General features: G+C 42.8%; 41 non-coding genes across 41 annotated transcripts; 3 read left to right on the top strand and 38 right to left on the bottom strand.

Moving 5' to 3' along the window:
• Positions 1-21,837: 21,837 nt before the first annotated feature.
• trnat-ugu (transfer RNA threonine (anticodon UGU)) lies at positions 21,838-21,911 on the bottom strand. Its single transcript has one exon. It is a non-coding gene; the product is annotated as a tRNA-Thr (tRNA).
• A 1,284-nt stretch (positions 21,912-23,195) lies between these two features.
• trnat-cgu (transfer RNA threonine (anticodon CGU)) lies at positions 23,196-23,269 on the bottom strand. Its single transcript has one exon. It is a non-coding gene; the product is annotated as a tRNA-Thr (tRNA).
• Positions 23,270-24,451: 1,182 nt separating this feature from the next.
• trnat-cgu (transfer RNA threonine (anticodon CGU)) lies at positions 24,452-24,525 on the bottom strand. The gene has a single exon. It is a non-coding gene; the product is annotated as a tRNA-Thr (tRNA).
• Positions 24,526-78,587: 54,062 nt separating this feature from the next.
• Positions 78,588-78,661, bottom strand: trnat-ugu (transfer RNA threonine (anticodon UGU)). The gene has a single exon. It is a non-coding gene; the product is annotated as a tRNA-Thr (tRNA).
• Positions 78,662-81,154: 2,493 nt separating this feature from the next.
• Positions 81,155-81,228, bottom strand: trnat-cgu (transfer RNA threonine (anticodon CGU)). The gene has a single exon. It is a non-coding gene; the product is annotated as a tRNA-Thr (tRNA).
• A 3,097-nt stretch (positions 81,229-84,325) lies between these two features.
• trnat-cgu (transfer RNA threonine (anticodon CGU)) lies at positions 84,326-84,399 on the bottom strand. The gene has a single exon. It is a non-coding gene; the product is annotated as a tRNA-Thr (tRNA).
• A 1,634-nt stretch (positions 84,400-86,033) lies between these two features.
• trnat-cgu (transfer RNA threonine (anticodon CGU)) lies at positions 86,034-86,107 on the bottom strand. The gene has a single exon. It is a non-coding gene; the product is annotated as a tRNA-Thr (tRNA).
• A 1,310-nt stretch (positions 86,108-87,417) lies between these two features.
• trnat-cgu (transfer RNA threonine (anticodon CGU)) lies at positions 87,418-87,491 on the bottom strand. Its single transcript has one exon. It is a non-coding gene; the product is annotated as a tRNA-Thr (tRNA).
• A 680-nt stretch (positions 87,492-88,171) lies between these two features.
• On the top strand, positions 88,172-88,245 carry trnan-guu (transfer RNA asparagine (anticodon GUU)). The gene has a single exon. It is a non-coding gene; the product is annotated as a tRNA-Asn (tRNA).
• A 164-nt stretch (positions 88,246-88,409) lies between these two features.
• On the bottom strand, positions 88,410-88,483 carry trnat-cgu (transfer RNA threonine (anticodon CGU)). Its single transcript has one exon. It is a non-coding gene; the product is annotated as a tRNA-Thr (tRNA).
• Positions 88,484-89,524: 1,041 nt separating this feature from the next.
• On the bottom strand, positions 89,525-89,598 carry trnat-cgu (transfer RNA threonine (anticodon CGU)). The gene has a single exon. It is a non-coding gene; the product is annotated as a tRNA-Thr (tRNA).
• A 759-nt stretch (positions 89,599-90,357) lies between these two features.
• trnat-cgu (transfer RNA threonine (anticodon CGU)) lies at positions 90,358-90,431 on the bottom strand. The gene has a single exon. It is a non-coding gene; the product is annotated as a tRNA-Thr (tRNA).
• Positions 90,432-92,238: 1,807 nt separating this feature from the next.
• trnat-cgu (transfer RNA threonine (anticodon CGU)) lies at positions 92,239-92,312 on the bottom strand. The gene has a single exon. It is a non-coding gene; the product is annotated as a tRNA-Thr (tRNA).
• A 685-nt stretch (positions 92,313-92,997) lies between these two features.
• Positions 92,998-93,071, top strand: trnan-guu (transfer RNA asparagine (anticodon GUU)). The gene has a single exon. It is a non-coding gene; the product is annotated as a tRNA-Asn (tRNA).
• A 164-nt stretch (positions 93,072-93,235) lies between these two features.
• trnat-cgu (transfer RNA threonine (anticodon CGU)) lies at positions 93,236-93,309 on the bottom strand. The gene has a single exon. It is a non-coding gene; the product is annotated as a tRNA-Thr (tRNA).
• Positions 93,310-94,073: 764 nt separating this feature from the next.
• Positions 94,074-94,147, bottom strand: trnat-cgu (transfer RNA threonine (anticodon CGU)). Its single transcript has one exon. It is a non-coding gene; the product is annotated as a tRNA-Thr (tRNA).
• Positions 94,148-95,943: 1,796 nt separating this feature from the next.
• trnat-cgu (transfer RNA threonine (anticodon CGU)) lies at positions 95,944-96,017 on the bottom strand. Its single transcript has one exon. It is a non-coding gene; the product is annotated as a tRNA-Thr (tRNA).
• An 893-nt stretch (positions 96,018-96,910) lies between these two features.
• On the bottom strand, positions 96,911-96,984 carry trnat-cgu (transfer RNA threonine (anticodon CGU)). Its single transcript has one exon. It is a non-coding gene; the product is annotated as a tRNA-Thr (tRNA).
• Positions 96,985-98,765: 1,781 nt separating this feature from the next.
• On the bottom strand, positions 98,766-98,839 carry trnat-cgu (transfer RNA threonine (anticodon CGU)). Its single transcript has one exon. It is a non-coding gene; the product is annotated as a tRNA-Thr (tRNA).
• Positions 98,840-99,742: 903 nt separating this feature from the next.
• Positions 99,743-99,816, bottom strand: trnat-cgu (transfer RNA threonine (anticodon CGU)). The gene has a single exon. It is a non-coding gene; the product is annotated as a tRNA-Thr (tRNA).
• Positions 99,817-101,002: 1,186 nt separating this feature from the next.
• On the bottom strand, positions 101,003-101,076 carry trnat-cgu (transfer RNA threonine (anticodon CGU)). Its single transcript has one exon. It is a non-coding gene; the product is annotated as a tRNA-Thr (tRNA).
• A 911-nt stretch (positions 101,077-101,987) lies between these two features.
• trnat-cgu (transfer RNA threonine (anticodon CGU)) lies at positions 101,988-102,061 on the bottom strand. Its single transcript has one exon. It is a non-coding gene; the product is annotated as a tRNA-Thr (tRNA).
• A 1,055-nt stretch (positions 102,062-103,116) lies between these two features.
• trnat-cgu (transfer RNA threonine (anticodon CGU)) lies at positions 103,117-103,190 on the bottom strand. Its single transcript has one exon. It is a non-coding gene; the product is annotated as a tRNA-Thr (tRNA).
• Positions 103,191-104,108: 918 nt separating this feature from the next.
• Positions 104,109-104,182, bottom strand: trnat-cgu (transfer RNA threonine (anticodon CGU)). The gene has a single exon. It is a non-coding gene; the product is annotated as a tRNA-Thr (tRNA).
• Positions 104,183-105,389: 1,207 nt separating this feature from the next.
• trnat-cgu (transfer RNA threonine (anticodon CGU)) lies at positions 105,390-105,463 on the bottom strand. Its single transcript has one exon. It is a non-coding gene; the product is annotated as a tRNA-Thr (tRNA).
• Positions 105,464-106,148: 685 nt separating this feature from the next.
• Positions 106,149-106,222, top strand: trnan-guu (transfer RNA asparagine (anticodon GUU)). The gene has a single exon. It is a non-coding gene; the product is annotated as a tRNA-Asn (tRNA).
• Positions 106,223-106,386: 164 nt separating this feature from the next.
• Positions 106,387-106,460, bottom strand: trnat-cgu (transfer RNA threonine (anticodon CGU)). Its single transcript has one exon. It is a non-coding gene; the product is annotated as a tRNA-Thr (tRNA).
• A 1,315-nt stretch (positions 106,461-107,775) lies between these two features.
• On the bottom strand, positions 107,776-107,849 carry trnat-cgu (transfer RNA threonine (anticodon CGU)). Its single transcript has one exon. It is a non-coding gene; the product is annotated as a tRNA-Thr (tRNA).
• A 1,038-nt stretch (positions 107,850-108,887) lies between these two features.
• On the bottom strand, positions 108,888-108,961 carry trnat-cgu (transfer RNA threonine (anticodon CGU)). The gene has a single exon. It is a non-coding gene; the product is annotated as a tRNA-Thr (tRNA).
• A 1,201-nt stretch (positions 108,962-110,162) lies between these two features.
• Positions 110,163-110,236, bottom strand: trnat-cgu (transfer RNA threonine (anticodon CGU)). Its single transcript has one exon. It is a non-coding gene; the product is annotated as a tRNA-Thr (tRNA).
• A 901-nt stretch (positions 110,237-111,137) lies between these two features.
• Positions 111,138-111,211, bottom strand: trnat-cgu (transfer RNA threonine (anticodon CGU)). The gene has a single exon. It is a non-coding gene; the product is annotated as a tRNA-Thr (tRNA).
• Positions 111,212-112,134: 923 nt separating this feature from the next.
• On the bottom strand, positions 112,135-112,208 carry trnat-cgu (transfer RNA threonine (anticodon CGU)). Its single transcript has one exon. It is a non-coding gene; the product is annotated as a tRNA-Thr (tRNA).
• Positions 112,209-113,146: 938 nt separating this feature from the next.
• On the bottom strand, positions 113,147-113,220 carry trnat-cgu (transfer RNA threonine (anticodon CGU)). Its single transcript has one exon. It is a non-coding gene; the product is annotated as a tRNA-Thr (tRNA).
• A 1,196-nt stretch (positions 113,221-114,416) lies between these two features.
• Positions 114,417-114,490, bottom strand: trnat-cgu (transfer RNA threonine (anticodon CGU)). The gene has a single exon. It is a non-coding gene; the product is annotated as a tRNA-Thr (tRNA).
• Positions 114,491-115,546: 1,056 nt separating this feature from the next.
• trnat-cgu (transfer RNA threonine (anticodon CGU)) lies at positions 115,547-115,620 on the bottom strand. The gene has a single exon. It is a non-coding gene; the product is annotated as a tRNA-Thr (tRNA).
• A 1,202-nt stretch (positions 115,621-116,822) lies between these two features.
• On the bottom strand, positions 116,823-116,896 carry trnat-cgu (transfer RNA threonine (anticodon CGU)). Its single transcript has one exon. It is a non-coding gene; the product is annotated as a tRNA-Thr (tRNA).
• Positions 116,897-117,644: 748 nt separating this feature from the next.
• Positions 117,645-117,718, bottom strand: trnat-cgu (transfer RNA threonine (anticodon CGU)). Its single transcript has one exon. It is a non-coding gene; the product is annotated as a tRNA-Thr (tRNA).
• A 1,062-nt stretch (positions 117,719-118,780) lies between these two features.
• Positions 118,781-118,854, bottom strand: trnat-cgu (transfer RNA threonine (anticodon CGU)). The gene has a single exon. It is a non-coding gene; the product is annotated as a tRNA-Thr (tRNA).
• A 1,192-nt stretch (positions 118,855-120,046) lies between these two features.
• Positions 120,047-120,120, bottom strand: trnat-cgu (transfer RNA threonine (anticodon CGU)). Its single transcript has one exon. It is a non-coding gene; the product is annotated as a tRNA-Thr (tRNA).
• A 1,201-nt stretch (positions 120,121-121,321) lies between these two features.
• trnat-cgu (transfer RNA threonine (anticodon CGU)) lies at positions 121,322-121,395 on the bottom strand. Its single transcript has one exon. It is a non-coding gene; the product is annotated as a tRNA-Thr (tRNA).
• A 1,042-nt stretch (positions 121,396-122,437) lies between these two features.
• trnat-cgu (transfer RNA threonine (anticodon CGU)) lies at positions 122,438-122,511 on the bottom strand. The gene has a single exon. It is a non-coding gene; the product is annotated as a tRNA-Thr (tRNA).
• Between the last annotated feature and the right edge of the window lie 21,668 nt (positions 122,512-144,179).

Genomic DNA, 144,179 nt, shown 5'->3' with positions numbered 1-144,179 from the left:
CAGACGGGCCTGTACATGTGCTTTCTTGAGCAGGGGGGCCTTGCGGGCGCTGCAGGATTTCAGTCCTTCACGGCATAGTGTGTTACCAATTGTTTTCTTGGTGACTATGGTCCCAGCTGCCTTGAGATCATTAACAAGATCCTCCCATGTAGTTCTGGGCTGATTCCTCACCGTTCTCATGATCATTGAAACTCCACAAGGTGAGATCTTGCATGGAGCCCCAGACCGAGGGAGACTGACAGTTATTTTGTGTTTCTTCCATTTGCGAATAATCGCACCAACTGTTGTCACCTTCTCACCAAGCTGCTTGGCGACGGTCTTGTAGCCCATTCCAGCCTTGTGTAGGTCTACAATCTTGTCCCTGACATCCTTGGACAGCTCTTTGGTCTTGGCCATGGTGGAGAGTTTGGAATCTGATTGATTGATTGCTTCTGTGGACAGGTGTCTTTTATACAGGTAACGAGCTGAGATTAGGAGAGTCCCTTTAAGAGAGTGCTCCTAATCTCAGCTCGTTACCTGTATAAAAGACACCTGGGAGCCAGAAATCTTGCTGATTGATAGGGGATCAAATACTTATTTCCCTCATTAACATGCAAATCAATTTATAACTTTTTTGAAATGCGGTTTTCAGGATTCTTTTGTTGTTTTTCTGTCTCTCACTGTTAAAATACACCTACCATTAAAATTATAGAATGATCATTTCTTTGTCAGTAGGCAAACGTACAAAATCAGCAGGGGATCAAATACTTTTTTCCCTCACTGTATATATATATATATATATATATATATATATATTTTTGTGTGTGTGTGGGGGTTTTTGCACCCAATGTGCAGTGCCTAAACGTCACACACTTATATGTGTACTGGCTTGCAAGTTATACAACCATATATGCCTGTAACAATATTCTATAAATGTCATCCAGACGTCTTTACCTTTACCCTTTACCTTTTTGTGTACATATTCATAATAGCAATTATACAGCTGCTGACAGTGTAATTCGATGTAGTGTTTGTGTCTTAAAAGTCGCCTTCATTCCCAAATATACATATAGCCCACGGGCGTCGCTAGACCCTATTCAGTGGGGCTCCAGCCCCCCTACATTTTCTGTCAGCCCCCCTAAAAATATTACGATCAAAGACGTACGAAGCAACGGAGAACAGCGTCCAAACTCCCCCCCATTATGCGTCTGTAGAAACACCGTTTTCCAGCCCCTATAACTGTCAGTGAGAAGCACCGAGCAGCCTGTAGAGAGAGATGCGTGAACTGTAGAAATACTGTACTGTCCAACATCAGCTACAAAATGCATCAATCACAATCCACATTCAATCCGTGTATCCAAATGTATCAAACATGGAAACACCCCCGTAACATAGGGTATAGGCTTAATATACATCATTGTAGTGAGTACGAGTGAGGTGTAATATACACTTGATAGTGTATATACACTTGATAGTAGCACTTTTCCCATGAAAGATCTGATAAGAAGGAATCAATTGTTAAGACATGAAAGGAAGAAAGCAAGAGCAGAATAAACAAGTAATGAAACCAAAACGAAACAAAACGAACACGGACACATTGCTGAACAAAACAATATAAATATATATTTTCTCTATGTGCACGAATAATAAGCAACATTTCGTTTATGTAGATGTTGGGCGCAACATCTAATGTATTATTATCGCATTGTACACAGTTATTTCACTGACACAGAGCCGCACTGTGAATAAAGCCGGAGCTGCGCTTTCTCTTCACTGTGCCTTAACCGCGAGAGGCTTTAGACTGCGAGAGCATTTTCAGGGTGTTTTCTCGCAGATATTTTCTTGATTTAATGCAGCGAAAATGTAACCACTCCCAATGTATTGTTGGGCGGGATTAACTACAACTTTAACCAGCCGCTAATAGCAAACTACACAACTGTACATCATGGGAGTTACTTTAAAAATTAGACGAGAGTAGAATCTAACTAAACATGAAAGCGCGACTGAGTATAGTGGTGTAGTGTTGTAGTAGCGGCTGTGTGAAAGTTGTGTTTTATTCTCTCTCATTGTGCCAGAAAGGAGCTGAGAGAAGGTCGTTTTGCGGCGCAAATGGGGTCAGATTTAATACCACGATAGTTTAGCAGCGCAATTTCCACTCGCAGTCATGCTGCTAATGCTTCTGCAAGCGACTCGCAGCGCAAACATTTTTGATTTAATCCTGCCCTAAGTCACAATCAGTCACTTGCAACAGTACAGTATTAGAGTGGAAAGTATTCGTTCAAACACACAAAGACTTCTGCATGCAAATACAAATACTGTGAACTGAGATGTGTTTATATTGAGGGATTGTTTAAGCTGTAGAGAAACAGGGAAGAAGTACAATAGAAAATTAAAGCGAAACTAAAAATATAATTTGAATATAAAGTCATTTCAAACTGAAATCGAGTGCCACCACGAGTGAATGACTTCACTCGAGGGGTGTCCTCTTCTCTCTCAGTGAAATCGTAATTTATGGTGACATGTTATATACTGAACTGTGCAGAATCGCTTGGTCTTTGCTGTAACGTTGAAAGGATGAACATGAGAAGTTTCCTGTGTGAGCTATACCCGAAAAAATTGACATACTCGGTCAGGTGCATTAGTAAAAACGAATTGCTGCTATTTGCCCCTTAGTGATATACTTTGCTTTTCCAGGTGTAAGTATATATAACACACACATCATTAATCAATGTATTAACCCTGTTTGGTCAAGCGAGATTACTGAAGGTAGGACTGCCTCAAGGCGATGTGCCAAAGTCTTGGCAAGGATATTTACATTTGTGTTAAGAGGGGAGATGGGATGATACAAAGCACAGTTCAAGGGGTTCTTGTCCTTTTTTAATAACAATTAAATAGATGCTTGACATAGGTTGGAGGTAGGGACAAAGAAGTGAAGGATTTTAAAAATGCAGAACTGAGCAAAGGGGCAAGTTGAGGGCAGATTTTTTAATAAAATTCCACTGGAAACCAGTCTGGACCTGGAGACTTACCACTCTGCATTGACTGAATTGCCCTCTTCAAGAGAAAGAGGCTGTTTTAAGCTTGCTTTAGATTCAGGATTCATTGCAGGAATATCTAAGTTATCAAAAAAAGAATTGTACAGAAGGGAAATCAGAAGTGTATAGAGTGGAATAAAAGACCCTAAATCCATGTATTTCTTGCTGATCCACAGTGGTTGAGCCAGTATGCGTGCGAATCTCAGTAATTAAATTGGCAGCTACAGACTGACGCAATTGATGAGCCAGGATTTTACTTGCTTTGTCCCCATGTTCATACATAGTATGGCAGGACTTATATAGTAGATGTTCAGCCTGCTTGATAGACAAGAATTTGAATTCAGTCTGCAGAGTTAATCGATCCTTATAGAGGTCAGGTGATTGCTGTTTATTAGTTTGAGCAACGTATGAAATTATTTTTCCATGCAGGTAAATTCTCAGGGTCTCCCATACTGTGGAATTGGAGATGACTGGGATAGTGTTGATATGTAGGAACAGACCTATCTGCAAAATAATAAACTTATAATAGGGAATTAAATTGAGAATTAAATTGCCAAGGACCCCAAGGTGGAGATTGATTATAGAAGCGTTAATTCAAAAGGGGCTTGATCAGATATTACTATACTATCATAAATGCAAGAGTTAACAGAAGGGAGTAGCTTATTGTCTAAAAGTAATCAATATGTAACACCTTTCTATCAGAACCAGAATTAACTTTTTCAGCAATTTGAGCTACAGTAGCTCATCTGTTGGATTGGACCACACAGGCCAGCCTTCGCTCCCCATGTGCTTCAATGAGCATTGGCTGACCCATAACCCTGTCGCCGGTTCACTACTTTTCCTTCCTAGGACCACTTTTGATAGGTACTGACCACTGCAGACCAGGAACACCCCACATGAGCTGCTGTTTTGGAGATGCTCTGACCCAGTCGTCTAGCCAATTTGGCCCTTGTCAAAGTCGCTCAGATCCTTATGCTTGCCCATTTTTCCTGCTTCTAACACATCAACTTTGAGGACAAAATGTTCACTTGCTGCCTAATATATCCCACCCACTGACAGGTGCCATGATAACTAGATTATCAGTGTTAATCACTTCACCTGTCAGTGGTCATAATCTCCCTTCGATAGCTCTCTCGATAGCCGTTGAATCTACTCCTTAACCTGGAAGTAGTGCACCCTAAGAATAATGGGACGGGGCCTGTCTCCTTCCCTAGGTCTTGGCATTATCGATCGGTGAGCACGATCCAGAACAGGCAGGGAGTCTGACTTATTCTTCCCAATGATATCAACAAAGAACTACGACAGGAAAGTAGTAGGATCATGACCCTCCACTCCTTTCACTACACCAACAACACACAGGTTGTTCCTCCGTCCCCTTCCACCTAAATCCTTTACTTTCCATTTGAGCATCTCATTCTCTGCAGAAAGGCCGCTGCAAGAGGCTTCCGTCACCCTGTCAGATATGTCGCTCAGAGACCTCTCTACCTCCTGCAGTCGGCTGCCATACGAGTGCCCTTAAGAGTAGCAATAGCCTCACGCATTTCAGATCAAAACGATTCTATGGAGCTCTGTATTTTGCTCACCGCTGCGACAAGAAAGGCCAGGTCTCCGCCACTTTCTGGTGAGGGATTGCCAGCCCCAGTCATGCCTGAATCCGAATCGGGTTGAGTCGCCTCCATCGCTGGCCCCTTCTTGCCTTTTTGTTTAGACATGGTTTTAAAACAATAATACACATAATATACTGCAGTTCATCGCTTAAAATAAAAACAAGAAAATAACGTTTGCTGAAAAAAATTGAAATATCGCAGGAGCTCTCTGTTCACACGTCAGATTGGAAGCTGTAGGCATTCAGGGTAATGAAAGTAGATGGATTATGAACTGGTTGATGTATAGGAAGCAGAGGGTGTCGATTAGAGGAGTTGCTTCTAACTGGAGTGAGGTTGTTAGTGGAGTTCCACAGGGATCAGTACTAGGGCCTTTGCTTTTTCTAATCTATATTAATGATCTAGACTCTGGGATAGTTAGCAAACTTGTCAAATTTGTAGATGATAGTAAAATAGGTGGCTCAGCAGATACAATCTCGGCAGCACAGGTTATTCAAAGGGACTTAGATAATATTCAGTTGTGTGCCGACACCTAGCAGATGAAATTCAATGTGGACAAATGCAAGGTATTACAGCTATTGCTGGAAGACAAACCATTTTATTTTCCTTTCTCTCTCTGCCAATCTCTCTCTGAGGATTGCATTTCTGTCCATGTTATCTCCTGTGTCATGCCCAGATTTTTGTAATGTTCAGACACCTTGGTCGGACAGTATATGTATTTTCCAGGCGCTCCTGGTAACATTGTATGGACGTGGGGTCTGTTTGGCCCCTGTTGTAATTGTAGCTGGCAGAAGCGGCACAGTCAGCCAGCAGGGTGGGGTTCAGGCTGCTTCCTCTTCTTTTCATTCTTCTGCACTACTCTTTGTTTTGTGGCATCAAGCACCCTCTGGAAATACATGGTTGTAATAAACTGCTCAAAAGGCATTCCTGAATCAGTCAGACCTTCAGACCCATACAATTTGAACACTTTTGTGGAACAGTAAAAGAACCTGAGTTTTCCCTGCTGATGAACCATCCGTAGAAACCAAACATGTTTTAGTCATATTAGTTACTGCTGCTGCTGTCCATGATTTATTGAACAATCTGTTCAGTAGTGATAATGGCAGCTTATGTCAAAGTGACAGCCGGAAGCCCCTCCTCACCCAGATGCCTCATGGGCCAGGAAGCCCCTCCTCACCCAGATGTCCCATGGGCCAGGAAGCCCCCTCCTTACCCAGATGCCCCATGGGCCACAAAGCCCCCTCCTTACCCCCGGTTAACCTTTGAACCGGAACCATCTCCTCCTTCCTACCACCCCCCGAGTTTACCCTTTGACCCTCTCTATTCAGCCATCTTGTTAGGATGACCGCCATCTTGTTAGGCTGACAGTAATTTTGGAAAGGGCACAGGTCATCTTGACAACAGTTAAACGTATTATTATTTGTTTTAGGTTATATGTTTTATGACTAGGTTTGGTATGATATGGTGTTGGCAATATAAAATAAAAAAAAGTTTTAATAAAAAGTATTTTAAACTGTGTTTAGTGATGTGAGTGTGATGTTTTTATGTTATATATTTTATGATTAGGTTTGGGATGGTACAGTGTTAGCAAAATAAAAGAAAAAGAAAGGTATAGACATTCAAAAAATGACACTCGGTAAAATATGCATCAATGTCAGTATTTTATTGTGACAGTTCTAAAACATGATAACAAGGCATCAGGTCAGATGTAGACAGTGAGATTAGATACTGACACAGGTGACCAATGACCCCGCCTCCCGAACACCTACAGCAGCCAGGAAGAAACAACTGAATTGTACTGCACTAGCAACTCCCTCTACTTGTTTAATGGCAAGGGCTGTGACACTGATCATGGCTATTCTGTCTAGCACAGTGTAGAAATTGGGTTTGGTCATGATAGGAATAGTATTTCCAAAAGAACTCTGCAGAACGTTTTGGACAGCTGTAAAAGCAGATTCACCAGGCGGTGACTCTTTATACAGCATTCTCTTGAGCACATTGGGAAGTGCCTCCACTGTTTTCTCAACATCCTCAACTAGAGATTTCACATCAGAATTACCAGTATCATACAAATCACCAATCTTGCAAGCTATTAGAGTGAGGATGACAAGATTCCTCAAACATACGTAAACGTAATTCCAAGGTCCCCAGGGCTTTCTTTCTCTGAAAAAATATAGGAATTAAAACGTAATGTCTTATTATACAGAAAAGCAGAGCAGACACAAACAGTATTTTATTTATGTTTGTAAACACATGATAAGACTATCTATTTGCATTACTTTCTCATCCACACTTTCTAACAAGTCACTAAACCATCTTGAAGGTAGAGCGCATGTTTCTAGGCTATGCAAAAGAGTTTTCACTTCTTTCTCAGTCTGCTTGTTTATACTCATTCCACGTAGGGTACGAGCAACACATAACAAAACGTTTAGCAAACTTGTGACACTTATTTTGTCGCATATAAGAGCTACACTACTCCAGACACTACCTTGCTCATGATCTAAAGTTAGACAGATGTGATGTAGTTGGCTGGGGTCTCCTATCAGACAGGCTTCACATTTATCAACTAATTCACGGCCTATACAATGTTTTAACACAAGGGCGACACTGGCCTTTACAGTATGTCTCATCACCAGTCTAACATGCTCATCCTGGTATTTACAATTATATCTCCCACCTTCACTGTCTGAATCAAAACTCTTGTGGGTTCTAGCAAGGCAAGAACAGAAGCATGCAATGGTCAGTCTTGTTCTGGGTCTTAAAGAGCCGGCAGAGGAATCAATGTCACTGGTGTCAGGGCCACCATTATTCTAATGAAGAGAAAAGAAAATAACACTTAAAACTGAAATGAGTCTCTAAGTAAATAAGCACATGACTATAGAAGGTTCTAGGGCCTTTATAGTTACCTCTCTTTCTGCTGATTGCCCAACTCCCCCGTCAATGTCAGAGGTGCTGTTTTCATCCTCACTGCCATGGTCAGGGTCCTCGTCATCATTGTCAGACTCATCAGCAGTGCTGACACCTTCATCTTCATCAGACATCTGGGCAGCTTCACCGGGGCTCAGGAGAGGAATTCCTACACCAGTCTTTTGTTAAACAAACAAATAAAAAAATGTATTTAAATTCACTTTCTCGCTGAAATGTATACACACACACACACAACCTTTTCTGTTGCAGGAGGAGCCAGGTGTGGCCTGTTAGGTGTGAATTGGGGGTAGGTAGACAAAAGCTACTTAAACAGCTGTTTCTCACTGACAAAATGTAGGCAGTTGACTAGGCAATTGGAACCAAGAGACAAAAAAAAACAAAAAAACTAACATTTAGAAGCATGTGGCCACTACAGTGTCAGATTTGCAGAATGATTGCCTTCCTGCATGAACTCATCCAAGAAAGTTTCATTTGTGAACGTTGTCAACAGGTTGAAATCCTAGAGATCAAGGTTTGTGATCTTGAGGCTCAGCTTGTCGATCTGTGCTGTATTAGGGATATAGAAGAATTGGTCAATCAGCCCATGAGAGAGATGGTGTGCACTACAAAACCTAGGAGAGTTGAGACCTTAGAGCAGGACAGTGTAGAGAACTGCTGGGTTACAGTAGGTCGTAACCACAGAAAAGGGCATGCACAACACCTAGAGACACCCCAAGAGCTAGAATTGCTCAACAGGTTCCAACTGCTGGACACAGAGTTGGACAGTGACAGCTCAGAGGGTGATCTGGGGGCAGTTGAGCACCAGAGCACCATGGTGCACACTCCCCCCCAGAAGAGGGAGGTAGTTCTAGTAGGAGACTCAATTCTTGCGGTGTAGATCACACAGTGTGTTCTAGTGACAAGGAGACCCGCATGGTATCTTGCCTGCCTGGTGCTCAGGTTGCAGATCTCCCTAAACTAGTAGACGGGCTACTGGCCAAAGCCGGAGGGAATCCACTGGTCATGGTCTACATTGGAACCAATGACATAGGAAAAGGTAGGACAGAGGTTCTGCAAGACAAATTTAAAGAGTTAGGAACAAAACTAAACAGCAGAACCTCCACAGTAGTTTTCTCTGAAATACTTCCGTTACCACGTGCCAGGCCAGGGAGACAGGCAGAGATTAGAAAGTTTAACACATGGTTGAAAGCTTGGTGTAGGGAAGAGGGGTTTAGGTTTATAGAGCATTGGTCTTTCTTCTGGGATAGATGGGACCTGTACAAAATGGACAGTCTACATCTAAACAGAAGGGGGGCTAATGCATTGGGAGAGCGTATGTGCAGTGAAATTGAGAATCATTTAAACTAGGAACCAGGGGGACAGGGAGCTATGACAATGGGAGATGTTCCTCTAAGGAAAGAAAACAAAGGGAACCCACTAGTAGGAAAGTCCTGAAATGTTTGTACATCAATGCCAGGAGTATAAGGAACAAGATGTTAGACTTGGAAGCCACAGTGCTGGCATGTGACTATGATGTTGTAGGAGTGACAGAAACATGGCTTACAGAAAATGATGGGGATGAATACAAGTTGGAAGGATACACACAGTTTAGGAGAGACAGGCAAAATCTAAGAGGGGGTGGGGTAGCATTATATGTCAAAAATGACATTGAGGCAGAAGAACTCATATTAGATCCCAGTAATGGAACAGAATCTTTGTGGGTGAAACTTTTGAACAAGAGATCTGGAGGATTAGTGGTAGGAGTGTGTTACAGGCCACCAAACTCAGATATTCAGCAAGATGTTGCATTGTACAGTGTAATCAGGACTGCATGTAGCAAGGATGTGGCTGTTATAATGGGATTTCAATTTCCCAAACTTAGACTGGGAAAGCCCAGTGGGGACTACAGAAGCAGAAATCGAAATGGTTGAGATGGTAAATGACTGCTTTCTAACTCAGTTTGTTATTGAACCAACTGGGGAGAGTGCATGTATTGACTTGATCTTTTCAAATAACCAAGACAGAGTCAGGGGGACAGTAGTTAGAGAACCAATGGCAAATTGTGATCACAATATGGTTAGCTTTGAGGCACTTTTAAAATATTATTAGAATATTTTATTGCCATGCTGGAATACCCATCCACGACCCATTTACAATGCCCTGGCTGAGGGAAGGAGGTTCTCACCCAAGATTTGACAGTACATGGCCCTGTCCATCGTCCCTTTAATGCGGTGCAGTTGTCCAGTCCCCTTAGCAGAAAAACACCCCCAAAGCATAATGTTTACACCTCCATGTTTGACGGTGGGGATGGTGTTCTTGGGGTCATTCCTCCTCCTCCAAACATAGCAAATTGAGTTGATGCCAAAGAGCTCAATTTTGGTCTCATCTGACCACAACACTTTCACACAGTTCTCCTCTGAATCATTCAGATGTTCATTGGCAAACTTCAGACGGGCCTGTACATGTGCTTTCTTGAGCAGGGGGACCTTGCGGGCGCTGCAGGATTTCACGGTGTAGTGCGTTACCAATTGTTTTCTTGGTGACTATGGTCCCAGCTGCCTTGAGATCATTAACAAGATCCTCCCATGTAGTTCTGGGCTGATTCCTCACCGTTCTCATGATCATTGAAACTCCACGAGGTGAGATCTGGCATGGAGCCCCAGACTGAGGGAGACTGACAGTTATTTTGTGTTTCTTCCATTTGCGAATAATCACACCAACTGTTGTCACCTTCTCACCAAGCTGCTTGGCGATGGTCTTGTAGCCCATTCCAGCCTTGTGTAGGTCTACAATCTTGTCCCTGACATCCTTGGACAGCTCTTTGGTCTTGGCCATGGTGGAGAGTTTGGAATCTGATTGATTGATTGAGTCTGTGGACAGTTGTCTTTTATACAGGTAACAAACTGAGATTAGGAGCACTCCCTTTAAGAGAGTGCTCCTAATCTCAGCTCGTTACCTGTATAAAAGACACCTGGGAGCCAGAAATCTTGCTGATTGATAGGGGATCAAATACTTATTTCCCTCATTAACATGCAAATCAATTTATAACTTTTTTGAAATGCGTTTTTCTGGATTTTTTTGTTGTTATTCTGTCTCTCACTGTTAAAATACACCTACCATTAAAATTATAGACTGATCATTTCTTTGTCAGTGGGCAAACGTACAAAATCAGCAGGGGATCAAATAGTTTTTTCCCTCACTGTATGTGATAAAGAGGTGTTTTTCACCCTTGCTTTAAGATGCATTACTATTTATGTACAGCACAATTAGGCTGGGATTAAATCTAAACTTTGACCCACCCGCTAATAGAAAACTACAGAACTGTACTCAGTTGCAGCTTCATTTTTAGTAAGATGCCATTTTCTTCTAATCATAAATGTAACCACTATGATGTACAGGTTTGTAGTTTGCTATTAGCGGGTGGGTCAAAGTTTTGATTTAATCTGGCCGTTAGTCAGATATCAATTCGTTATTTTAACTTTTTTTATAAAGGTGACCTGCCTGGTATGACCTGAGTTATGGGGATAATGTTTCTATCTCTCACAAATTTAATAAGACAATTGAAAAAAGTAATAGTTTAAGAATATATACACAGATATATATACCATTGTTTAAAAGAAACTCACCTATCTACCCACTGGTATTGGGCCTTTTCTACACCAGCACCTTCATATCTGTTCGCTAATCTGCATTCCAACTGCACCATCACCCAGGAAAGGATCATCCAATTCTCATTCATAACAGCGTAGGATGACATGGTGTCAGATGTCAACTTAATTTTTCTGGCAACTTTCCTGGTGTGGTCAGATCTCATTACTTGCCCAAATGTGCCCTGTGTAAACTTGTTGATGACTGACTCTTGACATTGATGCTTCTGTATCAGACAATCAGTAAAATGTTGGTATACCTCAGAGAAAGTTTTTCCAGCCATTGTGGATTGTCAGCAAACCAGTGCTTTTTTCATGCTTTACAGCACAGTCTGGATGTAAATATATAATATTGACCACTGATGCCAACAATCACTCTGGGTCTTCCCACCCCAGATGAGACTATCAGTGGCTGAGAACATCCATGTAAGCAGCGAAGTGTGAAATTGTTTTTCAACCTGCTCATAATGGTACTATCCTCAGGTTTCCAAATAAAGAATAGGTGGAGCTGAAAATACTTTAGTCAAAACAGCGAAACACTGTTCATTGGGAGACATACAGGATGCGATCCAGGCCACAGTCCCAAGGCTTCTAATTCTGTCTTCATCCACACCTTCCACTCTTGAGAACATCTCCAACCCTTGATTCCTTTATCAAAACTAATTGTGTGAGGAGAAGCAAATGATGACACTTGTATGGAAGTAGGTGGTAGGGGTGTACCTTTAGGCAAAATATATGAATAATTTTTAGTCCAGACCACAAAGCTTGCACAGTACACAACTATTTTCTGTAATGGTGCGCTGGCAATGGCACTCACAGTCACAGACTCTGTACCTGCATAAAATATAAAATATCAGTATCTTTTTATAGTGTTTAATTTTTTTCTAAACTGGTAATTATTTAGTGTAAAAGATTAAGAAAAACATGTATATAGTGACAGTACAGACAAAAACTTAGGTTTGTGAAACAACAAAAGCAATGAATTGTGTATTTGTATGCATGTGCACATAATGATGATTTCAGTACACTTATCAATTAAATGTAAATAGCATACCTTGTGCTTGACCAGATGGAGCCACTTCTGACACCATTGATAACAGTGGTGATGTAGGCTTTACAGGTGGACTTATGTTTTAAATACAAAGAAATGTTTCAAATGAAAGTTATGTTTATTAAGATTATGCAAGTAATACATATTTACAATCTGACTGGCATACATCCTTGTTGGTAGTGTCACCTCCAGGTGGTCTTGATACTGTAGAATTAGATCGTTCTGAATGTATTAAAAAAAGTTTATTCATATTCTTACTGTGAAGCAGATTAATTGTTAGTGTTAGTATTAGTATGGCAATAACAATATTCCATGTTTAAAGTTTTTATCTTTGGTTGTGCCACCTTATTCACTAATAAGATAATTTCTATGTGAAATGAACATAGATAACTTGTTTCACTTTTGACTAGTTTCAAAATCAAAATAACATAATAAACGTTTATTTACAAGCTTGTGCAGTAAATTTAGATGGTGATATATCTATCATTACCTTTTCCAGGTATTCATGACCACTGACAGGTGAAGTGAATAACACTGATAATCTCGTTATCATGGCACCTGTCAGTGGGTGGGATATATTAGGCAGCAAGTGAACATTTTGTCCTCAAAGTTGATGTGTTAGAAGCAGGAAAAATGGGCAAGCGTAAGGATCTGAGTGACTTTGACATGGGCCAAATTGTGATGGCTATACGACTGGGTCAGAGCATCTCCAAAACTGCAGCTCGGGTGTTCCCGGTTTGCAGTGGTCAGTATCTATCAAAAGTGGTCCTAGGAAGGAAAAGCAGTGAACCGGCGACAGGGTCATGGGTCGGCCAAGGCTCATTGATGCACGTGGGGAGCGAAGGCTGGCCCGTGTGGTCCGATCCAACAGAAAAAGTTAATGCTGGTTCTGATAGAAAGGTGTCGGAACACACAGTGCATCACAGTTTGTTGCGTATGGGGCTGCATAGCCGCAGACTAGTCAGGGTGCCCATGCTGACCCCTGTCTACTGCCGAAAGTGCCTACAATGGGCACGTGAGCATCAGAACTGGACCACGGAGCAATGGAAAAAGGTGGCCTGGTCTGATGAATCACGAGTTCAGGGTGTTGACTTGGCCTCCAAATTCCCCAGATCTCAATCAAATCGAGCATCTGTGGTATGTGCTGGACAAACAAATCTGATCCATGGAGGCCCCACCTCGCAACTTACTGGACTTACAGGAGTCCATGCCTCGACAGGTCAGGGCTGTTTTGGCGGAAAAAGGGGGACCTACACAATATTAGGCAGGTGGTCATAATGTTATGGCTGATTGGTGTATATCTAGTAAATAGAAAATATTTAAGTATTTAATTTTTGTTTTTAACTTCATGACATTCGTTACTACTTGAAGTAGTGAAGTAATTACATGCCTGGTTCTTGTGGGGGAGGCACAGACACTGTTGAGGGAACAGAAACAGCCCGAGGGGGCACAGACACCATCGAGGGAACAGAAACAGCCCCAAGTAGCACAGACACTGTTGAGGTAGCTCTAGAAAAAAGATCCCTTTTCCACTGCAAGTAACTTTGTAGCTTATGCATTTTTGTCCCCGGTACACATTTTCTGCTGAGAATAAATGCAGCATAACCATCGGCTTCGCTTTATCGAAATCTCTCTCCAGGTGTCTTCAGCGCGCACCCCAAATCCAACAAGATTGTCATCTTCAGATTTCTCAGGTCCCATTGGCACATCTTTCTTGTGCGTTTCAAATTTCAGAAGATCCTCAATTTTGTTGTGGCTCAGTGCATAATCAATGAATGACATTAAACTGTCCTTACTGTGTCCTTGTGAAGAAGGAAACCTTTAGCTGTTTCCTCCTGTACATTTGTGATCAGGTACATGGTGTAACCGACATCATTTTCCAGAAGCCATCTGAATGATTTCCCCTAATATCAGCCAAAGTCGGCGCAGTTGGTCTTTGAGACCTTTTTGGATCACGTGCGGAACAGACCAGGGAGGCGCCAACCATGACTCATTTCAAAAAGGGCAAAAGGAGCACTGTTTTTATTGTTTGAGTATTTTACATTACGAAAATTAAACATACAAAGTTTTAATACTCATGATTAAAAACTGTTTTTAAAAAACAATTCTAAAATCATTTCTGAAACTTTTAAAATCCTTAAAAGTTTTAAACAGAACAAGTGAATTCAAAAGTGTGTTAAATATCAAAACAATTTGTATTAAATATGGCAAACTGCCAAAATAACTATAATGAAAAAAAAAACATCTGATGTGTTGTTTTAAAACGGTAGATGCATTAGACAAAATAAAGAACAAAACATGTCAGCACATCAGACAAACCATAAACATAAAAAAAAACCTCAAAACCCTGTGATTTAAAACCATTTAAAACAAAGACCATAATCAGTCTTTATAAAATTAAAATCAACAATCCTGCAGAGGAGGCCCTCACAGTCCTGATAGAGATGTTCTTTCTATGCTTCCCAGTGCTGATGCTCCACTCCGGACCGGTTCCTGTCTCTGCTGTGCTAACTCCTCTCCGCAGGCCATGGTTGCCTCGCCGGCACCCTCAATCTGTGTGGATGGTGCCTAGGCGCCGGCGCCTCGGCTCCTCACAGACCTGCAGAGAGAGAGAGAGACAGAGAACCAGTCTGGGTGCACATGGGAAGCTTCACTCACGTCTGTACTCCTGAGACCAGCGTGTCAAGTCGGACTCTGCTCCTGAGGAGCAGCCCTGAGGTGGGGGCCCAAGGACCCCTGGACCAGACTTATTAGGAGGAGGAGTGCCTTTTACCCCCCCCCTCACCACCTTTGATCTTCTTAACAAGAGGGATGGGGTAGTTGGGGTATCTCTTCCCCTCTCTCTTCCTCTCCTTTGGCCGTCTGGCCAACTCCTCCTCTGTCATGGAGGCTTTGGCCCCTAACATCGAATCCTGGGTGGGGCAGTGCAGTTGTACCCTTGAGCAAGGTACTTCACTTAGATTGCTCCAGTAAAATGCCCAGCTGTATAAATGGGTACAAATGTAAGTCGCCCTGGATAAGAGTGTCAGCTAAATGACAAAAATAATAATAATAATAATAATAATTATAATAATAATAATAATAATAATAATAATAATATAAATAATAATAATAATAATAATAAAAAGCAGGGACCCCTGGGTGAGACCGTGGCCCTGCCGCTCCTCTATCCCCCTTCTCCGAGGTGGCTAGAGGAGGCACCCTTCTGTGCTGGCGGTTTCGACACCTGTGTGGCGCCGATATTCCTGTCCTTTGCCTTTCTTTCTATACGAGCCAGCACCTGATCTAATTCACCCTCCAGCTACAACGGTTCCAGGGCTTTCTTTCTCACCTGCCTGTCGCAGCTGGAGGGAGGGCTGGCTCTCTTCTGCAAGACGGTCTCACCTACACTATCTTTCGACCCGGTTCCCGAGGCTCTGCTCTCCACTCTCACACATGGAGGAGCGGTGGGTCTGGTTTTCTTTTCAGCGGTTTTCAGGGGGCTGGTCCACCAAGGCAGGGCCCGATGTTCCGTTTTTGCTGGAGGAGGGAGTGGAACTTCTGCCCTGGCTCCAGCGAGGGGTGGGCCGGGGGGAGCTCGACTATCTTGGGCTGCCTCCAGAGAGGAGACATTATTCGGGTTCTTGGCAGATTTCTCCTCTCTGTCCACCACTTTTCTCTTTTTATTGCTCACCTTCACCCAACCCCCCCCTTCTGACTGTTACCCCTTTCTCTTAAGTGGTTCCTTTGGGGTAGGGGGAGGTTCTGGAGCCAGGTCATATATCTGTTCTTCTTCTCCCTCTCCCTCCTCCTCCCGCGCCGGGCCTCCCTCATGTTCCGGCTCAGGGTCCAGAATGGAATCGTGAGAAGGGAGACCCAACTCTATTTGTGTACGACTGGAGGCAGTTCTTATAGATATGGCCCCCCACAGCTGCAGAGGTAGTAGAGTAACTTTTCTCTGCAGGCGTGTGTCTGGTGACCTCCTCTACACTTACACGTGCACTGGGCAACAACGGGGTCTCGGCCCTGACACCGCCTGCAGAGTTTTGGCATCCCGTCATAGTAGACCAGCCCCCTAGCTTCTCTGATCTGTATAGTATTGGGGAGGTGGCAGACCTTCTCTGGATTCTCCACGCTCCGCCTCAATCGAATCCGGCACTGCCACATTCCCCCCACACACCGTCCACAACCAACATCCAACTATTCGAGTGGAGAGCTCACTGAACCTCGCAAGCCAGATCTTCACGTCCTTGCCTGAGACCATCTCACAGAAAAATTGCACAGTCACTATTCTATAGCAAATATCCGACAGGATTATCATCGCAAAACCCGCCAGCTCCCTGTATTTCTCCCTTCTATACACGCTGTAGCACTCCTCTAGCAAATCATGGTTGACAAAGCTTACCTCGAAGAAGTCTTTGTCTTTATGCGGCAGCTTCACCAGCAAAGCCCATACGTTTTTGCAGGACCTCCCTGCTGAACTGGAGTCTTGACATCCGCTTGTCTCCTAAACTAAACAAAGGAACAGAAAACTAGAGGTAGGTCTCCTGCTGGTGGTGGAGGTTCCAGTGGATTGATGTCAGTGAAAAGGTCTGACTGGAGTCACTGCTCCAGTGGGCTGCGCTGCTTCCCGCTGAGACCTGGTCCTGGTATCCCGTGGGGTGCTGCCTTCATGAAGCCTGCTCTTCGGTCCCACTGGTCCAGGCAGGACCTTCAGATGGTTCATCCTCAGCTGGGCCTCCCTCGCACCGGAACAGGAACACCGCTGGATCAGGAACTCCAAAGGATTCTGGGTCGCCGCCACACTGCCTCTGCTGAAAAAAAAAAAGACAAATGCCAATCTCTGCAAAGTCTACTCCATGTCCTCCTTCAGGTGGTGAAGAGAAACCCAATTCCAAGATAAAGGAGCACTGGCTATGTCAAAAGCAGGAATCAAACCCATGCCTCTAGGGGAAACTACAACCTAACCGAACACCTTCGACCACTTGGCCATCCTGACCACCCAGGAGGGTGCTAGCAAAATGAGTAGCAGTCAAGGACTGCCTTCCGGAGCTTGAGCTGACTGAAGGACACTCACAATGTGGAATAAAGCAGGCAGGGGAGGCAGCGATGCTGCCCTCAACTTTTAGAACTGGAAAAAGACGTGGCGGAAGATATGGGGGCTGCAAGGGCAGCTCCTCATTAGAATACTATTTTATTGTATTTAGTATTTTACATTTACATAAAAACAATTCAATTTTTTAATACTTATGATTACAATCTTTAAAAATCAATTCTTAAAATCACTTAAAAAATTTTAAAATCTTTGTGATTTTAACGAAAAACAAAACAATTAACTTAAAATAAACGTGCACAAAACAACAAAACAAACGTGATTAAAGCAAAACTGCTCACCAACATAAAAGTCAAATACATTGAAAATAATTGAAAATGCATTGGACAAAATAAAAAAAACAATTAAAAAGGTAAAAATAAAAAACAAACAAAAAAGGTCCAATGCATTTAAAATTAAATCCAAAACAGTCAATGTATTTGACAAAAGAATATAACAAAACTAAACCAAAAAACCCCTAAAACAATTAGTGGTTTAAAAACAACTAAATCTTTAAAAACAATTAAGATTCATTTTTAAAATCGTTTTAAAAACAATCATCCATAATTTAATTAAAAGATCTTGGACTCGGGCTCCAGCAGGGGGAACTGACCGTCCCCGGAGGTGGGTCCCATCATGGGATCCTGAGCTCCCCCAGATCTTGTATGTGCCAGTTCTTATAGGCTTATAGGCTGCCCTCAACTTTTAGAACTGGAAAAAGACGTGGCGGAAGATATGGGGGCTGCAAGGGCAGCTCCTCATTAGAATAGCATTGAGTATCCCTGCCTGTCATGCGGGAGACTGGGGTTTGATTTCCCAATAGCAGGCTCCTTCTCTGGTTTTGCTTCCCCCACCTAGGGGGGGAAGCCTACACAAAGGACTTGGGAACAAGAAAGAAATGTCACCCCAATGACCAGAGAAAGGAGGAAGAGCAAGAGCAACACAATAATTCCAATAGATTCCAATCTCTATATGTAGATTAATATATTATAAAGTCATAGAGCGAGAGAGAGAGATTGCAAAAAAATGTGTGAGAGAAACAGATTTTACGAATGGGGGCCAACAAGCCATAGGGGGGCTGGCACTATTCTTTGGCGTCATAGTCAGCAGGATTCAAACCTGCACGGGGAGACTTCAATGGATAACTAGTCCATAGCGGGGGATGTGGAGAAGCAGGTGTATCCCGATGAGGAAGGGACAGGGAGCAGATCGCTTTACAGATCAAGAAGGATATAGGATTAAAAGCGTCTGCTAAACCTACTTAAAATGATGGACGGGGGTGCTTGACTTATTTTTTTCTGCTGTCTGTTTTCTTTGTGTGTGTTACTCACTCTACTTCTATAATGGACACAATTAAAGTATGAATGGATGCGTTAAAGAGAGCGGCTGTGTTTTAGTATGTCAAGCAGAAATGCCTCTCCGTGATCTTTTTAGATGCAGATGCACACAGAGCACGCTAGAGGGGGAGTGGGTCAGGAATTGGAAAGGCGAGATTTGTTTTAGTCATGGGTCAAGACAGAGTGCAGGAGTTACAGTTTTATTTTCAGGGCATTTTAGATTAGTTTCTGTTTTAATGACTGAGGTGGTGGAAGGACGCCTGCTTGTTGTCAAGGCAGTAGTTGAGAGACGATTGTTTGTTTTTATAAATGTATATGCACCAACAAATGGCAGGGAGAGAGTGGGGGGGTTAAAACAGCTTGACAATGACAATTATTGATTTTAATTGCACCCTGCATGACAAACTTGACAGGAACCACACTGAGCCGCACTCCCAGTCTGCCAGGGAGATGAGGGAGCTGCAGGAGAGGCATGACCTGCAGGATGTGTGGAGGAGTTTGTATGGGGCAGAAAGGCAGTATAGCTGGTCGGAGGTGCGGGAGGACACTCTCTCCCTATCCAGGCTTGATCAGATTTACACTGTACTCCAGTGAGGTGGATGAGCCTCAGACCAACATGCAGCATCTCCTTGGAGACCTGCCGCAGGTGCCGGAGGAGAAGCAGGCTGGGCTGGAGGGGGAGCTCACCCTGCAGGAGCTTACTGCTGCTCTTCATGGGTTAAATACAAGGAAGGCCCAGGGCATTGATGGCCTGCCAGTTGAGTTTTATAGCACCTTCTGGGGTCTGCTGGGGACTGACCTGCTGGCAGTGATGCAGGAGAGCATCCAGCAAGGGGCGCTGCAAGTGAGCTGCAGGCGTGCCCTCGTGGCACTGTTGCCCAAGAAGGATGACCTGTGCTAGAACTGAAGCTCCTCTCCAGAGTGATGGCCTGATCCATCTGATCCACCCTGACCAGTCCTACTGTGTGCCTGGTAGGTCCATACAGGACAACATCCTGTTCATTAGGCACATCATGGAGGTCTCCAGGCTGTTGGGGTTAAAGACTGGTCTCATTGCGCTGGACCAGGAAAAGGCTTTTGACCGGGTTGAGCACCAGTACCTGTGGCGGATGATGGAGGCTTTTGGGTTCAGCCCTGTTTTCATAGCCATGACCAGGGTGCTCTATGGTGACACTCAAAACATATTGAAAATCAATGTTGGCTTGAGCGCCCCCTTCAGGGTGTACAGGGGAATCTGGCAGGGCTGCCCCATGTTGGGATGCTCCACTCCATGGCCATTGAGCCATTGCTGCAGGAGCTGCACAGAGTGGTGGGGGGGCTTTATGTCCCTCGCTGCCCGACACCCTTCCGCTTCTCTGCCTACGCTGATGATGTGGTGGTGCTGGTGGGGTGCGAGGGGGATGTGGACAGAATCAGCACCTCGCTCTGGGACTTAAACCAAAGTGAACTGGTCCAAGAGCACGGGGTTGCTGCTGGGGGAGTTGGGGGGGCAGGGAGGCCTGCAACTCCCTGGAGGATTACAGTGGTGCAGAGGTGGTCTCAAGTACTTGGGGGTGCACCTGGGGGATCAGGCCATGGAGCAGAGGAACTGGGAGGGGATGCCGGAGGGGCTGCGGGGGAGGCTCGGGCGATGGCGCTGGCTGCTCCCTCAGCGGTCTTCTTCTGGACTGGTCTGCACTGGCTGTGAAAGGGGCTACTATACCTGCCCCGTGAGGAGGGGGGGCAAGGGCTGGTGGACGTGGAGTGCAGGATGGCTGCTTTCCATCTGCAGTTCCTGCAGAAGCTGGTCTACGGGCCGAGCCTCCTGTCCTGGAGGCCGCTTACGTGGACCTTGCTCCGTCATGTGGGGACGCTGCAGGTGGACAGTGCAATGTCCCTGATGGACATTAGCAGGCTGGCAGCAGGCAACCTTCCTGGGTTCTACCGCAGTGTGTTGAGGGCCTGGCAGCTGCTCACAGCCTGACATGTGTACAGCTCCCTCATCCTGCACTGGCTGCTCCAGATGCCCATCATCTGGACCGGGGTGTTCCAGCTGCATGATCTGCTGGCTGGAGGATTGTGGACAGCCTGGAAGGGAAAATGGGTGTGCGCTCCCTGCGCTGGACAGGTATTCTGCTCGGCCGAGGCCGGTGCCACCCTGCCTTCTGAAGGGAAACTGCTGCTGAGGGAGTGTTTCCTCCAGCTCCAGACCCCAGAGCCCCTGTTCAAGTTCCCCAATTTGCTGGTTTCCCCCTTCCCTGAGGTATGATGGAGGCCTCTCAGGGACCCTGTTGAGGAGGGGTCTGCAGGAGTTGTCCCTGGATGGGGCCTGTGTGAAGGCCCGGCACCAAACGCAGCTCTTGCCGCTAACTGACATGCCCTGGAGGGACAGGCTGGGGGGGAGGAGGGGAAGGGGGAGCCAGTATGGCACAGTGTGTATCAGCCACTGCTGAAAAGAGAGCTTGGGATCTGCAGTGGAGAGTGCTCCACGTTATCATTGCCATCAAGTACTTCCTGTTGCTAATTAACGTTGCACAGTGTGACATCAGTTTGCACACCTTTCTCTTTCTTCTTCTCAAGTCCTTTGTGTAGGCTTCCCCCACCACTCCCCGGAATCAATCCCCGGTCTCCCGCAAGACAGGTAGACATACTCACCACTATACTAATGAGGAGCTGCCCCTGGTGCCCCTGCTGCCCCCACATCTTCCGCCACGTCCTTTTACGGTTCTAAATTTGTCAGAGCAAGGTGAGGGCAGCATCCCTGCCTCACCTGCCTACTTTATTCCACCTTGTGAGTGTCCTTCGGTCAGCTCAGGCTGCGGAAGGCAATCCTGGACCACTACTCGCATTCCTAGTACCCTGCCGAGTGGTCAGGATGTCCGAGCAGTCTAAGAGGCTGCGTTCATGTTGCAGTCTCCTCTGGAGTTCAAGTCCCACTTCTGACATATCCAGTGTTCCTTTTGCCTTCTTCAAACGTGTCAGCAGGTACACCTTTGTCTGTCTCTGTGGTGTAATCGATTAGCTGTTGACCTTTAGAATCCACCCAGGGAGGGCCCCCTTTTCCCCCCACCCCCTGTTATTATTTCTACTTCGGGCGGTCAGCTTGCCAGACTGCGGCTTTCCTTCAGCCACAGTAACCTTATGCTGCTTGCTGCGGACGGCCATCTTGCTAAAGTCTAAGGAGGTTTTAGAAGCTTCCTTTACATTGCCTAGATCAACATAAACCAAGGCACTGCTGGGATTCAAACCCAGAGTTTCCTGTTTACAAGATAGGTGCTTTGACCAACTAAGCCACAGCGCCAGTACTCCCCTGTTCCCCAGTGCCTACACTCAGGGGTAAGGAGCAAAACAAAAAACAAAACAAAACAAAACAAAACAAAACAAAACAAAACAAAACAAAACAAAACAAAACAAAACAAAACAAAACAAAACAAAACAAAACAAAATCTGGATGCAGGCTGCAACAAAGGAAGCACGCAGAGGTGAAAACGTAAGGTTGACGGGAGCAACAAGCTCCCTGTTGCGACTGTCCAGGGGCGGCAATGGGAATTGGACGTTGGCCGTTAGGTGCGCGTAGCGCGTGTCCTTTGGGTTCTGGTTCTTCTTTACAAACCGGCTTCTGTCCAGTTGGCTTTCCGGTTCATTACGTCCTCTGATGGCTTTACGATAAGCCTATCTTGCAATCAGATGCTTGCCTTGCCGTCCATCAATCCATCCATCTATCTATCTATCTATGACTCTCGATATCTAACTCTCTTGCTTGCTATCGCTCCCCCAATGGTCAGTAGCATAGTAGCATAACAGCAGATCACGGACCACTGTCAATCAGATGCTTGCCTTTCCGTCCATCCATCCATCCATCTATCTATGACTCTCGATATCTAACTCTCTTGCTTGCTATCGCTCCCCCAATGGTCAGTAGCATAGTAGCATAACAGCAGCTCACGGACCACTGTCAATCAGATGCTTGCCTTGCCGTCCATCCATCCATCTATCTATCTATCTATCTATGACTCTCGATATCTAACTCTCTTGCTTGCTATCGCTCCCCCAATGGTCAGTAGCATAGTAGCATAACAGCAGATCACGGACCACTGTCAATCAGATGCTTGCCTTGCCGTCCATCCATCCATCCATCTATCTATCTATCTATCTATCTAGCTATCTATCTAGCTATTTAGCTAGCTATCAATCTATGACTCTCAATATCTAACTCTCTTGCTTGCTATCGCTCCCCCAATGGTCACGTATGTTGCATTCAACGACAAAGAAAATCGTGTGCTGGAAATGATTTCTGGCAACTGTGAAGGAACTGCACGACTGCAGCAAGCACAACACCTCCGTCTGTGTCTGTGGCGCAATCGGTCAGCGTGTTCGGCTGTTAACCGAAAGGATGGTGGTTTGAATCCACCCAGGGACGGCCCACTTTTCCCCCCCGCCCCTTGTTATTGTTTCTACTTCTGGCGGTCACCTTGCCAGACTGCGGCTACAGTAACCTTAAGCTGCTTGCTGCGGACGGCCATCTTGGAAAAATGTATTGAGCGTTTAGAAACTTCCTTTCCATTGCCTAGGCCAACATAAACCAAGGCACTGCTAGGAGTCGAACCCAGGGTTTCCTGTTTACGAGACAGGCGCTTTGACCAACTAAGCCACGGTGCCAGGACTCTCCCATTCCCCAGTGCCTACACTCAGGCGTAAGAAACAAAACAAAACAAAACAAAACAAAACAAAACAAAACAAAACAAAACAAAACAAAACAAAACAAAACAAAACAAAACAAAACAAAACAAAAACAAAATCTGGATGCAGGCTGCAACAAAGGAAGCACACAGAGGTGAAAACGTAAGGTTGACGGGAGCAACAAGCTCCCTGTTGCGACTGTCCAGGGGCGACAATGGGAATTGGACGTTAGGTAAGTAGCATAGTAGCATAACAGCAGATCACGGACCACTGTCAATCAGATGCTTGCCTTTCCGTCCATCCATCCATCTATCTATCTATCTATGACTCTCGATATCTAACTCTCTTGCTTGCTATCGCTCCCCCAATGGTCAGTAGCATAGTAGCATAACAGCAGATCACGGACCACTGTCAATCAGATGCTTGCCTTCCGTCCATCCATCCATCCATCTATCTATGACTCTCGATATCTAACTCTCTTGCTTGCTATCGCTCCCCCAATGGTCAGTAGCATAGTAGCATAACAGCAGCTCACGGACCACTGTCAATCAGATGCTTGCCTTGCCGTCCATCCATCCATCTATCTATCTATCTATCTATGACTCTCGATATCTAACTCTCTTGCTTGCTATCGCTCCCCCAATGGTCAGTAGCATAGTAGCATAACAGCAGATCACGGACCACTGTCAATCAGATGCTTGCCTTGCCGTCCATCCATCCATCCATCTATCTATCTAGCTATCTATCTAGCTATTTAGCTAGCTATCAATCTATGACTCTCAATATCTAACTCTCTTGCTTGCTATCGCTCCCCCAATGGTCACGTATGTTGCATTCAACGTCAAAGAAAATCGTGTGCTGGAAATGATTTCTGGCAACTGTGAAGGAACTGCACGACTGCAGCAACCACAACACCTCCGTCTGTGTCTGTGGCGCAATCGGTCAGCGTGTTCGGCTGTTAACCGAAAGGATGGTGGTTTGAATCCACCCAGGGACGGCCCACTTTTCCCCCCGCCCCTTGTTATTGTTTCTACTTCTGGCGGTCACCTTGCCAGACTGCGGCTACAGTAACCTTAAGCTGCTTGCTGCGGACGGCCATCTTGCAAAAATGTATTGAGCGTTTAGAAACTTCCTCTCCATTGCCTAGGCCAACATAAACCAAGGCACTGCTAGGAGTCGAACCCAGGGTTTCCTGTTTACGAGACAGGCGCTTTGACCAACTAAGCCACGGTGCCAGGACTCTTCCATTCCCCAGTGCCTACTCTCAGGCGTAAGAAACAAAACACAACAAAACAAAACAAAACAAAACAAAACAAAACAAAACAAAACAAAACAAAACAAAACAAAACAAAACAAAACAAAACAAAACAAAATCTGGATGCAGGCTGCAACAAAGGAAGCACACAGAGGTGAAAACGTAAGGTTGACGGGAGCAACAAGCTCCCTGTTGCGACTGTCCAGGGGCGGCAATGGGAATTGGACGTTAGGTAAGTAGCATAGTAGCATAACAGCAGATCACGGACCACTGTCAATCAGATGCTTGCCTTTCCGTCCATCCATCCATCCATCTATCTATGACTCTCGATATCTAACTCTCTTGCTTGCTATCGCTCCCCCAATGGTCAGTAGCATTGTAGCATAACAGCAGATCACGGACCACTGTCAATCAGATGCTTGCCTTGCCGTCCATCCATCCATCCATCTATCTATGACTCTCGATATCTAACTCTCTTGCTTGCTATCGCTCCCCCAATGGTCAGTAGCATAGTAGCATAACAGCAGCTCACGGACCACTGTCAATCAGATGCTTGCCTTGCCGTCCATCCATCCATCTATCTATCTATCTATCTATCTATCTATGACTCTCGATATCTAACTCTCTTGCTTGCTATCGCTCCCCCAATGGTCAGTAGCATAGTAGCATAACAGCAGATCACGGACCACTGTCAATCAGATGCTTGCCTTGCCGTCCATACATCCATCTATCTATGACTCTCGATATCTAACTCTATTGCTTGCTATCGCTCCCCCAATGACAGGCAATCCCGCGTGACAGGCGGGGATACTCACCACTATACTAACGAGGAGCCGGGCTTGCCACCTCCCACCTTCTCCGCCCCCAGATCTTTCGCCACGCCCCTTTCCGATTCTGAATGTCTCAGGGCAAGGCGAGGGCAGCATCGCTGCCTCCCCTGCCTGCTTTATTCCACCTTGTTAGTGTCCTTCGGTCAGCTCAGGCTCCGGAAAGCACTCCTGGACCGCGACCCGTTGCGCTAGGGCCCTGCCCGGAAGTCAGGATGGCCGAGCGGTCTAAGGCGCTGCGTTCAGGTCGCAGTCTCCCCTGGAGGTGTGGGTTCGAATCTCACTGCTGACAACAGTGTGTGCTCCTTTTTGCCCCTTTTGAAACGGGTCAAGGATGGCGCCCTCCCTGGTCCTTTCAGCACGTGAGCCAAAAAACGAACACTTCAGTGACTGCGAAGCGGGGCCAAGCGGGCTCGTCCGGGAGTTGAAGCCAGGGCCTCTCGCACCCGAAGCGAGAATCATACCCTAGACCAACGAGCCAAGTTAACGGACGGTGTCGCAGTTTCTGCTCGGCAAGCACGTAACTGCTTGGGGCAGACCGGGAGACCTACGCTCACTGACTGATAGCATGGACTGTAGCGCTGACGTGTCTTTCCAGAATGGTAACCCCATCCCCAGTGAGACAGCACTGAGAGCATGGTTCAGCAGGCCCGCAAACAACTGAAAAGAATGCCTCTCCTTGGGTGCAGCTCAGGTGTACACGTTCAGCAAAGGTCTCCATAATAAGCCGGCAAACCACATTTCGTCCTCCTCCTCCTCAACAACACACTACATGTCCTCCTCCTCCTCAACAACAACAACGAACTTGTAAAATACACATTTTCTTTAAAGAAAACAAAACACACAGGTGACAGTCTGATTTCCCATCAGCTATACAGGCAACAGTATCTGAGGTCAATAGCCCTCCTTTGTGCAGAGGAGCCCAGAAGCCAGCCTTCAAGAGCAAATGAACAAACACTTCAGTGACTGCAAAGCAGGGCCATGTGGGCTCGTCCTGGAGTTGAACCCAGGGCCTCTCACCCTCTCAGCAAGAATCATACCCCTAGACGAACGAGCCAAGCTAATAGGCAGTATTGCATGTTCTCCTGGGAAGCACGTAACTGCTTGAGGCAGACTCTCACCTGATCACCACATGTGGTTACACTTTAAGAAGGGGTGAGTTTAAGGTCATCGGTAACATCACAAAGGTTGGCAGCATTTTACATGAATATGTAAAGTAAAAAACACACACTACATGTAAATAAGCCATACTACTTGTTTAGTGTATGTAAGCTCGTTCTGTAATCATACATCATCCATACTAGTATTTAATAATTTAATTAACTATACACAAACTACTTGGTCAATTCACTCTTGTTACCGTGTAATTACAGTGCAAGTAAATTGTAATAATTGTAGCGTTGTATATTGGGCCATATTTTACATGTAACTATATATTTCATATTTGTCCAATTAATGTACATTTGTTTTTGTTTTTTTTAGCTGGTACCAAAACATTGGTCTCTGGAACTAAAAGGTCGGAAATTGGAAGAACTATTAATGACAAATGAATGACCGCTGATACAAGTAAATAGTGTTTCCTCAAATCTAAAGTGAGACCTTTTTGAATGAATCTGTAATACATGCCCTATACACTCACCTAAAGGATTATTAGGAACACCTGTTCAATTTCTCATTAATGCAATTATCTAACCAACCAATCACATGGCAGTTGCTTCAATGCATTTAGGGGTGTGGTCCTGGTCAAGACAATCTCCTGAACTCCAAACTGAATGTCTGAATGGGAAAGAAAGGTGATTTAAGCCATTTTGAGCGTGGCATGGTTGTTGGTGCCAGACGGGCCGGTCTGAGTATTTCACAATCTGCTCAGTTACTGGGATTTTCACGCACAACCATTTCTAGGGTTTACAAAGAATGGTGTGAAAAGGGAGAAACATCCAGTATGCGGCAGTCCTGTGGGCGAAAATGCCTTGTTGATGCTAGAGGTCAGAGGAGAATGGGCCGACTGATTCAAGCTGATAGAAGAGCAACTTTGCCTGAAATAACCACTCGTTACAACCGAGGTATGCAGCAAAGCATTTGTGAAGCCACAACACGTACAACCTTGAGGCGGATGGGCTACAACAGCAGAAGACCCCACCGGGTACCACTCATCTCCACTACAAATAGGAAAAAGAGGCTACAATTTGCACAAGCCTGGTCTGATGAGTCTCGATTTCTGTTGAGACATTCAGATGGTAGAGTCAGAATTTGGCGTAAACAGAATGAGAACATGGATCCATCATGCCTTGTTACCACTGTGCAGGCTGGTGGTGGTGGTGTAATGGTGTGGGGGATGTTTTCTTGGCACACTTTATGCCCCTTAGTGCCAATTGGGCATCGTTTAAATGCCACGGCCTACCTGAGCATTGTTTCTGACCATGTCCATCCCTTTATGACCACCATGTACCCATCCTCTGATGGCTACTTCCAGCAGGATAATGCACCATGTCACAAAGGTCGAATCATTTCAAATTGGTTTCTTGAACATGACAATGAGTTCACTGTACTAAACTGGCCCCCACAGTCACCAGATCTCAACCCAATAGAGCATCTTTGGGATGTGGTGGAACGGGAGCTTCGTGCCCTGGATGTGCATCCCACAAATCTCCATCAATTGCAAGATGCTATCCTATCAATATGGGCCAACATTTCTAAAGAATGCTTTCAGCACCTTGTTGAATCAATGCCACGTAGAATTAAGGCAGTTCTGAAGGCAAAAGGGGGTCAAACACCAGGTGAGTACCAAGTGAAATCTATTAAAGTATTGAAGTATCCCAATGTTTTAAGTTACACTTCATGTATACATGTGTTTGGAAGTTTATCCAAATATATTCTACCAGTATATTTAGAATGCAACATTTTTGCAGTCTAATATATTCACAGTATACAATACATGCAATATGAGATTGTTGTGTATTTAGCAGTATACTAAATGTATATTATAAGGGGACATATATGTATGCATTTTTATATATTTAGTATAAAATACATGTGTAGATGTTACAGTATATTTGCATATAATTATAGATATATTAAAAACAAGTTTACATATAATTCTGAATATACTTAAGTTATATTAAGCAATATTTGTATTGTATAATATAGTGTATTTGACCATATTTCTGTATCAAGTAACATACTAAAACTGCAATTGATATTTAAAAGTATATTTTCACCATATATTATAAAATGGTATGCACATTTATAAAACATATTAATACATTAAAATACATTTCATATTTCAGAATATTATATATTTTTAAATATTTTATTTTTGTAAGGGTATCTTCCATAAATGCAGTTTTACCAAACAAAGGAAAACCAGGAAAGGTTGGTGGAGGAGATTACGCAGTTTTGGCAGCCCATTCTGAAACCCACTGCAGAATATATTCTGGCAGGAGGTCTGATTAAAATACTGGAAAATCTTCAATCAAAGTCAAGAAATGTGTCAAAAGGCTTCCAGTTTCCTTTCCTGCCATGAGAAGTATGCTGATTTCAGAACCTCTATGAAGTAGATTCCTTATTTTTCAAAAAATAAGTAATGGTTATTTTTTTCATTGTTTCCTCAATATATTAATAATAAACTGTTTTATTTTGTTCTGCAAAATAAGTAAAGTTTACTTATTTATTTCTGGTTCATGTTTTTTTTTTTTTTAAATAAGTAATGGTTATTTATTTTTATCTTTATTGTTTATTACTTTTTCTGTGAATTCTGATTCTAGTAGTATGACGAAATAAGTAATAGTTACTCATTCCTTATTTCTGTTTCCCTGTTTTTTCACAAAATAAGTAATGGTTATTTCAAAAATCCCTGTTTACAAATGTAAGGACTTATAGGACAACAGCATTACATACAGATAGATAACATACATTAGTTATTATGCTAACAAGTGTCCATTATAAACAATCTATTAACAAATTATTGATTATGTTATTGTTATATGATTATTACAAATTATAAATATATTAGACATTTTTATTTAAACATTTTTGCTATACTATGTAGTTTGCATGTTCTCCCCGTGTCCACGTGGGTTTCCTCCCACCGTCCAAAGACATGTGGGTTAGGTTAATTGGCTTCTCTAAATTGCCCTGTATGTGGGTGTGTCTGCGTGTGTGTGTGTGTGTGTGTTGCCCAGCGATGGACTGGGGTCCCGTCCTGGGTGTATTCCTGCCTTGTGCCCTTTGCCTGCCGGGATCAGTGCTCGGCGACCTTCGCCAGGATAACTGGTTTCAAAAATGGATGGATAATAGCAGCAATTAACTGGCATGGCAGTTAATGATAATAGATTGATATCGGTGTGCAAATGTCATGTTATTATACCCTTTATTAAATATGTTATTAAATACCTTAAAACATATTATAGCAAAAAAGTTTAAAAATGTCTAATATATTTATAATTTGTAAAATTAATCATATAATAATAACATAACATGTTAATAGATTGTTTATAATGGACACTTAAAATAAAGCATTACCATTATTCTTAATACATGGATACAAGATAATCAACAACATGGGAGGGCTTGAGAATCTGCTATGGCTTTGTGCAAGGAAATTTGGCACTGAATAAATGTTGGCTACGGCAAACATGCGCTGCTGTACAGGCTGACAGAGACACTGTGATGCATTTCTTCAATGAGTGATGCTTACTTAATCTTTATTTCCATTTCCCAGTTTAAGGACACTTATCTCTACACCATTACTTCAGTAGTTCTCGCAGCCCCCTATAGAAGTCAGCGGAAGATGTAGTGATTGAAGTAATGGAGGTATCTTGGCCTGTACACACTTGGCAGAGGTAACGACAGCCTGGCCATGGAACACCTACCCCCAGCTCCATCTTGAGATTAGCGAGAGGCAGCAGTGATGCAGCGCTATGGAGCCTACAGCGCAGGGAAGGGACTTAATGCATGGTATCTCTGATGTAGTGCTTGTGTGTTTTTCAGGTCTTTTCTATAATGTGCTTTCTGTATTGTCATAAACCCCTGGCACTTTTTGTCACTGTTACTCTATATTGTTTTGAATTACATTCATAAAGAAAATAAAACGAAAAATCTCTAATAGTGTGTGTCTCAATGGTTGTGTTTGTTCATACATCGATAAAAAACGTTTGGAAATACTATGAAAAGTAAAATGTAGATAACAAATAAGTAATCATAAGTTATTTCTGTGTCCTATTCTGTAAAAAATAAGAAATGATTAGGCCTACTTATTAAGTGGTTACTGAACAGTGTGCTCTCTGTCAAAAGCCAGCTTTTGGGCTCCTCTGCACAAGAGGGCTTTTGACCTCAGATGCTGTTGCCTGTGCAGCTGAAGGGAAATCAGACTGTCATCTGTGTGTTTTTCTATAAAACAAATGTGTATTATGCAAGTTTGTTGTGGTTGTTGAGGAGGAGGAGGAGGAGGAGGAGGACGACATGTAGTGTGTTGTTGAGGAGGAGAACTTTGTGAAGCCACTTGTTCAGTTGGCCCGTTGGTCTAGGAGTATGATTCTCACTTAGTGTGCGAGAGGTCCTGTGTTCAACTCCTGAACGAGCCCTAGGGCATGAAGCCGTCTGGTTTCGTGGCTGGTGACGGTAGTCTTCTTGGGGTTGCTTTCCTCTACCTGCTTTCGCATTATTGTTGATCTGCACTGTGAAGTGCTGTTAAATGAGTTTTGAATCATTTGGCTGAATCTGAGCAGATAACATAGCCCTAAACATTTCAGAATTAATCCTGCTGCTTTTGTCAAAAGTCAACCAGTTCTCTTGACAGCCATACATGCCCTTACCATAACACTACCTTCACCATGTTTCACAGATGAGGTGGTATGCTTCAGATCATGAGCAGTTCCTTCCCTTCTCCATACTCTTCTCTTCCCATCATTCTGGTACAAGTTGATCTTTGTCTCATCTGTACATAAGATGTTGTTCCAGAACTGTACAGGGTTCTTTAGATGTTTTTTGCCAAACTCTAATATGGTCTTCCCATTTCCTGTTTAAATACAGAGGGTTTACCACAAGATGTACTCTGGTGAAGTGTTCTCTTGATTGTTGACATTGACACAGATACGCCTACCTCCTGGAGGGTATTCTTGATCTAGCCAACTGTTGTGAAGGGGTTTTCCTCACCAGGGAAAAAATTCTGTCATCCACCACAGTTGTTTTCCGTGGTGTTCCTGGCCTTTTGGTGTTCCTGCGCTCACCAGTACGTTCTTATTAGTGGATTTGGCCCCACCTAATGTTTTTGCTCTCTGATTGGTTTGTTTTGATATCTAAGGCAAAACACCCCAAGAACAAGCAGGATCTAAAGACAGCTGTAGTGCAGGCCTGGCATAGCATCACCAGGGAAGAAACCCAGCATCTGGTGATGTCTATGGGTTCCAGACTTCAGGCAGTCATTGACTGCAAAGTATTTGCAACTGATAGGGAGAAATTTTACTCCCTCAATAAACAGGCGGACAAGGAATACTCAGGACCCGATTTAACTGAAATAATACCAAAATAGTTTATTCAGCTACAACTAAGTGCTCTGGAGATGGTCAGTCAGCAAGACACATCTAAGGTTTTTCTAAAGAACATGCTATCATATACAAGATGACTCCCTTTGGTTGCTGGGAAACTGGATGACGTCAATGATGTACCCCAAACTTGATCACAGACTTCTCCTTTGTCTTCTGTTTTCTCTATAGCCTTGGATGAAAATGTTTTTCTAAAAATCAGCTACACAGAACTACTGCACCTGTCCTCTGCGGAGCAATACACAAAGCTTAAATTCATACATGGGCTACACAATCTTACTGCAACAATGGTGCAAATATATTTGGCATTTGGACAGGCCACTGTCCCGCATCACAACCAAGTATTGAAACTCACAATTTAATTAATGATTATGTTAGTTTGTCCAAATGCTTTTGAGCCCCTAAAATTGGGGGGACCACATAAAAATTGGTTTAATTCCTACACCATTCACCCGATTTGGATGTAACTACCCTCCAATTAAAGATGAAAGTCTACACTTAAAGCACATCTTGATTGTTTCCTTTCCAATCCATTGTGATGGTGTACAGAGCCAAATTGACAATTGGGTCTGTCCAAATATTTATGGACCGGACTGTATACCTGTAACGAAGGACTGCCATGGCGGGGAACCCAGGTGCGGAGTGAGAGGTGGTCAGAAACAGGCTGTGGTCAATGCTGGCAAACCGTAATGTCCAGGGAAATCCACAAGTCCTGGTCGAAAAGACAAGCAGGGGGTCAATGATCAGGCAAACAGGCTGGTAGGGAGAATACGGGAATTGGTGGAGGAACACGTGGAGGTTGTAAACAATCAATAACAAAAGGATACAAGACTTAGCAGTGAATTAAAGTCACAGAAAGGTTTATATGTGTAGCAGAGAGGAGCAGAGGACGGTGAAGGAGAGTGCTGGTCCAATGGGAGTTCGAGGATGATAGAACAAGTGCACATGGTGCCGAGGAATGTTAAGTGGCTGATTGCTGGGGAATGTGAGGGTTTAGAATTCCGGTGATTCTGACCTCTGCAGGGGAGCTTGTGAATTGCGGGATGTGTGGGATACAACAGTGACAATACCACTTGTTATTGTGTGTTTGAGTTTACTTGCATGGATTGTCTATTCATGTCAATATTAAAATTCCAAAGCATAACATTTATTCACAACATGCTTTAGTGTTAAATGTTTGATATGGCAGCGCATATAAAGGTGTATACAGCTCTGGAAAAAATTAAGAGACCAGTGCACAATTATCAGTTTCTCTGGTTTTACTATTTATAGGTATATGTTTTGGTAAAATGAACATTTTTGTTTTATTCTATAAACTGCTGAAAACATTTTTCCCAAATTCCAAATAAAAATATTGTCATTTAGAGCATTTATTTGCAGAAATTTACAACTGGACAAAATTACAAAAAAGATGCAGTGTTGTCAGACCTCAAATAATGCAAAGAAAATAAGTTCATATTAATTTTTAAACAACATAATACTAATGTTTTAACTTACAAAGAGTTCAGAAATTAATATTTGGTGATTTTCAATCACAGCATTCATGCGTCTTGGCATGCTCTCCACCAGTCTTTCACATCGCTGTTGGGTGACTTTATGCCACTCCTGGCGCACAAATTCAAGCAACTCGGCTTTGATTGATGGCTTGTGACCATCCATCTTCCATCCATCACATTCCAGAGGTTTTCAATGGGGTTCAGGTCTGGAGATTGGGCTGGCCATAACAGGGTCTTGATCTGGTGGTCCTCCATCCACACCTTGATTGACCTGGCAGTGTGGCATGGAGCATTGTCCTGCTGGAAAAAACAATCCTCAGATTTGGGGAACACAGCAGAAGGATCAGAGCAGAAGGAAGCAAGTTTTCATTCAGGACAACCTTGTACATGGCTTGATTCATGCGTCCTTCACAAAGACAAATCTGCCCGATTCCAGCCTTGCTGAAGCATCCCCAGATTATCACTGATCCTTCACCAAATTCCACAGTGGGTGCGAGACATTGTGGCTTGTAGGCCTCTCCAGGTCTCCGTCTAACCATTAGATGACCAGGTGTTGGGCAAAGATGAAAATTTGACTCATCAGAGAAGATGACCTTACTCCAGTCCTCTACGGTCCAAACCTTATGGTCTTTTGCAAACCTCAGCCTGGCTCTTCTTTGCTTCTCGCTTTTTTCTAGCTTTGCAAGACTTCAGCCCTGCCCCTAGGAGCCTGTTTCGAACCATCCTCGCAGTGCACTTCACCCCAGCTGTCGTTTGCCATTCTTTTTGTAGGTCACTTGATGTCATCCTACGGTTGTTGAGTGACATTCCAATGAGTTGGCGGTCATCCCGGTCAGTGGAGAGTCGTTTTTGTCTTCTGCTGGTAGCTTTGTAGCTTTGTTGTCCCCAATGTCTGCTGCTTGACCTTGTTCTTATGAACCGCCATCTTTGACATTTTAAGAATGGAAGCAACGCTCACTGTATCCCTCTGCCAGTAAAGCCAGAATTGAAACCTAATTTTCTCAAAACTTTCCTTTTCAACTCTTTTGGCATGGTCAATAGTTATTTTCTGATTCCAATTACTTTTGAGGTTCTACTAGCACTGTTTTTCCCATCCAGCTGGTGCTAATGCAAGAGGATAGTGATATACTTTTCCTCCTTAAATATGATTTGGTTCAGGTGATCACCTAATTAGTACCTCATTGAGTAGAATGAGGTGTGTCTGTGTTGGAATTCAACAGACACTGGCATGGAATGACTGCCATACATGTCGAGATGCTGATTTAAGAAAAATGTGCAGTGGTCTCTTAATTCTTTCCAGAGCTGTATAAAATAATGAGGACCTAGTAGGGCAGCATGATGGCATGGTGGTTAGCACTGCTGCCTCACTGGTACAGGGGTCTGGGGTTTGAGTCCTGGCTTGGGGGCTTGTCTGTCTGGAGTTCACATGATCTACCTCTGTCTGTGTGGGTTTCCTATGGGCACTTCAGTTACCAGTTCTGTGAGAAGAGTGCAAATCTAAACAAACAAGAAGGTTCTTGAGTTTCAACTTCACTGCTGCAACTGGTCTGTAATTCTGTGAGGCAAGAATGATAAAAAAAAATCTGTAACCTTTGTAAGGTATGCATATTCCATGTTTTTACTGGTAATGGATTTTATGTAATTACAGTCACTGACTCCCTCAGCTGTGCTTGGGTGGCCTTCTTCTCCTCAGTCCTCATCCTCCTCAATCTCTCTGCAGAATTTGACACTGTCGATCACTCCATCCTCCTCTCCTGCCTCGCTGACCTTGGAATCTCTGAACTGCTCGCACCTGGTTCTACTCCTACCTCAGCGACGGGACCTACCAAGTGACATGGCGAGGTTCCTCATCCACCCCCCAACCTCTCCTCACAGGTGTAACCCAAGGCTCCATTCTGGGTCCCCTCTTGTCCTCTCTCTACACTCACTCCCTGGGCCCCCTCATTGCATCCCATGGTTTCTCTTACCATTTTTACACCGATGATGCCCAGATCTTCCTGTCTTTTCCCTCCTCCGACATTCTCATCCCCTCTTGCATCTCGTCTGCTATCTCTGCCTGGATGCACTCACACCACCTCAAGCTCAACCTCTCCAAATCTTTTTTACATTCCGTTAATTCCTTTAGAAATCAGGATAAATTGGGTAAAACCAGAAAAGCATCTAATTAATTCTCATTCAGGAGTCAACATAAAAAACAGAAAAGAAACAGAAAACCATCCTGAGGTTCTGTGACACCGAAGAAGGTTTCCTACTGTTCACAGAGAAAGGGGAGCAATTGCTTGCCCCAGTGGAGGACCTTCTACGGTAGATGGGATTGAAGACTGTGGAGGAGATCGAACAGCTTCTCCCTGTAGTAGCAGACATAACTATCAAAAGTAAAAAAAAAAATGCAATCAATCTATTGCAATTAGCAATGAGGAGTAGCATTTAGTGCTATTGTTTGGCTCCAAACCAGAAGCCTATTGGATGATGTGTTATTTTAAATAAGTATGTATAATATAAAAATAGTAACAGACTGATTTGTTTTTTTGTATACGCATATTTTACTGTTTTAGTTTTTAATTTACTTTTTTTTAACTAAGTTAATTACATGCAATTAAATGTGTGTGTATATATATGTTTCCAATTTTGTTTACTTTTTAACAAAATTAAAGTGTTCCGAAGCCCAACCCTGCAGCAACACCAGTCTATCACAAGGCAACTCTAATTATCTCTAATTAAGGACACAAGTCTAACACAGGGTAACTCTAATTCTAATGTTTGTTATATTCCTTTTTGATAATTTTCAAGATAAGAAAATGTACAAACAAATGATATATGCCAATATTCAGTAAATAATTATCCATTAAGTTTAATCTGAGGATTTTTACAGCTTTCCTTCTACCCCCAAAATTCCAACTCCTGTTACAACTTTGGTAGAAACATAGTATACATACCAGGCAATTAATTCCCTATATTATCCTTATCTAATAGCCTTAGCTTATTTTCCTTAAACACCTTTTTCAAATCGTTTAACGTTTCGATTATTTTCAAAAACTACTACTAGTAGCTTACTACTGTTAACAATAACTTACATGTACTTATAGTAACTTACATACTGTAGCATTGGGGGGGCATTTTATTGGTTATTATGAATTATTATTTATTATTTTGTATTGTAAGGATAAGGGTGTCTGCCAAGAGATAAATAATAATAATAATTTAATTATTGAAACAGCGATACACAGCAGACCGACACTGTACACACTGCCGGTTTTTCTGCCGCTCACGCTTGGCTGCCTGAAGAGCTGGAGTCTCTGGCCTGCGCCCCCTCCTCCCCTGTCTGCTGGCCAGGAGCCGTAAGTGTCCATCCTCATTTCTGATGCCAATGTAGTATTTTCAGCGGGGGAAAACAAGTAGCCCACAAATCGCTTGCTTACTTGCTGCTAGATTTATTGAAGAAAAAAACTACGCGCCTCTTGCCCAGTAGAAGTTCACACAGTTCCAGGTGTTGCTCCGCACACGTGGTCACCAACTCTAAAACCCCTGCACACACCCTAATAAACCCCAGCTACCTTACCTAAATTAGCATAACACATTTTTAAATAAATTAAACTGAGCACTTTATCTCCGTTGTTACACATACATAGTATTAATAATTATACTGTTCTTACCATATGTAAATCCTGCAATAAATCATTCCCCAGCGTGAAGTAATTTTCACAAAACGAAATCCAAATATAAATTTTTGCTAGTCATTAGATGTGCCCAGCAAATGTAGTCTGTAACTCTAAGTTAAAACTTTAATAACACTCATGTATTACAATCAAACTTGAAAAATAGGGCATCCAAAACAGGAATGTCACAAAATGTTGTATCACTATATTAAAATAATATCATATGAAAGCTGTTGGGACTGAGGGACGGAAGCTCAGTTCGTTAGCTTTGCCCCTCATATTAGGAATTGGGGGTGCACAAAATGTACTAATTTATGTTTAATCTTAATTGTAAACTACTGTAAATAAATGAATAAACATATCAAGTTTATTGTGGATCATAATAAACTCTGCCTATGATTCTACTCCAGTTACTAAGCTGGTTACTTTTTCATACTATTACTGATGCTGCCCTGCTAAAATGTATTTATATAGCGACTGTTATACTAAAGGCCACGATGAAACACTATGAAATTTCCATGAACTCCGATTTCATGCGATTTCAAGCAATGGAGCAAAGTCCTATTACGACATCACTGGGAACCTTGAACAGCAGTGAAGAACCCAGTCTTGATGCACAGAGGATAAATGTATTTATTTAACATGCCAGACCTGGAAGGGCCTGACATGGAAGCTCTCCACCTCAGAAGAGTCTCTTTCTCTGAACAGCAGAAGTTAACAGCTTTTTATACATTTCATGACATGTGGGTTTGTGGGCAGGGACAGTCACAGGTTTCCCGAAGTGTTATCTTGAGGTCAGGTTTCTGAATGTTTGTGGTTGTCTTCCTGGGGGGAGGTGTAGGAATGTGGAAACCAGATGGCTTCCTTTGATCTACTGGCAGAGGTCTGGTCTCATAGTTCTCAAAGCAACTGTTGATCAATAATGATGAGGTGACCTCTCCAGCCACAGATTAGCCACAGAAATCTTGAAGGAGATGCTGGGAGTGTCAGAACAGCCTTGCTAAAATTTGCTTGCTTGACAATTAATACAATTGGCTCTGTTGACATGTTTTTCAATCATTAATATAAAACATTATACAGTTTATACAAAACATTAATACCGGCTCTTCAAAAAGTTTTACATTTATATTTATAAATGTTATTTTGTATACTGGTAAGTTAGCCTTGATTGGTCTTTGTTCACATATTTTTCTTTTTAAGCTGTCAAAAGCAAAATATTCCATACCTCTGTTTTGGATAGCGTACAGTTGCTAATAATAATACAAACCATACATTTCATTACAATAACACACACATATATATTAAGGCTGTCAGTCCATTCAAATATTTGATCGGTTAATCAATGGGCAATTGCTGATTAATCGGGCACTTATTAAAATAAAAACAACGCTGTAACATTAATGGTAAAATATATATATATATAGGAATATATATTTAAAAAACACCAAATCATTATAATAAGCAAACTAAATTATAATTGCTACAGCAAATGGGTGCTCACAAATTATACTGTAAACTACACTGCTCTTGTAAGAAAAGCATTGCATGCAAATGAAACAGAAAACCTTTCCTTGTCTTCAATATTTCCTTACAAATTGAGTTTGAATCCAAAGTTTAGTTTCCCATTAGCGGCTTGTGACCCTGTAGTTTGTGTGCTGATACTGTACACGTGATGTGATCTTTTGCATGATTTGCCTTTATAATTTAACTCTAGAAGTGCACGGCTGGTCAGTTTGACTGATTTAATTTGAATTACTATGTGTTCCTGAATACACTATGGATACCAATTCCTGACTTTTCCTAAATATATGTATTAAATATGCCTACAGCATTTTAGCTGCATAAACGCAAATAAAGTTTTTTATTTGATCATTATTATACTATAGTTTTGGCTCTTGTAGGTAGTTTGAAATGTCGGTGCTTCTAGTGTGTACTGTATAATAGCCAGTCATTATAATAGACATTTTTAATTTGTTTAAATCTGCTTGATAAATAATCTTTCAAGAACTATACTGTGATGATTATATATATATATATATATATATATATATATATATATATATATATATATATATACTGTAATTTATGTTGTTGTAACTTACCATTACATATAGTGTGCCTTCCAGATGTATGCATACCCCTGATTCAATGTAACAAAAATAGTTTTAGCAAAGAAAAGAGAACAATGTTGTTTTTTGTTTGTTTTTGTTTTGTTTAAATACATGCACACATGAAACAATCTAGGACTATCAGTGTTAGATATCGCAAAAATATTAAAGTACAAGTTTTGAACAAATATGCAAATATGTTTTTGCGAAGTACAGTACTGAAACTAGTATTGCTTTCATTAATTTCTGCAACAAATACTGAGTGTACACTTGCATAGATGTGAGTGAAGCCATCTTCTTTTTGCCAATGTACAGCATGGCAGACATATTTACACTCTTGATCTTGCTTTTCTCTTTCAAAACTCAAAACTTCACCATGTAGTCTCGCTCCCAAACAACCTTTATATAGCATGCAATTGCATCACGATTTAATCTGTATTCACCTGATTAAATCATGCAATTTCATGCATTCGGATTTCATGAAATCCAACGAAATTGAACACATTCGGATTCCATGGAAATTTCATAGTGTATCGCAAAGCTCTTTACAAGAAAATATAGTTAATTAAATATTAAAACTACAATTAAGTAGTACAACAAATACTGTAGGACACTGTTGTATACCACACTAAACTTTTATACTATGGTATACTGAATAATGTGTGACATACGATAGTACACTGTTATACTATAGTATACTCTTGTTACGTGATATACTATAGTATCTTGTAATGTACTATAGTGCCTCCTACGGTACTTAGACAAATATTGAACTACCCTGTTGTATACTATAGTTTACTGTAGTACCTTGTGATGTACTATAGTACTTAATATATTACATGTACACTGAAACATACTGCTTACTGTACTTCCACAATGTTTCTCATGGAACTTTAGCATTCTAGTTATAAATAATATCATCATTATTATTATGCTTTTACTTTGTATTGCCTACAGGTCTTACACATACTAGTACAGACTGTTACCGAGGGTCTGGTGGAGAGAAAATGGCCACCTATTCCTTAAGAAAATCATATTAATAAATATATCTTCACTTCAGACATTTGTGACATTGCTATATTTAAAACAATTTATACAAATAACAGAATTAAGATAAAATTGTGGTGCAGTTCCACTTAAAGTTTAAGCAAAACTTATTTTAGCAAATACATTGTTTATTCATTACTTGAATCGCTTCACATTACATAAATAAATGAATAAATGTAGTAGTGTTGACATAAATAAATGTCCATTTGAACAAGTATTTATGTATTAATGTATTGATTATTTTCACTGTATTTATTTTTAATTAAAATTTTAAACAAATTCGCAGTGAAAATAATAAATAAATGTTGAAATAAATAAATACATGTTCTAATAAATACATGGAGATTTATTTATTATTGTATTTAATTCAAAATCTGTTTATTTATCCATCTATTTATTTCCACATTAATTCATGTATTTATTATTTTCTCCATGTATTTATTTTTAATTTTGTCATGGATAGTATGGAGGATAATTTGTGCCAAAATGTAAAAAAAAAAAAAAAAACAATGTATAAATAAATAAATAAATATGTAGATAGTAAAGACGTTAATTCCGTTCGGAACTTAAAATGGTGTCCAGACTGTTCCTATTGCACAGACCTCCTGATGTGCCTTGTCCTAATGGATAATTTCTGTAATGGATAATTTAATCACTGGATCTATAGAGTTGAACATAAGACAACATACGGACATACGGACATACTCGGTCAGGCGCAATAGTAAAAACTAATTGGAGCTATTTGCTCCTTAGTGATATACTTTGCTTTTCCAGCTGTAAATATATATAACGCATACATCAGAAATCAACGTGATAACTATATGAAACACCAGGTATGCAACTAAATAAGCTTGAGAAGGTAAATGGAAAAATGGAGAGCAGCAGCAATCTAAAGCTACTTAAATGGTTAGATTGTGTTTTAAAGTACACAAAATGAAACTTAGAGAATAAAGTGTTTACTACTATATTATGATATTAGAAGTATTGATGGTACTACTAATGTAATTAAATTGATACATTTCAATCAAATAAGTGTAGTTGGTTTATTGAGATTGAAATGGCTTGTTCCTTAAAATATTAGACCACAAGAGGGGGAACTTGACCTTGAATACTCTACTTACCAAAACCTTTAAGCAACAATTGTTGTCAACATGTGTCTTCATCTGATTCATATTTTTATGAGTCTGAAGCCATACATTTCTCGACTCCAAGCACCTGGAAGCCTCAAAAGTTGGGGGCCAAGCAACGAAGTTGCTGGAACCCTATTGTTATTGTTAGGATTATTATTTTTCCGCAGTATCTTTTCAAAAGCCTATAAAAACCAACGCTTGATGAAAACTCATGAAACTTCATACAGTGATAGATGGCTATGTAGTACTATGCCATATTCAATATGGAGGCCATATGTCACATGGTCTGGTGGCCATAGTGGCTTAAGTGACACATTTTGGAAAATATACAAAAATCTTCTTCTCCGAAACCGCAGACGGGACAGATGTGAAACTTGGTGTGTGATGTTATGTTATGGCCTAAATTCAGATTTGTTCAAAACAAGTCAATAAGTCATATGGTTTGGCAGCCATATTGGATTGGCCAAGAATCTTCAAAGATCTTCATCTCTGAAATGGTTGGTCTGATTGATATGAAATTTTGTACACGTGACCTTGGCTAGATCCTCTATCAGATTTGTTCAAGGCAAGTTGATTGAGAAAACAAAATGGCCGCCATGAGCCAATCAAATTTCAGAGATGGTCAAGTTGCAAATAAATGCATATGGTGCAGTATGGAACTATGTTAGAATGTATTGGACTGATTGTTACTTGACAGAATTGATCCCATAAGCAATGTGGTGGTCACTGGTCATTATTATTATTATTATACTTATTTTTTCTTCTCTTCCACCAGAATATGTTCAAATGCCTATAACTTTTGAACCGCAGTCTAAAAAGTCACCAGACTTTGAATGGATGTAGGGGTCTATGGCATGGTCACTAGATCGCAAAATGGCGGCATAATGTCACATGGTTTGGTAGCCATCTTGATTGTAGTCCAGGCAAAAAATTACAGTTTTCAAACATAGTTTTCTCAGGAATGGGAAAGATATTGTACATATTGCGCTTATGAGTAGTAATGATGGCACTTTATGTCAAAGTGTCAGGTGGCCCCACCCCTACCCAGAAGCCCCATGGGCTGGGAAGCCCCGCCTTACCCAGAAGCCCCACGGGCCAGGAAGCCCCTCCTTACCCAGAAGCCCCACGGGCCAGGAAGCCCCTCCTTACCCTGTACCCTTTGATCCTCTCCAGTCAGCCAACTTGTTAGGATACAGGTTTTACCCTTTGACCCTCTCCTGTCAGCCATCTTGTTTGGATGACCGTAATCTTGTTAGGATGACAGCCATCTTGTTTGGATGACCTCCATCTTGTTAGGATGACAGGCATTTTGGAAAGGGCACAGGTCATCTTGACAAGTGTTTACTGCCATCTCACCCTGATGGTGTATGTGTGTGTGTGTGTGTGTGTAATGTTTAATAGTTTAAACTTATTATTATTTGTGTTAGGTTATGTTTTATGATTAGGTTTGTTATGATAAGTTGTTAGCAAAATAAAATACATTAAAATAAAAAGAGAACAACAACATAAAGTTTTAATAAAAAAGTATTTTAAACTGTGTTTAGTGATGTGCGTGTTATGATTTTAGGTTATATATTTTATGATTATTTTTGGGGTGGTACAGTGTTGGAAAAATAAAAGAGAAAGAAAAGGTATAGACATTCAAAATATGAGACTCAGTAAAATATATTTCAATGTCAATATTTTATTGTGACAGCTCTAAAAATGACAACAAGGCATCAAGTCAGATGTAGACAGTGAGATTAGATACTGATTCGGGTGACCAATGATCCCGCTTCCCCAACACCTACAGCAGCCAGGAAGAAACAACTGAACTGTACTGCACTAGCTACTCCCTCTACTTGTTTATTGGCCAGGGCAGTGACACTATTCTGTCTAGCACAGTGTAGAAATTGGGTTTGGTCATGATAGGGATAGTATTTCCAAAAGAACTGTGCAGAACTTTTTGGACAGATGTAAAAGCAGATTCACCAGGATGTGTCTCTTTATACAGCATTCTCTTGAGCACATTGGGGAGGGACGCCACTGTTTTTTCAACATCAGCAACTAGTGATTTCACATCAGAATTACCAGTATCATACAAATCACCAAACTTGTGAGCTATTAGAGTGAGGATGACATCTTCAAACATAGATTCCTCAAACATACGTAAACATAATTCCAGGGGCCCCGGGGGTTTCTTTCTCTGAAAAAATATAGGAATTAATATAATGTCTTATTGCACAGAAAAGCAGAGCAGACACAAACAGTATTTTATTTATGTTTGTAAAACACTTGATAAGCCTTGTTTTTTATAACCTTCTCAACTATTTGCATTACTTTCTCATCCACACTTTCTAACAAGTCACTAAACCATCTTGAAGGTAGAGTGCATGTTTCAGAGAAAAGCACGCAGTAAGACAGCCCGCTACTGTAAAAAGAGGTAAGCAGACAAATAGCACAGTTAACCCCACTCCGAGTGTGCATAAAGAGATAGACAGGTCAGGTGAACAAATACCCTGTACAGGCATTCAGACCTCTGATGATTCTAGGGCCCTGTTGTTTAGTAAAATATGTCACATTTGTTGGCAACTGGTAGAAGATTTACACACAGCTCATAGAAAAATACATGTTTTGACAAATGTGTTAAAACAAAAAGGGTATAACATCGAGTTTGCTGAATCGTCACACTGTGAGTGAAAACCGCAATTAACAAATAATGAAACAAGTAAGACACAAAGACACTCGGTCTGCACGTATCACGGCAGTACTGATAAAGAATATTAATGTAGCCAAAAGAATGCTGCGTAGGCTTAAATCTAGAATGGATGTGTCACAATTAGCAGGATCACAGACACCATTACAGCACAGTGGCGGTTGATGACCACCCAGCAAACTTGGAAATTCAGGAATATATTGATTTGATTGTGTCTGATGAATTAGCATTAGAAGCTGATAATAATAACCAACCAGACTTGGAAATTCAGGAATATATAGATTTGCACGTGTCTGATGGGTAAGCATTAGAAGCGAATAATAATGATAATCAGATTGGGGGTGGTGATGTAGCAATGTTAGAGGTGAATAATGAAAATGCTGAACAAATGGCTGAGGGTGGTGATGGCGGGGACCCGCCTCGGGTGTTTTTGGAGCGTATTCGTCACTATGACCGGGAACTTAACAGGTTCCGGGGAATGGAGTTTTATGAAGAATTCAGGTTTGTGAATCTGGATCTGGTAGAATCGTACTGGTGCTGTGCAAGGGCTGTTAAATGAAATATCACACAATGTGGGTCCTAATGCTTTTGTACAGCTTAGACTGAGCTCGGGGTCATTAAATAATGCTTTCTGTTAGAGGAGGCAACATTTGGGGGAGCTGGATGAAACAGATTTCCTAGAGAGCATAGCTAATTTACTGCAAAGTCACACCGAAATCCTAATATGCAAGGTGGGGTACGGAGACGTATAAAAGGTATTTTGTTTTGCAAGATAATAGACAAGAAAAGGGCATGCCTCACTGATTTCAAAAACCAAGGTAACAATTTATGTTTTGCCGCCAGTGTGTACCGCCTGTGGAAAGGGAAAGAATGCACAGATGTTTGTTTTACTTCACAAACAGCATTACAACGGGGTTTTAAACATCAGAACATTTATAGGTGTTAACTATTTCTGTGATTATTGCCACGCAGTATATGGGCATAAAAATAGTCACACGTGTCGGAATTTGTGCAGAGCGTGTTTTGACCCCCACTGTTTTGAGGTTAAAGAGACCATCACCAGATGCGATGTATGTAAAATATTCTGTAGAGGTGGTGTCTGTCTCAGGAAACACAAGGCTAAAGCTGCCACCAAAGAGATTCAGTGTGTTCAACACTTTTACTGTACAGAGTGCCGGACTTTTCTCCCAATAATGCACACTTGTGAAGAAAAGCTCTTTCCGCGCTGTAAAAGTGTTATCCAGACACCTGACAATCATGTATGCTACATGAGCGTAATAAACATCCCCAAACAATCGGAAAAATACATTTTCTTTGATTTTGAATGCATGCAAGAAACAGGACACACATCCCAAATTATGTTTATATAATATGCGAGGGCTTTGAAGATTTACAAAATTACTTTGGGCTCGCAAAAGTCAAAGTTTACCCTCCTAGAAGGTTGTTTTTCCCTGTGCTACCGACCAGAGTTGGTAAAAAACTGTTCTTTACACTCTGTCGGACGTGCGCTGACACCCAGCAGGGCTCCCCCTGAACAAACAGCGACGAGCAGAGAGCGCTTACCGGTGTCTGGTGCATGCCAGAGCTGCTGGCTGCTGTAGATAAGGATTACAGAATAGCAGAATTATACGAGATCTGGCACTTTAAGCACTCGACCAACACGTTGTTTAGTGAATATATTAAAACGCATTTAAAAGGCAAACAAGAAGCTTCAGGCTACCCCCAGTGGTGCAAAAATGACACAGACCGTGAACACTACATCAGAGAGTAACATGACAGAGAGGGGGTACACTTGGACCATTACAACATTACTAAGAATCCGGCCAAAAGACAGATTTCAAAACTGTTTTTGAATTCTTTATGGGGAAAATTTGGACAACGACCAGATTTACAAAACACCAGTATTGTGAGAGACCCCAACGAATTATTTAAATACGTGTTTGCCCCATACCACGAGGTCCCGTCTTGTGATTTTATTGATGATGACGATGATTTTATGTGCCTGTGTCACCTGGAAACGGGGAAAAGAGCACTACACACAGCTTTCAAATGTAAATATTTGTATTGCCAGTTTCACCACCGCCTATGCTAGGTTAGAACTGTACTCTCTTCTGGATTCATTACAAGGTCGTTGTTTGTATTATGACACTGATTCAATCATTTATGTAAGCAGGCCAGGACAGTGGGACCCCAAGTTAGGAGATTATCTGGGTCAATTGACAAGTGAGCTGCCTCCGGATCAGCACATTACAGAGTTTGTTGCAACAGGACCTAAATCCTATGGAAATAAGCTCTCAGGAGGGAAAGCCTGTATCAAGGTAAAGGTATCACATTAAATGTGGCTAATAGTGAGAAAATTAATGTCGATAGCCTAAAAGATTTGATACTTGACTATGCGGATAAGTAGGCTGGTGCAAATGGTGAAATAAAAGACATTGCACTGCGGCAACCGGGGATAGTACGTGTTAAACGTGACTGGCACTTTGAGATGAGAACACTGTAAAAGACCGAGAGATAAATTACAGATTACAACGTTAGCTCGACAGATGTATCCAAGCAAATCTCAATATTTTTTGGAAGCTTTTGAAGATGCCACCAAGAAGTATTTCGGATACTTATTTGTCGATGTCATGTCAAAGACCCCTGATGAATACCGTTTAAGGACGGGTCTTTTCCCCCCTGACATCCCGGTGGTTTATGTGTTTAAAAAACAAAGAAAGTAAAAGCCGCTGGTTTTCCAGCGTTGAGCACATTTGCTGTCTGTGACTCTGGCTGTCAGTATGTCACTGCGTATGAAGAGAAAACTGGCTCTCCTGCAGCTGCTGGTTAAAGCCAAGCCGCAACAAGGCCATTCTGTGCGCCGCTGGAAGCGACCTGGTACAGGCCGTGTCAGAAATCGCTCTAAATACACTGAAAGGAAACATCCGCTTGAGCGCTAAACAATTTCAGAAACTCAAGAAAAGTGGCCACATTATAAAAACACTTAGTAAAAAGACAGTGTCTGTTAAGAGAAAGAGAAATCTATTGAATCAGCCCCGCCTTACCCAGAAGCCCCATGGGCCAGGAAGCCCCTCCTTACCCAGAAGCCCCACGGGCCAGGAAGCCCCTCCTTACCCTGTACCCTTTGATCCTCTCCAGTCAGCCAACTTGTTAGGATACAGGTTTTACCCTTTGACCCTCTCCTGTCAGCCATCTTGTTTGGATGACCGTAATCTTGTTAGGATGACAGCCATCTTGTTTGGATGACCTCCATCTTGTTAGGATGACAGGCATTTTGGAAAGGGCACAGGTCATCTTGACAAGTGTTTACTGCCATCTCACCCTGATGGTGTATGTGTGTGTGTGTGTGTGTGTAATGTTTAATAGTTTAAACTTATTATTATTTGTGTTAGGTTATGTTTTATGATTAGGTTTGTTATGATAAGTTGTTAGCAAAATAAAATACATTAAAATAAAAAGAGAACAACAACATAAAGTTTTAATAAAAAAGTATTTTAAACTGTGTTTAGTGATGTGCGTGTTATGATTTTAGGTTATATATTTTATGATTATTTTTGGGGTGGTACAGTGTTGGAAAAATAAAAGAGAAAGAAAAGGTATAGACATTCAAAATATGAGACTCAGTAAAATATATTTCAATGTCAATATTTTATTGTGACAGCTCTAAAAATGACAACAAGGCATCAAGTCAGATGTAGACAGTGAGATTAGATACTGATTCGGGTGACCAATGATCCCGCTTCCCCAACACCTACAGCAGCCAGGAAGAAACAACTGAACTGTACTGCACTAGCTACTCCCTCTACTTGTTTATTGGCCAGGGCAGTGACACTATTCTGTCTAGCACAGTGTAGAAATTGGGTTTGGTCATGATAGGGATAGTATTTCCAAAAGAACTGTGCAGAACTTTTTGGACAGATGTAAAAGCAGATTCACCAGGATGTGTCTCTTTATACAGCATTCTCTTGAGCACATTGGGGAGGGACGCCACTGTTTTTTCAACATCAGCAACTAGTGATTTCACATCAGAATTACCAGTATCATACAAATCACCAAACTTGTGAGCTATTAGAGTGAGGATGACATCTTCAAACATAGATTCCTCAAACATACGTAAACATAATTCCAGGGGCCCCGGGGGTTTCTTTCTCTGAAAAAATATAGGAATTAATATAATGTCTTATTGCACAGAAAAGCAGAGCAGACACAAACAGTATTTTATTTATGTTTGTAAAACACTTGATAAGCCTTGTTTTTTATAACCTTCTCAACTATTTGCATTACTTTCTCATCCACACTTTCTAACAAGTCACTAAACCATCTTGAAGGTAGAGTGCATGTTTCAGAGAAAAGCACGCAGTAAGACAGCCCGCTACTGTAAAAAGAGGTAAGCAGACAAATAGCACAGTTAACCCCACTCCGAGTGTGCATAAAGAGATAGACAGGTCAGGTGAACAAATACCCTGTACAGGCATTCAGACCTCTGATGATTCTAGGGCCCTGTTGTTTAGTAAAATATGTCACATTTGTTGGCAACTGGTAGAAGATTTACACACAGCTCATAGAAAAATACATGTTTTGACAAATGTGTTAAAACAAAAAGGGTATAACATCGAGTTTGCTGAATCGTCACACTGTGAGTGAAAACCGCAATTAACAAATAATGAAACAAGTAAGACACAAAGACACTCGGTCTGCACGTATCACGGCAGTACTGATAAAGAATATTAATGTAGCCAAAAGAATGCTGCGTAGGCTTAAATCTAGAATGGATGTGTCACAATTAGCAGGATCACAGACACCATTACAGCACAGTGGCGGTTGATGACCACCCAGCAAACTTGGAAATTCAGGAATATATTGATTTGATTGTGTCTGATGAATTAGCATTAGAAGCTGATAATAATAACCAACCAGACTTGGAAATTCAGGAATATATAGATTTGCACGTGTCTGATGGGTAAGCATTAGAAGCGAATAATAATGATAATCAGATTGGGGGTGGTGATGTAGCAATGTTAGAGGTGAATAATGAAAATGCTGAACAAATGGTTGAGGGTGGTGATGGCGGGGACCCGCCTCGGGTGTTTTTGGAGCGTATTCGTCACTATGACCGGGAACTTAACAGGTTCCGGGGAATGGAGTTTTATGAAGAATTCAGGTTTGTGAATCTGGATCTGGTAGAATCGTACTGGTAATGTGCAAGGGCTGTTAAATGAAATATCACACAATGTGGGTCCTAATGATTTTGTACAGCTTAGACTGAGCTCGGGGTCATTAAATAATGCTTTCTGTTAGAGGAGGCAACATTTGGGGGAGCTGGATGAAACAGATTTCCTAGAGAGCATAGCTAATTTACTGCAAAGTCACACCGAAATCCTAATATGCAAGGTGGGGTACGGAGACGTATAAAAGGTATTTTGTTTTGCAAGATAATAGACAAGAAAAGGGCATGCCTCACTGATTTCAAAAACCAAGGTAACAATTTATGTTTTGCCGCCAGTGTGTACCGCCTGTGGAAAGGGAAAGAATGCACAGATGTTTGTTTTACTTCACAAACAGCATTACAACGGGGTTTTAAACATCAGAACATTTATAGGTGTTAACTATTTCTGTGATTATTGCCACGCAGTATATGGGCATAAAAATAGTCACACGTGTCGGAATTTGTGCAGAGCGTGTTTTGACCCCCACTGTTTTGAGGTTAAAGAGACCATCACCAGATGCGATGTATGTAAAATATTCTGTAGAGGTGGTGTCTGTCTCAGGAAACACAAGGCTAAAGCTGCCACCAAAGAGATTCAGTGTGTTCAACACTTTTACTGTACAGAGTGCCGGACTTTTCTCCCAATAATGCACACTTGTGAAGAAAAGCTCTTTCCGCGCTGTAAAAGTGTTATCCAGACACCTGACAATCATGTATGCTACATGAGCGTAATAAACATCCCCAAACAATCGGAAAAATACATTTTCTTTGATTTTGAATGCATGCAAGAAACAGGACACACATCCCAAATTATGTTTATATAATATGCGAGGGCTTTGAAGATTTACAAAATTACTTTGGGCTCGCAAAAGTCAAAGTTTACCCTCCTAGAAGGTTGTTTTTCCCTGTGCTACCGACCAGAGTTGGTAAAAAACTGTTCTTTACACTCTGTCGGACGTGCGCTGACACCCAGCAGGGCTCCCCCTGAACAAACAGCGACGAGCAGAGAGCGCTTACCGGTGTCTGGTGCATGCCAGAGCTGCTGGCTGCTGTAGATAAGGATTACAGAATAGCAGAATTATACGAGATCTGGCACTTTAAGCACTCGACCAACACGTTGTTTAGTGAATATATTAAAACGCATTTAAAAGGCAAACAAGAAGCTTCAGGCTACCCCCAGTGGTGCAAAAATGACACAGACCGTGAACACTACATCAGAGAGTAACATGACAGAGAGGGGGTACACTTGGACCATTACAACATTACTAAGAATCCGGCCAAAAGACAGATTTCAAAACTGTTTTTGAATTCTTTATGGGGAAAATTTGGACAACGACCAGATTTACAAAACACCAGTATTGTGAGAGACCCCAACGAATTATTTAAATACGTGTTTGCCCCATACCACGAGGTCCCGTCTTGTGATTTTATTGATGATGACGATGATTTTATGTGCCTGTGTCACCTGGAAACGGGGAAAAGAGCACTACACACAGCTTTCAAATGTAAATATTTGTATTGCCAGTTTCACCACCGCCTATGCTAGGTTAGAACTGTACTCTCTTCTGGATTCATTACAAGGTCGTTGTTTGTATTATGACACTGATTCAATCATTTATGTAAGCAGGCCAGGACAGTGGGACCCCAAGTTAGGAGATTATCTGGGTCAATTGACAAGTGAGCTGCCTCCGGATCAGCACATTACAGAGTTTGTTGCAACAGGACCTAAATCCTATGGAAATAAGCTCTCAGGAGGGAAAGCCTGTATCAAGGTAAAGGTATCACATTAAACGTGGCTAATAGTGAGAAAATTAATGTCGATAGCCTAAAAGATTTGATACTTGACTATGCGGATAAGTAGGCTGGTGCAAATGGTGAAATAAAAGACATTGCACTGCGGCAACCGGGGATAGTACGTGTTAAACGTGACTGGCACTTTGAGATGAGAACACTGTAAAAGACCGAGAGATAAATTACAGATTACAACGTTAGCTCGACAGATGTATCCAAGCAAATCTCAATATTTTTTGGAAGCTTTTGAAGATGCCACCAAGAAGTATTTCGGATACTTATTTGTCGATGTCATGTCAAAGACCCCTGATGAATACCGTTTAAGGACGGGTCTTTTCCCCCCTGACATCCCGGTGGTTTATGTGTTTAAAAAACAAAGAAAGTAAAAGCCGCTGGTTTTCCAGCGTTGAGCACATTTGCTGTCTGTGACTCTGGCTGTCAGTATGTCACTGCGTATGAAGAGAAAACTGGCTCTCCTGCAGCTGCTGGTTAAAGCCAAGCCGCAACAAGGCCATTCTGTGCGCCGCTGGAAGCGACCTGGTACAGGCCGTGTCAGAAATCGCTCTAAATACACTGAAAGGAAACATCCGCTTGAGCGCTAAACAATTTCAGAAACTCAAGAAAAGTGGCCACATTATAAAAACACTTAGTAAAAAGACAGTGTCTGTTAAGAGAAAGAGAAATCTATTGAATCAGTCTGGGGGGTTTATCAGTAATTTGCTAAGTATTGCCATTCCCCTCATTACCGGCTTACTGACCAGATGAAAATGCAATTCACTGAGAAAATGTATCTAGTACCTCAGAAACAGATGGGCCAAATTAAAGAGGACTTTCCAGTTGAACACGACATCAGAAAAATAGCCACATATAAATTGGATGGTGAAATGAAAGATATTCTGCAAAGCTCTCAATTGGGTGAATATGACAAAGCGCTGCAGAGGTACTTGGCCCTGACGCGGCAGGCAGAATCTGAAAAAGCCACTTTGACTTTGCAGATGCCTGACACCGATACCCCGGCCGAAAAACCGCACACAGAGCCTGTTTTCGATTATATTTTAGACGCTATCCCACAAAGGCAAAATAAAAATGCCCAAATGGTGTCCAACAATTCTATAGCTAGCTGGAATGAGAATGGGGAATTTGTGTACAAGGGGGGCCCTGTTCGTGGGTCTCATGTGATTGATCTGGTTAGGGCTGTCACACAGCCGCACACGCTGGCCACAGGAAGAGCCCCCAAAGGCTGGGGCAGTTTTATGATGGCGATGGCGGAGATTAACATCCCCGGTTCGGTACTGTCTAACAGAATAAACAGGGAGGTGTTGGAGAAACTGAAAACAACACCTACTAGAGACAGTTCTATGTCTATACAGAGAAATCCTATTTCTCCTGAACCAGACTTTGATATTTCGATGGAGGGGGCGGCTGCCCCACCCGAAACACCACAAAGAGACCAGCCAGCTAAAAAGCATCGGCTGTTTGGGAAATTACCATGGCTGTCTCTGTAAAGCGGGTCCTCATGGTTTTATTTTTTGTATTATTATTTTGGTTGTTGTTTGTTTATATATAGGCTATAGAAATACATACATTGATGTTATCTGTAAAATGTTAAATCCTTGTGTGATTCTGATAATAAAAAATGTATTATTATTATTATTATTATTATTATTATTATTGTGTTTGTATGTCAAAGAACATTATCAGTGGTGTTTCACTGTTTTAGTTTATTTGGTTTTTGTGTGTGCTGAATAAAAAATGTAACGCGTGATAAACAATGGTGTTTGTATGTATGGATTTATTAACTACATATAAACATAATTCATGTGTATATAATATTTTATTATCAGGTTAGCAGGCGTTACATATATGAGAATGCCACGTCATTAAGCTTAAACGCACACACACAAACATACACACAAGCATTATTCTATCATTCTATAGTGTCTATAGTGTTATTCATACACTGTTCTAACATTGTTTATTTCTGTTCATGACTGATTTAGCAATTATGACAGATCCTAAAATCATGCATTCGGTTACACATCTGACAATTCTCATTTACATGAAGCTTAAACAGATACATAGGTCTTGTTCTCCTGTTATAACTTTTCACAAACTGCATTACCATGTTGTCATTACTAATTAAATCTTCAGAATACAAATCCAATATCTGATTATAAGCTAGCCCCTTACAACGCTGTTGTAAAAAATACACACAGTGGTTTCCACATGTTGTGGATAAAGCATCCTGCAACTGTCTGGAGTTAACACTGTTAACACTGTTAACACTGAGTTTGTGTTTAAAAAACGCATGATTGATTTAGGGAAAAAAGGAGCATTGGGGGGGAATCCGTAAGAATCAAAGAATTCGGCCTTCCCATCTCCTCCTAGATAGATAGCAAGCCAGTGCTCCCCGGGTCGGTCATGCGGATGTGTGTTGATGACGAAACAGGCCGGCCTGTGGACTCCTGACCGTTTGGGGAGCTTGTCAGATGGAAACACACCCAGAAAATAGTCTGTTGTGTAACTGTCCTTAGTCATGATGGCCCCAATCTGTTGCGTATTCATGACCAGAGTATTGAAAGCCACAAGGCAATCGTTTTTCAACTGTAGTCGTAAAGGACTTATCTTAATAATGATTAATGTTAATTTCAACAATGTTGTCAAAAACAGCATACACTATCATGTTCACGGTGGTTGGTAATGGCTGGGCAAAACTAATTTCTGCTCTCAGGTTCCCTGTTTTTATGAGCGAATAGTGCCCAGTGCACTCTTGATCCGGGCTGAGGTTAAATGCAAACAGTGTGTAACCTCTGGCAAACTCCTTACAGTCCACTACCAGAGGCTTGTCTTTGAGGTGCTTTCCGGCTGTTTCCACCAGGTTAAAGTTATCATTTGCGAAATCCGGTTGTAGCGGTTTAGTAGGGATCTGCTCCCGATCTACTTACAGGGCCAGGAAATTAATATCACAATGTTTAAAGTAGAAGGGGTTTATCCACAAAACCAATTGCTATTATTTTAGCCAATTGCCCCAGAAACACATTTTCCTGGTTGCAGACCCTGCTTCCTCTGGCCAGACTGAACACTTTCATATGAACCCGATCTACAGGGTATTTTGCATTAGCCACCTGCAGCACATCGGCATGACCCAGCCTGACAGCGGGGGCCACCCGGACCCTCTTCACAAACACAGCTGCTGAGAGAACCGACAGTTTGAAATCCTCAGCGTTGCTCATGAGACAGAACGCTTCTCTGTTACGGGTGAGTTGAATTTTTATATCAACGCCGTTCAGCATTAATTTGTCTTGAAAAAACATGTCTGCATGAATACAACCCAACAATTCTAGTTTTCGGCTTCCTGCTGTATAGGCCGCTCTATTTCTGAACCCCAGGTTTGTCCCGTTCAGTGCGGTTACTTCATGCTGGCCGGCTGTGTCCTTGACAAAAAGGCCTGCTGAGTACTGTGTGTTCAAAGTGCTTTCACTGTAGTTGAGAATGGATTCTATTATAGCCCTGTATGGATAACAGTTGTTGCTCTGGCTAATAAGTCTGTCACCGATTGTGATGTCGACCTGGCTGAAAAGGGAGGCCACGGGGTAATTTACCAGGCCCACCCGATCATCCTGGGCCAGATCAGTGCCATCATGCTTAGTAATTTTACAAGTCAGGTAGATGATCGTGTTGTTCAGATCTAGATAGTCTTCTCCATTTCCAGTGATGTAGAATTCCAGTGGGGCATTGTCAGAGAGCGCTGTGAGGGGGGGCACCTACACATAGAAACTCTTCTCAATGCTGGTCTGTGTGGGCACCAGCTGAAAAAGGTCCAGTTCAGATTTGGTGCACTCCTCAGAACTGCAGTGAACGAAAGCCATGTTTAAAATATATCCCCGCGATGTTGTTGCCTGGAGCTCCTCTTCTTACCAGCCCCGTTTCTCTTATGATTGTGTTTCTTCTGTATAGTCCTTTTAACAGGGGCCGGCGGTCCTGTGAGCCCCAGTGGTGTCGTTCTTTTCCTTTTAATGCCTCTCCTGACCTTTCGGAGCATGAATTCTACTGGCCACCGCACTTGTAACCTGCCCGACCACATCTTTAGCTATGTTTCTGGCAGCCAATTTGACGTGTGGTTTGACAATTTCTAATCCGCGTCTCAGAAAAGGCATAGCTACCAGCTACCCCCGCACCGTACTGTACTGGCATCCCGGCGAAACCGGGGAGGCCGTTACCCGCCTGATACTTGTAGTAGTTCCTATACATGTGCGGGTCTCCATAGTTTTTAACAATCACCATGATTTAAAAGTGGTTGTATCTAACAGGTTGGAAATGCAACTTCACTATCACCTTGCCGTATGCGAATGTCACATGTCCGTTCTGGTCAGTCTTTATTTCAGTGCTGATGGTGTCGAATTGATCCATGCTCAGGGGGACATAGTGGGGCTTATCATATAACAGCGTAACAAACTTGCCTTCTTCCCCTTTTTTAGGTACACAGCGCAGAAGCGGGGCATACATGTCACCCACTAGTTGGTGTTCAATTATATCGGTATAAACATACATGTGGTTAAAACCCGCTGTAATATCCGCAGGCTGGGGCGATTCCCCCCCCCCCCCCCCCCCCTTCTCGGGAATGAACCCCAAGACATGTGCTAGCTGGCCCGTGGTAAAAAACAATAAAGTCGAATCCCTGAAAAGCCTCACGCTTCTAATATAGTTGTATTGAAAGTATACCTTGGGCAATGTGGGGACGGCCTTGACAGCATTATTCATGGCTGTTAACAATACATCAATGTTTTTATAGTAGCCTTGTGATATTTCATAATACCAGTTTGTATCGGTTGTCTCAGGATGCAATTCAAAGCTCTGTTTCCTGTCAAACGTATTGATGGTCATGGGGTAGTGCATCTCCACCATCCCTACCTCCCATTTACCTGGTAGATCGATGGATTTGGCTAGATGGTCAGTGAAGTTGGAGCTCTTGTTGTTAGGAAATAGTGTCTCCGAGGCATTACTGGTAAAAGTCAGGTAAAATCAATTTTCACTCATTTTTTATCCTCTCACAACCCCCGGGGCTATGTCTTTCACCTCTGAAGCTTTGATCCAACTATTAAATTTAACTCCCCAACTCAGCCATTTGACTAAAACTTGTTTACCCCGGCCACGGCCTCTGGAGTCTAAAATTTTCTGTATTCGATAGACTCTGTCACCATTTGGGTTTATCTTTTGTAACTCTTCGGTGTAAAACTGACCTTTTATGTCGTCACCAGCATAATCTTTTAGTTTGTAAATAGGCCTTAATCCAGGCACACATTCTTTAACTATGAATATTTCATCTGTGAATGTTTGCTCATACCCCTTTTCAAATTTCCCTTTTATTCTCGACACCCTCACATGATCACCTTCTTTAAACTTAAATTTTGAAGGTTTGCTTTTTACAAATGACCCATACACAGTCCTCCACACCCTCAGGGCATTGTCATGGGTGACATCTACTGGTCGTTCTATGTTCTATGGAATGTGTGATTGTAACTGTGAAACAGCTCTAAAGTACTTCCACATTTTCGATTTTATAGTCCTATTGAATCTCTCTACCACACTGGCTTTCACTTTACTATTTGTCACAAAATGTACAATTTGGTATTGCTTGAGAAGACTTTGAAAACCATGGTTGAGGAATTCTTTCCCCTGATCTGTCTGCAGTTTCTTTGGAACGCGCCCTTGGGTGAATATTCTTTTAAAGGCGGCACACACTTGCTGACCCGTTTTGTTTTTTAATGGTACTGCCCAGGCGTATTTGGACAACACATCTATACAGGTTAGAATGTATTTCATACCGTTGTTGAACTTTGAGAACTGACCCATTTCCACCAGGTCTGCCTGCCATTGCCAGTCAATGTCTTGTACCAGTGTCAAGTTCCTCTTAAACCTCACCCGCGCTGGTCTGTGCACTGTGTATGTATATTGATCCGATAACCATTGTGAAACATGTTCTCTTTTTATACGGTCACCCTTTGCTCTGGCACTTCTCAGCAGTGTATCGAGTCCTCCAAAACGACCGGCTTCTTTAGGCGTATAATAGATCTCTTTTAATCTCTCTTCATGGTTCATTTTCTCGTGATTAATGAATACACCCTTCAACTTAGTAACTTATACCAAATAGTAACACCCAGGTGGCTGAGTGGTTAAGGCATTGGACTTAAGATCTAATAGATGTATGTCTGTGTGGGTTGGAATTCCACTCTGGGTAAGTACTTTTTTGATCAAAACTTTATTTTGTTCTCTTTTTCTAATTTAATTTATTTTATTTTATACCACCCCAAAAACAATCATAAAATATATAACCTAAAATCATCACATGCAGATCACTAAACACAGTTTAAAATACTTTTTTATTAAAACTTTATGTTGTTGTTCTCTTCTTATTTTAATGTATTTTATTTTGGTAACAACTTATCGTACCAAACCTAATCATAAAACATAACCTAACACAAATAATAATAAGTTTAAACTCTTAAACATTACACACACACACACACACACACACACACACACACACACACATACACCATCAGGGTGAGATGGCGGCGAACACTTGTCAAGATGACCTGTGCCCTTTCCAAAATGCCTGTCATCCTAACAAGATGGAGGTCATCCAAACAAGATGGCTGCCATCCTAACAAGATCACGGTCATCCAAACAAGATGGCTGACAGGAGAGGGTCAAAGGGTAAAACCTGTATTCTTACAAGATGGCTGACTGGAGAGGATCAAAGGGTACAGGGTAAGGAGGAGCTTCCTGGCCCATTGGGCTTCTGGGTAAGGAGGGGCTTCATGGCCCGTGAGGCTTCTGGGTAAGGCGGGTTTCCCAGCCCATGGGGCTTCTGGTTAGGGGCGGGGCCACCTGTCACTTTGACATAAAGTACCATCATTACTACTCTGATGTTAGTACTTTAAATGTGTATTACCAAACATTGATAAGTCACACAGTGTGGCAACAATCTTGGATTATGCCTCGATTTCTCATAAACCCTTATACTGGCTGATGTGTGCTTTGGTATACAGTATCTTTGGACTGTGTTCTACACATATCCTAAAAGACAATTCCTACATGAAGAAACATAGCAGTAATGAACAAAATATTTTGACTTACTGTACATTTTGTTCAATTTTAAGCCTGCAATAAAACACTGTCACCACTGGTAGCAGCATATACCACAAACAGCACTGAGATTTTAAAAAATGAAGCGGCCATCTTGGGCATGTACATCGTAACAACAAAACACTATCAGTCACTTGCAACAGTATTAGAGTGGAAACTATTATTTTAAACACACAGACACTTCTGTCTGCAAATACAAATAGTGTAAATTGAGATGTGTTTAAATTAGGGATTATTTCAGCTGTAGAGAAACCTTGAAGAGAAGCAAGAGAAAACAAATGTGAAACTAAAAAATTGGATTAAATGTGATTCACATGAAACATAAATACACATTATGTAAAATACATAAAATACATTAAACAATTAATCAACATTAATCAACAGTGGTACAAGAGCGGTGATGTTGCTGAATCTGTAGTGGTGGATTATTGCTTTCAACTGAACATCATTTCAAACTGAGATTGGCTGGATCCATGCATCAGTTCCTGGTTAAATAGTTAACGATGCAACACAGGGGGCGATTTTGTGCTCTTCTCTCTCAGTGAAATCGTAACTTATGGTGACATGTATACTGAACTGTGCAGAATCACTGGCTCTATTCAATATAATTGAAAGGGCGAACATAAGACGTTTACTGTGCGAGCTACAATCGAATAAACGGACCTGCTCATTGAGGCGCTTGATATTAGTAATTGGACATATTTCCCGCTTTATGAAAAACATTGCTTTTACAAGCTGGAATTGTACACTGTAAAAAATGTTACATGCAATCTACTTTAAAAAATTATGGTAACATTATTACACATATTTTTTAAGGTTTAGTTTTTTTGCGAAATCTACGCGAATAAATTAAGTAAAATTTCCTAAATTATTTAGTCTATGGCACACAATGAATTTAATTTAATCTTTTTTATTGTATGTTTTCTCACAAATTAATCAAGTAAAATTTACTCATTTGTATTAATTAAAATGACTTAATTATAAAATGTACTGCCTTTTTCAGGTTAAGATAATAATGAATACAAAATGCAGTTTTTGTTGACAAACATGCTTTTATTGTCTTTTTGGACTGTAACCATAAATAACAAATATATATAAAATGTAAGCAGCAGTTTTAAGACATGAAAAAAAAAAGTTTACATTTCCCATGTCATTGAGAAACATCATTTTGTTACACAAAAACATGTGCATACAAATAACAACTTGTAGCAAAATGTATAAAACCATTTATACTAGCTAAAAGATTGTATGAACAACAATCATGTAGAACAGTATCAAACGCTCAATCAGTGCAGTTTTTTTCCACCAGAACTTGGTAATAATGCTTTGTCTCTCAATCTAAGACATGAGTTTGTTTTTAAGTGTTAGTAATTTGGGGGAAAACTTGCACACATCCAGTTCTAAGAAGAGCTTCTGAAAGGCCTCAAATGTGTGCCTCAGTTCTTTCGAGTAGGTGAGGTTTAGTGCATACGTCAGTCCAAGAAAAACAGCACAGGCTCTAGACAGATTTTCCAAGCCAGCCATGACTTGCACCCCCTCCAAGATGATGCTGACGTCCTCCTGATCATCCCTCTTGCAGATGGCAATTTTCATTATTTGCGGCAGGAGATCTTGCTGTACATCTGTATTGTCGCACTGTAAAACAACCATTAAATAAGTATTTTTATCTTGTCTGTCTCTCTATCATTATATATCTGTCCATAATTATAAAGTTTATTTGTGTACGGTTGTAAACAAACATTTTGAAACATTTTTCTTATAACAGCTTAAAATTCTAAATTTCTTTGTAAACACTAAAACAAAAAAATATGTTTCAGTGGACGGCACACACTGTCAAAATAACAAGCTCAAATATAGTTTCACCAATGACAGAGGGTGTATTCAGGGTAAAGAAAAAAAATACATTTGGTGACACCAGTGTAGGGGGGAAAACTGCAAATTAACCATGTTTACATGAGGAATATAGTGCATTCAGAATGTAAAACAGCCCCCACATTAATTCTAATTTTCAGTTTACTTATTCTGATTGTTGGGGTAAAGTTGTTTTCCCAATTATAAAGAATACCTTATCAATTATTTCTTCCTGTGTCTCGGAACTGCCCTGGGACATATGCAAAGAAAATTTCATTCAGGTTCGGGACTGCCCCGAACCACCTATGAAATATTGCTTGTAGATGTATAAAAGGCTGTGTGAAACTTTCAATAAACGAAGATAAACAAACTGACATTGTGTCAGTGACTTTATTTCCCGGGCCTGTCTCCTGCTGAGAGTCTAAACTGTTACTGGAAGCGCTCACTGGGGTGCCTGATTCACTGGGATCCGAAGGGTTGCTTCAACTGAAGCTTTGCACCTTAACACTGATGTTGATCCCAATCTGTAAATGTAACTGGTCCTACTTGCACCGCTCCAAGCAGAATTCGAACCAGCTTCACCGGCATTGGAGGTGGGTGCACTAACAAGGACGCTAAAGATCATAGCCTCTAGCATCAGTCACTGGGGCACCTCTTGAGGCCAAGTGGAGTGAGGTTTACTCACACAGCTCTTACTAGCTGCTCTCTGTTACATATAAATGAAATTACACTCTGCCTTACATCACGCCTTTTGGGTTTGAGGACTGAAAGATATAACCTACATTTTTTTTTTTGGTTACACTATTTCGATGGTCCACTTTAGACATTCTACTAACTGTAAGTAACTACTCTCATTAGAGTATTAGTAGACTGCAAGTAAACTGTTAGGTTAGGGTTAATAGATTACGTTAACACGTAGTTGCAAAGTTACTTATACTCAGTAGAATTTCTAAAGTGGACCACCTAAATAAAGTGTTACCTTTCTTAATATAGTGGCTGACAAAAGTCTTATTTGTGTTAAATATTTTCACAGTAGTTTTAGACAATTTAATTGTAAAAAAGTATTGTTCAGGTTCATCCCCTTGGAATTATAAGGTTCTATCTGACATTTTTGACAAAATTGAGTTATTCACATATTCTTATTCTGTGACAACTTATTTACATTATGTGACTTTTTTTTAAGTTGTGTACATTTATGGACTTTTTATTTAGAAAACAAAAAGGTTCTGTCTACAAAGTTGAACTCAAACTTCGTACTATAAGGTTCTATTTGCGAGCCAATCAGCACTTATCTAATTATATCTATCTATCTATCTATCTATCTATCTATCTATCTATCTATCTATCTATCTCTCTTTTGGCTATTCTTTCTCAAGCCAACATCAAACAAACCTTTCAATCCATACTGATCTCTAGAGAGAAAGACATTTTACCTGTCACACTTTTTGTGGAATATTGGATTTCGTTAATTTAAGACACCTGTTTCAACTCATCAGCTCGTCAGAATAGGCATCGACATGAGACAACTAAAATTGAACTAATTCTCTTAAGCCTTAAAATTGCAGAAATGTCCTTAAATAAAAGAGGAAAATGTATCTCTTGGTTCTATTAGTGAAATCTTCTCAATATTTTGTATCAAACACTAAACCACAATTTCATTAATAAAATGTACACATTATTTTTAATAATTACGTAAAAACATTTAGTGAAAATTACAAGACTCATGATTAATTTTTTACAGTGTATAAAACATTGCATTTACAAGCCATAATTATATATAACGTGCACATCGTTAATCAATGTGACAACCAAATGAAACAGAAATTAAGCTACTAAATGAGGTTCGGATGATTACTGCGAATTGAAAAGCTGCAGCAGTTCTATGCTATACAAGAACACAAATGAGACTTGTAGAATAAAGTGTTTACTCATTTATTATGATACCAGAGCTATTTATATTATTAAACTAATTTAATTAAAAATGATATATTGAAATCAAATCAGGGTAGTTGACTTTTTGAGATTAATACTGGCTTGTACTTCAACATATTTGACCACAAGAGGGGGAACTTCAACATGAAAACTCTTCCGATTTTGTCAAAATTTGCTTTCATCTGATTTATATTATTAGGGGTGTGAAACCATACATTTATTGACTGGAATCACCTGGAAGCCTCAATAGTTGTCTGCAACGAATATATTTCATTAGTATTATTATGAAAATGTTTCTGCAGTTATTTTCAAAAGCTTATACAAACAATACACTTCATACAGTGATACACAGCTGTGTAGAGCATTGCCATATGTAATATGGAAGTCATTTGTCACTGGCTGGTTGCCAGATTGGTTTAAGTGACAGATTTTGGACAATTTTCAAACGTCTTCTTCTGTGAAACCGCAGGTACGATTGATGTGGAATTCTGTACACATGCCCTTGGCTAGATCCTCCATCAGATTTGTTAAAGGCAATACGATTGATGAAACGAGATGCTTAAAGCAATGCTTAAATTGCATAACGTGTCATAAATAGCAGGTTTGAAGTACATTAGAATGTATTAGACTGTGTTAGTACTGTGTAGATGTGTATTTGGCCCCCTGCATTGCTGCTTGCAGATATATTTATTATTACGCTTCCAGGTCCAGGATGCCTGGAAGCCTATTGTTGTTGTAAGGATTTTTATTATTATTATTATTATTATTATTATTATTATTATTATTATTATTATTATTTATTTATTTATTTATTTTTCTTTTCTTCCGCCAGAATATTTTCAAATGCCTATAACTTTTGAACTGCTTGGTGAAAACTCACCAAACTATGGTATGAGTGTAGGGGCTATGGTATGGTCACTTAAATACAATATGGTGGCCTAACGTCACATGGTTTGGCAGCCATCTTGAATGTAGTCCAAAAAATTGGACCGTTTTCAAACAGTGTTTTATCAGGAATGGTAAAGAGTTGAGTTATGAAACTTTTTCTACATAGTGTGCTTATGTAAATACTTGATTTGGATATATCAAAAAAATGATAAGTCACATGGTGTGCTCACAATTTTCAATTAAGCTGAAAACACTTGAGCCTCAGCTCCTCATAGACCATTTGACTGGCTGATGTGTGCTTTGGTATACAGCATCTGTGGACTGTTCTCTACAAATATTCTATAAGAAAAGTTCCTACGTGAAGAAATATGGGCGCAATGAACAAATGTTTTAGACAAAAAGTCAATTTTTTTACTGTAATGATGCACTGTCTCCACTTGTGGCAGCATATATATTTTTCACTGAGAAAACAAGATTCAGGCGCCATCTTTGGCATGCACATCGTAAAAACTAAGAACTATCAGTCACTTGCAACAGTACTACAATGGAAAGTATCTGTTTAAACACACAGACACTTCTGCAAGCAAATACAAATAGTATAAACTGAGATTTGTTATAGTGAGGGATCGTTTCAGAAAGAAAGCCGTTGAGAAAAGCTAGACAAACCGAAAGTGAAACTAAAACATAGAATTAAAAGTGATTCACAAAACACGAAAATACAAGTTATTAAAATAAATACAAGAATATGAACAATGGTACAACAGCAATGACGTTGCTGAATCTGTAGTGGTGGGTTATTGCTTTAATTTGAAAATCATTTCAATCTGAGATCGAGTGCCACCGCGAGTGCATTACTACTGTTTAATGTTAACGATGCAACACGGGGGCACGATTTTGTCCTCTTCTATCTCAGTGAGATCGTATATTATGGTGACATATTATATACTGAACAATGCAGAATCGCTGGCTCTACAAAGTAGAGTTGAAAGGGTAAACATAAGACGTGTACTGTGCGAGCTACACCCGAAAATACGGACCTACTCTGTCTTTGTACATTGTAACAGCAAAAGACTAAGGGCAGGATTAAATCAAAAATGTTTGCGAGCGCGAAAAGTCCCAGAAGAGTCACAGGAGGGGATCTCGCAGCTCAGCTCCTCGCTGAATTAAATCTGAAATGTGCGGAGCTGCGAGCGGGAGGAGCCGGATTTTCTGGCGGGGTTTCTGGGGTGGGCGGGCGCGTGAGAGAAATCGCGAGCCAATCACAGTGTCTGAAATCTGAGTGACAGCGAGGGCGCGAGAGCAGGACGTGCTGCGAGGAGAGCGATGCGTCGATAAAGCAGAGAAATCAAAACTGTGACCCGCCCGCTAATAGCAAACTACACAACTGTACTCAGTTGCGGCTTCATTTTCAGTAAGATGACACTTTCTTCTAACCATAAATGTAACCGCTGTGATGTACAGGTGTGTAGTTTGCTATTAGCGGGTGGGTCAAAGTTTTAATTTTATCCAGCCCCACGATAGCGCCTGAAGGTACAGCTCCACGCTGTAAATTGAAAGCATGAGTCTACCCGCTGAAACACAATTACAAACCTGTACTGTGTAGCGGCTAAAAAAGAGTAGCAGAAAATAATACAATAATAAAAACAAAGCCGCTCTTGATGACAGCTGTGTATTTTAAATTTTGTATGTCTTCGCAGACAATCTTATCCAGGCGTTATCTATAGCCGTGGATCAATGCTGGTATCTTCGGTTATATATGAATACCAGAAAAATGCAAGTCTCTTATTCAGGTACGCTTTAAATCAGCGTTTACTTGTCATGTGCACTTTGTATTGCTCTGTTTTGTAAGATTGCCAATAAACATATAAACACATATAATAATAATAAGAATAATAAGAATAAGAATAAGAATAATATGTGTAGCGCGGTGTATTCAATAAAAACTGACCCACTGGCTAATACAAAACTACTAAATGAACATCATAGTGGTTACATTAATTATTAGAATAAATGATCAACTGAAGAATGAAGCCGCAACTGAGTCCAGTTCTGTAGTTTTGTATTAGCAGCGGTCAAAGATTTGATTCAATCTGGCCCCTAGTTTGCCGGTATAATGTCGGTTGATGTGTGATTGTTCACTGGATGTGTCCCATTGTGATATGTGGTTGTGAAGCAAATATATATTTCATGGAGATATTGATATAAGTTGTTCGACTCCGATATGACTCAGAATCGCTCATTTCAGGTGTTTAATTTTCTACATTTTCTGGTGGAGGACCCCCAGACCCCCAGACCCCCACCGTGAATCCCTCATTATGCCTCGCCCTCATTTTCCTGGCTACGCCACTGATCCATACATAGATACTCTTTATAGTACACATTGTAATATGACAGTGTAATATAATTGTGTATATGTCAGTTGTATATATGTCAATCTACATCATTGATTTTCCACAGTGCCAGCTGTGATAGCGGTGCTGATAGTGGCTTGGCGCCCCCACAACGTCCCCTACTGTAGTTTGAAAGGAGCCTGTAGCATATAGGTTAACGCGGCACATAATTGTCTCCACGGTAAGAGGATGGTTGCGTGCAAATCTATTGTTCAATTTATCCTTCAGCAGGTGACACAATAACGATATGCTGTGTCTATCAAACCGATAATGTCTTATTAAAAGGTGATCGGAAGGTCTAGAAAGTTCCGATGGATCTGAAAGTGTAGGGCTGGCATCGTCTTCCACGCCTTCGGGCATCGATGTCTGCCGTTATAATTTTAATTGTCATAATAGTCCACTTTCTCTTGTATAGATGGCGATATGGTGCTCATTCAATCCAATTGCGTCATGCGTGTGTGATATGTGATTAGTAATGAATGATTGACTGATGCTACATTATTACTGGTTTCATTATGTTGTTGCATATCATCTCCGTGTTATATAGGCTGCTGTGTCTAGGATAAAGGCATAACGTTGGCCACCTGCTACTAGATAATTGATTGTTCAGATTATTCCATATTTTTCTAGAATATATACAGTGGGGGAAAAAAGTATTTGATCCCCTGCTGATTTTGTACGTTTGCCCACTGACAAAGAAATGATCAGTCTATGATTTTAATGGTAGGTGTATTTTAACAGTGAGAAACAGAATAACAACAAAAAAATCCAGAAAAACGCATTTCAAAAAAGTTATACATTGATTTGCATATTAATGAGGCAAATAAGTATTTGACCCCTTCGACTTAGTACTTGGTGGCAAAACCCTTGTTGGCAATCACAGAGGTCAGACATTTCTTGTAGTTGGCCACCAGGTTTGCACACATCTCAGGAGGGATTTTGTCCCACTCCTCTTTGCAGATCCTCTCCAAGTCATTAAGGTTTCGAGGCTGTTTGGCAACTCGAACCTTCAGCTCCCTCCACAGATTTTCTATGGGATTAAGGTCTGGAGACTGGCTAGGCCACTCCAGGACCTTAATGTGCTTCTTCTTGAGCCACTCCTTTGTTGCCTTGGCTGTGTGTTTTGGGTTATTGTCATGCTGGAATACCCATCCACGACCCATTTTCAATGCCCTGGCTGAGGGAAGGAGGTTCTCACCTAAGATTTGATGGTACATGGCCCTGTCCATCATCCCTTTGATGCGGTGCTGTTGTCCTGTCCCCTTAGCAGAAAAACACCACCAAAGCCTAATGTTTCCACCTCCATGTTTGACGGTGGGGATGGTGTTCTTGGGGTCATTCCTCCTCCTCCAAACACGGCGAGTTGAGTTGATGCCAAAGAGCTGGATTGTGGTCTCATCTGACCACAACACTTTCACCCAGTTCTCCTCTGAATCATTCAGATGATGGCAAACTTCAGACGGGCCTGTACATGTGCTTTCTTGAGCAGGGGGGCCTTGCGGGCGCTGCAGGATTTCAGTCCTTCACGGCATAGTGTGTTACCAATTGTTTTCTTGGTGACTATGGTCCCAGCTGCCTTGAGATCATTAACAAGATCCTCCCATGTAGTTCTGGGCTGATTCCTCACCGTTCTCATGATCATTGAAACTCCACAAGGTGAGATCTTGCATGGAGCCCCAGACCGAGGGAGACTGACAGTTATTTTGTGTTTCTTCCATTTGCGAATAATCGCACCAACTGTTGTCACCTTCTCACCAAGCTGCTTGGCGACGGTCTTGTAGCCCATTGCAGCCTTGTGTAGGTCTACAATCTTGTCCCTGACATCCTTGGACAGCTCTTTGGTCTTGGCCATGGTGGAGAGTTTGGAATCTGATTGATTGATTGCTTCTGTGGACAGGTGTCTTTTATACAGGTAACGAGCTGAGATTAGAAGCTCTCCCTTTAAGAGAGTGCTCCTAATCTCAGCTCGTTACCTGTATAAAAGACACCTGGGAGCCAGAAATCATGCTGATTGATAGGGGATCAAATACTTATTTCCCTCATTAACATACAAATCAATTTATAACTTTTTTGAAATGCGGTTTTCAGGATTCTTTTGTTGTTTTTCTGTCTCTCACTGTTAAAATACACCTACCATTAAAATTATAGACTGATCATTTCTTTGTCAGTAGGCAAACGTACAAAATCAGCAGGGGATCAAATGCTTTTTTCCCTCACTGTATGTGATAAAGAGGTGTTTTTCACCCTTGCTTTAAGATGCATTACTATTTATGTACAGCACAATTAGGCTGGGATTAAATCTAAACTTTGACCCACCCGCTAATAGAAAACTACAGAACTGTACTCAGTTGCAGCTTCATTTTTAGTAAGATGCCATTTTCTTCTAATCATAAATGTAACCACTATGATGTACAGGTTTGTAGTTTGCTATTAGCGGGTGGGTCAAAGTTTTGATTTAATCCGGCCGTTAGTCAGATATCAATTCGTTATTTTAACTTTTTTTATAAAGGTGACCTGCCTGGTATGACCTGAGTAATGGGGATAATGTTTCTATCTCTCACAAATTTAATAAGACAATTGAAAAAAGTAATAGTTTAAGAATATATACACAGATATATATACCATTGTTTAAAAGAAACTCACCTATCTACCCACTGGTATTGGGCCTTTTCTACACCAGCACCTTCATATCTGTTCGCTAATCTGCATTCCAACTGCACCATCACCCAGGAAAGGATCATCCAATTCTCATTCATAACAGCGTAGGATGACATTGTGTCAGATGTCAACTTAATTTTTCTGGCAACTTTCCTGGTGTGGTCAGATCTCATTACTTGCCCAAATGTGCCCTGTGTAAACTTGTTGATGACTGACTCTTGACATTGATGCTTCTGTATCAGACAATCAGTAAAATGTTGGTATACCTCAGAGAAAGTTTTTCCAGCCATTGTGGATTGTCAGCAAACCAGTGCTTTTTTCATGCTTTACAGCACAGTCTGGATGTAAATATATAATATTGACCACTGATGCCAACAATCACTCTGGGTCTTCCCACCCCAGATGAGACTATCAGTGGCTGAGAACATCCATGTAAGCAGCGAAGTGTGAAATTGTTTTTCAACCTGCTCATAATGGTACTATCCTCAGGTTTCCAAATAAAGAATAGGTGGAGCTGAAAATACTTTGGTCAAAACAGCGAAACACTGTTCATTGGGAGACATACAGGATGCGATCCAGGCCACAGTCCCAAGGCTTCTAATTCTGTCTTCATCCACACCTTCCACTCTTGAGAACATCTCCAACCCTTGATTCCTTTATCAAAACTAATTGTGTGAGGAGAAGCAAATGATGACACTTGTATGGAAGTAGGTGGTAGGGGTGTACCTTTAGGCAAAATATATGAATAATTTTTAGTCCAGACCACAAAGCTTGCACAGTACACAACTATTTTCTGTAATGGTGCGCTGGCAATGGCACTCACAGTCACAGACTCTGTACCTGCATAAAATATAAAATATCAGTATGTTTTTATAGTGTTTAATTTTTTTCTAAACTGGTAATTATTTAGTGTAAAAGATTAAGAAAAACATGTATATAGTGACAGTACAGACAAAAACTTAGGTTTGTGAAACAACAAAAGCAATGAATTGTGTATTTGTATGCATGTGCACATAATGGTGATTTCAGTACACTTATCAATGAAATGTAAATAGCATACCTTGTGCTTGACCAGATGGAGCCACTTCTGACACCATTGATAACAGTGGTGATGTAGGCTTTACAGGTGGACTTATGTTTTAAAAACAAAGAAATGTTTCAAATGAAAGTTATGTTTATTAAGATTATGCAAGTAATACATATTTACAATCTGACGGGCATACATCCTTGTTGGTAGTGTCACCTCCAGGTGGTCTTGATACAGTAGAATTAGATCGTTCTGAATGTATTAAAAAAAGTTTATTCATATTCTTACTGTGAAGCAGATTAATTGTTAGTGTTAGTATTAGTATGGCAATAACAATATTCCATGTTTAAAGTTTTTATCTTTGGTTGTGCCACCTTATTCACTAATAAGATAATTTCTATGTGAAATGAACATAGATAACTTGTTTCACTTTTGACTAGTTTCAAAATCAAAATAACATAATAAACGTTTACTTACATGCTTGTGCAGTAAATTTAGATTGTGATATATCTATCATTACCTTTTCCAGGTATTCATGACCACTGACAGGTGAAGGGAATAACACTGATAATCTCGTTATCATGGCACCTGTCAGTGGGTGTGATATATTAGGCAGCAAGTGAACATTTTGTCCTCAAAGTTGATGTGTTAGAAGCAGGAAAAATGGGCAAGCGTAAGGATCTGAGTGACTTTGACATGGGCCAAATTGTGATGGTATACGACTGGGTCAGAGCATCTCCAAAACTGCAGCTCGGGTGTTCCCGGTTTGCAGTGGTCAGTATCTATCAAAAGTGGTCCTAGGAAGGAAAAGCAGTGAACTGGCGACAGGGTCATGGGTCGGCCAAGGCTCATTGATGCACGTGGGGAGCGAAGGCTGGCCCGTGTGGTCCGATCCAACAGAAAAACACAGCAAACACAGTGCATCACAGTTTGTTGCGTATGGGGCTGCGTAGCCGCAGACTAGTCAGGGTGCCCATGCTGACCCCTGTCTACTGCCGAAAGTGCCTACAATGGGCACGTGAGCATCAGAACTGGACCACGGAGCAATGGAAAAAGGTGGCCTGGTCTGATGAATCACGAGTTCAGGGTGTTGACTTGGCCTCCAAATTCCCCAGATCTCAATCAAATCGAGCATCTGTGGTATGTGCTGGACAAACAAATCTGATCCATGGAGACCCCACCTCGCAACTTACTGGACTTACAGGAGTCCATGCCTCGACAGGTCAGGGCTGTTTTGGTGGAAAAAGGGGGACCTACACAATATTAGGCAGGTGGTCATAATGTTATGGCTGATTGGTGTATATCTAGTAAATAGAAAATATTTAAGTATTTAATTTTTGTTTTTAACTTCATGACATTCGTTACTACTTGAAGTAGTGAAGTAATTACATGCCTGGTTCTTGTGGGGGAGGCACAGACACTGTTGAGGGAACAGAAACAGCCCGAGGGGGCACAGACACCATCGAGGGAACAGAAACAGCCCCAAGTAGCACAGACACTGTTGAGGTAGCTCTAGAAAAAAGATCCCTTTTCCTCTGCAAGTAACTTTGTAGCTTATGCTTTTTTGTCCCCGGTACACATTTTCTGCTGAGAATAAATGCAGCATAACCATCGGCTTCGCTTTATCGAAATCTCTCTCCAGGTGTCTTCAGCGCGCACCCCAAATCCAACAAGATTGTCATCTTCAGATTTCTCAGGTCCCATTGGCACATCTTTCTTGTGCGTTTCAAATTTCAGAAGATCCTCAATTTTGTTGTGGCTCAGTGCATAATCAATGAATGACATTAAACTGTCCTTACTGTGTCCTTGTGAAGAAGGAAACCTTTAGCTGTTTCCTCCTGTACATTTGTGATCAGGTACATGGTGTAACCGACATCATTTTCCAGAAGCCATCTGAATGATTTCCCCTAATATCAGCCAAAGTCGGCGCAGTTGGTCTTTGAGACCTTTTTGGATCACGTGCGGAACAGACCAGGGAGGCGCCAACCATGACTCATTTCAAAAAGGGCAAAAGGAGCACTGTTTTTATTGTTTGAGTATTTTACATTACAAAAATTAAACATACAAAGTTTTAATACTCATGATTAAAAACTGTTTTTAAAATACAATTCCAAAATCATTTCTGAAACTTTTTAAATCCTTAAAAGTTTTAAACAGAACAAGTGAATTCAAAAGTGTGTTAAATATCAAAACAATTTGTATTAAATATGGCAAACTGCCAAAATAACTATAATGAAAAAAAAAAACGGTAGATGCATTAGACAAAATAAAGAACAAAACATGTTTCTAAAGCAATACAAAACAGTCTAATACATCTTTTTCTAATTTTAAAAACAGTCAGCACATCAGACAAACCATAAACATAAAAAAAAACCTCAAAACCCTGTGATTTAAAACCATTTAAAACAAAGACCATAATCAGTCTTTATAAAATTAAAATCAACAATCCTGCAGAGGAGGCCCTCACAGTCCTGATAGAGATGTTCTTTCTATGCTTCCCAGTGCTGATGCTCCACTCCGGACCGGTTCCTGTCTCTGCTGTGCTAACTCCTCTCCGCAGGCCATGGTTGCCTCGCCGGCACCCTCAATCTGTGTGGATGGTGCCTAGGCGCCGGCGCCTCGGCTCCTCACAGACCTGCAGAGAGAGAGAGAGACAGAGAACCAGTCTGGGTGCACATGGGAAGCTTCACTCACGTCTGTACTCCTGAGACCAGCGTGTCAAGTCGGACTCTGCTCCTGAGGAGCAGCCCTGAGGTGGGGGCCCAAGGACCCCTGGACCAGACTTATTAGGAGGAGGAGTGCCTTTTACCCCCCCCCTCACCACCTTTGATCTTCTTAACAAGAGGGATGGGGTAGTTGGGGTATCTCTTCCCCTCTCTCTTCCTCTCCTTTGGCCGTCTGGCCAACTCCTCCTCTGTCATGGAGGCTTTGGCCCCTAACATCGAATCCTGGGTGGGGCAGTGCAGTTGTACCCTTGAGCAAGGTACTTCACTTAGATTGCTCCAGTAAAATGCCCAGCTGTATAAATGGGTACAAATGTAAGTCGCCCTGGATAAGAGTGTCAGCTAAATGACAAAAATAATAATAATAATAATAATAATAATAATAATAATAATAATAATAATAATAATATAAATAATAATAATAATAATAATAAAAAGCAGGGACCCCTGGGTGAGACCGTGGCCCTGCCGCTCCTCTATCCCCCTTCTCCGAGGTGGCTAGAGGAGGCACCCTTCTGTGCTGGCGGTTTCGACACCTGTGTGGCGCCGATATTCCTGTCCTTTGCCTTTCTTTCTATACGAGCCAGCACCTGATCTAATTCACCCTCCAGCTACAACGGTTCCAGGGCTTTCTTTCTCACCTGCCTGTCGCAGCTGGAGGGAGGGCTGGCTCTCTTCTGCAAGACGGTCTCACCTACACTATCTTTCGACCCGGTTCCCGAGGCTCTGCTCTCCACTCTCACACATGGAGGAGCGGTGGGTCTGGTTTTCTTTTCAGCGGTTTTCAGGGGGCTGGTCCACCAAGGCAGGGCCCGATGTTCCGTTTTTGCTGGAGGAGGGAGTGGAACTTCTGCCTCGGCTCCAGCGAGGGGTGGGCCGGGGGGAGCTCGACTATCTTGGGCTGCCTCCAGAGAGGAGACATTATTCGGGTTCTTGGCAGATTTCTCCTCTCTGTCCACCACTTTTCTCTTTTTATTGCTCACCTTCACCCAACCCCCCCCTTCTGACTGTTACCCCTTTCTCTTAAGTGGTTCCTTTGGGGTAGGGGGAGGTTCTGGAGCCAGGTCATATATCTGTTCTTCTTCTCCCTCTCCCTCCTCCTCCCGCGCCGGGCCTCCCTCATGTTCCGGCTCAGGGTCCAGAATGGAATCGTGAGAAGGGAGACCCAACTCTATTTGTGTACGACTGGAGGCAGTTCTTATAGATATGGCCCCCCACAGCTGCAGAGGTAGTAGAGTAACTTTTCTCTGCAGGCGTGTGTCTGGTGACCTCCTCTACACTTACACGTGCACTGGGCAACAACGGGGTCTCGGCCCTGACACCGCCTGCAGAGTTTTGGCATCCCGTCATAGTAGACCAGCCCCCTAGCTTCTCTGATCTGTATAGTATTGGGGAGGTGGCAGACCTTCTCTGGATTCTCCACGCTCCGCCTCAATCGAATCCGGCACTGCCACATTCCCCCCACACACCGTCCACAACCAACATCCAACTATTCGAGTGGAGAGCTCACTGAACCTCGCAAGCCAGATCTTCACGTCCTTGCCTGAGACCATCTCACAGAAAAATTGCACAGTCACTATTCTATAGCAAATATCCGACAGGATTATCATCGCAAAACCCGCCAGCTCCCTGTATTTCTCCCTTCTATACACGCTGTAGCACTCCTCTAACAATTCATGGTTGACAAAGCTTACCTCAAAGAAGTCTTTGTCTTTATGCGGCAGCTTCACCAGCAAAGCCCATACCTTTTTGCAGGACCTCCCTGCTGAACTGGAGTCTTGACATCCGCTTGTCTCCTAAACTAAACAAAGGAACAGAAAACTAGAGGTAGGTCTCCTGCTGGTGGTGGAGGTTCCAGTGGATTGATGTCAGTGAAAAGGTCTGACTGGAGTCACTGCTCCAGTGGGCTGCGCTGCTTCCCGCTGAGACCTGGTCCTGGTCTCCCGTGGGGTGCTGCCTTCATGAAGCCTGCTCTTCGGTCCCACTGGTCCAGGCAGGACCTTCAGATGGTTCATCCTCAGCTGGGCCTCCCTCGCACCGGAACAGGAACACCGCTGGATCAGGAACTCCAAAGGATTCTGGGTCGCCGCCACACTGCCTCTGCTGAAACAAAAAAAGACAAATGCCAATCTCTGCAAAGTCTACTCCATGTCCTCCTTCAGGTGGTGAAGAGAAACCCAATTCCAAGATAAAGGAGCACTGGCTATGTCAAAAGCAGGAATCAAACCCATGCCTCTAGGGGAAACTACAACCTAACCACAGCACCTTCGACCACTTGGCCATCCTGACCAACCGGGAGGGTGCTAGCAAAATGAGTAGCAGTCAAGGACTGCCTTCCGGAGCTTGAGCTGACTGAAGGACACTCACAATGTGGAATAAAGCAGGCAGGGGAGGCAGCGATGCTGCCCTCAACTTTTAGAACTGGAAAAAGACGTGGCGGAAGATATGGGGGCTGCAAGGGCAGCTCCTCATTAGAATACTATTTTATTGTATTTAGTATTTTACATTTACATAAAAACAATTCAATTTTTTAATACTTATGATTAAAATCTTTAAAAATCAATTCTTAAAATCACTTAAAAAAATTTAAAATCTTTGTGATTTTAACGAAAAACAAAACAATTAACTTAAAATAAACGTGCACAAAACAACAAAACAAACGTGATTAAAGCAAAACTGCTCACCAACATAAAAGTCAAATACATTGAAAATAACTGAAAATGCATTGGACAAAATAAAAAAAACAATTAAAAAGGTAAAAATAAAAAACAAACAAAAAAGGTCCAATGCATTTAAAATTAAATCCAAAACAGTCAATGTATTTGACAAAAGAATATAACAAAACTAAACCAAAAAACCCCTAAAACAATTAGTGGTTTAAAAACAACTAAATCTTTAAAAACAATTAAGATTCATTTTTAAAATCGTTTTAAAAACAATCATCCATAAATTAATTAAAAGATCTTGGACTCGGGCTCCAGCAGGGGGAACTGACCGTCCCCGGAGGTGGGTCCCATCATGGGATCCTGAGCTCCCCCAGATCTTGTATGTGCCAGTTCTTATAGGCTTATAGGCTGCCCTCAACTTTTAGAACTGGAAAAAGACGTGGCGGAAGATATGGGGGCTGCAAGGGCAGCTCCTCATTAGAATAGCGTTGAGTATCCCTGCCTGTCATGCGGGAGACTGGGGTTTGATTTCCCAATAGCAGGCTCCTTCTCTGGTTTTGCTTCCCCCACCTAGGGGGGGAAGCCTACACAAAGGACTTGGGAACAAGAAAGAAATGTCACCCCAATGACCAGAGAAAGGAGGAAGAGCAAGAGCAACACAATAATTCCAATAGATTCCAATCTCTATATGTAGATTTATATATTATAAAGTCATAGAGCGAGAGAGAGAGATTGCAAAAAAATGTGTGAGAGAAACAGATTTTACGAATGGGGGCCAACAAGCCATAGGGGGGCTGGCACTATTCTTTGGCGTCATAGTCAGCAGGATTCAAACCTGCACGGGGAGACTTCAATGGATAACTAGTCCATAGCGGGGGATGTGGAGAAGCAGGTGTATCCCGATGAGGAAGGGACAGGGAGCAGATCGCTTTACAGATCAAGAAGGATATAGGATTAAAAGCGTCTGCTAAACCTACTTAAAATGATGGACGGGGGTGCTTGACTTATTTTTTTCTGCTGTCTGTTTTCTTTGTGTGTGTTACTCACTCTACTTCTATAATGGACACAATTAAAGTATGAATGGATGCGTTAAAGAGAGCGGCTGTGTTTTAGTATGTCAAGCAGAAATGCCTGTCCGTGATCTTTTTAGATGCAGATGCACACAGAGCACGCTAGAGGGGGAGTGGGTCAGGAATTGGAAAGGCGAGATTTGTTTTAGTCATGGGTCAAGACAGAGTGCAGGAGTTACAGTTTTATTTTCAGGGCATTTTAGATTAGTTTCTGTTTTAATGACTGAGGTGGTGGAAGGACGCCTGCTTGTTGTCAAGGCAGTAGTTGAGAGACGATTGTTTGTTTTTATAAATGTATATGCACCAACAAATGGCAGGGAGAGAGTGGGGGGGTTAAAACAGCTTGACAATGACAATTATTGATTTTAATTGCACCCTGCATGACAAACTTGACAGGAACCACACTGAGCCGCACTCCCAGTCTGCCAGGGAGATGAGGGAGCTGCAGGAGAGGCATGACCTGCAGGATGTGTGGAGGAGTTTGTATGGGGCAGAAAGGCAGTATAGCTGGTCGGAGGTGCGGGAGGACACTCTCTCCCTATCCAGGCTTGATCAGATTTACACTGTACTCCAGTGAGGTGGATGAGCCTCAGACCAACATGCAGCATCTCCTTGGAGACCTGCCGCAGGTGCCGGAGGAGAAGCAGGCTGGGCTGGAGGGGGAGCTCACCCTGCAGGAGCTTACTGCTGCTCTTCATGGGTTGAGTACAAGGAAGGCCCAGGGCATTGATGGCCTGCCAGTTGAGTTTTATAGCACCTTCTGGGGTCTGCTGGGGACTGACCTGCTGGCAGTGATGCAGGAGAGCATCCAGCAAGGGGCGCTGCAAGTGAGCTGCAGGCGTGCCCTCGTGGCACTGTTGCCCAAGAAGGATGACCTGTGCTAGAACTGAAGCTCCTCTCCAGAGTGATGGCCTGATCCATCTGATCCACCCTGACCAGTCCTACTGTGTGCCTGGTAGGTCCATACAGGACAACATCCTGTTCATTAGGCACATCATGGAGGTCTCCAGGCTGTTGGGGTTAAAGACTGGTCTCATTGCGCTGGACCAGGAAAAGGCTTTTGACCGGGTTGAGCACCAGTACCTGTGGCGGATGATGGAGGCTTTTGGGTTCAGCCCTGTTTTCATAGCCATGACCAGGGTGCTCTATGGTGACACTCAAAACATATTGAAAATCAATGTTGGCTTGAGCGCCCCCTTCAGGGTGTACAGGGGAATCTGGCAGGGCTGCCCCATGTTGGGATGCTCCACTCCATGGCCATTGAGCCATTGCTGCAGGAGCTGCACAGAGTGGTGGGGGGGCTTTATGTCCCTCGCTGCCCGACACCCTTCCGCTTCTCTGCCTACGCTGATGATGTGGTGGTGCTGGTGGGGTGCGAGGGGGATGTGGACAGAATCAGCACCTCGCTCTGGGACTTAAACCAAAGTGAACTGGTCCAAGAGCACGGGGTTGCTGCTGGGGGAGTTGGGGGGGCAGGGAGGCCTGCAACTCCCTGGAGGATTACAGTGGTGCAGAGGTGGTCTCAAGTACTTGGGGGTGCACCTGGGGGATCAGGCCATGGAGCAGAGGAACTGGGAGGGGATGCCGGAGGGGCTGCGGGGGAGGCTCGGGCGATGGCGCTGGCTGCTCCCTCAGCGGTCTTCTTCTGGACTGGTCTGCACTGGCTGTGAAAGGGGCTACTATACCTGCCCCGTGAGGAGGGGGGGCAAGGGCTGGTGGACGTGGAGTGCAGGATGGCTGCTTTCCATCTGCAGTTCCTGCAGAAGCTGGTCTACGGGCCGAGCCTCCTGTCCTGGAGGCCGCTTACGTGGACCTTGCTCCGTCATGTGGGGACGCTGCAGGTGGACAGTGCAATGTCCCTGATGGACATTAGCAGGCTGGCAGCAGGCAACCTTCCTGGGTTCTACCGCAGTGTGTTGAGGGCCTGGCAGCTGCTCACAGCCTGACATGTGTACAGCTCCCTCATCCTGCACTGGCTGCTCCAGATGCCCATCATCTGGACCGGGGTGTTCCAGCTGCATGATCTGCTGGCTGGAGGATTGTGGACAGCCTGGAAGGGAAAATGGGTGTGCGCTCCCTGCGCTGGACAGGTATTCTGCTCGGCCGAGGCCGGTGCCACCCTGCCTTCTGAAGGGAAACTGCTGCTGAGGGAGTGTTTCCTCCAGCTCCAGACCCCAGAGCCCCAGTTCAAGTTCCCCAATTTGCTGGTTTCCCCCTTCCCTGAGGTATGATGGAGGCCTCTCAGGGACCCTGTTGAGGAGGGGTCCGCAGGAGTTGTCCCTGGATGGGGCCTGTGTGAAGGCCCAGCACCAAACGCAGCTCTTGCCGCTAACTGACATGCCCTGGAGGGACAGGCTGGGGGGGAGGAGGGGAAGGGGGAGCCAGTATGGCACAGTGTGTATCAGCCACTGCTGAAAAGAGAGCTTGGGATCTGCAGTGGAGAGTGCTCCACGTTATCATTGCCATCAAGTACTTCCTGTTGCTAATTAACGTTGCACAATGTGACATCAGTTTGCACACCTTTCTCTTTCTTCTTCTCAAGTCCTTTGTGTAGGCTTCCCCCACCACTCCCCGGAATCAATCCCCGGTCTCCCGCAAGACAGGTAGACATACTCACCACTATACTAATGAGGAGCTGCCCCTGGTGCCCCTGCTGCCCCCACATCTTCCGCCACGTCCTTTTACGGTTCTAAATTTGTCAGAGCAAGGTGAGGGCAGCATCCCTGCCTCACCTGCCTACTTTATTCCACCTTGTGAGTGTCCTTCGGTCAGCTCAGGCTGCGGAAGGCAATCCTGGACCACTACTCGCATTCCTAGTACCCTGCCGAGTGGTCAGGATGTCCGAGCAGTCTAAGAGGCTGCGTTCATGTTGCAGTCTCCTCTGGAGTTCAAGTCCCACTTCTGACATATCCAGTGTTCCTTTTGCCCTTCTTCAAACGTGTCAGCAGGAACACCTTTGTCTGTCTCTGTGGTGTAATCGATTAGCTGTTGACCTTTAGAATGCACCCAGGGAGGGCCCCCTTTTCCCCCCACCCCCTGTTATTATTTCTACTTCGGGCGGTCAGCTTGCCAGACTGCGGCTTTCCTTCAGCCACAGTAACCTTATGCTGCTTGCTGTGGACGGCCATCTTGCTAAAGTCTAAGGAGGTTTTAGAAGCTTCCTTTACATTGCCTAGATCAACATAAACCAAGGCACTGCTGGGATTCAAACCCAGAGTTTCCTGTTTACAAGATAGGTGCTTTGACCAACTAAGCCACAGCGCCAGTACTCCCCTGTTCCCCAGTGCCTACACTCAGGGGTAAGGAGCAAAACAAAACAAAACAAAACAAAACAAAACAAAACAAAACAAAACAAAACAAAACAAAACAAAACAAAACAAAACAAAACAAAACAAAACAAAACAAAACAAAACAAAACAAATACTATTTTATTGGATTTAGTATTTTCTTTTCATCAATAAAAACAATTCAATTTTTAATACTTATGATTAAAAACATTGACATATCAATCCTTAAAATCACTTAAAAATTTTAAAATCTTTGTGATTTTAACAAAACTAAAACAATTAACTTTTAAAATAAATGTGCTCAAATCAAATAAACAAAACGTGATAAAAGCAAAAACTGCACACCAACAAAAAAGTCAAATACATTGAAAATAACTGAAAATGCATTAGACAAAATAAAGAAACAAAACAAAACAAAGTGTGGATCCAGGCTGCAACAAAGGAAGCACACAGAGGTGTACACGTAAGGTTGATGGGAGCAACAAGCTTCCTGGTGAGCTTGTCCCGCGGGTGGCAATGGGAATTCGACATCGGCCGTTAGGTGCGCGTAGCCCACGCAGGGATGTCCTTTGGGTTTTGGTTCTTCTTTAAAAACTTTCATCTGTCCTGTTGGCTTTCCGCTTCATAACGTCCTCCAATGGCTTTACTATTAGCCTATCTTGCTAAAACTAAGGGTTGATGTAACAGTTCGGGTGGGATATTTAACAGCCCCTCCCAACCTGCACACAACGAATAATGTGACAGCAAACAACTCAAACAACTGATACAAATGTGTGTATCCTAGCACAATGAAATGTATTTGGAATAAATTACAGCACATTTAAGATGAGCAAAAAGATCATGAAAAAGGAAGGACAACAAAAGTCATAACAAATCAGACACTATTACAAATGGTGGCGATACAAAGTCCACAATGAAGTTCCCCCAGTCCTTTACCAGTTCATATCACAACCGACGCTGAGGTGCCGTGGAAATCATGGAAGTGTTGATTATAACATGTCCATTATGGTCAAGACTTCCAAAGTGGGCGAAAGATTAATTTAACAGTCTTTTGTGCAATGAATCCGCGGTTGAAGTATTCCCCCACCATGGCGTCTCATTTCTCCTGTTCCTCTTCCCTTTCTCCTTTTATATCCGTTCCATAAATTAGGTCATCTGTAGTCCACCACATCCTCACCTGGAACCATGTATGCACAACAGCACCAGCAGGGGATAGTGGTCACCACAATACACACTCATAACACAACAAATATAAAGCACAAGCTTCACAAGGTGCACATAAAGCCCACCTAAGGCACTGCTGGGATTCAAACCCAGGATCTCCTGTTTGCTAAACAGGCACCTTAACCAACTAAGCCAAGATGCTGCCAATAGTAGCAGAACAGCAGATCACGGACCACTGTCAATCAGATGCTTGCCTTGCCGTCCATCCATCTATCCATCTATCTATCTATCTATCTATCTATCTATCTATCTATCTATCTATCTATCTATCTATCTATCTATCTATGACTCTCGATATCTAACTCTCGCTTGCTAGTTAGCTAGCTATGACTCTACACTCAGGCGTAAGGAACAAAACAAAACAAAACAAAACAAAACAAAACAAAATCTGGATGCAGGCTGCAACAAAGGAAGCACACAGAGGTGTAAACGTAAGGTTGACGGCACCAAGACTGCAGCTGCTGCTGCCGATAGTAGCATAACAGCAGATCACGGACCACTGTCAATCAGATGCTTGCCTTGCCGTCTATCTATCTATCTATCTATCTATCTATGACTCTCGATATCTAACTCTCTTTGCTGGCTATCGCTCCCCCAATGGTCAGTAGCATAGTAGCATAACAGCAGATCACGGACCACTGTCAATCAGATGCTAGCCTTGCCATCCATCCATCTATCTATCTATCTATGACTCTCGATATCTATCTCTCTTGCTTGCTATCGCTCCCCCAATGGTCAGTAGCATAGTAGCATAACAGCAGATCACGGACCACTGTCAATCAGATGCTTGCCTTGCCATCCATCCATCCATCTATCTATCTAGCTAGCTAGCTATCTAGCTAGCGAGCTATCTATCTATGACTCTCGATATCTAACTCTCTTGCTTGCTATCGCTCCCCCAATGGTCACGTATGTTGCATTCAACGACAAAGAAAATCGTGTGCTGGAAATGATTTCTGGCAACTGTGAAGGAGCTGCACGACTGCAGCAAGCACAACACCTCTGTCTGTCTCTGTGGTGCAATCGCTCAGCGCGTTTGGCTGTTAACCGAAAGGATGGTGGTTTGAATCCACCAAGGGACGGCCAACTTTTCCCCCCACCCCTTGTTATTGTTTCTACTTCTGGCGGTCACCTTGCCAGACTGCGGCTACAGTAACCTTAAGCTGATTGCTGCAGACGGCCATCTTGGAAAAATGTATTGAGCGTTTAGAAACTTCCTTTCCATTGCCTAGGCCAACATAAACCAAGGCACTGCTAGGGGTCGAACCCAGGGTTTCCTGTTTACGAGACAGGTGCTTTGACCAACTAAGCCACGGTGCCAGGACTCTCCCATTCCCCAGTGCCTACACTCAGGCGTAAGGAACAAAACAAAACAAAACAAAACAAAACAAAACAAAACAAAACAAAACAAAACAAAACAAAACAAAACAAAACAAAACAAAAAAAAAATCTGGATGCAGGCTGCAACAAAGGAAGCACGCAGAGGTGAAAACGTAAGGTTGACGGGAGCAACAAGCTCCCTGTTGCGACTGTCCAGGGGCTGCAATGGGAATTGGACGTTGGCCGTTAGGTGCGCGTAGCGCGTGTCCTTTGGGTTCTGGTTCTTCTTTACAAACCGGCTTCTGTCCAGTTGGCTTTCCGGTTCATTACGTCCTCTGATGGCTTTACGATAAGCCTATCTTGCAATCAGATGCTTGCCTTGCCGTCCATCCATCCATCTATCTATCTATCTATCTATGACTCTCGATATCTAACTCTCTTGCTTGCTATCGCTCCCCCAATGGTCAGTAGCATTGTAGCATAACAGCAGATCACGGACCACTGTCAATCAGATGCTTGCCTTGCCGTCCATCCATCCATCCATCTATCTATCTATCTATGACTCTCGATATCTAACTCTCTTGCTTGCTATCGCTCCCCCAATGGTCAGTAGCATAGTTGCATAACAGCAGATCACAGACCACTGTCAATCAGATGCTTGCCTTGCCGTCCATCCATCCATCCATCTATCTTTCTATGTATCTATGTCTCTCGATATCTAACTCTCTTGCTTGCTAACGCTCCCCCAATGGTCAGTAGCATAGTAGCATAACAGCAGATCACGGACAACTGTCAATCAGATGCTTGCCTTGCCGTCCATCCATCCATCTATCTATTTATCTATCTATGACTCTTGATATCTAACTCTCTTGCTTGCTATCGCTCCCCCAATGGTCAGTAGCATAGTAGCAAATCACGGACCACTGTCAATCAGGTGCTTGCCTTGCCGTCCATCCATCCATCCATCTATCTATCTATCTATCTATCTATGACTCTCAATATCTAACTCTCTTGCTTGCTATCGCTCCCCCAATGGTCAGTAGCATAGTAGCATAACAGCAGATCACGGACCACTGTCAATCAGATGCTTGCCTTGCAGTCCATCCATCTATCTATCTATCTATCTATAACTCTTGATATCTAACTCTCTTGCTTGCTATCGCTCCCCCAATGGTCAGTAGCATTGTAGCATAACAGCAGATCATGGACCACTGTCAATCAGATGCTTGCCTTGCCGTCCATCCATCCATCCATCTATCTATGACTCTCGATATCTAACTCTCTTGCTTGCTATCGCTCCCCCAATGGTCAGTAGCATAGTTGCATAACAGCAGATCACAGACCACTGTCAATCAGATGCTTGCCTTGCCGTCCATCCATCCATCCATCTATCTTTCTATGTATCTATGTCTCTCGATATCTAACTCTCTTGCTTGCTATCGCTCCCCCAATGGTCAGTAGCATAGTAGCATAACAGCAGATCACGGACCACTGTCAATCAGATGCTTGCCTTGCCGTCCATCCATCTATCTATCTATCCATCTATGACTCTTGATATCTAACTCTCTTGCTTGCTATCGCTCCCCCAATGGTCAGTAGCATAGTAGCATAACAGCAGATCACGGACCACTGTCAATCAGATGCTTGCCTTGCCGTCCATCCATCCATCTATCTATTTATCTATCTATGACTCTTGATATCTAACTCTCTTGCTTGCTATCGCTCCCCCAATGGTCAGTAGCATAGTAGCAAATCACGGACCACTGTCAATCAGGTGCTTGCCTTGCCGTCCATCCATCCATCCATCTATCTATCTATCTATCTATGACTCTCAATATCTAACTCTCTTGCTTGCTATCGCTCCCCCAATGGTCAGTAGCATTGTAGCATAACAGCAGATCACGGACCACTGTCAATCAGATGCTTGCCTTGCCGTCCATCCATCTATCTATCTATCTATCTATGACTCTTGATATCTAACTCTCTTGCTTGCTATCGCTCCCCCAATGGTCAGTAGCATAGTAGCATGACAGCAGATCACGGACCACTGTCAATCAGATGCTTGCCTTGCCGTCCATCCATCCATCCATCTATCTATGACTCTCGATATCTAACTCTCTTGCTTGCTATCGCTCCCCCAATGGTCAGTAGCATAGTTGCATAACAGCAGATCACAGACCACTGTCAATCAGATGCTTGCCTTGCCGTCCATCCATCCATCCATCTATCTTTCTATGTATCTATGTCTCTCGATATCTAACTCTCTTGCTTGCTATCGCTCCCCCAATGGTCAGTAGCATAACAGCAGATCACGGAACACTGTCAATCAGATGCTTGCCTTGCCGTCCATCCATCCATCCATCTATCTATCTATCTATCTATCTATGACTCTCGATATCTAACTCTCTTGCTTGCTATCGCTCCCCCAATGGTCAGTAGAATAGTAGCATATCAGCAGATCATGGACCACTGTCAATCAGATGCTTGCCTTGTCGTCCATCCATCCATCTATCTATCTATCTATCAATCTAGCTATCTAGATAGCTATCAATCTATGACTCTCAATATCTAACTCTCTTGCTTGCTATCGCTCCCCCAATGGTCAGTAGAATAGTAGCATAACAGTAGATCACGGACCACTGTCAATCAGATGCTTGCCTTGCCGTCCATCCATCCATCCATCTAGCTATTTAGCTAGCTATCAATCTATGACTCTCAATATCTAACTCTCTTGCTTGCTATCGCTCCCCCAATGGTCACGTATGTTGCATTCAACGACAAAGAAAATCGTGTGCTGGAAATGATTTCTGGCAACTGTGAAGGAACTGCACGACTGCAGCAAGCACAACACCTCCGTCTGTGTCTGTGGCGCAATCGGTCAGCGTGTTCGGCTGTTATTCGAAAGGATGGTGGTTTGAATCCACCCAGGGACGGCCCACTTTTCCCCCCGCCCCTTGTTATTGTTTCTACTTCTGGCGGTCACCTTGCCAGACTGCGGCTACAGTAACCTTAAGCTGATTGCTGCAGACGGCCATCTTGGAAAAATGTATTGAGCGTTTAGAAACTTCCTTTCCATTGCCTAGGCCAACATAAACCAAGGCACTGCTAGGGGTCGAACCCAGGGTTTCCTGTTTACGAGACAGGCGCTTTGACCAACTAAGCCACGGTGCCAGGACTCTCCCATTCCCCAGTGCCTACACTCAGGCGTAAGAAACAAAACAAAACAAAACAAAACAAAACAAAACAAAACAAAACAAAACAAAACAAAACAAAACAAAACAAAACAAAACAAAACAAAACAAAACAAAACAAAACAAAACAAAACAAAACAAAACAAAATCTGGATGCAGGCTGCAACAAAGGAAGCACACAGAGGTGAAAACGTAAGGTTGACGGGAGCAACAAGCTCCCTGTTGCGACTGTCCAGGGGCGGCAATGGGAATTGGACGTTAGGTAAGTAGCATAGTAGCATAACAGCAGATCACGGACCACTGTCAATCAGATGCTTGCCTTTCCGTCCATCCATCCATCTATCTATCTATCTATCTATCTATGACTCTCGATATCTAACTCTCTTGCTTGCTATCGCTCCCCCAATGGTCAGTAGCATAGTAGCATAACAGCAGATCACGGACCACTGTCAATCAGATGCTTGCCTTGCCGTCCATTTATCCATCCATCTATCTATCTATCTATCTATGACTCTCGATATCTAACTCTCTTGCTTGCTATCGCTCCCCCAATGGTCAGTAGCATAGTAGCATAACAGCAGATCACGGACCACTGTCAATCAGATGCTTGCCTTGCCGTCCATTTATCCATCCATCTATCTATCTATCTATCTATGACTCTCGATATCTAACTCTCTTGCTTGCTATCGCTCCCCCAATGGTCAGTAGCATAGTAGCATAACAGCAGATCACGGACCACTGTCAATCAGATGCTTGCCTTGCCGTCCATTTATCCATCCATCTATCTATCTATCTATCTATCTATGACTCTCGATATCTAACTCTCTTGCTTGCTATCGCTCCCCAATTGGTCAGTAGCATAGTAGCATAACAGCAGATCACGGACCACTGTCAATCAGATGCTTGCCTTGCCGTCCATCCATCCATCCATCTATGACTCTCGATATCTAACTCTCTTGCTTGCTATCGCTCCCCCAATGGTCAGTAGCATAGTAGCATAACAGCAGATCACGGACCACTGTCAATCAGATGCTTGCCTTGCCGTCCATCCATCCATCCATCTATCTATCTATCTATCTATGACTCTCCATATCTAACTCTCTTGCTTGCTATCGCTCCCCCAATGGTCAGTAGCATAGTAGCATAACAGCAGATCACGGACCACTGTCAATCAGATGCTTGCCTTGCCGTCCATCCATCCATCCATCTATCTATCTATCTATCTATGACTCTCAATATCTAACTCTCTTGCTTGCTATCGCTCCCCCAATGGTCACGTATGTTGCATTCAACGACAAAGAAAATCGTGTGCTGGCAATGATTTCTGGCAACTGTGAAGGAACTGCACGACTGCAGCAAGCACAACACCTCTGTCTGTGTCTGTGGCGCAATCGGTCAGCGTGTTCGGCTGTTAACCGAAAGGATGGTGGTTTGAATCCACCCAGGGACGGCCCACTTTTCCCCCCGCCCCTTGTTATTGTTTCTACTTCTGGCGGTCACCTTGCCAGACTGCGGCTACAGTAACCTTAAGCTGCTTGCTGCGGACGGCCATCTTGGAAAAATGTATTGAGCGTTTAGAAACTTCCTTTCCATTGCCTAGGCCAACATAAACCAAGGCACTGCTAGGAGTCGAACCCAGGGTTTCCTGTTTACGAGACAGGCGCTTTGACCAACTAAGCCACGGTGCCAGGACTCTCCCATTCCCCAGTGCCTACACTCAGGCGTAAGAAACAAAACAAAACAAAACAAAACAAAACAAAACAAAACAAAACAAAACAAAACAAAACAAAACAAAACAAAACAAAACAAAACAAAACAAAACAAAACAAAACAAAACAAAACAAAATCTGGATGCAGGCTGCAACAAAGGAAGCACACAGAGGTGAAAACGTAAGGTTGACGGGAGCAACAAGCTCCCTGTTGCGACTGTCCAGGGGCGGCAATGGGAATTGGACGTTAGGTAAGTAGCATAGTAGCATAACAGCAGATCACGGACCACTGTCAATCAGATGCTTGCCTTGCCGTCCATTTATCCATCTATCTATCTATGACTCTCGATATCTAACTCTCTTGCTTGCTATCGCTCCCCCAATGGTCAGTAGCATAGTAGCATAACAGCAGATCACGGACCACTGTCAATCAGATGCTTGCCTTGCCGTCCATCCATCCATCCATCTATGACTCTCGATATCTAACTCTCTTGCTTGCTATCGCTCCCCCAATGGTCAGTAGCATAGTAGCATAACAGCAGATCACGGACCACTGTCAATCAGATGCTTGCCTTGCCGTCCATTTATCCATCCATCTATCTATCTATCCATCTATGACTCTCGATATCTAACTCTCTTGCTTGCTATCGCTCCCCCAATGGTCAGTAGCATAGTAGCATAACAGCAGATCACGGACCACTGTCAATCAGATGCTTGCCTTGCCGTCCATCCATCCATCCATCTATCTATCTATCTATCTATGACTCTCCATATCTAACTCTCTTGCTTGCTATCGCTCCCCCAATGGTCAGTAGCATAGTAGCATAACAGCAGATCACGGACCACTGTCAATCAGATGCTTGCCTTGCCGTCCATCCATCCATCCATCTATCTATCTATCTATCTATGACTCTCAATATCTAACTCTCTTGCTTGCTATCGCTCCCCCAATGGTCACGTATGTTGCATTCAACGACAAAGAAAATCGTGTGCTGGCAATGATTTCTGGCAACTGTGAAGGAACTGCACGACTGCAGCAAGCACAACATCTGTGTCTGTGGCGCAATCGGTCAGCGTGTTCGGCTGTTAACCGAAAGGATGGTGGTTTGAATCCACCCAGGGACGGCCCACTTTTCCCCCCGCCCCTTGTTATTGTTTCTACTTCTGGCGGTCACCTTGCCAGACTGCGGCTACAGTAACCTTAAGCTGCTTGCTGCGGACGGCCATCTTGGAAAAATGTATTGAGCGTTTAGAAACTTCCTTTCCATTGCCTAGGCCAACATAAACCAAGGCACTGCTAGGAGTCGAACCCAGGGTTTCCTGTTTACGAGACAGGCGCTTTGACCAACTAAGCCACGGTGCCAGGACTCTCCCATTCCCCAGTGCCTACACTCAGGCGTAAGAAACAAAACAAAACAAAACAAAACAAAACAAAACAAAACAAAACAAAACAAAACAAAACAAAACAAAACAAAACAAAACAAAACAAAACAAAACAAAATCTGGATGCAGGCTGCAACAAAGGAAGCACACAGAGGTGAAAACGTAAGGTTGACGGGAGCAACAAGCTCCCTGTTGCGACTGTCCAGGGGCGGCAATGGGAATTGGACGTTAGGTAAGTAGCATAGTAGCATAACAGCAGATCACAGACCACTGTCAATCAGATGCTTGCCTTGCCGTCCATCCATCCATCCATCCATCTATCTATCTATCTATGACTCTCCATATCTAACTCTCTTGCTTGCTATCGCTCCCCCAATGGTCAGTAGCATAGTAGCATAACAGCAGATCACGGACCACTGTCAATCAGATGCTTGCCTTGCCGTCCATCCATCCATCTATCTATCTATCTATCTAGCTATCTATCTAGCTATTTAGCTAGCTATCAATCTATGACTCTCAATATCTAACTCTCTTGCTTGCTATCGCTCCCCCAATGGTCACGTATGTTGCATTCAACGACAAAGAAAATCGTGTGCTGGCAATGATTTCTGGCAACTGTGAAGGAACTGCACGACTGCAGCAAGCACAACACCTCCGTCTGTGTCTGTGGCGCAATCGGTCAGCGTGTTCGGCTGTTAACCGAAAGAATGGTGGTTTGAATCCACCCAGGTACGGCCCACTTTTCCCCCCGCCCCTTGTTATTGTTTCTACTTCTGGCGGTCACCTTGCCAGACTGCGGCTACAGTAACCTTAAGCTGCTTGCTGCGGACGGCCATCTTGGAAAAATGTATTGAGCATTTAGAAACTTCCTTTCCATTGCCTAGGCCAACATAAACCAAGGCACTGCTAGGAGTTGAACCCAGGGTTTCCTGTTTACGAGACAGGCGCTTTGACCAACTAAGCCACGGTGCCAGGACTCTCCCATTCCCCAGTGCCTACACTCAGGCGTAAGAAACAAAACAAAACAAAACAAAACAAAACAAAACAAAACAAAACAAAACAAAACAAAACAAAACAAAACAAAACAAAACAAAACAAAACAAAACAAAACAAAATCTGGATGCAGGCTGCAACAAAGGAAGCACACAGAGGTGAAAACGTAAGGTTGACGGGAGCAACAAGCTCCCTGTTGCGACTGTCCAGGGGCGGCAATGGGAATTGGACGTTAGGTAAGTAGCATAGTAGCATAACAGCAGATCACGGACCACTGTCAATCAGATGCTTGCCTTGCCGTCCATTTATCCATCTATCTATCTATGACTCTCGATATCTAACTCTCTTGCTTGCTATCGCTCCCCCAATGGTCAGTAGCATAGTAGCATAACAGCAGATCACGGACCACTGTCAATCAGATGCTTGCCTTGCCGTCCATCCATCCATCCATCTATGACTCTCGATATCTAACTCTCTTGCTTGCTATCGCTCCCCCAATGGTCAGTAGCATAGTAGCATAACAGCAGATCACGGACCACTGTCAATCAGATGCTTGCCTTGCCGTCCATCCATCTATCTATCTATCTATCTATCTAGCTATCTATCTAGCTATTTAGCTAGCTATCAATCTATGACTCTCAATATCTAACTCTCTTGCTTGCTATCGCTCCCCCAATGGTCACGTATGTTGCATTCAACGACAAAGAAAATCGTGTGCTGGCAATGATTTCTGGCAACTGTGAAGGAACTGCACGACTGCAGCAAGCACAACACCTCCGTCTGTGTCTGTGTCGCAATCGGTCAGCGTGTTCGGCTGTTAACCGAAAGGATGGTGGTTTGAATCCACCCAGGGACGGCCCACTTTTCCACCCGCCCCTTGTTATTGTTTCTACTTCTGGCGGTCACCTTGCCAGACTGCGGCTACAGTAACCTTAAGCTGCTTGCTGCGAACGGCCATCTTGGAAAAATGTATTGAGCGTTTAGAAACTTCCTTTCCATTGCCTAGGCCAACATAAACCAAGGCACTGCTAGGAGTCGAACCCAGGGTTTCCTGTTTACGAGACAGGCGCTTTGACCAACTAAGCCACGGTGCCAGGACTCTCCCATTCCCCAGTGCCTACACTCAGGCGTAAGAAACAAAACAAAACAAAACAAAACAAAACAAAACAAAACAAAACAAAACAAAACAAAACAAAACAAAACAAAACAAAACAAAACAAAACAAAATCTGGATGCAGGCTGCAACAAAGGAAGCACACAGAGGTGAAAATGTAAGGTTGACGGGAGCAACAAGCTCCCTGTTGCGACTGTCCAGGGGCGGCAATGGGAATTGGACGTTAGGTAAGTAGCATAGTAGCATAACAGCAGATCACGGACCACTGTCAATCAGATGCTTGCCTTGCCGTCCATCCATCCATCTTTCTATCTAGCTATCTATCTAGCTATTTAGCTAGCTATCAATCTATGACTCTCAATATCTAACTCTCTTGCTTGCTATCGCTCCCCCAATGGTCACGTATGTTGCATTCAACGACAAAGAAAATCGTGTGCAAGAAATGATTTCTGGCAACTGTGAAGGAACTGCACGACTGCAGCAAGCACAACACCTCTGTCTGTGTCTGTGGCGCAATCGGTCAGCGTGTTCGGCTGTTAACCGAAAGGATGGTGGTTTGAATCCACCCAGGGACGGCCCACTTTTCCACCCGCCCCTTGTTATTGTTTCTACTTCTGGCGGTCACCTTGCCAGACTGCGGCTACAGTAACCTTAAGCTGCTTGCTGCGAACGGCCATCTTGGAAAAATGTATTGAGCGTTTAGAAACTTCCTTTCCATTGCCTAGGCCAACATAAACCAAGGCACTGCTAGGAGTCGAACCCAGGGTTTCCTGTTTACGAGACAGGCGCTTTGACCAACTAAGCCACGGTGCCAGGACTCTCCCATTCCCCAGTGCCTACACTCAGGCGTAAGAAACAAAACAAAACAAAACAAAACAAAACAAAACAAAACAAAACAAAACAAAACAAAACAAAACAAAACAAAACAAAACAAAACAAAACAAAACAAAACAAAACAAAACAAAACAAAACAAAATCTGGATGCAGGCTGCAACAAAGGAAGCACACAGAGGTGAAAACGTAAGGTTGACGGGAGCAACAAGCTCCCTGTTGCGACTGTCCAGGGGCGGCAATGGGAATTGGACGTTAGGTAAGTAGCATAGTAGCATAACAGCAGATCACGGACCACTGTCAATCAGATGCTTGCCTTGCCGTCCATCCATCCATCTATCTATCTATCTATCTATGACTCTCGATATCTAACTCTCTTGCTTGCTATCGCTCCCCCAATGGTCAGTAGCATAGTAGCATAACAGCAGATCACGGACCACTGTCAATCAGATGCTTGCCTTGCCATCCATCCATTTATCTATCTATCTATCTATGACTCTCGATATCTAACTCTCTTGCTTGCTATCGCTCCCCCAATGGTCAGTAGCATTGTAGCATAACAGCAGATCACGGACCACTGTCAATCAGATGCTTGCCTTGCCGTCCATCCATCTATCTATCTATCTATCTATGACTCTTGATATCTAACTCTCTTGCTTGCTATCGCTCCCCCAATGGTCAGTAGCATAGTAGCATGACAGCAGATCACGGACCACTGTCAATCAGATGCTTGCCTTGCCGTCCATCCATCCATCCATCTATCTATGACTCTCGATATCTAACTCTCTTGCTTGCTATCGCTCCCCCAATGGTCAGTAGCATAGTTGCATAACAGCAGATCACAGACCACTGTCAATCAGATGCTTGCCTTGCCGTCCATCCATCCATCCATCTATCTTTCTATGTATCTATGTCTCTCGATATCTAACTCTCTTGCTTGCTATCGCTCCCCCAATGGTCAGTAGCATAACAGCAGATCACGGAACACTGTCAATCAGATGCTTGCCTTGCCGTCCATCCATCCATCCATCTATCTATCTATCTATCTATCTATGACTCTCGATATCTAACTCTCTTGCTTGCTATCGCTCCCCCAATGGTCAGTAGAATAGTAGCATATCAGCAGATCATGGACCACTGTCAATCAGATGCTTGCCTTGTCGTCCATCCATCCATCTATGTATCTATCTATCTATCTAGCTATCTAGATAGCTATCAATCTATGACTCTCAATATCTAACTCTCTTGCTTGCTATCGCTCCCCCAATGGTCAGTAGAATAGTAGCATAACAGCAGATCACGGACCACTGTCAATCAGATGCTTGCCTTGCCGTCCATCCATCCATCCATCTATCTATCTATCTAGCTATTTAGCTAGCTATTTAGCTAGCTATCAATCTATGACTCTCAATATCTAACTCTCTTGCTTGCTATCGCTCCCCCAATGGTCACGTATGTTGCATTCAACGACAAAGAAAATCGTGTGCTGGAAATGATTTCTGGCAACTGTGAAGGAACTGCACGACTGCAGCAAGCACAACACCTCCGTCTGTGTCTGTGGCGCAATCGGTCAGCGTGTTCGGCTGTTATTCGAAAGGATGGTGGTTTGAATCCACCCAGGGACGGCCCACTTTTCCCCCCGCCCCTTGTTATTGTTTCTACTTCTGGCGGTCACCTTGCCAGACTGCGGCTACAGTAACCTTAAGCTGATTGCTGCAGACGGCCATCTTGGAAAAATGTATTGAGCGTTTAGAAACTTCCTTTCCATTGCCTAGGCCAACATAAACCAAGGCACTGCTAGGGGTCGAACCCAGGGTTTCCTGTTTACGAGACAGGCGCTTTGACCAACTAAGCCACGGTGCCAGGACTCTCCCATTCCCCAGTGCCTACACTCAGGCGTAAGAAACAAAACAAAACAAAACAAAACAAAACAAAACAAAACAAAACAAAACAAAACAAAACAAAACAAAACAAAACAAAACAAAACAAAACAAAACAAAACAAAATCTGGATGCAGGCTGCAACAAAGGAAGCACACAGAGGTGAAAACGTAAGGTTGACGGGAGCAACAAGCTCCCTGTTGCGACTGTCCAGGGGCGGCAATGGGAATTGGACGTTAGGTAAGTAGCATAGTAGCATAACAGCAGATCACAGACCACTGTCAATCAGATGCTTGCCTTGCCGTCCATCCATCCATCCATCCATCTATCTATCTATCTATGACTCTCCATATCTAACTCTCTTGCTTGCTATCGCTCCCCCAATGGTCAGTAGCATAGTAGCATAACAGCAGATCACGGACCACTGTCAATCAGATGCTTGCCTTGCCGTCCATCCATCCATCTATCTATCTATCTATCTAGCTATCTATCTAGCTATTTAGCTAGCTATCAATCTATGACTCTCAATATCTAACTCTCTTGCTTGCTATCGCTCCCCCAATGGTCACGTATGTTGCATTCAACGACAAAGAAAATCGTGTGCTGGCAATGATTTCTGGCAACTGTGAAGGAACTGCACGACTGCAGCAAGCACAACACCTCCGTCTGTGTCTGTGGCGCAATCGGTCAGCGTGTTCGGCTGTTAACCGAAAGAATGGTGGTTTGAATCCACCCAGGTACGGCCCACTTTTCCCCCCGCCCCTTGTTATTGTTTCTACTTCTGGCGGTCACCTTGCCAGACTGCGGCTACAGTAACCTTAAGCTGCTTGCTGCGGACGGCCATCTTGGAAAAATGTATTGAGCATTTAGAAACTTCCTTTCCATTGCCTAGGCCAACATAAACCAAGGCACTGCTAGGAGTCGAACCCAGGGTTTCCTGTTTACGAGACAGGCGCTTTGACCAACTAAGCCACGGTGCCAGGACTCTCCCATTCCCCAGTGCCTACACTCAGGCGTAAGAAACAAAACAAAACAAAACAAAACAAAACAAAACAAAACAAAACAAAACAAAACAAAACAAAACAAAACAAAACAAAACAAAACAAAACAAAACAAAATCTGGATGCAGGCTGCAACAAAGGAAGCACACAGAGGTGAAAATGTAAGGTTGACGGGAGCAACAAGCTCCCTGTTGCGACTGTCCAGGGGCGGCAATGGGAATTGGACGTTAGGTAAGTAGCATAGTAGCATAACAGCAGATCACGGACCACTGTCAATCAGATGCTTGCCTTGCCGTCCATCCATCCATCTTTCTATCTAGCTATCTATCTAGCTATTTAGCTAGCTATCAATCTATGACTCTCAATATCTAACTCTCTTGCTTGCTATCGCTCCCCCAATGGTCACGTATGTTGCATTCAACGACAAAGAAAATCGTGTGCAAGAAATGATTTCTGGCAACTGTGAAGGAACTGCACGACTGCAGCAAGCACAACACCTCTGTCTGTGTCTGTGGCGCAATCGGTCAGCGTGTTCGGCTGTTAACCGAAAGGATGGTGGTTTGAATCCACCCAGGGACGGCCCACTTTTCCACCCGCCCCTTGTTATTGTTTCTACTTCTGGCGGTCACCTTGCCAGACTGCGGCTACAGTAACCTTAAGCTGCTTGCTGCGAACGGCCATCTTGGAAAAATGTATTGAGCGTTTAGAAACTTCCTTTCCATTGCCTAGGCCAACATAAACCAAGGCACTGCTAGGAGTCGAACCCAGGGTTTCCTGTTTACGAGACAGGCGCTTTGACCAACTAAGCCACGGTGCCAGGACTCTCCCATTCCCCAGTGCCTACACTCAGGCGTAAGAAACAAAACAAAACAAAACAAAACAAAACAAAACAAAACAAAACAAAACAAAACAAAACAAAACAAAACAAAACAAAACAAAACAAAACAAAACAAAACAAAACAAAATCTGGATGCAGGCTGCAACAAAGGAAGCACACAGAGGTGAAAACGTAAGGTTGACGGGAGCAACAAGCTCCCTGTTGCGACTGTCCAGGGGCGGCAATGGGAATTGGACGTTAGGTAAGTAGCATAGTAGCATAACAGCAGATCACGGACCACTGTCAATCAGATGCTTGCCTTGCCGTCCATCCATCCATCTATCTATCTATCTATCTATGACTCTCGATATCTAACTCTCTTGCTTGCTATCGCTCCCCCAATGGTCAGTAGCATAGTAGCATAACAGCAGATCACGGACCACTGTCAATCAGATGCTTGCCTTGCCGTCCATCCATCCATTTATCTATCTATCTATCTATGACTCTCGATATCTAACTCTCTTGCTTGCTATCGCTCCCCCAATGGTCAGTAGCATTGTAGCATAACAGCAGATCACGGACCACTGTCAATCAGATGCTTGCCTTGCCGTCCATCCATCTATCTATCTATCTATCTATGACTCTTGATATCTAACTCTCTTGCTTGCTATCGCTCCCCCAATGGTCAGTAGCATAGTAGCATGACAGCAGATCACGGACCACTGTCAATCAGATGCTTGCCTTGCCGTCCATCCATCCATCCATCTATCTATGACTCTCGATATCTAACTCTCTTGCTTGCTATCGCTCCCCCAATGGTCAGTAGCATAGTTGCATAACAGCAGATCACAGACCACTGTCAATCAGATGCTTGCCTTGCCGTCCATCCATCCATCCATCTATCTTTCTATGTATCTATGTCTCTCGATATCTAACTCTCTTGCTTGCTATCGCTCCCCCAATGGTCAGTAGCATAACAGCAGATCACGGAACACTGTCAATCAGATGCTTGCCTTGCCGTCCATCCATCCATCCATCTATCTATCTATCTATCTATCTATGACTCTCGATATCTAACTCTCTTGCTTGCTATCGCTCCCCCAATGGTCAGTAGAATAGTAGCATATCAGCAGATCATGGACCACTGTCAATCAGATGCTTGCCTTGTCGTCCATCCATCCATCTATGTATCTATCTATCTATCTAGCTATCTAGATAGCTATCAATCTATGACTCTCAATATCTAACTCTCTTGCTTGCTATCGCTCCCCCAATGGTCAGTAGAATAGTAGCATAACAGCAGATCACGGACCACTGTCAATCAGATGCTTGCCTTGCCGTCCATCCATCCATCCATCTATCTATCTATCTAGCTATTTAGCTAGCTATTTAGCTAGCTATCAATCTATGACTCTCAATATCTAACTCTCTTGCTTGCTATCGCTCCCCCAATGGTCACGTATGTTGCATTCAACGACAAAGAAAATCGTGTGCTGGAAATGATTTCTGGCAACTGTGAAGGAACTGCACGACTGCAGCAAGCACAACACCTCCGTCTGTGTCTGTGGCGCAATCGGTCAGCGTGTTCGGCTGTTATTCGAAAGGATGGTGGTTTGAATCCACCCAGGGACGGCCCACTTTTCCCCCCGCCCCTTGTTATTGTTTCTACTTCTGGCGGTCACCTTGCCAGACTGCGGCTACAGTAACCTTAAGCTGATTGCTGCAGACGGCCATCTTGGAAAAATGTATTGAGCGTTTAGAAACTTCCTTTCCATTGCCTAGGCCAACATAAACCAAGGCACTGCTAGGGGTCGAACCCAGGGTTTCCTGTTTACGAGACAGGCGCTTTGACCAACTAAGCCACGGTGCCAGGACTCTCCCATTCCCCAGTGCCTACACTCAGGCATAAGAAACAAAACAAAACAAAACAAAACAAAACAAAACAAAACAAAACAAAACAAAACAAAACAAAACAAAACAAAACAAAACAAAACAAAACAAAATCTGGATGCAGGCTGCAACAAAGGAAGCACACAGAGGTGAAAACGTAAGGTTGACGGGAGCAACAAGCTCCCTGTTGCGACTGTCCAGGGGCGGCAATGGGAATTGGACGTTAGGTAAGTAGCATAGTAGCATAACAGCAGATCACGGACCACTGTCAATCAGATGCTTGCCTTGCCGTCCATTTATCCATCTATCTATCTATGACTCTCGATATCTAACTCTCTTGCTTGCTATCGCTCCCCCAATGGTCAGTAGCATAGTAGCATAACAGCAGATCACGGACCACTGTCAATCAGATGCTTGCCTTGCCGTCCATCCATCCATCTTTCTATCTAGCTATCTATCTAGCTATTTAGCTAGCTATCAATCTATGACTCTCAATATCTAACTCTCTTGCTTGCTATCGCTCCCCCAATGGTCACGTATGTTGCATTCAACGACAAAGAAAATCGTGTGCTGGAAATGATTTCTGGCAACTGTGAAGGAACTGCACGACTGCAGCAAGCACAACACCTCTGTCTGTGTCTGTGGCGCAATCGGTCAGCGTGTTCGGCTGTTAACCGAGAGGATGGTGGTTTGAATCCACCCAGGGACGGCCCACTTTTCCACCCGCCCCTTGTTATTGTTTCTACTTCTGGCGGTCACCTTGCCAGACTGCGGCTACAGTAACCTTAAGCTGCTTGCTGCGGACGGCCATCTTGGAAAAATGTATTGAGCGTTTAGAAACTTCCTTTCCATTGCCTAGGCCAACATAAACCAAGGCACTGCTAGGAGTCGAACCCAGGGTTTCCTGTTTACGAGACAGGCGCTTTGACCAACTAAGCCACGGTGCCAGGACTCTCCCATTCCCCAGTGCCTACACTCAGGCATAAGAAACAAAACAAAACAAAACAAAACAAAACAAAACAAAACAAAACAAAACAAAACAAAACAAAACAAAACAAAACAAAACAAAACAAAACAAAATCTGGATGCAGGCTGCAACAAAGGAAGCACACAGAGGTGAAAACGTAAGGTTGACGGGAGCAACAAGCTCCCTGTTGCGACTGTCCAGGGGCGGCAATGGGAATTGGACGTTAGGTAAGTAGCATAGTAGCATAACAGCAGATCACGGACCACTGTCAATCAGATGCTTGCCTTGCCGTCCATCCATCCATCTATCTATCTATCTATCTATGACTCTCGATATCTAACTCTCTTGCTTGCTATCGCTCCCCCAATGGTCAGTAGCATAGTAGCATAACAGCAGATCACGGACCACTGTCAATCAGATGCTTGCCTTGCCGTCCATCCATCCATTTATCTATCTATCTATCTATGACTCTCGATATCTAACTCTCTTGCTTGCTATCGCTCCCCCAATGGTCAGTAGCATTGTAGCATAACAGCAGATCACGGACCACTGTCAATCAGATGCTTGCCTTGCCGTCCATCCATCTATCTATCTATCTATCTATGACTCTTGATATCTAACTCTCTTGCTTGCTATCGCTCCCCCAATGGTCAGTAGCATAGTAGCATGACAGCAGATCACGGACCACTGTCAATCAGATGCTTGCCTTGCCGTCCATCCATCCATCCATCTATCTATGACTCTCGATATCTAACTCTCTTGCTTGCTATCGCTCCCCCAATGGTCAGTAGCATAGTTGCATAACAGCAGATCACAGACCACTGTCAATCAGATGCTTGCCTTGCCGTCCATCCATCCATCCATCTATCTTTCTATGTATCTATGTCTCTCGATATCTAACTCTCTTGCTTGCTATCGCTCCCCCAATGGTCAGTAGCATAACAGCAGATCACGGAACACTGTCAATCAGATGCTTGCCTTGCCGTCCATCCATCCATCCATCTATCTATCTATCTATCTATCTATGACTCTCGATATCTAACTCTCTTGCTTGCTATCGCTCCCCCAATGGTCAGTAGAATAGTAGCATATCAGCAGATCATGGACCACTGTCAATCAGATGCTTGCCTTGTCGTCCATCCATCCATCTATGTATCTATCTATCTATCTAGCTATCTAGATAGCTATCAATCTATGACTCTCAATATCTAACTCTCTTGCTTGCTATCGCTCCCCCAATGGTCAGTAGAATAGTAGCATAACAGCAGATCACGGACCACTGTCAATCAGATGCTTGCCTTGCCGTCCATCCATCCATCCATCTATCTATCTATCTAGCTATTTAGCTAGCTATTTAGCTAGCTATCAATCTATGACTCTCAATATCTAACTCTCTTGCTTGCTATCGCTCCCCCAATGGTCACGTATGTTGCATTCAACGACAAAGAAAATCGTGTGCTGGAAATGATTTCTGGCAACTGTGAAGGAACTGCACGACTGCAGCAAGCACAACACCTCCGTCTGTGTCTGTGGCGCAATCGGTCAGCGTGTTCGGCTGTTATTCGAAAGGATGGTGGTTTGAATCCACCCAGGGACGGCCCACTTTTCCCCCCGCCCCTTGTTATTGTTTCTACTTCTGGCGGTCACCTTGCCAGACTGCGGCTACAGTAACCTTAAGCTGATTGCTGCAGACGGCCATCTTGGAAAAATGTATTGAGCGTTTAGAAACTTCCTTTCCATTGCCTAGGCCAACATAAACCAAGGCACTGCTAGGGGTCGAACCCAGGGTTTCCTGTTTACGAGACAGGCGCTTTGACCAACTAAGCCACGGTGCCAGGACTCTCCCATTCCCCAGTGCCTACACTCAGGCATAAGAAACAAAACAAAACAAAACAAAACAAAACAAAACAAAACAAAACAAAACAAAACAAAACAAAACAAAACAAAACAAAACAAAACAAAACAAAACAAAACAAAATCTGGATGCAGGCTGCAACAAAGGAAGCACACAGAGGTGAAAACGTAAGGTTGACGGGAGCAACAAGCTCCCTGTTGCGACTGTCCAGGGGCGGCAATGGGAATTGGACGTTAGGTAAGTAGCATAGTAGCATAACAGCAGATCACGGACCACTGTCAATCAGATGCTTGCCTTGCCGTCCATTTATCCATCTATCTATCTATGACTCTCGATATCTAACTCTCTTGCTTGCTATCGCTCCCCCAATGGTCAGTAGCATAGTAGCATAACAGCAGATCACGGACCACTGTCAATCAGATGCTTGCCTTGCCGTCCATCCATCCATCTTTCTATCTAGCTATCTATCTAGCTATTTAGCTAGCTATCAATCTATGACTCTCAATATCTAACTCTCTTGCTTGCTATCGCTCCCCCAATGGTCACGTATGTTGCATTCAACGACAAAGAAAATCGTGTGCTGGAAATGATTTCTGGCAACTGTGAAGGAACTGCACGACTGCAGCAAGCACAACACCTCTGTCTGTGTCTGTGGCGCAATCGGTCAGCGTGTTCGGCTGTTAACCGAAAGGATGGTGGTTTGAATCCACCCAGGGACGGCCCACTTTTCCACCCGCCCCTTGTTATTGTTTCTACTTCTGGCGGTCACCTTGCCAGACTGCGGCTACAGTAACCTTAAGCTGCTTGCTGCGGACGGCCATCTTGGAAAAATGTATTGAGCGTTTAGAAACTTCCTTTCCATTGCCTAGGCCAACATAAACCAAGGCACTGCTAGGAGTCGAACCCAGGGTTTCCTGTTTACGAGACAGGCGCTTTGACCAACTAAGCCACGGTGCCAGGACTCTCCCATTCCCCAGTGCCTACACTCAGGCATAAGAAACAAAACAAAACAAAACAAAACAAAACAAAACAAAACAAAACAAAACAAAACAAAACAAAACAAAACAAAACAAAACAAAACAAAACAAAACAAAATCTGGATGCAGGCTGCAACAAAGGAAGCACACAGAGGTGAAAACGTAAGGTTGACGGGAGCAACAAGCTCCCTGTTGCGACTGTCCAGGGGCGGCAATGGGAATTGGACGTTAGGTAAGTAGCATAGTAGCATAACAGCAGATCACGGACCACTGTCAATCAGATGCTTGCCTTTCCGTCCATCCATCCATCTATCTATCTATCTATCTATCTATCTATGACTCTCGATATCTAACTCTCTTGCTTGCTATCGCTCCCCCAATGGTCAGTAGCATAGTAGCATAACAGCAGATCACGGACCACTGTCAATCAGATGCTTGCCTTGCCGTCCATCCATCCATCCATCTATGACTCTCGATATCTAACTCTCTTGCTTGCTATCGCTCCCCCAATGGTCAGTAGCATAGTAGCATAACAGCAGATCACGGACCACTGTCAATCAGATGCTTGCCTTGCCGTCCATCCATCCATCCATCTATCTATCTATCTATCTATGACTCTCCATATCTAACTCTCTTGCTTGCTATCGCTCCCCCAATGGTCAGTAGCATAGTAGCATAACAGCAGATCACGGACCACTGTCAATCAGATGTTTGCCTTGCCGTCCATCCATCCATCTATCTAGCTATCTATCTAGCTATTTAGCTAGCTATCAATCTATGACTCTCAATATCTAACTCTCTTGCTTGCTATCGCTCCCCCAATGGTCACGTATGTTGCATTCAACGACAAAGAAAATCGTGTGCTGGCAATGATTTCTGGCAACTGTGAAGGAACTGCACGACTGCAGCAAGCACAACACCTCTGTCTGTGTCTGTGGCGCAATCGGTCAGCGTGTTCGGCTGTTAACCGAAAGGATGGTGGTTTGAATCCACCCAGGGACGGCCCACTTTTCCCCCCGCCCCTTGTTATTGTTTCTACTTCTGGCGGTCACCTTGCCAGACTGCGGCTACAGTAACCTTAAGCTGCTTGCTGCGGACGGCCATCTTGGAAAAATGTATTGAGCGTTTAGAAACTTCCTTTCCATTGCCTAGGCCAACATAAACCAAGGCACTGCTAGGAGTCAAACCCAGGGTTTCCTGTTTACGAGACAGGCGCTTTGACCAACTAAGCCACGGTGCCAGGACTCTCCCATTCCCCAGTGCCTACACTCAGGCGTAAGAAACAAAACAAAACAAAACAAAACAAAACAAAACAAAACAAAACAAAACAAAACAAAACAAAACAAAACAAAACAAAACAAAACAAAACAAAACAAAACAAAATCTGGATGCAGGCTGCAACAAAGGAAGCACACAGAGGTGAAAACGTAAGGTTGACGGGAGCAACAAGCTCCCTGTTGCGACTGTCCAGGGGCGGCAATGGGAATTGGACGTTAGGTAAGTAGCATAGTAGCATAACAGCAGATCACGGACCACTGTCAATCAGATGCTTGCCTTGCCGTCCATCCATCCATCCATCTATCTATCTATCTATCTATGACTCTCCATATCTAACTCTCTTGCTTGCTATCGCTCCCCCAATGGTCAGTAGCATAGTAGCATAACAGCAGATCACGGACCACTGTCAATCAGATGCTTGCCTTGCCGTCCATCCATCCATCTATCTATCTATCTATCTAGCTATTTAGCTAGCTATCAATCTATGACTCTCAATATCTAACTCTCTTGCTTGCTATCGCTCCCCCAATGGTCACGTATGTTGCATTCAACGACAAAGAAAATCGTGTGCTGGCAATGATTTCTGGCAACTGTGAAGGAACTGCACGACTGCAGCAAGCACAACACCTCTGTCTGTGTCTGTGGCGCAATCGGTCAGCGTGTTCGGCTGTTAACCGAAAGAATGGTGGTTTGAATCCACCCAGGGACGGCCCACTTTTCCCCCCGCCCCTTGTTATTGTTTCTACTTCTGGCGGTCACCTTGCCAGACTGCGGCTACAGTAACCTTAAGCTGCTTGCTGCGGACGGCCATCTTGGAAAAATGTATTGAGCGTTTAGAAACTTCCTTTCCATTGCCTAGGCCAACATAAACCAAGGCACTGCTAGGAGTCGAACCCAGGGTTTCCTGTTTACGAGACAGGCGCTTTGACCAACTAAGCCACGGTGCCAGGACTCTCCCATTCCCCAGTGCCTACACTCAGGCGTAAGAAACAAAACAAAACAAAACAAAACAAAACAAAACAAAACAAAACAAAACAAAACAAAACAAAACAAAACAAAACAAAACAAAACAAAACAAAACAAAACAAAACAAAACAAAATCTGGATGCAGGCTGCAACAAAGGAAGCACACAGAGGTGAAAACGTAAGGTTGACGGGAGCAACAAGCTCCCTGTTGCGACTGTCCAGGGGCGGCAATGGGAATTGGACGTTAGGTAAGTAGCATAGTAGCATAACAGCAGATCACGGACCACTGTCAATCAGATGCTTGCCTTGCCGTCCATTTATCCATCTATCTATCTATGACTCTCGATATCTAACTCTCTTGCTTGCTATCGCTCCCCCAATGGTCAGTAGCATAGTAGCATAACAGCAGATCACGGACCACTGTCAATCAGATGCTTGCCTTGCCGTCCATCCATCCATCCATCTATCTATCTATCTATCTATGACTCTCCATATCTAACTCTCTTGCTTGCTATCGCTCCCCCAATGGTCAGTAGCATAGTAGCATAACAGCAGATCACGGACCACTGTCAATCAGATGCTTGCCTTGCCGTCCATCCATCCATCTATCTATCTATCTATCTAGCTATTTAGCTAGCTATCAATCTATGACTCTCAATATCTAACTCTCTTGCTTGCTATCGCTCCCCCAATGGTCACGTATGTTGCATTCAACGACAAAGAAAATCGTGTGCTGGCAATGATTTCTGGCAACTGTGAAGGAACTGCACGACTGCAGCAAGCACAACACCTCCGTCTGTGTCTGTGGCGCAATCGGTCAGCGTGTTCGGCTGTTAACCGAAAGAATGGTGGTTTGAATCCACCCAGGGACGGCCCACTTTTCCCCCCGCCCCTTGTTATTGTTTCTACTTCTGGCGGTCACCTTGCCAGACTGCGGCTACAGTAACCTTAAGCTGCTTGCTGCGGACGGCCATCTTGGAAAAATGTATTGAGCGTTTAGAAACTTCCTTTCCATTGCCTAGGCCAACATAAACCAAGGCACTGCTAGGAGTCGAACCCAGGGTTTCCTGTTTACGAGACAGGCGCTTTGACCAACTAAGCCACGGTGCCAGGACTCTCCCACTCCCCAGTGCCTACACTCAGGCGTAAGAAACAAAACAAAACAAAACAAAACAAAACAAAACAAAACAAAACAAAACAAAACAAAACAAAACAAAACAAAACAAAACAAAACAAAACAAAACAAAACAAAACAAAACAAAACAAAATCTGGATGCAGGCTGCAACAAAGGAAGCACACAGAGGTGAAAACGTAAGGTTGACGGGAGCAACAAGCTCCCTGTTGCGACTGTCCAGGGGCGGCAATGGGAATTGGACGTTAGGTAAGTAGCATAGTAGCATAACAGCAGATCACGGACCACTGTCAATCAGATGCTTGCCTTGCCGTCCATTTATCCATCTATCTATCTATGACTCTCGATATCTAACTCTCTTGCTTGCTATCGCTCCCCCAATGGTCAGTAGCATAGTAGCATAACAGCAGATCACGGACCACTGTCAATCAGATGCTTGCCTTGCCGTCCATCCATCCATCTTTCTATCTAGCTATCTATCTAGCTATTTAGCTAGCTATCAATCTATGACTCTCAATATCTAACTCTCTTGCTTGCTATCGCTCCCCCAATGGTCACGTATGTTGCATTCAACGACAAAGAAAATCGTGTGCTGGAAATGATTTCTGGCAACTGTGAAGGAACTGCACGACTGCAGCAAGCACAACACCTCTGTCTGTGTCTGTGGCGCAATCGGTCAGCGTGTTCGGATGTTAACCGAAAGGATGGTGGTTTGAATCCACCCAGGGACGGCCCACTTTTCCACCCGCCCCTTGTTATTGTTTCTACTTCTGGCGGTCACCTTGCCAGACTGCGGCTACAGTAACCTTAAGCTGCTTGCTGCGGACGGCCATCTTGGAAAAATGTATTGAGCGTTTAGAAACTTCCTTTCCATTGCCTAGGCCAACATAAACCAAGGCACTGCTAGGAGTCGAACCCAGGGTTTCCTGTTTACGAGACAGGCGCTTTGACCAACTAAGCCACGGTGCCAGGACTCTCCCATTCCCCAGTGCCTACACTCAGGCGTAAGAAACAAAACAAAACAAAACAAAACAAAACAAAACAAAACAAAACAAAACAAAACAAAACAAAACAAAACAAAACAAAACAAAACAAAACAAAACAAAACAAAACAAAACAAAACAAAACAAAATCTGGATGCAGGCTGCAACAAAGGAAGCACACAGAGGTGAAAACGTAAGGTTGACGGGAGCAACAAGCTCCCTGTTGCGACTGTCCAGGGGCGGCAATGGGAATTGGACGTTAGGTAAGTAGCATAGTAGCATAACAGCAGATCACGGACCACTGTCAATCAGATGCTTGCCTTTCCGTCCATCTATCTATCTATCTATCTATCTATGACTCTCGATATCTAACTCTCTTGCTTGCTATCGCTCCCCCAATGGTCAGTAGCATAGTAGCATAACAGCAGATCACGGACCACTGTCAATCAGATGCTTGCCTTGCCGTCCATCCATCCATCCATCTATGACTCTCGATATCTAACTCTCTTGCTTGCTATCGCTCCCCCAATGGTCAGTAGCATAGTAGCATAACAGCAGATCACGGACCACTGTCAATCAGATGCTTGCCTTGCCGTCCATCCATCCATCCATCTATCTATCTATCTATGACTCTCCATATCTAACTCTCTTGCTTGCTATCGCTCCCCCAATGGTCAGTAGCATAGTAGCATAACAGCAGATCACGGACCACTGTCAATCAGATGCTTGCCTTGCCGTCCATTCATCCATCTATCTATCTATCTATCTAGCTATCTATCTAGCTATCTAGCTAGCTATCAATCTATGACTCTCAATATCTAACTCTCTTGCTTGCTATCGCTCCCCCAATGGTCACGTATGTTGCATTCAACGACAAAGAAAATCGTGTGCTGGCAATGATTTCTGGCAACTGTGAAGGAACTGCACGACTGCAGCAAGCACAACACCTCCGTCTGTGTCTGTGGCGCAATCGGTCAGCGTGTTCGGCTGTTAACCGAAAGGATGGTGGTTTGAATCCACCCAGGGACGGCCCACTTTTCCCCCCGCCCCTTGTTATTGTTTCTACTTCTGGCGGTCACCTTGCCAGACTGCGGCTACAGTAACCTTAAGCTGCTTGCTGCGGACGGCCATCTTGGAAAGATGTATTGAGCGTTTAGAAACTTCCTTTCCATTGCCTAGGCCAACATAAACCAAGGCACTGCTAGGAGTCGAACCCAGGGTTTCCTGTTTACGAGACAGGCGCTTTGACCAACTAAGCCACGGTGCCAGGACTCTCCCATTCCCCAGTGCCTACACTCAGGCGTAAGAAACAAAACAAAACAAAACAAAACAAAACAAAACAAAACAAAACAAAACAAAACAAAACAAAACAAAACAAAACAAAACAAAACAAAACAAAACAAAACAAAATCTGGATGCAGGCTGCAACAAAGGAAGCACACAGAGGTGAAAACGTAAGGTTGACGGGAGCAACAAGCTCCCTGTTGCGACTGTCCAGGGGCGGCAATGGGAATTGGACGTTAGGTAAGTAGCATAGTAGCATAACAGCAGATCACGGACCACTGTCAATCAGATGCTTGCCTTGCCGTCCATCCATCCATCCATCCATCTATCTATCTATCTATGACTCTCCATATCTAACTCTCTTGCTTGCTATCGCTCCCCCAATGGTCAGTAGCATAGTAGCATAACAGCAGATCACGGACCACTGTCAATCAGATGCTTGCCTTGCCGTCCATCCATCCATCTATCTATCTATCTATCTAGCTATCTATCTAGCTATTTAGCTAGCTATCAATCTATGACTCTCAATATCTAACTCTCTTGCTTGCTATCGCTCCCCCAATGGTCACGTATGTTGCATTCAACGACAAAGAAAATCGTGTGCTGGCAATGATTTCTGGCAACTGTGAAGGAACTGCACGACTGCAGCAAGCACAACACCTCCGTCTGTGTCTGTGGCGCAATCGGTCAGCGTGTTCGGCTGTTAACCGAAAGAATGGTGGTTTGAATCCACCCAGGTACGGCCCACTTTTCCCCCCGCCCCTTGTTATTGTTTCTACTTCTGGCGGTCACCTTGCCAGACTGCGGCTACAGTAACCTTAAGCTGCTTGCTGCGGACGGCCATCTTGGAAAAATGTATTGAGCATTTAGAAACTTCCTTTCCATTGCCTAGGCCAACATAAACCAAGGCACTGCTAGGAGTTGAACCCAGGGTTTCCTGTTTACGAGACAGGCGCTTTGACCAACTAAGCCACGGTGCCAGGACTCTCCCATTCCCCAGTGCCTACACTCAGGCGTAAGAAACAAAACAAAACAAAACAAAACAAAACAAAACAAAACAAAACAAAACAAAACAAAACAAAACAAAACAAAACAAAACAAAACAAAACAAAACAAAACAAAACAAAACAAAACAAAACAAAATCTGGATGCAGGCTGCAACAAAGGAAGCACACAGAGGTGAAAACGTAAGGTTGACGGGAGCAACAAGCTCCCTGTTGCGACTGTCCAGGGGCGGCAATGGGAATTGGACGTTAGGTAAGTAGCATAGTAGCATAACAGCAGATCACGGACCACTGTCAATCAGATGCTTGCCTTGCCGTCCATTTATCCATCTATCTATCTATGACTCTCGATATCTAACTCTCTTGCTTGCTATCGCTCCCCCAATGGTCAGTAGCATAGTAGCATAACAGCAGATCACGGACCACTGTCAATCAGATGCTTGCCTTGCCGTCCATCCATCCATCCATCTATGACTCTCGATATCTAACTCTCTTGCTTGCTATCGCTCCCCCAATGGTCAGTAGCATAGTAGCATAACAGCAGATCACGGACCACTGTCAATCAGATGCTTGCCTTGCCGTCCATTTATCCATCCATCTATCTATCTATCCATCTATGACTCTCGATATCTAACTCTCTTGCTTGCTATCGCTCCCCCAATGGTCAGTAGCATAGTAGCATAACAGCAGATCACGGACCACTGTCAATCAGATGCTTGCCTTGCCGTCCATCCATCCATCCATCTATCTATCTATCTATCTATGACTCTCCATATCTAACTCTCTTGCTTGCTATCGCTCCCCCAATGGTCAGTAGCATAGTAGCATAACAGCAGATCACGGACCACTGTCAATCAGATGCTTGCCTTGCCGTCCATCCATCCATCCATCTATCTATCTATCTATCTATGACTCTCAATATCTAACTCTCTTGCTTGCTATCGCTCCCCCAATGGTCACGTATGTTGCATTCAACGACAAAGAAAATCGTGTGCTGGCAATGATTTCTGGCAACTGTGAAGGAACTGCACGACTGCAGCAAGCACAACATCTGTGTCTGTGGCGCAATCGGTCAGCGTGTTCGGCTGTTAACCGAAAGGATGGTGGTTTGAATCCACCCAGGGACGGCCCACTTTTCCCCCCGCCCCTTGTTATTGTTTCTACTTCTGGCGGTCACCTTGCCAGACTGCGGCTACAGTAACCTTAAGCTGCTTGCTGCGGACGGCCATCTTGGAAAAATGTATTGAGCGTTTAGAAACTTCCTTTCCATTGCCTAGGCCAACATAAACCAAGGCACTGCTAGGAGTCGAACCCAGGGTTTCCTGTTTACGAGACAGGCGCTTTGACCAACTAAGCCACGGTGCCAGGACTCTCCCATTCCCCAGTGCCTACACTCAGGCGTAAGAAACAAAACAAAACAAAACAAAACAAAACAAAACAAAACAAAACAAAACAAAACAAAACAAAACAAAACAAAACAAAACAAAACAAAATCTGGATGCAGGCTGCAACAAAGGAAGCACACAGAGGTGAAAACGTAAGGTTGACGGGAGCAACAAGCTCCCTGTTGCGACTGTCCAGGGGCGGCAATGGGAATTGGACGTTAGGTAAGTAGCATAGTAGCATAACAGCAGATCACAGACCACTGTCAATCAGATGCTTGCCTTGCCGTCCATCCATCCATCCATCCATCTATCTATCTATCTATGACTCTCGATATCTAACTCTCTTGCTTGCTATCGCTCCCCCAATGGTCAGTAGCATAGTAGCATAACAGCAGATCACGGACCACTGTCAATCAGATGCTTGCCTTGCCGTCCATCCATCCATCCATCTATGACTCTCGATATCTAACTCTCTTGCTTGCTATCGCTCCCCCAATGGTCAGTAGCATAGTAGCATAACAGCAGATCACGGACCACTGTCAATCAGATGCTTGCCTTGCCGTCCATCCATCTATCTATCTATCTATCTATCTAGCTATCTATCTAGCTATTTAGCTAGCTATCAATCTATGACTCTCAATATCTAACTCTCTTGCTTGCTATCGCTCCCCCAATGGTCACGTATGTTGCATTCAACGACAAAGAAAATCGTGTGCTGGCAATGATTTCTGGCAACTGTGAAGGAACTGCACGACTGCAGCAAGCACAACACCTCCGTCTGTGTCTGTGTCGCAATCGGTCAGCGTGTTCGGCTGTTAACCGAAAGGATGGTGGTTTGAATCCACCCAGGGACGGCCCACTTTTCCACCCGCCCCTTGTTATTGTTTCTACTTCTGGCGGTCACCTTGCCAGACTGCGGCTACAGTAACCTTAAGCTGCTTGCTGCGAACGGCCATCTTGGAAAAATGTATTGAGCGTTTAGAAACTTCCTTTCCATTGCCTAGGCCAACATAAACCAAGGCACTGCTAGGAGTCGAACCCAGGGTTTCCTGTTTACGAGACAGGCGCTTTGACCAACTAAGCCACGGTGCCAGGACTCTCCCATTCCCCAGTGCCTACACTCAGGCATAAGAAACAAAACAAAACAAAACAAAACAAAACAAAACAAAACAAAACAAAACAAAACAAAACAAAACAAAACAAAACAAAACAAAACAAAACAAAACAAAACAAAACAAAACAAAATCTGGATGCAGGCTGCAACAAAGGAAGCACACAGAGGTGAAAACGTAAGGTTGACGGGAGCAACAAGCTCCCTGTTGCGACTGTCCAGGGGCGGCAATGGGAATTGGACGTTAGGTAAGTAGCATAGTAGCATAACAGCAGATCACGGACCACTGTCAATCAGATGCTTGCCTTTCCGTCCATCCATCCATCTATCTATCTATCTATCTATCTATCTATGACTCTCGATATCTAACTCTCTTGCTTGCTATCGCTCCCCCAATGGTCAGTAGCATAGTAGCATAACAGCAGATCACGGACCACTGTCAATCAGATGCTTGCCTTGCCGTCCATCCATCCATCCATCTATGACTCTCGATATCTAACTCTCTTGCTTGCTATCGCTCCCCCAATGGTCAGTAGCATAGTAGCATAACAGCAGATCACGGACCACTGTCAATCAGATGCTTGCCTTGCCGTCCATCCATCCATCCATCTATCTATCTATCTATCTATGACTCTCCATATCTAACTCTCTTGCTTGCTATCGCTCCCCCAATGGTCAGTAGCATAGTAGCATAACAGCAGATCACGGACCACTGTCAATCAGATGCTTGCCTTGCCGTCCATCCATCCATCTATCTAGCTATCTATCTAGCTATTTAGCTAGCTATCAATCTATGACTCTCAATATCTAACTCTCTTGCTTGCTATCGCTCCCCCAATGGTCACGTATGTTGCATTCAACGACAAAGAAAATCGTGTGCTGGCAATGATTTCTGGCAACTGTGAAGGAACTGCACGACTGCAGCAAGCACAACACCTCTGTCTGTGTCTGTGGCGCAATCGGTCAGCGTGTTCGGCTGTTAACCGAAAGGATGGTGGTTTGAATCCACCCAGGGACGGCCCACTTTTCCCCCCGCCCCTTGTTATTGTTTCTACTTCTGGCGGTCACCTTGCCAGACTGCGGCTACAGTAACCTTAAGCTGCTTGCTGCGGACGGCCATCTTGGAAAAATGTATTGAGCGTTTAGAAACTTCCTTTCCATTGCCTAGGCCAACATAAACCAAGGCACTGCTAGGAGTCAAACCCAGGGTTTCCTGTTTACGAGACAGGCGCTTTGACCAACTAAGCCACGGTGCCAGGACTCTCCCATTCCCCAGTGCCTACACTCAGGCGTAAGAAACAAAACAAAACAAAACAAAACAAAACAAAACAAAACAAAACAAAACAAAACAAAACAAAACAAAACAAAACAAAACAAAACAAAACAAAATCTGGATGCAGGCTGCAACAAAGGAAGCACACAGAGGTGAAAACGTAAGGTTGACGGGAGCAACAAGCTCCCTGTTGCGACTGTCCAGGGGCGGCAATGGGAATTGGACGTTAGGTAAGTAGCATAGTAGCATAACAGCAGATCACGGACCACTGTCAATCAGATGCTTGCCTTGCCGTCCATCCATCCATCCATCTATCTATCTATCTATCTATGACTCTCCATATCTAACTCTCTTGCTTGCTATCGCTCCCCCAATGGTCAGTAGCATAGTAGCATAACAGCAGATCACGGACCACTGTCAATCAGATGCTTGCCTTGCCGTCCATCCATCCATCTATCTATCTATCTATCTAGCTATTTAGCTAGCTATCAATCTATGACTCTCAATATCTAACTCTCTTGCTTGCTATCGCTCCCCCAATGGTCACGTATGTTGCATTCAACGACAAAGAAAATCGTGTGCTGGCAATGATTTCTGGCAACTGTGAAGGAACTGCACGACTGCAGCAAGCACAACACCTCCGTCTGTGTCTGTGGCGCAATCGGTCAGCGTGTTCGGCTGTTAACCGAAAGAATGGTGGTTTGAATCCACCCAGGGACGGCCCACTTTTCCCCCCGCCCCTTGTTATTGTTTCTACTTCTGGCGGTCACCTTGCCAGACTGCGGCTACAGTAACCTTAAGCTGCTTGCTGCGGACGGCCATCTTGGAAAAATGTATTGAGCGTTTAGAAACTTCCTTTCCATTGCCTAGGCCAACATAAACCAAGGCACTGCTAGGAGTCGAACCCAGGGTTTCCTGTTTACGAGACAGGCGCTTTGACCAACTAAGCCACGGTGCCAGGACTCTCCCACTCCCCAGTGCCTACACTCAGGCGTAAGAAACAAAACAAAACAAAACAAAACAAAACAAAACAAAACAAAACAAAACAAAACAAAACAAAACAAAACAAAACAAAACAAAACAAAACAAAACAAAACAAAACAAAACAAAACAAAACAAAATCTGGATGCAGGCTGCAACAAAGGAAGCACACAGAGGTGAAAACGTAAGGTTGACGGGAGCAACAAGCTCCCTGTTGCGACTGTCCAGGGGCGGCAATGGGAATTGGACGTTAGGTAAGTAGCATAGTAGCATAACAGCAGATCACGGACCACTGTCAATCAGATGCTTGCCTTGCCGTCCATTTATCCATCTATCTATCTATGACTCTCGATATCTAACTCTCTTGCTTGCTATCGCTCCCCCAATGGTCAGTAGCATAGTAGCATAACAGCAGATCACGGACCACTGTCAATCAGATGCTTGCCTTGCCGTCCATCCATCCATCTTTCTATCTAGCTATCTATCTAGCTATTTAGCTAGCTATCAATCTATGACTCTCAATATCTAACTCTCTTGCTTGCTATCGCTCCCCCAATGGTCACGTATGTTGCATTCAACGACAAAGAAAATCGTGTGCTGGAAATGATTTCTGGCAACTGTGAAGGAACTGCACGACTGCAGCAAGCACAACACCTCTGTCTGTGTCTGTGGCGCAATCGGTCAGCGTGTTCGGCTGTTAACCGAAAGGATGGTGGTTTGAATCCACCCAGGGACGGCCCACTTTTCCACCCGCCCCTTGTTATTGTTTCTACTTCTGGCGGTCACCTTGCCAGACTGCGGCTACAGTAACCTTAAGCTGCTTGCTGCGGACGGCCATCTTGGAAAAATGTATTGAGCGTTTAGAAACTTCCTTTCCATTGCCTAGGCCAACATAAACCAAGGCACTGCTAGGAGTCGAACCCAGGGTTTCCTGTTTACGAGACAGGCGCTTTGACCAACTAAGCCACGGTGCCAGGACTCTCCCATTCCCCAGTGCCTACACTCAGGCGTAAAAAACAAAACAAAACAAAACAAAACAAAACAAAACAAAACAAAACAAAACAAAACAAAACAAAACAAAACAAAACAAAACAAAACAAAACAAAACAAAACAAAACAAAACAAAACAAAATCTGGATGCAGGCTGCAACAAAGGAAGCACACAGAGGTGAAAACGTAAGGTTGACGGGAGCAACAAGCTCCCTGTTGCGACTGTCCAGGGGCGGCAATGGGAATTGGACGTTAGGTAAGTAGCATAGTAGCATAACAGCAGATCACGGACCACTGTCAATCAGATGCTTGCCTTTCCGTCCATCTATCTATCTATCTATCTATCTATCTATCTATAACTCTCGATATCTAACTCTCTTGCTTGCTATCGCTCCCCCAATGGTCAGTAGCATAGTAGCATAACAGCAGATCACGGACCACTGTCAATCAGATGCTTGCCTTGCCGTCCATCCATCTATCTATCTATCTATCTATCTAGCTATCTATCTAGCTATTTAGCTAGCTATCAATCTATGACTCTCAATATCTAACTCTCTTGCTTGCTATCGCTCCCCCAATGGTCACGTATGTTGCATTCAACGACAAAGAAAATCGTGTGCTGGCAATGATTTCTGGCAACTGTGAAGGAACTGCACGACTGCAGCAAGCACAACACCTCCGTCTGTGTCTGTGTCGCAATCGGTCAGCGTGTTCGGCTGTTAACCGAAAGGATGGTGGTTTGAATCCACCCAGGGACGGCCCACTTTTCCACCCGCCCCTTGTTATTGTTTCTACTTCTGGCGGTCACCTTGCCAGACTGCGGCTACAGTAACCTTAAGCTGCTTGCTGCGAACGGCCATCTTGGAAAAATGTATTGAGCGTTTAGAAACTTCCTTTCCATTGCCTAGGCCAACATAAACCAAGGCACTGCTAGGAGTCGAACCCAGGGTTTCCTGTTTACGAGACAGGCGCTTTGACCAACTAAGCCACGGTGCCAGGACTCTCCCATTCCCCAGTGCCTACACTCAGGCATAAGAAACAAAACAAAACAAAACAAAACAAAACAAAACAAAACAAAACAAAACAAAACAAAACAAAACAAAACAAAACAAAACAAAACAAAACAAAACAAAACAAAACAAAATCTGGATGCAGGCTGCAACAAAGGAAGCACACAGAGGTGAAAACGTAAGGTTGACGGGAGCAACAAGCTCCCTGTTGCGACTGTCCAGGGGCGGCAATGGGAATTGGACGTTAGGTAAGTAGCATAGTAGCATAACAGCAGATCACGGACCACTGTCAATCAGATGCTTGCCTTTCCGTCCATCCATCCATCTATCTATCTATCTATCTATCTATCTATGACTCTCGATATCTAACTCTCTTGCTTGCTATCGCTCCCCCAATGGTCAGTAGCATAGTAGCATAACAGCAGACCACGGACCACTGTCAATCAGATGCTTGCCTTGCCGTCCATCCATCCATCCATCTATGACTCTCGATATCTAACTCTCTTGCTTGCTATCGCTCCCCCAATGGTCAGTAGCATAGTAGCATAACAGCAGATCACGGACCACTGTCAATCAGATGCTTGCCTTGCCGTCCATCCATCCATCCATCTATCTATCTATCTATCTATGACTCTCCATATCTAACTCTCTTGCTTGCTATCGCTCCCCCAATGGTCAGTAGCATAGTAGCATAACAGCAGATCACGGACCACTGTCAATCAGATGCTTGCCTTGCCGTCCATCCATCCATCTATCTAGCTATCTATCTAGCTATTTAGCTAGCTATCAATCTATGACTCTCAATATCTAACTCTCTTGCTTGCTATCGCTCCCCCAATGGTCACGTATGTTGCATTCAACGACAAAGAAAATCGTGTGCTGGCAATGATTTCTGGCAACTGTGAAGGAACTGCACGACTGCAGCAAGCACAACACCTCTGTCTGTGTCTGTGGCGCAATCGGTCAGCGTGTTCGGCTGTTAACCGAAAGGATGGTGGTTTGAATCCACCCAGGGACGGCCCACTTTTCCCCCCGCCCCTTGTTATTGTTTCTACTTCTGGCGGTCACCTTGCCAGACTGCGGCTACAGTAACCTTAAGCTGCTTGCTGCGGACGGCCATCTTGGAAAAATGTATTGAGCGTTTAGAAACTTCCTTTCCATTGCCTAGGCCAACATAAACCAAGGCACTGCTAGGAGTCAAACCCAGGGTTTCCTGTTTACGAGACAGGCGCTTTGACCAACTAAGCCACGGTGCCAGGACTCTCCCATTCCCCAGTGCCTACACTCAGGCGTAAGAAACAAAACAAAACAAAACAAAACAAAACAAAACAAAACAAAACAAAACAAAACAAAACAAAACAAAACAAAACAAAACAAAACAAAACAAAACAAAATCTGGATGCAGGCTGCAACAAAGGAAGCACACAGAGGTGAAAACGTAAGGTTGACGGGAGCAACAAGCTCCCTGTTGCGACTGTCCAGGGGCGGCAATGGGAATTGGACGTTAGGTAAGTAGCATAGTAGCATAACAGCAGATCACGGACCACTGTCAATCAGATGCTTGCCTTTCCGTCCATCTATCTATCTATCTATCTATCTATCTATCTATAACTCTCGATATCTAACTCTCTTGCTTGCTATCGCTCCCCCAATGGTCAGTAGCATAGTAGCATAACAGCAGATCACGGACCACTGTCAATCAGATGCTTGCCTTGCCGTCCATCCATCCATCCATCTATCTATCTATCTATCTATGACTCTCCATATCTAACTCTCTTGCTTGCTATCGCTCCCCCAATGGTCAGTAGCATAGTAGCATAACAGCAGATCACGGACCACTGTCAATCAAATGCTTCCCTTGCCGTCCATCCATCCATCTATCTATCTATCTATCTATCTAGCTATTTAGCTAGCTATCAATCTATGACTCTCAATATCTAACTCTCTTGCTTGCTATCGCTCCCCCAATGGTCACGTATGTTGCATTCAACGACAAAGAAAATCGTGTGCTGGCAATGATTTCTGGCAATTGTGAAGGAACTGCACGACTGCAGCAAGCACAACACCTCTGTCTGTGTCTGTGGCGCAATCGGTCAGCGTGTTCGGATGTTAACCGAAAGGATGGTGGTTTGAATCCACCCAGGGACGGCCCACTTTTCCACCCGCCCCTTGTTATTGTTTCTACTTCTGGCGGTCACCTTGCCAGACTGCGGCTACAGTAACCTTAAGCTGCTTGCTGCGGACGGCCATCTTGGAAAAATGTATTGAGCGTTTAGAAACTTCCTTTCCATTGCCTAGGCCAACATAAACCAAGGCACTGCTAGGAGTCGAACCCAGGGTTTCCTGTTTACGAGACAGGCGCTTTGACCAACTAAGCCACGGTGCCAGGACTCTCCCATTCCCCAGTGCCTACACTCAGGCGTAAGAAACAAAACAAAACAAAACAAAACAAAACAAAACAAAACAAAACAAAACAAAACAAAACAAAACAAAACAAAACAAAACAAAACAAAACAAAACAAAACAAAACAAAACAAAACAAAATCTGGATGCAGGCTGCAACAAAGGAAGCACACAGAGGTGAAAACGTAAGGTTGACGGGAGCAACAAGCTCCCTGTTGCGACTGTCCAGGGGCGGCAATGGGAATTGGACGTTAGGTAAGTAGCATAGTAGCATAACAGCAGATCACGGACCACTGTCAATCAGATGCTTGCCTTTCCGTCCATCTATCTATCTATCTATCTATCTATGACTCTCGATATCTAACTCTCTTGCTTGCTATCGCTCCCCCAATGGTCAGTAGCATAGTAGCATAACAGCAGATCACGGACCACTGTCAATCAGATGCTTGCCTTGCCGTCCATCCATCCATCCATCTATGACTCTCGATATCTAACTCTCTTGCTTGCTATCGCTCCCCCAATGGTCAGTAGCATAGTAGCATAACAGCAGATCACGGACCACTGTCAATCAGATGCTTGCCTTGCCGTCCATCCATCCATCCATCTATCTATCTATCTATGACTCTCCATATCTAACTCTCTTGCTTGCTATCGCTCCCCCAATGGTCAGTAGCATAGTAGCATAACAGCAGATCACGGACCACTGTCAATCAGATGCTTGCCTTGCCGTCCATTCATCCATCTATCTATCTATCTATCTAGCTATCTATCTAGCTATTTAGCTAGCTATCAATCTATGACTCTCAATATCTAACTCTCTTGCTTGCTATCGCTCCCCCAATGGTCACGTATGTTGCATTCAACGACAAAGAAAATCGTGTGCTGGCAATGATTTCTGGCAACTGTGAAGGAACTGCACGACTGCAGCAAGCACAACACCTCCGTCTGTGTCTGTGGCGCAATCGGTCAGCGTGTTCGGCTGTTAACCGAAAGGATGGTGGTTTGAATCCACCCAGGGACGGCCCACTTTTCCCCCTGCCCCTTGTTATTGTTTCTACTTCTGGCGGTCACCTTGCCAGACTGCGGCTACAGTAACCTTAAGCTGCTTGCTGCGGACGGCCATCTTGGAAAGATGTATTGAGCGTTTAGAAACTTCCTTTCCATTGCCTAGGCCAACATAAACCAAGGCACTGCTAGGAGTCGAACCCAGGGTTTCCTGTTTACGAGACAGGCGCTTTGACCAACTAAGCCACGGTGCCAGGACTCTCCCATTCCCAGTGCCTACACTCAGGCGTAAGAAACAAAACAAAACAAAACAAAACAAAACAAAACAAAACAAAACAAAACAAAACAAAACAAAACAAAACAAAACAAAACAAAATCTGGATGCAGGCTGCAACAAAGGAAGCACACAGAGGTGAAAACGTAAGGTTGACGGGAGCAACAAGCTCCCTGTTGCGACTGTCCAGGGGCGGCAATGGGAATTGGACGTTAGGTAAGTAGCATAGTAGCATAACAGCAGATCACGGACCACTGTCAATCAGATGCTTGCCTTGCCGTCCATCCATCCATCTTTCTATCTAGCTATCTATCTAGCTATTTAGCTAGCTATCAATCTATGACTCTCAATATCTAACTCTCTTGCTTGCTATCGCTCCCCCAATGGTCACGTATGTTGCATTCAACGACAAAGAAAATCGTGTGCTGGAAATGATTTCTGGCAACTGTGAAGGAACTGCACGACTGCAGCAAGCACAACACCTCTGTCTGTGTCTGTGGCGCAATCGGTCAGCGTGTTCGGCTGTTAACCGAAAGGATGGTGGTTTGAATCCACCCAGGGACGGCCCACTTTTCCACCCGCCCCTTGTTATTGTTTCTACTTCTGGCGGTCACCTTGCCAGACTGCGGCTACAGTAACCTTAAGCTGCTTGCTGCGGACGGCCATCTTGGAAAAATGTATTGAGCGTTTAGAAACTTCCTTTCCATTGCCTAGGCCAACATAAACCAAGGCACTGCTAGGAGTCGAACCCAGGGTTTCCTGTTTACGAGACAGGCGCTTTGACCAACTAAGCCACGGTGCCAGGACTCTCCCATTCCCCAGTGCCTACACTCAGGCGTAAAAAACAAAACAAAACAAAACAAAACAAAACAAAACAAAACAAAACAAAACAAAACAAAACAAAACAAAACAAAACAAAACAAAACAAAACAAAACAAAACAAAACAAAATCTGGATGCAGGCTGCAACAAAGGAAGCACACAGAGGTGAAAACGTAAGGTTGACGGGAGCAACAAGCTCCCTGTTGCGACTGTCCAGGGGCGGCAATGGGAATTGGACGTTAGGTAAGTAGCATAGTAGCATAACAGCAGATCACGGACCACTGTCAATCAGATGCTTGCCTTTCCGTCCATCTATCTATCTATCTATCTATCTATCTATAACTCTCGATATCTAACTCTCTTGCTTGCTATCGCTCCCCCAATGGTCAGTAGCATAGTAGCATAACAGCAGATCACGGACCACTGTCAATCAGATGCTTGCCTTGCCGTCCATCCATCCATCCATCTATCTATCTATCTATCTATGACTCTCCATATCTAACTCTCTTGCTTGCTATCGCTCCCCCAATGGTCAGTAGCATAGTAGCATAACAGCAGATCACGGACCACTGTCAATCAAATGCTTCCCTTGCCGTCCATCCATCCATCTATCTATCTATCTATCTATCTAGCTATTTAGCTAGCTATCAATCTATGACTCTCAATATCTAACTCTCTTGCTTGCTATCGCTCCCCCAATGGTCACGTATGTTGCATTCAACGACAAAGAAAATCGTGTGCTGGCAATGATTTCTGGCAATTGTGAAGGAACTGCACGACTGCAGCAAGCACAACACCTCTGTCTGTGTCTGTGGCGCAATCGGTCAGCGTGTTCGGATGTTAATCGAAAGGATGGTGGTTTGAATCCACCCAGGGACGGCCCACTTTTCCACCCGCCCCTTGTTATTGTTTCTACTTCTGGCGGTCACCTTGCCAGACTGCGGCTACAGTAACCTTAAGCTGCTTGCTGCGGACGGCCATCTTGGAAAAATGTATTGAGCGTTTAGAAACTTCCTTTCCATTGCCTAGGCCAACATAAACCAAGGCACTGCTAGGAGTCGAACCCAGGGTTTCCTGTTTACGAGACAGGCGCTTTGACCAACTAAGCCACGGTGCCAGGACTCTCCCATTCCCCAGTGCCTACACTCAGGCGTAAGAAACAAAACAAAACAAAACAAAACAAAACAAAACAAAACAAAACAAAACAAAACAAAACAAAACAAAACAAAACAAAACAAAACAAAACAAAACAAAACAAAACAAAATCTGGATGCAGGCTGCAACAAAGGAAGCACACAGAGGTGAAAACGTAAGGTTGACGGGAGCAACAAGCTCCCTGTTGCGACTGTCCAGGGGCGGCAATGGGAATTGGACGTTAGGTAAGTAGCATAGTAGCATAACAGCAGATCACGGACCACTGTCAATCAGATGCTTGCCTTTCCGTCCATCTATCTATCTATCTATCTATCTATGACTCTCGATATCTAACTCTCTTGCTTGCTATCGCTCCCCCAATGGTCAGTAGCATAGTAGCATAACAGCAGATCACGGACCACTGTCAATCAGATGCTTGCCTTGCCGTCCATCCATCCATCCATCTATGACTCTCGATATCTAACTCTCTTGCTTGCTATCGCTCCCCCAATGGTCAGTAGCATAGTAGCATAACAGCAGATCACGGACCACTGTCAATCAGATGCTTGCCTTGCCGTCCATCCATCCATCCATCTATCTATCTATCTATGACTCTCCATATCTAACTCTCTTGCTTGCTATCGCTCCCCCAATGGTCAGTAGCATAGTAGCATAACAGCAGATCACGGACCACTGTCAATCAGATGCTTGCCTTGCCGTCCATTCATCCATCTATCTATCTATCTATCTAGCTATCTATCTAGCTATTTAGTTAGCTATCAATCTATGACTCTCAATATCTAACTCTCTTGCTTGCTATCGCTCCCCCAATGGTCACGTATGTTGCATTCAACGACAAAGAAAATCGTGTGCTGGCAATGATTTCTGGCAACTGTGAAGGAACTGCACGACTGCAGCAAGCACAACACCTCCGTCTGTGTCTGTGGCGCAATCGGTCAGCGTGTTCGGCTGTTAACCGAAAGGATGGTGGTTTGAATCCACCCAGGGACGGCCCACTTTTCCCCCCGCCCCTTGTTATTGTTTCTATTTCTGGCGGTCACCTTGCCAGACTGCGGCTACAGTAACCTTAAGCTGCTTGCTGCGGACGGCCATCTTGGAAAGATGTATTGAGCGTTTAGAAACTTCCTTTCCATTGCCTAGGCCAACATAAACCAAGGCACTGCTAGGAGTCGAACCCAGGGTTTCCTGTTTACGAGACAGGCGCTTTGACCAACTAAGCCACGGTGCCAGGACTCTCCCATTCCCAGTGCCTACACTCAGGCGTAAGAAACAAAACAAAACAAAACAAAACAAAACAAAACAAAACAAAACAAAACAAAACAAAACAAAACAAAACAAAACAAAACAAAACAAAACAAAACAAAATCTGGATGCAGGCTGCAACAAAGGAAGCACACAGAGGTGAAAACGTAAGGTTGACGGGAGCAACAAGCTCCCTGTTGCGACTGTCCAGGGGCGGCAATGGGAATTGGACGTTAGGTAAGTAGCATAGTAGCATAACAGCAGATCACGGACCACTGTCAATCAGATGCTTGCCTTTCCGTCCATCCATCCATCTATCTATCTATCTATCTATCTATCTATGACTCTCGATATCTAACTCTCTTGCTTGCTATCGCTCCCCCAATGGTCAGTAGCATAGTAGCATAACAGCAGATCACGGACCACTGTCAATCAGATGCTTGCCTTGCCGTCCATCCATCCATCCATCTATGACTCTCGATATCTAACTCTCTTGCTTGCTATCGCTCCCCCAATGGTCAGTAGCATAGTAGCATAACAGCAGATCACGGACCACTGTCAATCAGATGCTTGCCTTGCCGTCCATCCATCCATCCATCTATCTATCTATCTATCTATGACTCTCCATATCTAACTCTCTTGCTTGCTATCGCTCCCCCAATGGTCAGTAGCATAGTAGCATAACAGCAGATCACGGACCACTGTCAATCAGATGCTTGCCTTGCCGTCCATTTATCCATCCATCTATCTATCTATCTATCTAGCTATCTATCTAGCTATTTAGCTAGCTATCAATCTATGACTCTCAATATCTAACTCTCTTGCTTGCTATCGCTCCCCCAATGGTCACGTATGTTGCATTCAACGACAAAGAAAATCGTGTGCTGGCAATGATTTCTGGCAACTGTGAAGGAACTGCACGACTGCAGCAAGCACAACACCTCCGTCTGTGTCTGTGGCGCAATCGGTCAGCGTGTTCGGCTGTTAACCGAAAGGATGGTGGTTTGAATCCACCCAGGGACGGCCCACTTTTCCCCCCGCCCCTTGTTATTGTTTCTACTTCTGGCGGTCACCTTGCCAGACTGCGGCTACAGTAACCTTAAGCTGCTTGCTGCGGACGGCCATCTTGGAAAAATGTATTGAGCGTTTAGAAACTTCCTTTCCATTGCCTAGGCCAACATAAACCAAGGCACTGCTAGGAGTCGAACCCAGGGTTTCCTGTTTACGAGACAGGCGCTTTGACCAACTAAGCCACGGTGCCAGGACTCTCCCACTCCCCAGTGCCTACACTCAGGTGTAAGAAACAAAACAAAACAAAACAAAACAAAACAAAACAAAACAAAACAAAACAAAACAAAACAAAACAAAACAAAACAAAACAAAACAAAATCTGGATGCAGGCTGCAACAAAGGAAGCACACAGAGGTGAAAACGTAAGGTTGACGGGAGCAACAAGCTCCCTGTTGCGACTGTCCAGGGGCGGCAATGGGAATTGGACGTTAGGTAAGTAGCATAGTAGCATAACAGCAGATCACGGACCACTGTCAATCAGATGCTTGCCTTGCCGTCCATCCATCCATCCATCTATGACTCTCGATATCTAACTCTCTTGCTTGCTATCGCTCCCCCAATGGTCAGTAGCATAGTAGCATAACAGCAGATCACGGACCACTGTCAATCAGATGCTTGCCTTGCCGTCCATCCATCCATCCATCTATCTATCTATCTATCTATGACTCTCCATATCTAACTCTCTTGCTTGCTATCGCTCCCCCAATGGTCAGTAGCATAGTAGCATAACAGCAGATCACGGACCACTGTCAATCAGATGCTTGCCTTGCCGTCCATTTATCCATCCATCTATCTATCTATCTATCTAGCTATCTATCTAGCTATTTAGCTAGCTATCAATCTATGACTCTCAATATCTAACTCTCTTGCTTGCTATCGCTCCCCCAATGGTCACGTATGTTGCATTCAACGACAAAGAAAATCGTGTGCTGGAAATGATTTCTGGCAACTGTGAAGGAACTGCACGACTGCAGCAAGCACAACACCTCCGTCTGTGTCTGTGGCGCAATCGGTCAGCGTGTTCGGCTGTTAACCGAAAGGATGGTGGTTTGAATCCACCCAGGGACGGCCCACTTTTCCCCCCGCCCCTTGTTATTGTTTCTACTTCTGGCGGTCACCTTGCCAGACTGCGGCTACAGTAACCTTAAGCTGCTTGCTGCGGACGGCCATCTTGGAAAAATGTATTGAGCGTTTAGAAACTTCCTTTCCATTGCCTAGGCCAACATAAACCAAGGCACTGCTAGGAGTCGAACCCAGGGTTTCCTGTTTACGAGACAGGCGCTTTGACCAACTAAGCCACGGTGCCAGGACTCTCCCACTCCCCAGTGCCTACACTCAGGTGTAAGAAACAAAACAAAACAAAACAAAACAAAACAAAACAAAACAAAACAAAACAAAACAAAACAAAACAAAACAAAACAAAACAAAACAAAACAAAACAAAACAAAATCTGGATGCAGGCTGCAACAAAGGAAGCACACAGAGGTGAAAACGTAAGGTTGACGGGAGCAACAAGCTCCCTGTTGCGACTGTCCAGGGGCGGCAATGGGAATTGGACGTTAGGTAAGTAGCATAGTAGCATAACAGCAGATCACGGACCACTGTCAATCAGATGCTTGCCTTTCCGTCCATCCATCCATCTATCTATCTATCTATCTATCTATGACTCTCGATATCTAACTCTCTTGCTTGCTATCGCTCCCCCAATGGTCAGTAGCATAGTAGCATAACAGCAGATCACGGACCACTGTCAATCAGATGCTTGCCTTGCCGTCCATCCATCCATCTATCTATCTATCTATCTATGACTCTCGATATCTAACTCTCTTGCTTGCTATCGCTCCCCCAATGGTCAGTAGCATAGTAGCATAACAGCAGATCACGGACCACTGTCAATCAGATGCTTGCCTTTCCGTCCATCCATCTATCTATCTATCTATGACTCTCGATATCTAACTCTCTTGCTTGCTATCGCTCCCCCAATGGTCAGTAGCATAGTAGCATAACAGCAGATCACGGACCACTGTCAATCAGATGCTTGCCTTGCCGTCCATACATCCATCTATCTATGACTCTCGATATCTAACTCTCTTGCTTGCTATCGCTCCCCCAATGACAGGCAATCCCGCATGACAGGCGGGGATACTCACCACTATACTAACGAGGAGCCGGGCTTGCCACCTCCCACCTTCTCCGCCCCCACATCTTTCGCCACGCCCCTTTCCGATTCTGAATGTCTCAGGGCAAGGCGAGGGCAGCATCGCTGCCTCCCCTGCCTGCTTTATTCCACCTTGTTAGTGTCCTTCGGTCAGCTCAGGCTCCGGAAAGCAGTCCTGGACCGCGACCCGTTGCGCTAGGGCCCCGCCGGGCAGTCAGGATGGCCGAGCGGTCTAAGGCGCTGCGTTCAGGTCGCAGTCTCCCCTGGAGGTGTGGGTTCGAATCTCACTTCTGACAACAGTGTGTGCTCCTTTTTGCCCCGTTTGAAACGGGTCAAGGATGGCGCCCTCCCTGGTCCTTTCAGCACGTGAGCCAAAAAACGAACGCTTCAGTGACTGCGAAGCGGGGCCAAGCGGGCTCGTCCGGGAGTTGAAGCCAGGGCCTCTCGCACCCGAAGCGAGAATCATACCCTAGACCAACGAGCCAAGTTAACGGACGGTGTCGCAGTTTCTGCTGGGCAAGCACGTAACTGCTTGGGGCAGACCAGGAGACCTACGCTCACTGACTGATAGCATGGACTGTAGCGCTGACGTGTCTTTCCAGAACGGTAACCCCATCCCCAGTGAGACAGCACTGAGAGCATGGTTCAGCAGGCCCGCAAACAACTGAAAAGAATGCCTCTCCTTGGGTGCAGCTCAGGTGTACACGTTCAGCAAAGGTCTCCATAATAAGCCGGCAAACCACATTTCGTCCTCCTCCTCCTCAACAACACACTACATGTCCTCCTCCTCCTCCTCAACAACAACAACAACAACGAACTTGTAAAAAACACATTTTCTTTAAAGAAAACAAAACACACAGATGACAGTCTGATTTCCCATCAGCTTTACAGGCAACAGTATCTGAGGTCAATAGCCCTCCTTTGTGCAGAGGAGCCCAGAAGCCAGCCTTCAAGAGCAAATGAACAAACACTTCAGTGACTGCAAAGCAGGGCCATGTGGGCTCATCCTGGAGTTGAACCCAGGGCCTCTCACACCCTCAGCAAGAATCATACCCCTAGACGAACGAGCCAAGCTAATAGGCAGTATTGCATGTTCTCCTGGGAAGCACGTAACTGCTTGAGGCAGACTCTCACCTGATCACCACATGTGGTTACACTTTAAGAAGGGGTGAGTTTAAGGTCATCGGTAACATCACAAAGGTTGGCAGCATTTTACATGAATATGTAAAGTAAAAAACACACACTACATGTAAATAAGCCATACTACTTGTTTAGTGTATGTAAGCTCGTTCTGTAATCATACATCATCCATACTAGTATTTAATAATTTAATTAACTATACACAAACTACTTGGTCAATTCACTCTTGTTACCGTGTAATTACAGTGCAAGTAAATTGTAATAATTGTAGCATTGTATATTGGGCCATATTTTACATGTAACTATATATTTCATATTTGTCCAATTAATGTGCATTTGTTTTTGTTTTTTTTAGCTGGTACCAAAACATTGGTCTCTGGAACTAAAAGGTCGGAAATTGGAAGAACTATTAATGACAAATGAATGACCGCTGATACAAGTAAATAGTGTTTCCTCAAATCTAAAGTGAGACCTTTTTGAATGAATCTGTAATACATGCCCTATACACTCACCTAAAGGATTATTAGGAACACCTGTTCAATTTCTCATTAATGCAATTATCTAACCAACCAATCACATGGCAGTTGCTTCAATGCATTTAGGGGTGTGGTCCTGGTCAAGACAATCTCCTGAACTCCAAACTGAATGTCTGAATGGGAAAGAAAGGTGATTTAAGCCATTTTGAGCGTGGCATGGTTGTTGGTGCCAGACGGGCCGGTCTGAGTATTTCACAATCTGCTCAGTTACTGGGATTTTCACGCACAACCATTTCTAGGGTTTACAAAGAATGGTGTGAAAAGGGAGAAACATCCAGTATGCGGCAGTCCTGTGGGCGAAAATGCCTTGTTGATGCTAGAGGTCAGAGGAGAATGGGCCGACTGATTCAAGCTGATAGAAGAGCAACTTTGCCTGAAATAACCACTCGTTACAACCGAGGTATGCAGCAAAGCATTTGTGAAGCCACAACACGTACAACCTTGAGGCGGATGGGCTACAACAGCAGAAGACCCCACCGGGTACCACTCATCTCCACTACAAATAGGAAAAAGAGGCTACAATTTGCACAAGCCTGGTCTGATGAGTCTCAATTTCTGTTGAGACATTCAGATGGTAGAGTCAGAATTTGGCGTAAACAGAATGAGAACATGGATCCATCATGCCTTGTTACCACTGTGCAGGCTGGTGGTGGTGGTGTAATGGTGTGGGGGATGTTTTCTTGGCACACTTTATGCCCCTTAGTGCCAATTGGGCATCGTTTAAATGCCACGGCCTACCTGAGCATTGTTTCTGACCATGTCCATCCCTTTATGACCACCATGTACCCATCCTCTGATGGCTACTTCCAGCAGGATAATGCACCATGTCACAAAGGTCGAATCATTTCAAATTGGTTTCTTGAACATGACAATGAGTTCACTGTACTAAACTGGCCCCCACAGTCACCAGATCTCAACCCAATAGAGCATCTTTGGGATGTGGTGGAAAGGGAGCTTCGTGCCCTGGATGTGCATCCCACAAATCTCCATCAATTGCAAGATGCTATCCTATCAATATGGGCCAACATTTCTAAAGAATGCTTTCAGCACCTTGTTGAATCAATGCCACGTAGAATTAAGGCAGTTCTGAAGGCAAAAGGGGGTCAAACACCAAGTGAGTACCAAGTGAAATCTATTAAAGTATTGAAGTATCCCAATGTTTTAAGTTACACTTCATGTATACATGTGTTTGGAAGTTTATCCAAATATATTCTACCAGTATATTTAGAATGCAACATTTTTGCAGTCTAATATATTCACAGTATACAATACATGCAATATGAGATTGTTGTGTATTTAGCAGTATACTAAATGTATATTATAAGGGGACATATATGTATGCATTTTTATATATTTAGTATAAAATACATGTGTAGATGTTACAGTATATTTGCATATAATTATAGATATATTAAAAACAAGTTTACATATAATTCTGAATATACTTAAGTTATATTAAGCAATATTTGTATTGTATAATATAGTGTATTTGACCATATTTCTGTATCAAGTAACATACTAAAACTGCAATTGATATTTAAAAGTATATTTTCACCATATATTATAAAATGGTATGCACATTTATAAAACATATTAATACATTAAAATACATTTCATATTTCAGAATATTATATATTTTTAAATATTTTATTTTTGTAAGGGTATCTTCCATAAATGCAGTTTTACCAAACAAAGGAAAACCAGGAAAGGTTGTTGGAGGAGATTACGCAGTTTTGGCAGCCCATTCTGAAACCCACTGCAGAATATATTCTGGCAGGAGGTCTGATTAAAATACTGGAAAATCTTCAATCAAAGTCAAGAAATGTGTCAAAAGGCTTCCAGTTTCCTTTCCTGCCATGAGAAGTATGCTGATTTCAGAACCTCTATGAAGTAGATTCCTTATTTTTCAAAAAATAAGTAATGGTTATTTTTTTCACTGTTTCCTCAATATATTAATAATAAACTGTTTTATTTTTTTCTGCAAAATAAGTAAAGTTTACTTATTTATTTCTGGTTCCTGTTTTTTTTTTTTTTTAAATAAGTAATGGTTATTTATTTTTATCTTTATTGTTTATTACTTTTTCTGTGAATTCTGATTCTAGTAGTATGAAGAAATAAGTAATAGTTACTTATTCCTTATTTCTGTTTCCCTGTTTTTTCACAAAATAAGTAATGGTTATTTCAAAAATCCCTGTTTACAAATGTAAGGACTTATAGGACAACAGCATTACATACAGATAGATAACATACATTAGTTATTATGCTAACAAGTGTCCATTATAAACAATCTATTAACAAATTATTGATTATGTTATTGTTATATGATTATTACAAATTATAAATATATTAGACATTTTTATTTAAAGATTTTTGCTATACTATGTAGTTTGCATGTTCTCCCCGTGTCCACGTGGGTTTCCTCCCACCGTCCAAAGACATGTGGGTTAGGTTAATTGGCTTCTCTAAATTGCCCTGTATGTGGGTGTGTCTGCGTGTGTGTGTGTGTGTGTTGCCCAGCGATGGACTGGGGTCCCGTCCTGGGTGTATTCCTGCCTTGTGCCCTTTGCCTGCCGGGATCAGTGCTCGGCGACCTTCGCCAGGATAACTGGTTTCAAAAATGGATGGATAATAGCAGCAATTAACTGGCATGGCAGTTAATGATAATAGATTGATATCGGTGTGCAAATGTCATGTTATTATACCCTTTATTAAATATGTTATTAAATACCTTAAAACATATTATAGCAAAAAAGTTTAAAAATGTCTAATATATTTATAATTTGTAAAATTAATCATATAATAATAACATAACATGTTAATAGATTGTTTATAATGGACACTTAAAATAAAGCATTACCATTATTCTTAATACATGGATACAAGATAATCAACAACATGGGAGGGCTTGAGAATCTGCTATGGCTTTGTGCAAGGAAATTTGGCACTGAATAAATGTTGGCTACGGCAAACATGCGCTGCTGTACAGGCTGACAGAGACACTGTGATGCATTTCTTCAATGAGTGATGCTTACTTAATCTTTATTTCCATTTCCCAGTTTAAGGACACTTATCTCTACAGCATTACTTCAGTAGTTCACGCAGCCCCCTATAGAAGTCAGCGGAAGATGTAGTGATTGAAGTAATGGAGGTATCTTGGCCTGTACACACTTGGCAGAGGGAACGACAGCCTGGCCATGGAACACCTACCCCCAGCTCCATCTTGAGATTAGCGAGAGGCAGCAGTGATGCAGCGCTATGGAGCCTACAGCGCAGGGAAGGGACTTAATGCGTGGTATCTCTGATGTAGTGCTTGTGTGTTTTTCAGGTCTTTTCTATAATGTGCTTTCTGTATTGTCATAAACCCCTGGCACTTTTTGTCACTGTTACTCTATATTGTTTTGAATTACATTCATAAAGAAAATAAAACGAAAAATCTCTAATAGTGTGTGTCTCAATGGTTGTGTTTGTTCATACATCGATAAAAAACGTTTGGAAATACTATGAAAAGTAAAATGTAGATAACAAATAAGTAATCATAAGTTATTTCTGTGTCCTATTCTGTAAAAAATAAGAAATGATTAGGCCTACTTATTAAGTGGTTACTGAACAGTGTGCTCTCTGTCAAAAGCCAGCTTTTGGGCTCCTCTGCACAAGAGGGCTTTTGACCTCAGATGCTGTTGCCTGTGCAGCTGAAGGGAAATCAGACTGTCATCTGTGTGTTTTTCTATAAAACAAATGTGTATTATGCAAGTTTGTTGTGGTTGTTGAGGAGGAGGAGGAGGAGGACATGTAGTGTGTTGTTGAGGAGGAGAACTTTGTGAAGCCACTTGTTCAGTTGGCCCGTTGGTCTAGGAGTATGATTCTCACTTAGTGTGCGAGAGGTCCTGTGTTCAACTCCTGAACGAGCCCTAGGGCATGAAGCCGTCTGGTTTCGTGGCTGGTGACGGTAGTCTTCTTGGGGTTGCTTTCCTCTACCTGCTTTCACATTATTGTTCATCTGCACTGTGAAGTGCTGTTAAATGAGTTTTGAATCATTTGGCTGAATCGGAGCAGATAACATAGCCCTAAACATTTCAGAATTCATCCTGCTGCTTTTGTCAAAAGTCAACCAGTTCTCTTGACAGCCATACATGCCCTTACCATAACACTACCTTCACCATGTTTCACAGATGAGGTGGTATGCTTCAGATCATGAGCAGTTCCTTCCCTTCTCCATACTCTTCTCTTCCCATCATTCTGGTACAAGTTGATCTTTGTCTCATCTGTACATAAGATGTTGTTCCAGAACTGTACAGGGTTCTTTAGATGTTTTTTGCCAAACTCTAATATGGTCTTCCCATTTCCTGTTTAAATACAGAGGGTTTACCACAAGATGTACTCTGGTGAAGTGTTCTCTTGATTGTTGACATTGACACAGATACGCCTACCTCCTGGAGGGTATTCTTGATTTGGCCAACTGTTGTGAAGGGGTTTTCCTCACCAGGGAAAAAATTCTGTCATCCACCACAGTTGTTTTCCGTGGTGTTCATGGCCTTGTGGTGTTCCTCCGCTCACCAGTACGTTCTTATTAGTGGATTTGGCCCCACCTAATGTTTTTGCTCTCTGATTGGTTTGTTTCGATATCTAAGGCAGAACACCCCAAGAACAAGCAGGATCTAAAGACAGCTGTAGTGCAGGCCTGGCATAGCATCACCAGGGAAGAAACCCAGCATCTGGTGATGTCTATGGGTTCCAGACTTCAGGCAGTCATTGACTGCAAAGGATTTGCAACTGATAGGGAGAAATTTTACTCCCTCAATAAACAGGCGGACAAGGAATACTCAGGACCCGATTTAACTGAAATAATACCAAAATAGTTTATTCAGCTACAACTAAGTGCTCTGGAGATGGTCAGTCAGCAAGACACATCTAAGGTTTTTCTAAAGAACATGCTATCATATACAAGATGACTCCCTTTGGTTGCTGGGAAACTGGATGACATCAATGATGTACCCCAAACTTGATCACAGACTTCTCCTTTGTCTTCTGTTTTCTCTATAGCCTTGGATGAAAATGTTTTTCTAAAAATCAGCTACACAGAACTACTGCACCTGTCCTCTGCGGAGCAATACACAAAGCTTAAATTCATACATGGGCTACACAATCTTACTGCAACAATGGTGCAAATATATTTGGCATTCGGACAGGCCACTGTCCCGCATCACAACCAAGTATTGAAACTCACAATTTAATTAATGATTATGTTAGTTTGTCCAAATGCTTTTGAGCCCCTAAAATTGGGGGGACCACATAAAAATTGGTTTAATTCCTACACCATTCACCCGATTTGGATGTAACTACCCTCCAATTAAAGATGAAAGTCTACACTTAAAGCACATCTTGATTGTTTCCTTTCCAATCCATTGTGATGGTGTACAGAGCCAAATTGACAATTGGGTCTGTCCAAATATTTATGGACCGGACTGTATACCTGTAACGAAGGACTGCCATGGCGGGGAACCCAGGTGCGGAGTGAGAGGTGGTCAGAAACAGGCTGTGGTCAATGCTGGCAAACCGTAATGTCCAGAGAAATCCACAAGTCCTGGTCGAAAAGACAAGCAGGGGGTCAATGATCAGGCAAACAGGCTGGTAGGGAGAATACGGGAATTGGTGGAGGAACACGTGGAGGTTGTAAACAATCAATAACAAAAGGATACAAGACTTAGCAGTGAATTAAAGTCACAGAAAGGTTTATATGTGTAGCAGAGAGGAGCAGAGGACGGTGAAGGAGAGTGCTGGTCCAATGGGAGTTCGAGGATGATAGAACAAGTGCACATGGTGCCGAGGAATGTTAAGTGGCTGATTGCTGGGGAATGTGAGGGTTTAGAATTCCGGTGATTCTGACCTCTGCAGGGGAGCTTGTGAATTGCGGGATGTGTGGGATACAACAGTGACAATACCACTTGTTATTGTGTGTTTGAGTTTACTTGCATGGATTGTCTATTCATGTCAATATTAAAATTCCAAAGCATAACATTTATTCACAACATGCTTTAGTGTTAAATGTTTGATATGGCAGCGCATATAAAGGTGTATACAGCTCTGGAAAAAATTAAGAGACCAGTGCACAATTATCAGTTTCTCTGGTTTTACTATTTATAGGTATATGTTTTGGTAAAATGAACATTTTTGTTTTATTCTATAAACTGCTGAAAACATTTTTCCCAAATTCCAAATAAAAATATTGTCATTTAGAGCATTTATTTGCAGAAATTTACAACTGGACAAAATTACAAAAAATATGCAGTGTTGTCAGACCTCAAATAATGCAAAGAAAAAAAGTTCATATTAATTTTTAAACAACATAATACTAATGTTTTAACTTACAAAGAGTTCAGAAATTAATATTTGGTGATTTTCAATCACAGCATTCATGCGTCTTGGCATGCTCTCCACCAGTCTTTCACATCGCTGTTGGGTGACTTTATGCCACTCCTGGCGCACAAATTCAAGCAACTCGGCTTTGATTGATGGCTTGTGACCATCCATCTTCCATCCATCACATTCCAGAGGTTTTCAATGGGGTTCAGGTCTGGAGATTGGGCTGGCCATAACAGGGTCTTGATCTGGTGGTCCTCCATCCACACCTTGATTGACCTGGCAGTGTGGCATGGAGCATTGTCCTGCTGGAAAAAACAATCCTCAGATTTGGGGAACACAGCAGAAGGATCAGAGCAGAAGGAAGCAAGTTTTCATTCAGGACAACCTTGTACATGGCTTGATTCATGCGTCCTTCACAAAGACAAATCTGCCCGATTCCAGCCTTGCTGAAGCACCCCCAGATTATCACTGATCCTTCACCAAATTCCACAGTGGGTGCGAGACACTGTGGCTTGTAGGCCTCTCCAGGTCTCCGTCTAACCATTAGATGACCAGGTGTTGGGCAAAGATGAAAATTTGACTCATCAGAGAAGATGACCTTACTCCAGTCCTCTACGGTCCAAACCTTATGGTCTTTTGCAAACCTCAGCCTGGCTCTTCTTTGCTTCTCGCTTTTTTCTAGCTTTGCAAGACTTCAGCCCTGCCCCTAGGAGCCTGTTTCGAACCATCCTCGCAGTGCACTTCACCCCAGCTGTCGTTTGCCATTCTTTTTGTAGGTCACTTGATGTCATCCTACGGTTGTTGAGTGACATTCCAATGAGTTGGCGGTCATCCCGGTCAGTGGAGAGTCGTTTTTGTCTTCTGCTGGTAGCTTTGTAGCTTTGTTGTCCCCAATGTCTGCTGCTTGACCTTGTTCTTATGAACCGCCATCTTTGACATTTTAAGAATGGAAGCAACGCTCACTGTATCCCTCTGCCAGTAAAGCCAGAATTGAAACCTAATTTTCTCAAAACTTTCCTTTTCAACTCTTTTGGCATGGTCAATAGTTATTTTCTGATTCCAATTACTTTTGAGGTTCTACTAGCACTGTTTTTCCCATCCAGCTGGTGCTAATGCAAGAGGATAGTGATATACTTTTCCTCCTTAAATATGATTTGGTTCAGGTGATCACCTAATTAGTACCTCATTGAGTAGAATGAGGTGTGTCTGTGTTGGAATTCAACAGACACTGGCATGGAATGACTGCCATACATGTCGAGATGCTGATTTAAGAAAAATGTGCAGTGGTCTCTTAATTCTTTCCAGAGCTGTATAAAATAATGAGGACCTAGTAGGGCAGCATGGTGGCATGGTGGTTAGCACTGCTGCCTCACCGGTACAGGGGTCTGGGGTTTGAGTCCTGGCTTGGGGGCTTGTCTGTGTGGAGTTCACATGATCTACCTCTGTCTGTGTGGGTTTCCTATGGGCACTTCAGTTACCAGTTCTGTGAGAAGAGTGCAAATCTAAACAAACAAGAAGGTTCTTGAGTTTCAACTTCACTGCTGCAACTGGTCTGTAATTCTGTGAGGCAAGAATGATAAAAAAAAATCTGTAACCTTTGTAAGGACTTGTAAGGTATGCATATTCCATGTTTTTACTGGTAATGGATTTTATGTAATTACAGTCACTGACTCCCTCAGCTGTGCTTGGGTGGCCTTCTTCTCCTCAGTCCTCATCCTCCTCAATCTCTCTGCAGAATTTGACACTGTCGATCACTCCATCCTCCTCTCCTGCCTCGCTGACCTTGGAATCTCTGAACTGCTCTCACCTGGTTCTACTCCTACCTCAGCGACGGGACCTACCAAGTGACATGGCGAGGTTCCTCATCCACCCCCCAACCTCTCCTCACAGGTGTAACCCAAGGCTCCATTCTGGGTCCCCTCTTGTCCTCTCTCTACACTCACTCCCTGGGCCCCCTCATTGCATCCCATGGTTTCTCTTACCATTTTTACACCGATGATGCCCAGATCTTCCTGTCTTTTCCCTCCTCCGACATTCTCATCCCCTCTTGCATCTCTTCCTGCTTGTCTGCTATCTCTGCCTGGATGCACTCACACCACCTCAAGCTCAACCTCTCCAAATCTTTTTTACATTCCGTTAATTCCTTTAGAAATCAGGATAAATTGGGTAAAACCAGAAAAGCATCTAATTAATTCTCATTCAGGAGTCAACATAAAAAACAGAAAAGAAACAGAAAACCATCCTGAGGTTCTGTGACACCGAAGAAGGTTTCCTACTGTTCACAGAGAAAGGGGAGCAATTGCTTGCCCCAGTGGAGGACCTTCTACGGCAGATGGGATTGAAGACTGTGGAGGAGATCGAACAGCTTCTCCCTGTAGTAGCAGACATAACTATCCAAAGTAAAAAAAAAATGCAATCAATCTATTGCAATTAGCAATGAGGAGTAGCATTTAGTGCTATTGTTTGGCTCCAAACCAGAAGCCTATTGGATGATGTGTTATTTTAAATAAGTATGTATAATATAAAAATAGTAACAGACTGATTTGTTTTTTTGTATACGCATATTTTACTGTTTTAGTTTTTAATTTACTTTTTTTTAACTAAGTTAATTACATGCAATTAAATGTGTGTGTATATATATGTTTCCAATTTTGTTTACTTTTTAACAAAATTAAAGTGTTCCGAAGCCCAACCCTGCAGCAACACCAGTCTATCACAAGGCAACTCTAATTATCTCTAATTAAGGACACAAGTCTAACACAGGGTAACTCTAATTCTAATGTTTGTTATATTCCTTTTTGATAATTTTCAAGATAAGAAAATGTACAAACAAATGATATATGCCAATATTCAGTAAATAATTATCCATTAAGTTTAATCTGAGGATTTTTACAGCTTTCCTTCTACCCCCAAAATTCCAACTCCTGTTACAACTTTGGTAGAAACATAGTATACATACCAGGCAATTAATTCCCTATATTATCCTTATCTAATAGCCTTAGCTTATTTTCCTTAAACACCTTTTTCAAATCGTTTAACGTTTCGATTATTTTCAAAAACTACTACTAGTAGCTTACTACTGTTAAAAATAACTTACATGTACTTATAGTAACTTACATACTGTAGCATTGGGGGGGCATTTTATTGGTTATTATGAATTATTATTTATTATTTTGTATTGTAAGGATAAGGGTGTCTGCCAAGAGATAAATAATAATAATAATTTAATTATTGAAACAGCGATACACAGCAGACCGACACTGTACACACTGCCGGTTTATCTGCCGCTCACGCTTGGCTGCGAGGCACTGCCTGAAGAGCTGGAGTCTCTGGCCTGCGCCCCCTCCTCCCCTGTCTGCTGGCCAGGAGCCGTAAGTGTCCATCCTCATTTCTGATGCCAATGTAGTATTTTCAGCGGGGGAAAACAAGTAGCCCACAAATCGCTTGCTTACTTGCTGCTAGATTTATTGAAGAAAAAAACTACGCGCCTCTTGCCCAGTAGAAGTTCACACAGTTCCAGGTGTTGCTCCGCACACGTGGTCACCAACTCTAAAACCCCTGCACACACCCTAATAAACCCCAGCTACCTTACCTAAATTAGCATAACACATTTTTAAATAAATTAAACTGAGCACTTTATCTCCGTTCTTACACATACATAGTATTAATAATTATACTGTTCTTACCACATGTAAATCCTGCAATAAATCATTCCCCAGCGTGAAGTAATTTTCACAAAATTATTAGGAATTGGGGGTGCACAAAATGTACTAATTTATGTTTAATCTTAATTGTAAACTACTGTAAATAAATGAATAAACATATCAAGAGGGCTTCCTTTGATCTACTGGCAGAGGTCTGGTCTCATAGTTCTCAAAGCAACTGTTGATCAATAATGATGAGGTGACCTCTCCAGCCACAGATTAGCCACAGAAATCTTGAAGGAGATGCTGGGAGTGTCAGAACAGCCTTGCTAAAATTTGCTTGCTTGACAATTAATACAATTGGCTCTGTTGACATGTTTTTCAATCATTAATATAAAACATTATACAGTTTATACAAAACATTAATACCGGCTCTTCAAAAAGTTTTACATTTATATTTATAAATGTTATTTTGTATACTGGTAAGTTAGCCTTGATTGGTCTTTGTTCACATATTTTTCTTTTTAAGCTGTCAAAAGCAAAATATTCCATACCTCTGTTTTGGATAGCGTACAGTTGCTAATAATAATACAAACCATACATTTCATTACAATAACACACACACATATATATTAAGGCTGTCAGTCCATTCAAATATTTGATCGGTTAATCAATGGGCAATTGCTGATTAATCGGGCACTTATTAAAATAAAAACAACGCTGTAACATTAATGGTAAAATATATATATATAGGAATATATATTTAAAAAACACCAAATCATTATAATAAGCAAACTAAATTATAATTGCTACAGCAAATGGGTGCTCACAAATTATACTGTAAACTACACTGCTCTTGTAAGAAAAGCATTGCATGCAAATGAAACAGAAAACCTTTCCTTGTCTTCAATATTTTCTTACAAATCGAGTTTGAATCCAAAGTTTAGTTTCCCATTAGCGGCTTGTGACCCTGTAGATTGTGTGCTGATACTGTACACGTGATGTGATCTTTTGCATGATATGCCTTTATAATTTAACTCTAGAAGTGCACGGCTGGTCAGTTTGACTGATTTAATTTGAATTACTATGTGTTCCTGAATACACTATGGATACCAATTCCTGACTTTTCCTAAATATATGTATTAAATATGCCTACAGCATTTTAGCTGCATAAACGCAAATAAAGTTTTTTATTTGATCATTATTATACTATAGTTTTGGCTCTTGTAGGTAGTTTGAAATGTCGGTGCTTCTAGTGTGTACTGTATAATAGCCAGTCATTATAATAGACATTTTTAATTTGTTTAAATCTGCTTGATATATGATCTTTTAAGAACTATACTGTGATGATTATATATATATATATATATATATATATATATATATATATATATATATATATATATATATATATATATAAATATACTGTGTCATTTATGTTGTTGTAACTTACCATTACATATAGTGTGCCTTCCAGATGTATGCATACCCCTGATTCAATGTAACAAAAATAGTTTTAGCAAAGAAAAGAGAACAATGATGTTTTTTGTTTGTTTTTGTTTTGTTTAAATACATGCACACATGAAACAATGTAGGACTATCAGTGTTAGATATCGCAAAAATATTAAAGTACAAGTTTTGAACAAATATGCAAATATGTTTTTGCGAAGTACAGTACTGAAACTAGTATTGCTTTCATTAATTTCTGCAACAAATGCTGAGTGTACACTTGCATAGATGTGAGTGAAGCCATCTTCTTTTTGCCAATGTACAGCATGGCAGAAGCTGCCATAACTAAATATTCCTATACATATTTACACTCTTGATCTTGCTTTTCTCTTTCAAAACTCAAAACTTCACCATGTAGTCTCGCTCCTAAACACCCTTTATATAGCATGCAATTGCATCACGATTTAATCTGTATTCACCTGATTAAATCATGCAATTTCATGCATTCGGATTTCATGAAATCCAACGAAATTGAACACATTCGGATTCCATAGAAATTTCATAGTGTATCACAAAGCTCTTTACAAGAAAATATAGTTAATTAAATATTAAAACTACAATTAAGATAGACAATAAAACAATACAATTATACTATAGTACTTACTACAGTAGTACAACAAATACTGTAGGACACTGTTGTATACCACACTAAACTTTTATACTATGGTATACTGAATAATGTGTGACATACGATAGTACACTGTTATACTATAGTATACTCTTGTTACGTGATATACTATAGTATCTTGTAATGTACTATAGTGCCTCCTACGGTACTTAGACAAATATTGAACTACCCTGTTGTATACTATAGTTTACTGTAGTACCTTGTGATGTACTATAGTACTTAATATATTACATGTACACTGAAACATACTGCTTACTGTACTTCCACAATGTTTCTCATGGAACTTTAGCATTCTAGTTATAAATAATATCATCATTATTATTATGCTTTTACTTTGTATTGCCTACAGGTCTTACACATACTAGTACAGACTGTTACCGAGGGTCTGGTGGAGAGAAAATGGTCACCTATTCCTTAAGAAAATCATATTAATAAATATATCTTCACTTCAGACATTTGTGACATTGCTATATTTAAAACAATTTATACAAATAACAGAATTAAGATAAAATTGTGGTGCAGTTCCCCTTAAAGTTTAAGCAAAACTTATTTTAGCAAATACATTGTTTATTCATTACTTGAATCGCTTCACATTACATAAATAAATGAATAAATGTAGTAGTGTTGACATAAATAAATGTCCATTTGAACAAGTATTTATGTATTAATGTATTGATTATTTTCACTGTATTTATTTTTAATTAAAATTTAAAACAAATTCGCAGTGAAAATAATAAATAAATGTTGAAATAAATAAATACATGTTCTAATAAATACATGGAGATTTATTTATTATTGTATTTAATTCAAAATCTGTTTATTTATCCATCTATTTATTTCCACATTAATTCATGTATTTATTATTTTCTCCATGTATTTATTTTTAATTTTGTCATGGATAGTATGGAGGATAATTTGTGCCAAAATGTAAAAACAAAAAAAAAAACAATGTATAAATAAATAAATAAATATGTAGATAGTAAAGACGTTAATTCTGTTCGGAACTTAAAATGGTGTCCAGACTGTTCCTATTGCACAGACCTCCTGATGTGCCTTGTCCTAATGGATTATTTCTGTAATGGATAATTTAATCACTGGATCTATAGAGTTGAACATAAGACAACATACGGACATACGGACATACTCGGTCAGGCGCAATAGTAAAAACTAATTGGAGCTATTTGCTCCTTAGTGATATACTTTGCTTTTCCAGCTGTAAATATATATAACGCATACATCAGAAATCAACGTGATAACTATATGAAACACCAGGTATGCAACTAAATAAGCTTGAGAAGGTAAATGGAAAAATGGAGAGCAGCAGCAATCTAAAGCTACTTAAATGGTTAGATTGTGTTTTAAAGTACACAAAATGAAACTTAGAGAATAAACTGTTTACTACTATATTATGATATTAGAAGTATTGATGGTACTACTAATGTAATTAAATTGATACATTTCAATCAAATAAGTGTAGTTGGTTTATTGAGATTGAAATGGCTTGTTCCTTAAAATATTAGACCACAAGAGGGGGAACTTGACCTTGAATACTCTACTTACCAAAACCTTTAAGCAACAATTGTTGTCAACATGTGTCTTCATCTGATTCATATTTTTATGAGTCTGAAGCCATACATTTCTCGACTCCAAGCACCTGGAAGCCTCAAAAGTTGGGGGCCAAGCAACGAAGTTGCTGGAACCCTATTGTTATTGTTAGGATTATTATTTTTCCGCAGTATCTTTTCAAAAGCCTATAAAAACCAACGCTTGATGAAAACTCATGAAACTTCATACAGTGATAGATGGCTATGTAGTACTATGCCATATTCAATATGGAGGCCATATGTCACATGGTCTGGTGGCCATAGTGGCTTAAGTGACACATTTTGGAAAATATACAAAAATCTTCTTCTCCGAAACCGCAGACGGGACAGATGTGAAACTTGGTGTGTGATGTTATGTTATGGCCTAAATTCAGATTTGTTCAAAACAAGTCAATAAGTAATATGGTTTGGCAGCCATATTGGATTGGCCAAGAATCTTCAAAGATCTTCATCTCTGAAATGGTTGGTCTGATTGATATGAAATTTTGTACACGTGACCTTGGCTAGATCCTCTATCAGATTTTTTCAAGGCAAGTTGATTGAGAAAACAAAATGGCCGCCATGAGCCAATCAAATTTCAGAGATGGTCAAGTTGCAAATAAATGCATATGGTGCAGTATGGAACTATGTTAGAATGTATTGGACTGATTGTTACATGACAGAATTGATCCCATAAGCAATGTGGTGGTCACTGGTCATTATTATTATTATTATACTTATTTTTTCTTCTCTTCCACCAGAATATGTTCAAATGCCTATAACTTTTGAACCGCAGTCTAAAAAGTCACCAGACTTTGAATGGATGTAGGGGTCTATGGCATGGTCACTAGATCGCAAAATGGCGGCATAATGTCACATGGTTTGGTAGCCATCTTGATTGTAGTCCAGGCAAAAAATTACAGTTTTCAAACATAGTTTTCTCAGGAACGGGAAAGATATTGTACATATTGCGCTTATGAGTAGTAATGATGGCACTTTATGTCAAAGTGTCAGGTGGCCCCACCCCTACCCAGAAGCCCCATGGGCTGGGAAGCCCCGCCTTACCCAGAAGCCCCACGGGCCAGGAAGCCCCTCCTTACCCAGAAGCCCCACGGGCCAGGAAGCCCCTCCTTACCCTGTACCCTTTGATCCTCTCCAGTCAGCCAACTTGTTAGGATACAGGTTTTACCCTTTGACCCTCTCCTGTCAGCCATCTTGTTTGGATGACCGTAATCTTGTTAGGATGACAGCCATCTTGTTTGGATGACCTCCATCTTGTTAGGATGACAGGCATTTTGGAAAGGGCACAGGTCATCTTGACAAGTGTTTACTGCCATCTCACCCTGATGGTGTATGTGTGTGTGTGTGTGTGTGTAATGTTTAATAGTTTAAACTTATTATTATTTGTGTTAGGTTATGTTTTATGAATAGGTTTGTTATGATAAGTTGTTAGCAAAATAAAATACATTAAAATTAAAAGAGAACAACAACATAAAGTTTTAATAAAAAAGTATTTTAAACTGTGTTTAGTGATGTGCGTGTGATGATTTTAGGTTATATATTTTATGATTATTTTTGGGGTGGTACAGTGTTGGAAAAATAAAAGAGAAAGAAAAGGTATAGACATTCAAAATATGAGACTCAGTAAAATATATTTCAATGTCAATATTTTATTGTGACAGCTCTAAAAATGACAACAAGGCATCAAGTCAGATGTAGACAGTGAGATTAGATACTGACTCGGGTGACCAATGATCCCGCTTCCCCAACACCTACAGCAGCCAGGAAGAAACAACTGAACTGTACTGCACTAGCTACTCCCTCTACTTGTTTATTGGCCAGGGCAGTGACACTATTCTGTCTAGCACAGTGTAGAAATTGGGTTTGGTCATGATAGGGATAGTATTTCCAAAAGAACTGTGCAGAACTTTTTGGACAGATGTAAAAGCAGATTCACCAGGATGTGTCTCTTTATACAGCATTCTCTTGAGCACATTGGGGAGGGACGCCACTGTTTTTTCAACATCAGCAACTAGCGATTTCACATCAGAATTACCAGTATCATACAAATCACCAAACTTGTGAGCTATTAGAGTGAGGATGACATCTTCAAACATAGATTCCTCAAACATACGTAAACATAATTCCAGGGGCCCCGGGGGTTTCTTTCTCTGAAAAAATATAGGAATTAATATAATGTCTTATTGCACAGAAAAGCAGAGCAGACACAAACAGTATTTTATTTATGTTTGTAAAACACTTGATAAGCCTTGTTTTTTATAACCTTCTCAACTATTTGCATTACTTTCTCATCCACACTTTCTAACAAGTCACTAAACCATTTTGAAGGTAGAGTGCATGTTTCAGAGAAAAGCACGCAGTAAGACAGCCCGCTACTGTAAAAAGAGGTAAGCAGACAAATAGCACAGTTAACCCCACTCCGAGTGTGCATAAAGAGATAGACAGGTCAGGTGAACAAATACCCTGTACAGGCATTCAGACCTCTGATGATTCTAGGGCCCTGTTGTTTAGTAAAATATGTCACATTTGTTGGCAACTGGTAGAAGATTTACACACAGCTCATAGAAAAATACATGTTTTGACAAATGTGTTAAAACAAAAAGGGTATAACATCGAGTTTGCTGAATCGTCACACTGTGAGTGAAAACCGCAATTAACAAATAATGAAACAAGTAAGACACAAAGACACTCGGTCTGCACGTATCACGGCAGTACTGATAAAGAATATTAATGTAGCCAAAAGAATGCTGCGTAGGCTTAAATCTAGAATGGATGTGTCACAATTAGCAGGATCACAGACACCATTACAGCACAGTGGCGGTTGATGACCACCCAGCAAACTTGGAAATTCAGGAATATATTGATTTGATTGTGTCTGATGAATTAGCATTAGAAGCTGATAATAATAACCAACCAGACTTGGAAATTCAGGAATATATAGATTTGCACGTGTCTGATGGGTAAGCATTAGAAGCGAATAATAATGATAATCAGATTGGGGGTGGTGATGTAGCAATGTTAGAGGTGAATAATGAAAATGCTGAACAAATGGTTGAGGGTGGTGATGGCGGGGACCCGCCTCGGGTGTTTTTGGAGCGTATTCGTCACTATGACCGGGAACTTAACAGGTTCCGGGGAATGGAGTTTTATGAAGAATTCAGGTTTGTGAATCTGGATCTGGTAGAATTGTACTGGTGCTGTGCAAGGGCTGTTAAATGAAATATCACACAATGTGGGTCCTAATGATTTTGTACAGCTTAGACTGAGCTCGGGGTCATTAAATAATGCTTTCTGTTAGAGGAGGCAACATTTGGGGGAGCTGGATGAAACAGATTTCCTAGAGAGCATAGCTAATTTACTGCAAAGTCACACCGAAATCCTAATATGCAAGGTGGGGTACGGAGACGTATAAAAGGTATTTTGTTTTGCAAGATAATAGACAAGAAAAGGGCATGCCTCACTGATTTCAAAAACCAAGGTAACAATTTATGTTTTGCCGCCAGTGTGTACCGCCTGTGGAAAGGGAAAGAATGCACAGATGTTTGTTTTACTTCACAAACAGCATTACTACGGGGTTTTAAACATCAGAACATTTATAGGTGTTAACTATTTCTGTGATTATTGCCACGCAGTATATGGGCATAAAAATAGTCACACGTGTCGGAATTTGTGCAGAGCGTGTTTTGACCCCCACTGTTTTGAGGTTAAAGAGACCATCACCAGATGCGATGTATGTAAAATATTCTGTAGAGGTGGTGTCTGTCTCAGGAAACACAAGGCTAAAGCTGCCACCAAAGAGATTCAGTGTGTTCAACACTTTTACTGTACAGAGTGCCGGACTTTTCTCCCAATAATGCACACTTGTGAAGAAAAGCTCTTTCCGCGCTGTAAAAGTGTTATCCAGACACCTGACAATCATGTATGCTACATGAGCGTAATAAACATCCCCAAACAATCGGAAAAATACATTTTCTTTGATTTTGAATGCATGCAAGAAACAGGACACACATCCCAAATTATGTTTATGCCTCACACATAAACAACAACCGCACATGGGAGTTTTATGGGGATTCTTGCTTATCTGACTTTGTGAAATGTTTCATTGACACGTGTTTTAAAAACTACACTTTTATTTCACACAATGGTAAAGGCTATGATAACTACTTGGTCATTAGAGAGCTCATACGTGAAAAGGTTGCTACACACTTCATCACACAAGGAGGTAAAATTATGTGCATGACAGTGACTGCTCTGAACATCATGTTCATTGATTCATTACATTTCTTGCCTCTGAAACTGAGCAATATGCCAAAAGCAATGGGGTTTGAGGGTGAGAAAGGCCATTTCCCACACTTCTTTAACACGGTCGCAAACCAAAATTATGTAGGACCCTTACCCGCTGAACAATTTTACGGGGTAGACTACATGATGGGTGCTGATAAAACACAGTTTCAGGAATGGTACGATGAGCACAAACTCGATGAATTGAAGCGGTATTGTAGACAGGACGTGGACATACTGAGACAAGCTTGTACTACATATAGAAACGAGATATTAAGTATGACAGAGCAGATACGTCTGAAGTGTCCGTCTGACCCTGATTCAGACCTGATTAAAGTCAGTCTTGACCCGTTTCAGTACATCACATTAGCCTCTGTGTGTATGACCATGTACCGGTACATGTTTCTCAGACCGCAGACCATAGCATTAGTCCCGCACAACAATTATCACAACCAGAAAAAGCGGTTCTCGACCCCCGCTATTCAGTGGCTCATGTATACTGAACACACAGACAACATCAGTATACAACACGCACTAAAGCGGGGTGGTGAGCATAAATTTGGCCCGTACTATCTAGATGGTTTTGCAGTAATAAACGGTGTGTACACTGCTTTTGAGTACCATGGATGTTTTTTTCATGGTTGCGATACCTGTTATAGCGAAAATGACGTTAACAGTGTGACAAAAACAACATTCGGCTGGCTATATCAAAAGACAATGTATAAAACCGAATTCTTAAAATTACAAGGGTTTGATGTTAAAGTGATGTGGGAACACAAATGGAAGACAATGCTGAATGAAGACCAGGATGTTAGGGCATTTATTTCCGAATCATAGTTACCAGCGCCTTTAGACCCCAGGGAGTCTCTATTCGGTGGGTGGACGAATGCAGTGACCCTGTATTATCAACCAAAACCTGGCTAGGAACTCCGTTACTATGATTTCACCAGTCTGTACCCGTTTGTAAATAAAACCAAATTGTACCCCGTTGGTCACCCGGATATAATATGCGAGGGCTTTGAAGATTTACAAAATTACTTTGGGCTCGCAAAAGTCAAAGTTTACCCTCCTAGAAGGTTGTTTTTCCCTGTGCTACCGACCAGAGTTGGTAAAA

Source organism: Amia ocellicauda, chromosome 2, assembly GCF_036373705.1.
Source record: "Amia ocellicauda isolate fAmiCal2 chromosome 2, fAmiCal2.hap1, whole genome shotgun sequence".
NCBI lineage: Eukaryota > Metazoa > Chordata > Actinopteri > Amiiformes > Amiidae > Amia > Amia ocellicauda.
This window is presented reverse-complemented; position numbering and strand designations above follow the sequence as displayed.